This window comes from Coregonus clupeaformis, chromosome 31, assembly GCF_020615455.1.
Source record: "Coregonus clupeaformis isolate EN_2021a chromosome 31, ASM2061545v1, whole genome shotgun sequence".
Classification (NCBI taxonomy): Eukaryota; Metazoa; Chordata; class Actinopteri; order Salmoniformes; family Salmonidae; genus Coregonus; species Coregonus clupeaformis.
In genome coordinates, this window is record NC_059222.1 from 15,410,838 (window position 1) to 15,555,016 (window position 144,179).

The window sequence follows — 144,179 nt, forward strand, 5'->3', positions numbered from 1 at the left end:
CTCCACCTTCTTTCTGGAAATGTAAATCAACTCAAGACGACCATACTAAACAAATCTGAATTCATACCTTCAGAAAGTATTCACACCCCTTGACCTTTTCCAAATGTTGTGTTTAGTCTGAATTTTATAATGGGTTCAATTGAGATTGTGTGTCACTGGCCTACACACAATACCCCATAATGTTTTTAGAAATGTTTACAAATTAATTAAAAATGAAATGTCTTGAGTCAACAAGTATTCAACCCCTTTGTTATGGCAAGCCTAAATAAGTTCAGGAGTAAGTTGCATGGACTCACTGTGTGCAATAGTGTTTAACAAGATTTTTGAATGACTACCTCATCTCTGTACCCCACACATACAATTATGTGTAAGGTCCCTCAGTCGAGCAGTGAATTTCAAACAGATTCAACCACAAAGACGAGAGGTTTTCCAATGCCTCGCAAAGAAGGGCACATATTGGTAAAAAATAGCAGACATTTAATATCCGTTTGAGCATAGCGAAGTTATTAATTACACTTTGGATGGTGTATCAATACACCCAGTCGCTATAAAGATACAGGCGTCCTTCCTAACTCAAGTTGCCGGAGAGGAAGGAAACCGCTCAGGGATTTCACCGTGATAGGAGAAAACTGAGGATGGATCAACAACATTGTAGTTACTCCACAATAATAACCTAATTGACAGAGTGAAAAGAAAGCCTGTACAGAATAAAAAATATTCAAAAAAATGCATCCTGTTTGCAATAAGACACTAAAGTAAAACTGCAAAAAATGTGGCAAAGAAATTAAACATTGTGCTGAATACAAAGTGTTATGTTTGGGGAAAATCCAACACATCACTGAGTACCACTCTTCATATTTTCAAGCAGGGTGGTGGCTGCATCATGTTATGAGTATGCTTGGCAAAACTTGAACATGACTGTCTAGCAATGATCAACAACCAACTTGAAGAATTTTAAAAAATAATAATGTGCAAATATTGTACAATCCAGGTGTGCAAAGCGCTTAGAGACTTACCCAGAAAGACTCACAGCTGTAATCGCTGCCAAAGGTGATTCTAACATGTATCGACTCAGGGGTGTGAATACTTATGTAAATCAGATATTTCTGTATGGGGTATTGTGGGTAGATGTGTGACTGTTATCAAAACGTCACGCCAAGGTAAGCCTACACAGCCCTTATTTTAAGTATTTCTAAAATCCCCTATGGGAAAAATGAATGGTGGAAAAACGATTGAAACCATTTCCCTGTTTGACCGCTAGGTTTTATGGGTATCTATGACTCATACTGTGGTACTCTAGGGTTTCCCAAACTCGGTCCTGAGGCCCCTGGGTGCACGTTTTGGTTTTTGCCCTAGGACTACACAGCTGATTCAAATAACCAACTCATCATCAAGCTTTGATGATTTTAATCAGCTGTGTCATGCTAGGGCAAAAACTACAACGTGCACCCAGGGGGGCCCCAGGACCGAGTTTGGGAAATTCTGCTCTATGGTATGAGACTAGGCTAGCAATATTGAAAAAGCACAATCATTCCTCTCCTTGTGTGAGATATTCAGACTTTCCGTGCACTAAGCGCTTGTGCAGTTGGAGTGGTGTTGTAGGGCCCCGTGTAGCTCAGTTGGTAGAGCATGGCGTTTGCAACGCCAGGGTTGTGGGTTCGATTCCCACGGGGGGCCAGTATGAAGAAAAAAAAAATGCATGCACTCACTAACTGTAAGTCGCTCTGGATAAGAGCGTCTGCTAAATGACTTAAATGTAAATGTGTTGCACTCAACAAGCTGTAAGATAGACCAGCGTTTCCCAAAGTCGGTCCTTGCTAGGGCAAAAAACTAAACGGTTAAGACTGACTTTGGGAAACCCTGAGATAGACGTGAATGAGCTCTGCTGTTGATCTGCAGACTCTCTCTGTTGACGAGGGAGAAAACAACCTACCGTCTCCTATGTTCCCAACACTTTCACCAAAGCTCAAAGTTGCTCATATTCCATGAGACAGTTTTTTTATACTGTATTTTTAACCAGCCGTTTGGTTTGTGAAATTATGTAAAAGCAAAATTGGCAAATGTATTTTATTTAAAAAAATATTTGTTACATATTATCCATGTACATACTTTTATTTGTGACCTAGTGTATTGTATTGTAGTTATTTCCTGAATAAATCATCTGTATCGTGTTTTAGGGAAGGAAGTTTACCCCAAGAAGTTGAATACATTGTAATAGATTTTTCTCCTTTGTAGATGAGGTTAAATCTATAAAACATGAAAAAGTATGATTTGTAAAAACTAAACATCCTATTATACATGTATTATACATATTTGATGGTTATATGGTTAGCAAAAACCATAGTCTGAAAACATATTGGCATTCTGTTACAATTCACAACAATCTAAGTTTGAGCATAATAGAAAGTGTAATTCCCCTAAATGATTCAGGGTTAAAACTACTGTCGCTGCATGCGTAAGACTAAATAATGAAATGTGAAATATATAATTGTATGATTGTGTCCCATGTCATGCTCCATACAGGTTGGTGGAAACATAACAAATCTATAGTGATATAATGTTAAAGATACAGTATGACGTAGAATGTATTCATAAAGAGCGATCAAATGGACTGTCGATTTTACACCAAATGATTCGTTGTAAGATCTGATATTGCAATTTATGAATTGTAGATTTGAATTGTTGTCTGAGATGACTCTAGTATAAGATAAATAGTTATTGTTCAGATTTGTTTGGAATTATCAGTTTCCCCTTGTGTAAATCAACCTCAATAAAGATCTCCTCAAGGGTATGTTTGTCAAAGCAAAATGAGTAGATTTTATTTTCATTTGAATACAGACAGTGTAATGAGTAATTTAGCAGACATTTATCCAGAGCAACTTACAGTCAGTGCATTCAAGTAAGGTAGGGAAGACAACCACATATCACAGTCATTGCAAATAAAAAAGTACTTTCTTCAATAAAGCAGCTTTCTGCAAAACCAGTGCTAGTAAAACCTTGATTGATTCATTATTTGAATTGTTGTTTCATTACATTCATTGATTACATATCATTGTAATCAGGACACAGGTGACTGTAATTTACTGGGATTCTATGGCTGCGTTTACACAGGCAGCCCAATTCTGATATTTTTTCCCCATTATTGGTCTTCTGACCAATCACATCAGGTATCTTTCAGAGCTGATCTGATTGATCAAAAGACCAATTAGTGAAAAAAAGATCAGAATTGGGCTGCCTGTGTAAATGCAGCATTAGTAATTCTATGGGAGATGGTAGGTTGTTTTGTCCCTCGTCAACACACAGAGACTGCAGATCAACAGCAGAGCTCCTTCACATATATCTTACAGTGCAACACCACCCCAACTACACAAGCACCAACTAAACAAGGATAGGAATGATTGTGCTTTATCAATATCTGCCTACTAGCCTAGTGAGGCGGCAGGTAGCCTAGCGGTTAAGAGCGTTGGGCCAGGTTGCTGATTCAAATCCCGGAGACAGCAAGGTAGACAAATCTACCGTTCTGCCCTTGAGCAAGGCAGTTAACCCCCAACAACAACTGCTCCCGTGGACGTCGATTAAGGCAGCCCTCCCCACACCTCTCTGACTCAGAGGGGTTAGGTTAAATGCGTAAGACACATTTCGGTTGAATGCATTCAGTTGTGCAACTGACTAGGTATCCCCTTTCCATTTATTATGCAACAGGAGGCAAGTGGTTTATTTTGGCCTACCAAAGTTTTTAGTTTTTGGTTAAAAAAAAGATTGATTACATAACACACATTTTCATTGTTTGGTGTCTACTCATAGTTTTACATACAACATTTGTCAACAAAGCATTTAATGAAAGAAATGTGAAGGATCCTAAAGTGCATCTCTGTGCAGTACCTAAGGTAATAGTGAATACATCAGTGTATACTTCCGGAGCGGTTTGATTGTCACAGTATCATGTTGAGTTTCCGGTTTGGCAGAGAAATCCAGGGCTACATTTTCACCTACAGGAGGAAATAAAAAAAGAGGAGAGAAACTTAAAAATGTCCCAAAGCTAAAACAAATCTGGGTGACTTTACACATGTCAATGATCTAAAAATACAGAACAAGGAAGTTCTTTACTCAAAGGGAAGATTTGACAAAGCTAATCTTAGTCCCAAGGCACAACTCACTACTCGCCCCATATGAATATCTCTCTAGGGAGAGATTTCTCTCTCCCTTGATGACGGTTAATACTTATCCCCTCATTTTGTAATCTTTTGTCCTGGCCGACAGCCTTTTTTGAACAGCCTTTCTCCCCTGACTCCCTGGGGTCAACACAGAGAGCGTACAACCGGTCTACACTTTCGGCTCCCAAACAAATGCCAGACTCGGATGCTAGCTTTGGCTGGCTGTCTCAGGTGTTGCCTGCTCCTGAGGTGTGAAGTGCTGGGTAATGTAAGGCATACCTGGGGGAAGACATTAGACCCTTTCACTCACAGTGTGGTGATGCAGGCCCTAGGGCTCCGGGTGCTTCTGCGGTCCAGCAGGTGCAAGCGACTCTCGGCCGTCAGGCAGTAGGTGGTCCCGGGGCTCAGATCTGAGATCAGGAGCTTTTTGGCACAGCCCTCCATTTCAAATGTTTCCTTCACAAGGATTAGTCAGAGAATAGGCTTAGTCAGAAGTGCTAGAGATATTTGAGTTGTTAGTCATAACTCTGAAGACTTGGCAGCACTCGTCAAGTAAAAAGCTTGAAGGATTCTGTGAACCTCTTAACTATTTCAGTAGTTTATAACTATTCTGTGACCATTTTGTCTCAAGTCTTAAGCTCCATTTATACCTGATGTTAACATGCGACCTTTGTCCTGATCATGTCCACATTCTGATTGAGCCCACATTTTTAGACAGGTGTAGACAATTAAAAGACAAATTGTGATCAGATCTTTCTGACCACCTCTGGAGGAAGCCATTTGTATGTGGATATCTTAAGAGTGTAAACAGATCTGGATGGTCAAACTATTTAAATCCTCATTATACTGCCCTGTAAAATAATTGACAGGTGGCACCATTGACTTATAAATTCATATTACTTTGGAAGAATATCTGTCAAATAATTTGCATACAAGGAGGGACAAGGAAATCTGGTTACAATGCAGACACAGTGGACAGAAAAGAGACACCTTTTAATTACCAAGTGTAGACCCGACAAACCTTGATAAGATAGTGATTGGATCATCTTGATCAGATCACAAAACACACGTTAGCACAAGGTATAAACGGGGCGTTGGAGTTAAAGTTGGAAAATACCAAAGTTGGAAAATACCATTGTTTAGGACAATTTACTAATTATAAATAACAGTAGCTAGTTACCTCCTCAACATCATTGTGCATGAGGTGTATTGTATATGACATTCTTTGCAGCCTCCTCACACTGATCCAGCTGCCATTAGATCTCCTGTGGGGAGAGCGTGGAGGCTTGAGCCGGACCACAATGCCTTTCTCCATCACATGAAGTTTCATAGTCGGTGGGCTGACAGAGGCTGCAATATACAGAGGCCAAACCACGCTGTCTAGTAACAACAGCTCTGAAAATGTAAATCCTTGTTTGCATAAAACACTTCTGATTACCCATATACCATGGATAGTAATGAGAAGCACTTACTCTCCCACTTGGGGTTGAATCTGGCGGTTAGGACCCATGGTGACTGGGTCCCTGAGTGGGCTGCGTGGACCCTGGCGTAGTACCATTCTCTGGGGTCGGACATCTCCTGGCTCAGGTCACAGAGCAGCCGGCTGATGCCATGGCACTTCTCTGCATTGGTCCACTGCTTCTCCCCATATCTGAGGTGGGGAGGGAGGAGAAATGAAAGGAATAATCTGAGCATGTATTCATAAAACTGATCCTAGATCAGCACCCCTACTCAAAGACGCTTTACGAATACAGGCCCAGAAATATAAATTGAAACAAAGTATGATAGGTGCATGTCACGTCTTGATACATGCACGTCTTTTCACCTGTGTTTTACTTGTAAAATGTACAGAATTTAATAAGAAAATATACTGAAAAGTATTTCTCATTTGTTTGAACAGAAAATGAACAACAACTCCTGAATTGCAATCAGCACATGCCTAGCTCATTGTTCTACATTACTTTGAGCTATAGGATGATATAGTAACCATATTTGTGTTCATATAGTAGCCTACGTCAGATCCACATAGCTTTGACTCAAACAGTTTTGATACTCACACTTTCCACTGGACAAAGTATTGTTGGTCGTTGGTAGAGTTGGCATGTTGCTTCCAATGCAAGACATTTCTGTAGTCTAGGGAGTGGAATTTCACCTCCTGTGGGGCGAAGACATCTAGAGGATTTTCTTTGCCTGAAATGGACACCAGTGTCATACAGCAATACATTTTCTCCTAATTGGAAGAGAGATACACATTGCAGGCATTTGATATTATAACCATGCACATGCATCATGTTGAATATGAAGACGGGACTTACTCTCTGAGCAGCGACTGAGGGAGCTGTAGCACAGCAGTAGAGTGGGGACAAGGAGGGATGCCATGTTAGCTGTAGCGAGGTATTATGACATACAGACCTGGCTCAGCTCTGTGCCCTTTTTAATCAACAACAGTTCCCTTTTTTAACTTCCATGAGAGGCATAGTTAACTTGTTTGTGACGACATAGCACGTTTTCCCTGTAATATAGATGATATGTAGGTTTTATGACCTGATCTGGCTCAGCTCTGTGCCCTTTTCAACTATGCCTCTCATGGAAGTTAAAAGAGGGAACAAGTGTTTGTGACGACATGGCACATATGGTAATATAGATGAACAAGCAGAAAATTGTAAAGGCAACAAATGTAGATCATATTTTGGTTGAACACTTATGAAGATGGATAGAGAAAAAACTTAGTGCTAATATAAATGTGCAATATTAATGTCTGTACCCGCTACTGCACTATACTATGTTTATACTACTGCACTGTCAGATAATACAATTAATTGAATTATGGAACTGGTGCCATAAAGTTATATGTGAAGTTAAGACATTTATTAGGACCAATGTGAGTGGGCAAATCACACCTGTGCACGAAAACAAGATAATATTATGCTGGCATGAACACTAACATGTGTTAGTGTAGAGGTGTGCAGCAGTCATGGGTTCAGGTGTGTGGGTGGATGTTGGCTTGAGGTGTGTGTGGGTGTTGGGTATTGTGTGAACACAGGGTCTGGAACAGATAAAAAGCTGACCTTTACCATACTTCCTCAATCCACACTTACTTCAACTTTGTAGTAATTGCCATTTATGGTAATTTGTCCATACCTGTGACAAGGCATAAATTAATGAACCCCAATGACCTTCAGAGTCAAAGTAGGCTTTGCAGTTGATCAAAACGTACTACCTATTGCATTTAGAAAGTGCATTATCGTAAAAAATAAAAGTTATTCTACATAAGATATTCTATGATTCACTTTATATAAATAAAAGTATATTCTATACCATTTTGTTCTATACTAAACAAAAAAATAAACGCAACATGCAACAATTTCAAAGATTTTACTGAGTTACAGTTCATAAGGAAATCAGTCAATTTAAATAAATTCATAAGGCCCTAATCTATGGATTTCACATGACTGGTAATATAGATATGCATCTGTTGGTCACAGATACCTTTTTTAAAAAAGGTAGGGGCGTGGATCAGAAAACCAGTCAGTATCTGGCGTGACCACCATTTGCCACATGCAGCGCAACACTTTGAGTTGATCAGGTTGTTGATTGTGGCCTGTGGAATGTTGTCCCACTCCTCTTCAATGGCTGTGCAAAGTTGCTGGATTTTGGCGGGGACTGGAACACACTGTCGTTCACGTTGATCCAGAGCATCCCAAACATGCCCAATGGGTGACATGTCTGGTGAGTATGCCAGCTTCCAGGAATTGTGTACAGATCCTTGTGACATGGGGCTGTGCATTATCATGCTGAAACATGAGGTGATGGCGGCGGATGAATGGCACGACAATGGGCCTCAGGATCTCATCACGGTATCTCTGTGCATTCGAATTGCCATCGATAAAATGCAATTGTGTTCGTTGTCCGTAGCTTATGCCTGCCCATACCATAACCTCGCCGCCACCATGGGGCACTCTGTTCACAACGTTGACATCAGCAAACCGCTCGCCCACACAACACCATACACGCTGTCTGCCCTCTGCCTGGTACAGTTGAAACCGGGATTCATCCGTGAAGAGCGCACTTCTCCAGCATGCCAGTGGCCATCGAAGGTGAGCATTTTCCCACTGAAGTCGATTACGACGTCAAACTGCAGTCAGGTCAAGACGAGCACACAGATGAGCTTCCCTGAGACGGTTTCTGACAGTGTGTGTAAACATTATTCGGTTGTGCAAACCGAGTTTCATCAGCTATCCGGGTGGTTGGTCTCAGACGATCCCGCAGGTGAAGAAGCCGGATGTGGAGGTCCTGGGCTGGCGTGGTTACACGTGGTCTGCGGTTGTGAGGCCGGTTGGACGTACTGCCAAATTCTCTAAAACGACGGTGGCCTATGGTAGAGAAATTGACATTAAATTATCTGGCAACAGCTCGGTGGACATTCCTGCAGTCAGCATGCCAATTGCACACTCCCTCAAAACTTGGGACATCTGTAGTATTGTGTTGTGTGTTAAAACTACACATTTTAGAGTGGCCTTTTATTGTCCCCAGCACAAGGTGCACCTGTGTAATGATCATGCTGTTTAATCAGTTTCTTGATATGCCACACCTGTCAGGTGGATGGATTATGTTGGCAAATGCTCACTAACAGGGATGTAAACAGATTTGTGCACAACATTTTGAACATTTCTGGGATCTTTTATTTCAGCTCATGAAACATGGGACCAACACTTTACATGTTGCGCTTATATTTTTGTTCAGTATATATTATGAATATCCTTGAGTGAAAACAATGGTGATTTAGAAGTTTTCTCAAGAAGAAGCAAATAATGTGCAGGCATACAAAGGGTTAAGAAGAGTGTTTTTGTTAAAGAATCCTGACAACCTTTGACCTGGTTGCCTTGGAGCCATTTTGGGGCGTCTCCAGCTGTTCTATCCCATCACTGTTTCACGGCGGCCCTCCTTTCTCCTCCTGTTGATTTACACCTGCTCCCCGTGAGAGCCAGGCTTTTGTAATGGCCCTGAGGCACCCACTTCACATCCATTCTCAGAGCTAGAACAATGGGAATATCTGATTTACTTTTCACTGGTAGTAATTAAAGGCAGAGGAATTGGCTCCTTTTACTTGAAACTAGTCTAAGGGCCTCTTCCCGATGCACAGTCTGCCCATGCCATTTAGAGGAACGAGCGGGTAGTGATTGCTTAAAATGTCAAACGAAAGCAAACAGACATCCGGCGTTTCTTCCTTATTTACTAGTAGTAGTACCTTTGTGAGGTTGCTTTTCAATAACAGCAGTTAAGCTCTTTCCTGTTAAGGTCTGCTCCAATATTCATTCAATACTACTTGTTTGGCTTTGCTGAAATATCTACTTCCCTTCCTCCATATTAGAATTTCATTGACATGAAATAGAATTTCACTGACATGAAAATGTCCTTCAGACATCCCTGCAAGCATAATTTGTTTGCTCTTTCAAATTTGTATTTAGTAACATAGTAATTACAAAAATCAATGTAATTATAATATATATATATATATACACATACATACATACATACCACACACACCCGTTCAAAAGTTTGGGGTTGACAGCTGCATACAAGGCGTTTGGACGGTAAGATGAACTCAATATCGCCATCTGCCGGCCTTTGGGCACCAGAAATTACAGCAAGGCAAGCTAGGCATCAGAAATTACAGCAACAAAATAAATTATCATCACCATAGCAATCCCCTTGCATTGGTATAACTTGTTCATCTGAATATAATAGGACATGTTCCTAGTAATATTTTGGAACATTGTACATGCATGACAGCCATGTAAAAACTGCAAATACAACAAATATACACAGCACAAGACAAAAGACAATAACCTAATGAATATATTAATTCTGCTCTCCCAACCCTTATTCTCTTGTTACCTTAGTAAACATTCATGTCACTCAAGAAGGCACAGTAAAAGAATGGAGAAGAGGAACTATATATATTTTGCTATAGGAAATGTCTTAATTTGGCCTAATGAAATTCAACATTACAATGGGGCATGTAGGTCAGGAATGAGGGCATATCTTTTTGACACTAGTTCCTAGAATGCAATAACACAGTGTACCACTTGGGTTTTACATAGTCTATCCCTGGTTCCCCTGAGTTGGCAACAGTCCCATAGACTACCCAAATAGTGAGAGGAACAGGGAAATTATTGGTAGCTGACTGAGCATGTGCAAAGACAAATGTGTTAGTTTTTCATGATCGTGTTTTTAAGTCACTTTTCTTAAATTGCTTGTAAATAGTGTTTTTATAGCTTTGGAATTGTAAATGTGTATGATTGCGTGCAAGGCACCCTTGTAAATGAGGCCTTGGTCTCAATGGGATTTCCCTGTTTAAATACATTTACAAAATATTACCATCCTTTCTCTTGAGAGAAACTCAGATCTCAGATCTTGTATCCCGTAACAGTGTCCCCAGGACTCATCTCCTCTATCACAGGTCTATGGGGGCAGTCATAGTCCGACAGCTCAGAGAAGTCCCTCTTCACCTCCAGTCCCAACCCTCTCGTTACCTCCAGTGAAGAGCCTGACCCCTCGTTGGGCGACATGACGTCCCCACCGCTCCACTCCTGGTCCTTCAGTCCAATGGGGAGGCGGAGGACCTCTTCCTGGGGGGTACTGATGACTGTGAGGGTCTCATCTGGCAAAAAATCCACGGGGGTCTGCAGGAGGGGGGAGCCACCTGTTTGTACCTCACTCAGAATGGCTCTCTCAGGGTGCATAAGGGACACACCTGAACCCATATGTGACAGCATGGAAGCCTACCAGAGAAGGAGAATATTCAACATTCAGTGAAACATTCTGTGGGTGAAATATGTTTTTAATGTACTATTGTTTTGACAGTGTTTGCAGGAAGTAGCATATCAATAGTTTAATAACTCCAACAGGAACATGACACTCATCATTTCTACAATGTACCAACAAGTGCTCTCCTGAAACCATCTCTACATGACTATAATCTAGTCTATATGGAGTAGCTTTATGAATAAATCCACTGCAGTGCAGGCCAAACAGTTGAAAGGCTGAACACACCAAAGACTTTGTTTGAGGGAATGAGCCAGTTGTCCGTTTACTGTATATCAGCCACACGATGAACACAATCACAACCATGACAACGATAGGGATCACAATGTAGAGGGCAGTGTAGCTAGGACCTACAGGGGACAAATCCAGCAGTTAGACTGACAGTCAAACTGATTTCACATACAAAACTGTACAGCATCCTAATTGAGCATTTGATGACAAAATCAGTCATAGTATGACAATAGACAGGTATAACTTTCAAAGCACGTATCAGATATTAGCAGATGTGGTTTATCAAATGATTACAGACAATATTTGCTAAACAATAACAGACGCACTGAGACCTAATGTCACTTTGACATTTCCATGTGAGAAATTAAAAGTCTTACCGGAATCCCCATGCTTCTCCTCAATGCATATGTTCTGGTGAGCTGAAACAGGAACATTCTTCATTTTTCCTTTTATCTTGATGCAGTGCCTGTCCATCTCTCCATCGACTGGTATTTCAGCCTCACACACATGGTGTTGCTTGTAGGAGCAGGTAAAGCTATGTTGTTTCTGGGGAAATAAAAAAAGGAATATATTTAGGCTATATTATAACAACGTTCGTAAAAATAACTAAATATGCAAATGTTTATATTTGAAGGATATAAATGTGTTTCCTTTTGAAAAATAAAGCTGCTTTGCTTGCAAGTGAAAACAATTCACAGCAAGTATACGCATGTGAAAAATCTGAGCTTCTACAAGTGTTCCCCAGTCATTTCTAAGTCATAATTTTCTGTCAGTTCTTACCAAGTGATATTCTGTGATAACCATGTAATCAAATTCCTTATGATCCGGTCTTTCATATTTGATGATGGCATGTTTGTAGATGTGAAACGGGTGAATGAATTGAACTTTTATCATTTTATCAAATACAGCTGAGATGTTGACAGGTGGGAAATCCAATGAGCCTAAAAAAAACACACAAAAGACCATTACTTCGTGCAAATCTGAGGTCAGAAAATATGTGCAAAATCTCCCACCTCTGAGCATTGTGTGGTCAGATCAACAAAGAAATGCTACATGTGCTGCAGTGCATACAGTGTATTTACAAACCCTTTCAAGATACTACCCCAATTCTATTTGTCAATCGCTACATACTGTATAACATTGTTCCCATAATTCGCCTTTTGGTTAGCTCAGTGTGAGAACTTACACTGTACATCCACCAGGTCTGATTTCACAATATCGTCGTAGGTGAATGAAATTTCAGAGGAATTTGTATTCTGTCCAACAACAGCAGTTAATATGAAACGGTAGCCCTCTTCAATTACTTTGGTAAATGAGGAGACATCGCAGTGGTAGAGTGAAGTGTTTGAACAAACCAAGGCAGCACTGAAAGATAGAGGAAAAAAATTGTTGTGGGTTAGTGGCAACCTCTGATTTGGACTGAAATGTTAGTTCACAATTACAATGGAGAAGCTGACAAAGAACTGTTGACAGGACTTTACATTTCTATGGGTCTGACAGTGCATGTACATTTTCCAATTTCTAATTTGAAATTGTGGCAATTGTGGTATTGTGGCAAGAAACATTTAATATTCACTAGCTATATATACGCTACACTGGATAGCCTAGGCCATATTTGGTGAAAAATATAAACGTGAGCGATTAAGCAACCAATATGCTGCAGCACCTACCCAGAATGTATTCTTCTCATTTCCACATTGAACTGTGGCTGTAGAGATGGTTCACTGTAGTTCCAATAGATCACATTGTGGAAATTGTGGCAGATCAGGCGCACGTTGACAGGAGGAGGAACTGTAGGATAAAATAGTAGAAAGTCAGTCCGAATCAAAAAGCTCAGTCAAGACAGAGATTTATATTTACCATATAATGACTGTGTTTCTAAAACTATGCTATATCTATAACAGCATAACATACTAGCAATTAAATATATCATAGTGATGTTGCAACAATAACCTGTATACCAGGGTTCCCCAATTACAGTCAGGCGTGGGCCAATCTTTTATTGAGCGGATGTTAAGGAGACCGGAACATAACTATAAATAATCTGTACACTGCAAATTGACCGCAAGAATCCAAAAAACAGATATAGTATTTGACAAAAACAGAATCATGATTCAAACCTTGATTACATTGGGATACGATCACATATGGCTCTCTATTTATGTGTGGGAATACTTGGGAACAGATTTCCTAAATTGGTGATTTTACAGTCTTTTATATCCAACAACAAAACATTTGTATTATTATCATCATCATCATTCAATTATTATTTTTTGTGCAGAAAACCGAATTTGGCCTGCATGCTGCCTATTGGGGAACCCTGCTGTATAGAGTATCTGAGGAATACAGATGAGTCATTACACCTCAAAAAGCACAAGAAAGAGGATTTCGACACCCACCATCTTAGACTGTTCTGAAATCCTTTCTGTAGTTAGAAACAGATACCATTAGCATTCCTGAAACGTTATTTTGTTGAAAATAATTTGATCTCTGAGAAATTAAGCTAATTGATTGAACCCAAATTGGCCATTTTAATTTATAGGATTCATATAATCTTCAATAAATGTAGTACCTAACATCCGATTTAGACCATAAGTTTTACTAACAATGAGTAAGACATGAAGAATCCAATAAACTGATCAAAAGCCACCCACGGACCCTCCACAACCCATGCCAATCAAAACCTAACAACCAGTATACAGTATCGGTTCTCTATGTTTGACAAGTAGTATGGAGCTGCTGCTTGGAGTATTGCTCCTTCATCCGGTGATGTTTTTTTTCCTTCTCCCCTGTTCAGAGAAATTAGCCATTAAAGTCGCTTGCATTATTTACCATAAATTAGTGTGCAAGTACCAAGTTTTTCCCACTAGATGCCGCTGTTCTCACTACTGCCGCCACACTTTTATCCATGTGGCTGGTCTCTTGTGTTTATTAAATGAATCACAACCTTTTCTTTGGAAAGATTTTTGGGTAGAAAACCAATAGCTTTTGCTCATGATGAAAATAGATTGTATGGTGATCCTCACAATTTAAGACAGTCCTCCATGAAAGCAATTTAGTTTGTCATTCTGTTAGGCTTAATTTGTGTCCAGGAAACAGCCCTATGTGTGTGGTTTAATCTCTTCAAAAAGGTCTGGATTAGTTAGACCATTCCTGGTGAACAAGCAAATATCAGGCTACAGCAGTTCTAATGGTTTCAATGTTATGGTCTCTAACGGTCTTCAATGGTAAAAGTCCCAAACACACACTTTATAGTGTTTTGCAATGGTAATAATGGTATAGGGTTGGGTTTAATGGTAAATGTCACTAATCACATAGAGACGTTTTCTAATAATTGTATTGAAAAACATATGACTGCCATGCAATGGTTTATAATTGTACTATTTTATTAGGGTTGTCACAACATTTTAGTCACTATCCCATTTCTACATCAGTGTTTTGAACAAAGTCTTCATATGAGAATTGCACCATACAGATAGATAGCCCTCAGAGAGCTGCCATTTGTTGGACTATTCAAGGAGAGTTGGGTTGAAGCATTAGGTTGTGAAGAGAAGGACAAACTGAATTGCTTTCATGGAGGACTGGCTTGACCACACAATTGATTTTCATCATGAGCAAAGGTTATTGGTTTTCTACCCAAAGTTGCAAAGAAAATGTTGTGATTCATTTAATAAACCAGCTAAATGGATAAAAGGGTATGGTGGCAGTAGCAAGAACAGCAGCATCTAGTGGGCAAAACCTGGAACTTTCACACCAATTTATGGTAAATAATGCCAACTACTTCAATGGCTAATTTCTATAAACAGGGGGGGGAAACATCACCAGATTCACAGGGAATACATTACAAATCAGTGAAGAAGCAATACTCAAAGCTGCAGCTCCATACTACTTGTCAAACATAGAGAACTGATACTGTATACTGGTTGTTGGGGTGGGATTGGAGTGGGGTTTGGGGGGTCCGTGAGTGGGTTTTGACCATTTGATTCCTTATGTCTTACTCAATTGTAGGAAGAAGTTTGGTCCAAATCAGATGTTGGGTACTATAATTTGTTGAATATTATGTGAATCCTATCATTTAAAATTGACCATTTGGGTGCAATCAATTTGCTTAATTTCTAAGAGATCAAATTAAATTTTAACAAAATAATGTTTCGGGAACGCTAATCTTATCTGTTTCTAACAGCAGAAACAATCTCAGAACAATCTGAGATGGTGAGTGTCATGTCTTGCTGAAATGACATGGAATGACTCAAATGCCATGTTTTCTGGTGTTTTCCTGATTGTTTTGTCCGGAAGCCATGTATTTTGAGAGTTGGGCCCATAGAATTAGGAATTAAAATACTAGAATGGATATGAAGCTTCTTATGATGGGATAAAGGTCAGCCATTTTGGTCAGGGAGTTGGTCAACCATGGTTTGCCAGTGCTGTGGTAAGATATTTTAAAATAATGAATTTGAATAATTTATCTGCACTTTATGCTTGTTAGCTAGTTAGTCAGACAGTTTTAGAGGAATGGTTCCATTAATAATTTAAATTAACTGCCAATTTGCCAACATTCCATTCAAACAATGCAGTCAATCCACAGCCATACACTGGCTGAAAAAGATTAGATTTAGACAAGTTGTAAATGCAACAAATACTGATATTGTATCATATAATAGCACTCACAGCTTTCCAAGGAAACAAAAACGACATTGATGGTCTGTTTACATAGATTTTAGAGGCTATTTATACAGAAAATGTGTATAAAAAACATAAACTGTATTTATAATTATGAAAATATTTTAGCTTGACAATCATTCTATTACAACATTTCTGATATATCACATGCCTTACTTTTAGTTTCCTGCATCAGTAAAATCATGATTATGCCTCTACTGCCATTCATTCTATTTGACCCTATGCCAAGCCCCACCCCAGAATATTGGGCAACCAATTGCAGTACTCCGTTGGATAGCAACCGTCTCTAACCAAGCTCGTGTCTGACGTCCTTGGACAACCTCTCATTTCAAAAGCATGGAAGCCAATGAGGGCTATGGCAAAAACAGAGTTTTCTTAAAATAAAAATAAAAATGAATGGCTAAATAATTGAACAGTGCACCTGGGGTACTTGCGACTGTGATTCCTGAAATGCAGAACCTGTTGATGGAGTATTTTTCGATTCCGAAATTATACTTTTGTTGGATCATCAAATAGGCAAAGCGCCAATACAGGACTAAGATTGAATCCTACTACACCGGCTCTGAAGCTTGTCGGATGTGGCAGGGCTTGCAAACTATTACGGACTACAAATGGAAACCCAGCCACGAGCTGCCCAGTGACGCGAGCCTACCAGATGAGCTAAATGCCTTTTATGCTTGCTTCGAGGCAAGCAACGCTGAAGCATGCATGAGAGCACCAGCTGTTCAGGATGACTGTGTGATCACGCTCTCCGTAGCCGATGTCAGCAAGACCTTTAAACAGGTCAACATTCACAAGGCCGCGGGGCCAGACGGATTACCAGAATATGTACTCAGAGCATGCGCAGACCAACTGGCAAGTGTCTTCACTGACATTTTCATCCTCTCCCTGACCGAGTCTGTAATACCTACATGTTTCAAGCAGACCACCATAGTCCCTGTTCCCAAGAAAGCGAAGGTAACCTGCCTAAATGACTACTGCCCCGTAGCACTCACGTCGGTAGCCATTAAGGGCTTTGAAAGGCTGGTTATGGCTCACATCAACACCATCATCCTGGAAAACCTAGACCCACTCCAATTCGCATACCGCCCCAACAGATCCACAGGTGACGCAATCTCAATCGCACTCCACACTGCCCTTTCCCACCTGGACAAAAGGAACACCTATGTGAGAATGCTATTCATTGACTACAGCTCAGCGTTCAACACCATAGTGCCCACAAAGCTCATCACTAAGCTACATCACTGGGGCCAAGCTTCCTGCCATCCAGGACCTATATACTAGGCGGTGTCAGATGAAGGCCCAAAAAATTGTCAAAGACTCCAGTCACCCAAGTCATAGACTGTTCTCTCTGCTACCGCATGGCACGGGGTACCGGAGCACCAAGTCTAGGTCCAAAAGGCTCCTTAACAGCTTCTACCCCCAAGCCATAAGACTCCTGAACAGCTAATCAAATAGCTACCCGGACTATTTGTATTTTTCGTAAAACTGCATTGTTGGTTAAGGGCTTGTAAGTAAGATTTTCACTGTTGTATTCGGCGCATGTGACAAATACAATTTGATTTGATCATCTATGCATAGTCACTTTACCCCTACCTACATGTACAAATTACCTTGACTAACCTGTACCCCCGCACATTGACTCGATACCGGTACCCCCTGTATATAGCCTCGTTATTGATATTTTATTGTGTTACTATTTAGTTTATTTTTTACTTTAGTTTATTTATTAAATATTTTCTTAACTCTGTTTCTTGAACTGCATTGTTGGTTAAGGGATTGTAAGTAAGCATTTCACCTGTTGTATTCGGCACATGTGACAAATACAATTTGATTTGATCTCTATAGTTGGGCCATTGAGGTTTCTACATTATGATGCGCATTAGGTCTTCAACAAGGTCCAGAGGGCCGCACAGAAAATGGGTTATATTTCATCGCTGTCAACATTTGCAAAAGATAGTCCTCTATCCATCGTTTTTTTGATGCTCCCTGACTGTCTAGCTTTCATTTAGGTGATTATTAGCGAGCTGGACACAGTCAGGAAACTGTATGAATGTAGGTCCATTATCATTTTTACACAGTTTTGATTTGGTTTTAGTCATTTTAAAGTATATAGAGTTTTTTTGTTTTTTTACTCAAACCACCCCGCGGGCCGGATTTAACCCCCTTGAGGCCCGGATCTGGGCCACATGTTTGACCCCCCTGGTCTAGAATGAACATTATGATGCATTTACATGACACTTCTATGGCAGCCATGTTAGCGCCCCATTAACATTACATGGGGAATATTTAAATAATGCTATGAAACTGAATGTCTAGAATTAGAACAATATTCTAAATTCTAAAAGTTGGCCCAACTAATTTAATACATGGCTCTGTTTTGTCCTAAAGAGTCCACTAGAAGGTATGCTAATACCACTCTGAAACAGAAACGTGTTGCTCTTTGTCTGTTGTCGTGACATAAGGTGAGAAGGCTGGAAATCAAGGTTCCCTGCAGCTTGATTCCACTGGAACAATAAATCACTGACTCACTAAGGGAACTTACAATAATGTTTCTGTAAAAATTGTGTCAGAGCCTTGTGATTCAAAACCATTCCATTTCTATTTGGCTAACAGGGATTGACGGAGTCACTCAAAACAGCCTTAGCAATGTAGGGTTAATATTTACAATATCTTTACTTACACAACTACTGCTTGCCAATACACGTTATTCTGAAAACTGAAACCATTTTGGTTGAATTGAGCCCTTGATGGACACAGCATATTGTGCAATATAAGGGCCAAGTTCATTATTTCAAAAGATTCCTTGGATAAAGATTATTTAATTTAATCAAGCTTGTTTGGCCTTCAGGCCCACCATGAACATCTTAACAAACAAGACTACTTTCATCTATTGCAACTATTCTGCATTATGTCATACTTTAAGACATAAAATACAGCTGCTCTGGGCATTTTGATATGAAGGGACCTTGGCACCAAATATTAATTGCATAGTTTGTGATAGTAATGATATCATTATCTTTTTCAGTTCTTCCAAATAATTGCGAATCCAGTATACTCTATTGAAGGTTTGATAACTCATGGTCTGTTCAGTGTCCTGTATTCTGAATCACAGGCCTACAAAGAAAGCAGGATGTAGACCACTACAGCACATACACTACCGGTCTAAAGTTTTAGAACACCTACTCATTTAAGGGTTTTTCTTTATTTTTACATTGTAGAATAATAGTGAAGACATCAAAAGTATGAAATAACATATATGGAATCATGTAGTAACCAAAAAAGTGTTAAACAAATCAAAATATGTTATATTTGAGATTCTTCAAATAGCCACCCTTTGCCTTGATGACAGCTTTGCACACTCTTGGCATTCTCTCAACCAGCTTCATGAGGTAGTCACCTGGAAGGTATTTCAATTAACAGGTGAGCCTTCATAAAAGTTAATTTGTGTAATTTCTTTCCTTCTTAATGCGTTTGAGCCAATCAGTTGTGTTGTGACAAGGTAGGGGTGGTATACAGAAGATAGCTCTATTTGGTAAAAGACCAAGCCCATATTATGGCAAGAACAGCTCAAATAAGCAAAGAGAAATGACAGTCCATCATTACTTTACGACATGAAGGTCAGTCAATCTGGAAAATTTCAAGAACTTTTCAACTTTCTTCAAGTGCAGTCGCAAATACCATCAAGCGCTATGATGAATCTGGCTCTCATGAGGACCGCCACAGGAAGGAAAGACCCAGAGTTACCTCTGCTGCAGAGGATAAGTTCATTAGAGTTAACTGCACCTCAGATAGCAGCCCAAATAAATGCTTCACAGAGTTCAAGTAACAGACACATCTCAACATCAACTGTTCAGAGGAGACTGCGTGAATCAGGCCTTCATGGTTGAATTGCTGCAAAGCAACCACTACTAAAAAGGACACCAATAAGAAGGAGAGACTTGCTTGGGCCAAGAAACATGAGCAATGGACTTTAGACCGGTGGAAATCTCTCCTTTGGTCTGATGAGTCCAAATTTGAGATTTTTGGTTCCAACCGCCGAGTCTTTGTGAGACGCGGAGTAGGTGAACGGATGATCTCCGCATGTGTGGTTCCCACCGTGAAGCATGGAGGAGGTGGTGTGATAGTGCTTTGCTGGTGACACAGTCAGTGATTTATTTAGAATTCTAGGCACACATAACCAGCATGGCTACCACAGCATTCTGCAGCGATACGCCATCCCATCTTGTTTGCGCTTAGTGGGACTATCATTTGTTTTTCAACAGGACAATGACCCAAAACTCACCTCCAAGCTGTGTAAGGGCTATTTGCCCAAGAAGGAGTGTGATGGAGTGCTGCATCAGATGACCAGGCCTCCACAATCACCTGACCTCAACCCAATTGAGATAGTTTGGGATGAGTTGGACCGCAGAGTGAAGGAAAAGCAGCCACAAGTGCTCAGCATATGTGGGTACTCCTTCAAGACTGTTGGAAAAGTATTCCAGGTGAAGCTTGTTGAGAGAATGCCAAGAGTGTGCAAAGCTGTCATAAAGGCAAAGGGTGGCTATTTGAAGAATCTCAAATATATTTTTATATTTGTATTTTTTTGGTTACTACATGATTCCAATATATATATATATATATATATATATATATATATATATATATATATATATATATATATATATATTTATGTGTTATTTCATAGTTTTGATGTCTTCACTATTATTCTACAAATGTAGAAAATAGTAAAAATAAAGAAAACCCCTGGAATGAGTAGCTGTGTCCAAACTTTTGACTGGTACTGTATGTCGACTGTTCTATACCGGTATACTATAGAATAAATAAATAAATAAATCTAAATCTAAATAATTCCTATGACAATAAATTATTTAGTTTATGATAGCTGGTTGCTAAAATTCTAATAGTTCACCTAATTTCAGTTTATGTGCCAAAACAAGCAATGCATAGTGTAGAGAATCATTGTATCATCTAAACCGCTGTGAAATGTATTTTCAATAACCAAAACTATTGTATTTTCAGCTGGTGTACAAAACTGAAAGTAAAAGACGCAAAAAGGAAACTTAAGAACTGTACGCATAGAAATAGAGCACATAGAACAGATCTACCACTTCTTACATTTGCTTTCAATGACAATGACCAATCTATAACTCACATTTCTATGTGAATTTGGTCAGTTGCCCAAAAAGTTACATATTGCAGCTTTAGGTTCGCTGGGAAATATTCAAGATATGGGCTGCATTGTGTGCAAGTTAAATAAACCGTTAAATCTCCAGCAACATAAGACGGTATTGTAAATTATTGCAGGGAAGATAACATCTCACTTGCAGTAGAAGCCTGGCACTATTAGCTGAGGAAGGGGTATGTATGTATCATATCAGCCTGTATGAAGTCAGAAAGGAAATGGTCTCATTGTCAGGGAAATAATTGGATGTTGGATACAACAAAGCCTGGATTTTCTTTAAATAAATAAATTACAGAATAATTACTCATGTTTCAGTGGGCCATTATGCATGGTATGTAGTGGACGTACAGAGGTGGTATTACAAACGATTGAACATTTCCAGTGGTGGCAAAAAGTACCCAGTTGTCATTCTTGAGTACAAATAAAGATACCTTTATAGGAAATGACTCAAGTAAAAGTGAAAGTCACCCATTAAAACACTACTTCTTCAAAGTCTAAAAGTGTTTGGTTTTAAATATAGTTAAGTATCAAAATTAAATGTAATTACAAAAATGTACTTAAGTATCAAAAGTAAAAGTATGAATCATTTCAAATTCCTTATATTAAGCAAACCAGATGGCTCGATTGTTCCTGTTTTTTATTTTTTATTTACGGATAGCCAGGGGCACACTCCAACACTCAGACATAATTTACAAACAAAGCATTTGTGTTTAGTGAGTCTTCCAGATCAGAGGCAGTAGAGATGACCAGGAATGTTCTCTTGACAAGTGCATGAATTGGACCATGTCTGTCCAGCTAAGCATTCAAAAGTACTTTTGGGTGTCAGGCCTCAAAACTGCAGACCACGTGTAACCACGCCAGCCCAGGACCTCCACATCCGGCTTCTTCACCTGCGGGATCGTCTGAGACCAGCCACCCGGACAGCTAATGAAACGGAGGAGTATTTTTGTCTGTAATAAAACCCTTTTGTGGGGAAAAACTCATTCTGATTGGCCCACCCATGGCTGCACCACTGCCCAGTCATGTGAAATTCATAGATTAGGGCTTAATGAATTTTTTTCAATTGACTGATTTCCTTATATGAACTGTAACTCAGTAAAATCGTTGAAATTGTTGCGTTCATATTTTTGTTATATTTCAATTTATCAGGGTTGCTGCAGTTCATTTAGAACCCTTCGTACGGCTATGATTCTATTGGAAATAAATGATGAAGTGCAACGCTGGAGAAAATAATAATAATAATAATAATAATAATATATAATAATAATTGTAAAGTGGTTATGCCACTGGCTATAAGGTGAATGCACCAATTTGTAAGTCGCTCTGGATAAGAGCGTCTGCTAAATGACGTAAATGTAAATGTAAATGTAAATCAGAGCATAGAGGGAGAGAGATCATAGAAAGTGAATCTCACCGCCAGGCATTGGTCAGGATAATTAACAAAGAGGCTACTCGAATGAACTTTGATTGCTTTTATTAGAATTTTTAAAATTTCAAAAAGTGAGAAAATAAAATGTAATGCCAGGATCTCTGGACAAATAGGTTCCGGAACAAAACGGAGAGGTGCCGGATCCTGTCACGGCAGGATCCAGCTAAAAATAAACACTGTGTACAACCAGCTCAAATGAAGCACTGTGTGCACCAAGAGATCCTACAATATATTTACAAAGCGAGTATACTTTTGGAATAGCTATATCATTTCCAAGAACATTAGCATATTGTACAGTGGCCAACAGCCTGCATTATCTTGTTGAAAGAATGAAGCAGGAATACTGTACTAAATACTTATAGTAACATCAGCTCCAAGTGATTAATCACAAAGCGTCATTTACAGCGAACTATTATAGGGCAAGAATGACTTACCGTAAGAGACGACATGCTGATATAAAACCAGTATCAGGATAATGCGCACAATCCTTACACCGACCATTTTAAATTTGGTCGAGTCTATAGGCATATGTAAAACGATATGAAATGTATCTGAATTCCCATATGAATAGGCTATCATTTGAGAGCCTTTTGTCTGTCTAAATAAAAAGACAGACAAAATGCATTTCGAGCACAGCCAGATAGCTACACATCGAGGATCAGCTTCTAACCTTAACAGTCGTTCTGACTGCCCCCTCTCATTGTAGCCTCGAAGTTCAAGGCCGCCCGCGGTACTGCAGGCATTGTTTCCAGAAAAAATGATCCACCCATTTTAGTGACGGTGAAAATGTCAATCTTCGTGGTAAATCGTCGTGTAAATACTTACACATTTCGAATATAATCTTGGTCCCAATAATTACTTCTATCACACTAGATGTATGTCTCAATTATTTTAAAATTGCACACAGAAGTCAGGGCCGGCCTGGGCCCTTCGCGAGATTTGGTTGCCCACAAATAACATTTTAGTGGGCCCCCTCTATACAGCTGAGATAAAAAATTAATAAAAATCTACACATTTTGCCATGGGGAAGAGAGAACATTTAGCTATTTTACAGCAAATTTCCTGCAATTCTACTCATTTTGCCAAGGGGTGGAGAGAAAGTCTTTGCAGTTTTGAAAAAAATGCTATTGTTACCTGACATGGCTAATTGAGTGACTATCAGTGACTGACATAACAAGAGGAAAACTGCTGATGCACAACCAAATTTCGAAATTGCACTTTGTGTATTCTACTATTCTAACTCTCAACAGTTGAGACCCCTACTAAGTTAGTATTTGTAAGGTCCTTGGACTAAGGAGTAACGTTATGCTCCTTTAGTCCAATATTGGGCTAGTTAGTGTTCATAATGAGCTAGGTATCTATGCTGGTTGTTAGCTTGCATAACTGATATGTGTATAATTATAAGGGACACTTCATGTTTTGTGGACTATACATTTACAGTGGATGAGATTCATTTCTGACTGGCTGATCAGATTCGCTTTAAGCCTCAGAGCTTGATCAGATTCAATAGCAGCCTCAGAGGCTCATAGACTGCCCTGTAGGCCGTTTCATGAGCAAAGCTCCTTGCAGGCATATTAGCAGTGCCTTATAGGCTGATGCATAATATGTTAAGTAATTATAATATATGACAATATTGACAGATATATACATATTGATATTAGATATTATATTTTGATTAATGATATAATATTTATAAAAAGGTAAGCTATCAAAATGACGGATGCTGAATCTCTTCTCATCTTTTCAAGTTAACATTGAGGATTTTTGGAACAAAGCTGCAGAGGACAACCTACGGAAAGAAAATTATCCACACATGCAATGACGTGTCAAAGTGAAGCTAGTGGATACAGTATGTAGCCAGGGTAACTAACTGTTTCAGTGTTTAATAATACCACTTAACTACTTAATATGCTCCAGCTTTCTTTCATTCTCCTGTACGTAAACTGTAAATAAGTTATTTGATATATTGAAAACAATGAATTTGTACTTTGTAAATATTTTTGTAGTTGTTTTGATGAGCCATACTATCAGATAATAAATCAGTCTTACACACAAGATAGTCCTAAAGGGGCCTCATCTCATTCATGATTATCATGCACTAAATATCTGCTCAGAGCACATGGAATATACCAGCCTTTTTAAATAAAACACCACCACTTATACTCACCATTGTCTTTGACAGTTTTTTACTTGGGACCAGATTCAGACAATTGTCATTTTTAGAAGCATGGTGACATCCCGCACATGTGCTACACAAAAACCAACCATTTTCTGCTCACTTCTCATGATATTCCAAGCTTTGTTCTTTTAATCTTGTACACTTCCTTGTGCTAGATTAGAGCAACTGAAAAAACAGGAGCTGGATAGTGGTTGCTGATCACAGGAGAGTACATTTGTCATGTTCTTGGGCTTCGTTTACACAGGCAGCCCAATTGATTCTTTGCTCAATTATTGGCAGAAGATCTGATTTGATTGGTCAAAAGACCAATAAGTGGGCGACGTGTGTGCTGTGGTGAGTGATCTGAATGTTCAGTCTGTAGCTGTACATCTATGAAGTCACCACTGAGGGACATAATGTACAACAGGTAAGACTCAAGTATGTAAAGGACAAGACGGAGAGATCATAGAAAGTGAATCTCACTGGTCTCAAACATAGGTTACAATGTTGCGCAAACCATAAACCCGGGCCTGGGTTTGGGGCTAGGACATAAGCCTGGAGAGAAGCACAACAGGACATATGAACATAAGTGGTGTTAGAGGATAGGATACTAATACAGATTTTTTTCATGCTTCTAGAAAGAGTGGTTTCTTCACCTCACAAAATTGTAATTTTTATGGTTGTCTTGTAATTGTCGTTATTGTCTTTTCTGTATTTCGTTCAATAACACTTTTTAAAAAATGTTTTATTGCCAGCCATGTTCACTTAAAAATAAAACTGCTCTGCTCTGTGATGAATGGGAGGGATATATAATACACATTATCACCAAAAAAAAACAGAGCTTATGTCCTAGCCCCAAACCCAGACCACCCTGAGGACTTCCCTGCCTTAGCTGTGGGAACATGAGTCCTCTTACCGAGACTACAACAAGGATACCAACAAGGTTTCCCCCTTGGGTTTACATTTGCCTCCTGGTGAAATCGTTTTCACTTGAACTCTTATTTAATTCATTATTTAAGCACTGTTTGTTTTTTTGCTATTATATTCCAACACACTGGTTCTTGTGTACATTTTGGTGTTATTAATCCTCCCGGCTTGTGTTCTGATAGAAGCACTGTGGAGTCAATGTTCAATTAGACCTGTGACAATAAATGCACCATTGAAGATGATGGCTTGTCTCTTCTTACTTTGATTCCTATTAAGGACACGACAGACCAACACTAACGTCGGCCTTGCACAACGGTTACGCAGCCTCAGACCAGAGAATATTGGCAGTCATTTTCGGATCATTTCCCAACGACTATACATGTTAAATGGCCACTGTTCATCGACACCCAGCAGGTGATCTACAACCCAAAGGTTCGCATCACGGTCAACTTTAGCATTTTAGCTAATTTGCAAATCTTCAACTACTTACTACTTTTTAGCTACTTTGCAACTGCTTAGCATGTTAGCTAAACTTCCCCTAACCCAACCCTTTTAGCTAACCCTTCACCTAACTCCTAAACTTAACCATAACCCCTAGCCTAACTAATGTTAACGAGCAAGCTAACGTTAGCAAGCTAGCTAACATTAGCCACCTAGCTAGAATTCATAACAAATCATACATTTTGCAAATACGTAACATATAATACGAATTGTAATCCGTAACATATCATATGAAATGGGTGATGGACATCCACAAATTAATACATACCATATGAAAGGTAACATATCATACTAAATGGAGTGTCTCAGATTTAAGTACAGAATAATACAAAATGCCCTGAAACCAGGTTGCACAATCACATCTATTTGTTTCCTCATTGGGGGAAATTTCTCCAAGTAACTATCAAACACACACAAACCTCTCCATGACAGATAAACCTTTAATGGCTTCAGAGTCCATTCAAAACTCCCAATGGGGTGTCACTGATGGCCATCCTATGCCATTTAGACCCATGACTATAGCCTCATAACACCATCCTAAAAGCTCCTGAGTTTCCACTGTTCTGCTCAGTTTGAAACCGCGAGTGAAACAGAGTGGAAGCTTGCGAGTTCAGGATGGTCGTGCGAGGCTATTATGACTATGAATTTGAGAGAGGAGTATCTCCTCCCAACAGCAGTAAATCCACTTCAATCAGTGTAGATGAAGGGGAGGAGACAGGTTAAATGAGGATTTGTAAGCCTTGAGACAATTGAGACATGGATTGTGTATGTGTGCCATTTAAAGGGTGAATGGGCAAGACAAAATATTTAAGTGCCTTTGAACAGGGATGGTAGTAGGTGCCAGGCGCACCGGTTTCCTGTGTGTATCAAGAATGGTCCACCAACCAAAGGACATCCAGCCAACTTGACACAACTGTAGGAAGCATTGGAGTCAACATGGGCCAGCATCAGTGGTGGAAAAAGTACCCAATTGTCATACTTGAGTAAAAGTAAAGATACCTTAATAGAAAATGTACTCAAGTAAAAGTGAAAATCATCCAGTAAAGTACTACTTGAGTAAAAGTATTTGGTTTTAAATATACTTAAGTATCAAAAGTAAATATAATTGCTAAAATATACTTAACCCTCCCGTTGTCCCAGTGTCAAAATGACCCGCCACTGTGTTGAACCAACTTTATTTAATTTTTATATTTTTGGGATCATTTGTGAGAAGGAGGCAGTGAGACTTTAAAGAAAGTATCACTGCCTCCTTCTCACAAATGATCCAAAAAATATAAAAATTAAATAAAGTTGGTTCAACACATTGGCGGGTCATTTTGACCCTAGGACAACGGGAGGGTTAAGTATCAAAAGTAACAGTACAAATTGTTTCAAATTCTTTATATTAAACAAACCAGACGGCACCATTTTCTAGTTATTTATTTATGGATAGCTAGGGGCACACTCCAACATTCAGATATAATTTACAAGACGAAGCATGTGTGTTTAGTGAGTCCACCAGATCATCAGTAGGGATGTTCTCTTGATAAGTGTGTGAATTTGACCATTTTCCTGTCCTACTAAGCATTCAAAGTTTAACGAGTACTTTTGGGTGTCAGGGAAAATATATGGAGTAAAAAGTACATTATTTTCTTTAGGAATATAGTGAAGGAAAAGTAAAAGTAGTCAAAAAATATAAATAGTAAAGTAAAGTACAGATATTAGGACGGTGTTCCTAATGTTTGGTATAATCAGTGTATATTCAAACACATTACAGACAGCCTATAAGTAGCAACATAGAATTCAATTGATTGAACACAAATGTATTTTAATATAATTTTAAAAGGCCAATAGCAGGGGTCTCCAACAGGTCGGTCGCAAGCTACCAGTAGCCCGCAGGCCACCTATGAGTAGTTTGCCAAACAATTGTGAAAGTACAAGCAATTTTCACGCGTTCCACCGCAAACAGTCATTAAGAAAACGTACAAGTATCAGACAGACAGACACCACAAGCTCCCAGCTACTATCTAATCAACTCAACATTAACATTATCCCACCCCTGGTTAGCCACTATTGGTTTAAAAAGACAAACCTAACAATATCTCCCAATTAATTTCCAGCAATATTGCCCCCGTCTGTCTGTGTGTTGTGCACGTTTGTCTATCACTCCGTGTGTAGCCAGTTGATGTGATAACTCTCTTGTGCGTTGCAAGAAATACTTTCCCCAAAACCTTCTAAATTAAATGTTAACTGCAAAGTAGACTTACCTGGCAGAAGTACAGTATAGAGGCGTGGATCAGAACACCAGTCAGTATCTGTTGTGACCACCATTTGCATGACACATCTCCTTCGCATAGAGTTGATCAGGCTGTTGATTGTGGCCTGTGGAATGTTGTCCCATTCCTCTTCAATGGCCGTGAGAAGTTGCTGGATATTGGCGGGAACTTGATCACGCTGTCGTACACATCGATCAAGATCATCCCTCAATGGGTGACATGTCTGGTGAGTATGCAGGTCATGGAAGAACTGGGACATGTTCAGCTCCCAGGAATTGTGCACAGATCCTTGCAACATGGGGCCGCGCATTATCATGCTGAATCATGAGGTGATGGCGGCAGATGAATGGCACAACAATGGTCCTCAGGATCTCATCACGGTATCTCTGTGCATTCAAATTGCCATCGATAAAATGTAATTGTGTTTGTTGTCTTATGCTTATGCCTGCTCATACCATAATCCCACCGCCACCATGGGGCACTCTGTTCACAGCGTTGACTTCAGCAAACCACTCGCCCACACAACGCCATACACGTGGTCTGCGGTTGTGAGGCTGGTTGGACCACTGCCAAATTCTCTAAAACAACACTGGAGGCGGATTATGGTACAGAAATGAACATTCAAATCTCTGGCAAAAGCTCTGGTGGACATTCCTGCAGTCAGCATGCCAATTGCACGCTCCCTCAAAACTTGAGACATCTGTGGCATTGCGTTGTGTGACAAAACTGCACATTTTAGAGTGGCCTTTTATTGTCCCCTGCACAAGGTGCACCTGTGTAATGATCATGATGTTTAATCAGCTTCTTTATTTGCCACACCTGTCAGGTGGATGGATTATCAGGGCAAAGGAGAAATGCTCACTAACAGGGATGTAAACAAATTTGTGCCCAAAATTTGAGAGAAATACGTTTTTTGTGCATATGGAATATTTCTGGGATCTTTTATTTCAGCTCATGAAACATGGGACCAACACTTTAAATGTTGCGTTTATATATTTGTTCAGTGTAATTGGCAGATATTGTGTTAGGTTTGGCTTTTTAATCCAATAGTGGTTAACCAGGGGTGGGATAATGTCAATGTTGAGTTGATTAGATAGTAGCTGAAAACTGCTTGTACTTTAAGAATTGTTAGGTGAGCTACTCATAGGTGGGCTGTGAGCTACTGCTACAGGCCTTTTTTAATCATATTGAAATACATTTAATGATCAATCAATTGAGTTATATTTTGCTACTTGTAGGCTACTGTCTGTAATGTGTCTCAATATACACTGAGTGTAGCAAACATTAGGAACTCCTTTCTAATATTGAGTTATACTTCCCCCCATTCTGCCTTTAGAACAGCCTCAATTCATTGGGGCATGGACTCTACAAGGTGTCAAAAACGTTCCACAGGGATGCTGGCCCATGTTGACTCCAATGCTTCCCACAGTTGTGAAGTTGTCTGGATGTCCTTTGGGTGGTGGACCATTCTTGATACACATGGTAAACTGTTGAGTGTTAAAAACCCAGCAGCGTTGCAGTTCTTGACACAAACCGGTGTGCCTGGCACCTACTACCATACCCTGTTCAAAGGCACTTAAATATTTTGTCTTCCCCATTCACCCTCTGAATGGCAAACATACACAATCCATGTCTCAATTGTCTCCTCCCCTTCATCTACACTGATTGAATTGGATTTAACAAGTGACATCAATAAGGGATCATAGCTTTCACCTGGATTCACCTGGTCAGTCTATGTCATGGATAGAGCAGGTGTTCTTAATGTTTTCTACACTCAGTGTATTTCATGTGTAGTCTTACATGTGCGCAATTATGTGCCAAATGGTTGATTTAGTGCATTTCTATTGGGTAATCATTAAAATAAGCTGCATCAATATTTGCAGATGTAGGTGTTAATATCTATCTAGTAGCTGATCCATCGTCAGTATTGTGAAATAATTATAATGTTAAGGTAAGCTTTAATGGAGAACGCTAACCCGAGAGCAGCGCTCCCTTTCTTTCGATCCTATCAGTATCGACACATGCTCCAACGACGCACTTAGCGACCACTCTCTCTGAGTGGTGTTTTGGGAAACTCATGTTACATCTTCGGCCATTGTAGGAAAGATGCATCATTAAAACACTCGTAAGCCTAAGTTCCATCGCTATCGGGAAACCAGGCCCAGATTCAATAGTAACCTCAGAGGGTGATAAGTCAGAATGTTGCCTTGTAGGCTGTTTCATGAGCACATCTTTTTCTCAATATCAATGGGGTCAAGACTGCTACCTGGCCTTAATTGAAGTCATTCTTCAATCAATGATTACATGTACTACTTTGTTTCACTAATGTCTTTGTCTTATAAATGTGTGATGGTTGACCGTGACATGAAAAGAAAAAGCAATCAAATCAGTCTTTCCACAGTCTGCAGTGTTACTTTGCTGGTTCCATGTAGGCCTACTACAAGTAAGTATCATGAAACTATCTGACAGCCCAGCTAACAATTCTAGGGAGAGAGAACATTTTTGTAATGTTACCCATAATGTTCCCCTAATGTTTGCTCAATAAGCAAATGCCCTTGAGATATCCCTTACTGAGACAGTGGTTAGGGTGTTCGTCCTTGTTGCTAGTGGACTGGGTTTGAGACCCACTATGGGAGTAACCCTAGTCCAGTGGGGGCTCTTCAGAGGTAGAAGGGGAGGACCATCCTCCTCAGTGAATTTCATCAAAATAAAAACAGTGAAACATTAAAAAAGTGATCATGTTTAGATAAAACAATACTAAATATATTCACGTCACCAAATAACTGATTAAAACACACTGTTTTGCAATTAAGGTCTACAGTAGCCTCAGCAGCAGAATAGGGGTAGCACAATGGTGTAGACGGAGGACAGCTAGCTTCTGTCCTCCAATGGGTACATTGACTAATACAAAACCTAGGAGGCTCATGGTTCTCACCCCCTTCTATAGACTTACAAAGTAATTATGACATCTTCTGGAGGACGTCCTCCAATACATCAGAGCTCTTGCAGCATAATCTGACATGATGTCCACCCAATAAAAGGATCAGAGAATGAATCTAGTACTAAAAGCATAAACTACAGCTAGCTAGCACTGCAGTGCATAACATGTGATGAGTAGTTGACTCAAAGAGAGAGAAAAACAATAGTTGAACAAGTTAATTTATTCCAAAATTAAGGAGAAGCAAGAGAGTGAGCTAGCTATAGAGGGCTTGCAGTTAAGTCACAAATCACCTAGCAACCGCACCAGGTGCCATGTTGGAAGACCAAAGTCAGTCTGTTGGAAGTCCTCCAATCGTCCACATGGCTGGCTGCGTTTTGCTACCACCGGAAACTTTGGGAATATTGCCCATTATTTAGTTTTTCTAAGGACCCAGAAAACGGAGGCAATGGGAGAACCTTTTCAAGTAATAAATATATTTTGAAAATGATTTTAAAAAAAGTATGTATTATTAGCTAGCTTGCTACAGAAACTTAGTGTACAGGCAAACTCAAAACAGGACAGGGAGATATAGCAACATAATATTCAGTGCTGTCTACTTTTGACTATAATGCAGCCTGTTTCTTTATGATGTTTTCTGTCCTCAGATACAGAGAGCTGTGAAACACTGTCTGCAGGTGAAGAGGTACCAATGAATGTCCTAAGAGAATAAGGGTACATCCTTGTATACCATGGATTATATGTGTACCTATGTTATCAAATTTTGTGAACAAAAATACAGTTTAAAAGTCACACACAATGTATACATCTATTACAACTGGAGCAGGCCAACCCTGCTGGGTCTGCATGATTCTGTTCCAACCCAGCACTAACACACCTTATTTAATGCATCGAACCTAATTAGTCGATAATCAAGTGTGCTAGTACTGGGCTGTAACAGAAGTCTGCTCCCCCAGTAGATCAGGGATCAGTGGAGCGAGGTTGGACACCTATGGTATTTACTTTTTTTTTGTTCAACTGAAATTATGCTTTAGTAATAGTAGCCTACTTGTTACTAAAATGTCTAACCTTCACATATGAGTTAGCTTGTACTCTTTGAAATGATATGAAATAGTTTTGACTGTTTGAAGTTAAGTGTTTAAACCTGTTTTAATTGTTAACTTGACTATTATTCAAGATTAACTAATGCCAATGTTGATTAATCACAGATCACAATCCTGCAATAAAGAGGGAAAGGGAATCTGTCTCTGATCTGTCTGTGTTTCTGTGTTGTATTCTCAAATGAACATTACCTTTTTGTTCAGTCATAAGCTCTCCAGTTAGTTTTATTTGATTGTCATAATTTTCAGCCATGTGAACGTATTTTGTAGCTGATAACGGCATGCAATGTTAATGCAGCCATAGGCCTACAGCAGAGGTTCCCAGCTCCAGTCCTTGAGTACCCCCAACAGCACATATTTTTGCTGTAGCCCCGTACAAACATACCTGATTCAACTCAGAGGGCCTGATGGTTAGTTGACAAGTTGAAATAAGTGTGTTTGTCCGGGGCTACAATAAAGCTAATATAGCTTAACTCTCACATTGTTTAAATATTGTTCAGCTATATGTTCTCAATTTAAAAACGATACCAGTAGACAATGTACAGTATGAGGCTAATGATTATACTAGATTTTGTAAATGCCTTGTGCTGACATGAAATTGTTTAGTGCAAATCCAACCCTTGTAATCTAGGTGGTGAAATGTCTGGAAGCAGGAGATGATGGGATCCTTAGCTTAAAACATACACACAACTACTACCACTAAGTTCAATGCCAGATACTTTTCTCCCAGACGGTCTGAGTGGCACTTGGAGGTGCTACTGTGATAATGAAGATGGTTTGCCTAAGACTACCACAACGATTACATTGTCTATGCTAAATGTGTTTAATTGTAAAATAAATAAAATAGTTGGGCTATAAGAAATACTTTTTATTCAATGGGCTAGGCAAAGCAGAGATGACAATACTTTTCATTTCAACCATACAACAATATAGCCTATTATGAAAGTACAGTATGTTTACAATATCATAAACAATAGTATTTTACACGTTCCAAATGACATTTTACTGTATATATTCATATGGTTTAAGGGGGCACTTTTGTCATGACGACAAGGTGAAGGTGCGCTCTACTCAAATGGCACAACAGAATCATTCAGATTGACCAAAGCACAGCATATGACAACCATCTTTAATATCTGGAAAAGGACAAAGTAGTATAAGTAGAAACTGATGCTGCTGCAGCATTGCTCATCTTCACAGTGGGAATCCAGTCGACATGGGTGTCTTGATAGAGGTCAGCTACTACTACAGTAGTACATAAACAAATGAAAAGCACACCTGTTGTTAGAATAGGTAACCTATACCATCAGGGCTCTTAATTGTTTGGTTGTGTTTAATTCATTCAGGTTTTTTTAGTGTCATATAAAGATTAAATGTATTGTTGGGCTGGAACAACCAATAGTCAACACAGCTGGTTGTCCTATCCCATTGAGGCCTTTGTCCTATGCTGTAATGTCCATACATTTTCCCTCCTCTTATGAATAAAGTTCTCAACAAATTATCAATGGGTTATCATATACAGTACCAGTCAAAAGTTTGGACACACCTACTCATTCAAGGGTTTTTCTTTATTTTTACTATTTCTATATTGTAGAATAATAGTGAAAACATCCAAACTATGAAATAACACATGGAATCATGTAGTAACCAAAAAAGTGTTAAACAAATCAATTAATATTGATTTGCAACAGCGCCGGAAGAAGATGGCTGCCGTTTTACAGCCCTCTAACCAATTGTACTATTATGTGTGTTTTTCCGCGTTATTTGTAATTTATTTTGTACATAATGTTTCTGCCATCGTCTCTTATAACCAAAGAGAGCTTCTGGATATCAGGACAGCGATTACTCACCTCGCATTGGACGAATATTTTTTCTTCAACGAGGCGTTCGCGAAGGATATCATACAGACACCCGACAAGGCCCAGATCCCCGTCATTCGCGTGAGGAAGAGACGGAGATATCGCGGACGCAGATCCGGGTGCCTCGTGAGATCCGGCGGCAGCGAGTAAACTGCCTCTCCCATCAATCCTATTAGCCAACGTTCAATCTTTTGAGAATAAAATTGACGATTTAAGATTACGGTTATCCTACCAACGGGACATTAAAAACTGTAATATCTTATGTTTCACGGAGTCGTGGCTGAACGACAACAATGATAACATTCAGCTAGCGGGCTATACGCTACATCGACAGGACAGAACTGCAGACTCTGGTAAGACAAGGGGTGGCGGTCTCTGTATATTTGTAAACAACAGCTGGTGCACAAAATCAAATACCAAGGAAGTCTCGAGGTTTTGCTCGCCTGAGGTAGAGTATCTTATGATAAGCTGTAGACCACACTATTTACCAAGAGAGTTTTCATCTATATTTTCATAGCTGTCTATTTACCACCACAAACCAATGCTGGCATTAAGATTGCACTGAATGAGTTGTACAAGGCCATTAATCAACAGGAAAACGCTCATCCAGATGCAGCGCTCCTAGTAGCCCGGGGACTTTAATGCAGGGAAACTTAAATCCGTTCTACCTAATTTCTACCAGCATGTTAAATGTGCAACCAGAGGGAAAAAAACTCTAGACCACCTTTACTCCACACACAGAGACGCATACAAAGCTCTCCCTCGCCCTCCATTTGGCAAATCTGACCATAACTCTATCCTCCTGATTCCTGCTTATAAGCAAAAACTGAAGCAGGAAGCACCAGTGATTCGGTTAATAAAAAAGTGGTCAGATGACGCAGATGCTAAGCTACAGGACTGTTTTGCTAGCACAGACTGGAACATGTTCCGGGATTCTTCAGACAGCATTGAGGAGTACACCACATCAGTCACTGGCTTCATCAATAAGTGCATCGATGATGTCGTCCCCACAGTGACCGTACGTACATACCCCAACCAGAAGCCATGGATTACAGGAAACATCCGCACTGAGCTAAAGGGTAGAGCTGCCGCTTTCAAGGAACGGGACTCTAACCCGGACGCTTATAAGAAATCCCGCTATGACCTCCGACGAACCATCAAACAGGCAAAGAGTCAATACAGGTCTAAGATTGAATCATACTACACTGGCTCTGACGCTCGTCGGATGTGGCAGGGCTTGAAAACTATTACAGACTACAAAGGGAAGCACAGCCGCGAGCTGCCCAGTGACACAAGCCTACCAGACGAGCTAAACCACTTCTATGCTCGCTTCGAGGCAAGCAACACTGAAGCATGCATGAGAGCACCAGCTGTTCCGGACGACTATGTGATCACGCTCTCCGTAGCCGATGTGAGTAAGACTTTTAAGCAGGTCAACATTCACAAGGCCGCAGGGCCAGACGGATTACCAGGACGTGTACTCCGAGCATGTGCTGACCAACTGGCAAGTGTCTTCACTGACATTTTCAACATGTCCCTGACTGAGTCTGTAATACCAACATGTTTCAAGCAGACCACCATAGTCCCCGTGCCCAAGAACTCTAAGATAACCTGCCTAAATGACTACCGACCCGTAGCACTGACGTCTGTAGCCATGAAGTGCTTTGAAAGACTGGTCATGGCTCACATCAACAGCATAATCCCAGAAACCCTAGACCCACTCCAATTTGCATACCGCCCCAACAGATCCACAGATGATGCAATCTCTATCGCACTCCACACTGCCCTTTCCCACCTGGACAAGAGGAACACCTACGTGAGAATGCTATTCATTGACTACAGCTCAGCATTCAACACCATAGTGCCCTCTAAGCTCATCACTAAGCTAAGGATCCTGGGACTAAACACCTCCCTCTGCAACTGGATCCTGGACTTCCTGACGGGCCGCCCCCAGGTGGTAAGGGTAGGTAACAACACATCTGCCACACTGATCCTCAACACGGGGGCCCCTCAGGGGTGCGTGCTCAGTCCCCTCCTGTACTCTCTGTTCACCCATGACTGCATGGCCAGGCACGACTCCAACACCATCATTAAGTTTGCCGACGACACAACAGTGGTAGGCCTGATCACCGACAACGATGAGACAGCCATAGGGAGGAGGTCAGAGATCTGGCCGTGTGGTGCCAGGACAACAACCTCTCCCTCAACGTGACCAAGACAAAGGAGATGATTGTGGACTACAGGAAAAAAAAGAGGACTGAGCACGCCCCCCATTCTCATCGACGGGGCTGTAGTGGAACAGGTTGAGAGCTTCAAGTTCCTTGGTGTCCACATCACCAACGAACTATCATGGTCCAAACACACCAAGACAGTCGTGAAGAGGGCACGACAAAGCCTATTCCCCCTCAGGAGACTAAAAAGATTTGGCATGGGTCCTCAGATCCTCAAAAAAATTATACAGCTGCACCATCGAGAGCATCCTGACTGGTTGCATCACCGCCTGGTATGGCAACTGCTTGGCCTCTGACCGCAAGGCACTACAGAGGGTAGTGCGTACGGCCCAGTACATCACTGGGGCAAAGCTCCCTGCCATCCAGGACCTCTATACCAGGCGGTGTCAGAGGAAGGCCCTCAAAATTGTCAAAGACTCCAGCCACCCTAGTCATAGACTGTTCTCTCTGCTACCGCACGGCAAGCGGTACCGGAGTGCCAAGTCTAGGTCCAAAAGACTTCTCAACAGCTTCTACCCCCAAGCCATAAGACTCCTGAACAGCTAATCATGGCTACCCGGACTATTTGCACTGCCCCCCCACCCCATCCTTTTTACGCTGCTGCTACTCTGTTAAGTATTTATGCATAGTCACTTTAACTCTACCCACATGTACATATTACCTCAACTACCTCAACTAGCCGGTGCCCCCGCACATTGACTCTGCAACGGTACCCCCCCCTGTATATATAGCCTCCCTACTGTCACTTTATTTTACTGTATATATAGCCTCCCTACTGTCACTTTATTTTACTTCTGCTCTTTTTTTCTCAACACTTTTTTGTTGTTGTTGTTTTATTCTTACTTTTGTTGTTTAAAATAAATGCACTGTTGGTTAAGGGCTGTAAGTAAGCATTTCACTGCAATGTCTGCACCTGTTGTATTCGGCGCATGTGACCAATAAAATTTGATTTGATTTGATTTGATATTTAATATTTTTGATTCTTCAAAGTAGCCACCCTTTGCCGTGATGACAGCTTTTGCACACACTTGGCATTTCTCACATAATTAATTTTACCGACGCAAAAAGATCCCACCTTGTCTAGCGTATTTTGTTTTGTCGACATTTGAAAAGTTTACCAACAAATGTTCTGTTTCCATCAGGGCTGTCATGAAATATTTCAGACGACATGTCCTTTACCCACATAAAACGGTTGGATGGAAACCTGGTTACAGTCCAACAATACAACGTTATTGTTCAGAGAATGCACATTTACTGTAGATGCATTTATCTCTAGATGCATGGAAAACAAATTATTTGACTCTATTCCATCTCAATATCCATGTTTTTTAAGTGGTAAACGTTCTGCCTGAGGGGGAGTGGTCCAGAATGAGAACAGAGGGGTGAGAGGAGGCTGAGAGGGGCACAAGGCGAGCTGTCCTCGGGGAATGAAGAATCAACCAAGAGGAGCACCCACAGGAGTACTCCATCCAGACAGTTTTTTCCCCCAAGACTGTTGGAAAAGCATTCCAGGTGAAGCTGGTTGAGAGAATGCCAAGAGTGTGCAAAGCTGTCATCAAGGCAAAGGGTGGCTATTTGAAGAATCTCAAATATAAAATATGTTTTGATTTGTTTAACACTTTTTTGGTTACTACATGATTCCATATGTGTTATTTCATAGTTTTGATGTCTTCACTATTATTCTACAATGTAGAAAATAGTAAAAATAAAGACAAACCCTTGAATGAGTAGGTGTGTCCAAACTTTTGACTGGTACTGTAGTGATCACAATATAGTAGCCATATACAGGAAAACCAAAGTTCCATAGGCTGGGCCTAATATTGTGTATAAGAGGTCATACAATAAGTTTTGTAGTGATTCCTATGTTGTTGATGTAAAGAATATTTGTTGGTCTGTAGTGTGTAATGAGGAGCAACCATACGCTGCACTTGACACATTTATGAAATTGCTTATTCCAGTTACTAATAAGCATGCACCCATTAAGAAAATGACTGCAAAAAAATCAGTAGAAAAAGTGCTTAAAAAACTGCAACATTTTCTCTATGCCCAATTGCAGGAAATAGACTTTTACATTTTCTCTCCCAAGAGCAGTGGCGATTTTAGCATGTAAATTTTGGTGGGGCAAAAAACAACAACATTGGGATCAATGCCAGCAAAGCCACTACACTACACAACACTAAACAATACATTAATTGCACTATAACGGTGACAAACAGTGCCCACACACTGTTAGGGCCTATGTAAAGCTGTCCCAACAGCAGAGTCCCAACAGCAGTCCCAACACCTTACCACTGCTACACCTGGCTATCAGTGGAGCCTTGTCTAGCAGTGAAACAGTTCATTCAGCCTCATTTACTGCCTTTAAAAAAAACATAGCTGATATGGCTGACTTGCTTAAACAAATGTGTTTTCTACTGACAATTGAGATCTACAAACTATGGCATAAGGGGACGAGAAGCGGATAAGAGGCAATCCGTAATTTTGATTAAGACATTAATGAGCGAGCTAGGACGGACGTAGTCAATATAACTATTTGTTCAGCACTTTTGAAATATACAGCGACAGAATTCAGAACGTGGGCCATTCTTACAGTGTTCTCCCTGTACACCAAGTCAGAACAATAGGATAAATAAAGGGGCATATAAGCAGATAATGAAAGCTCTTACAATATTCGATGATTACATTTCTCTAAAACAGGTTATAGGCTACATGTGCACCACCAAGTCAGAACAGTAGGCGAAATTAAGAGGGGGAAAATTATTAGGGTGAGGCACATGGGCTACTAACAGCTTACTATACAACATTCACTTAGTATTACTTTCTTAGCTACAGTATAGATATCTCCCTGGCATATTACATCATTTATGCAGCAGCATACAATACATTTTTGGACTCACCTTGTTGTGCTGTACAGGAAGGTGGCGCGGCGGTCATTTGTGGGCAAATTTTGTCATCAAACTTTGTCATCAAAATCTGGCATTCTCTGGATTTATGGTGCTTTCAAGACAACTGGGAACCTGGAAAAAAACAAGGTTGAATCATTATGACGTCAGTGATCTTCAGGTCATAGCTCTAGAAAGAGGCCCGAGTTCCCGATTTACAATTCCGAGTTGGATGACCGTTCAAAACGTATTTTCCCAGTCGGAGCTTGTTTTTTCCAGAGTTCCCAGTTGTCTTGAACTCACTGAAGTTAGATTTCCCAGTTCCGAGTTAACAGTTGTTTTGAGCGCGGCAGAAATCATACTGGATTGACAGCATGGCCAATGTTGAATGTTTATCATTTTAAGCATGGAAAAGAGACTCTTAAACCCAGAATTGGGACCACACACCCACTTCACTGAATAGCCGGCTAGTGATTGCTTTGCAATGCTTGGGGCGGCAGGTAGCTTAGTGGTAAGAGCGTAGTGCCAGTAACCGAAAGGTCGCTGGTTCTAATCCCCGAGCCGACTAGGTGAAAAATCTGTTGATGTGCCCTTGAGCAAGGCACTTAACCCTAATTGCTCCTGTAAGTCGCTCTGGATAAGAGCGTCTGCTAAATAACTAAAATGTAATGTAAATGCTTGCAGTTAGCCACTGATTCCTTCGAAACCACTCATTGTTGAATTTGCGATTTCCAACTTGTTGTGTAATGTTTATGGCAGATGAGCACCCATACGTTTTATCTATAATTTATCTTCATTATTTCTCTTCATATGACAAGGATTAAAAAGGATTTGCCAGTAGATTGTGGACTTGATTCATGATGATGACTGCTAGCAAATATTTTGAAAGTATGATGTTGCCATGATCAGTCCAATCAAAGCTACTGTAGATATAACGTGTTTGACGTCATTTTATCAGGCTTTATTAACTCAATGATTTTGATTTTTTTTTTTTACATTGTTTGCAAACTGATATGTGACATGTATTGATGCCAAAATAACATGAAAACAGGCACCGCACTGCCCCACCCGCCCTGAATGACGTGTCACCACTGCCGAAGAGGGGGGCCAGAAAAATGTTATGCCTGCTAAGGCAACCAAATCTCGCTGAGGTCCCCCAAATAGGTTCAATGACACATACATCTGGTGTAATATAAGTAATTATTGGTATCAAGATTATATTTGAAATGTGTAAGTATTTACACGAAGATTGACCACAAAGTTGGCCATTTTCCCCTTCACCGAAATAGGGGATCATGTTTTCTGCAAACAATGCCTGCAGTACCGTGGTCGGCCTTGAATTGGAGCAATGTCCTGGGGTTTGGCTGTTCAGGAAATGCGCTTATTTTATTTAGACAGACTAAAGGCTCTCAAATGATCTGAAATAGCCATAGCCTATTCATATAGACATTCAAATACATTTCATATAGTTTTCCATAGGCCTATAGACTCGACAAAAAAAAAATGGTTGGGGTAGGGATAGTCCACATTTCCCTGATCTTCGTTTTAAGTCAACATCATGTCGACTCTTACGGTAAGTCATTCTTGCTCTAAAATAGTTTCCTATAAATGTTGCTTTGTGATTAATCACTTGGAGCTGATGTTACTGTAAGTATTTAGTACAGTATTCCTGCTTAATTCTTTCAACAACATAATGCAGGCTATAGGCCACTGTACAATATGCTAATGTTCTTGGAATTTATATAGCTATTCCAAAAGTATACTCAGTATGTAAATATGTTGTAGGATCTCTTGCCGTAACTGCTAAGGCGTTTGGTTGACAGTCGCTGGACCTGGGTTCGAGTCCCGGTCGAGGCTACCCCACGAATTTGCTACACTGGTGTCAGAAGTGGGATTGTTCCCTTGAGGTCAATGTGGGTGTGTGTACATGTTACTTGGTATAGAGAAGGGATATGCTCTCCCCAAAGTAAGGGGGTAGTGTAGCGACCTTAACCCAAAACTAGTGACCTCTAGAAGAGTTTTGAATCTCTTGGCATAATGGCTAAGATGTTGGTTTGACAGTTGCTGCACCTGGGTTCTAGTCCTGTCAGTTCATGTGTTCTCTTTTATTCAGGCAGTGGACTGATACACAAAAAGTTGTCCTTAAAGTAGTCAGTTGTTGTCAATAAATAAGGTGCTAGTTTGCAATAAGTGGTGAGCACTGTTTATTGTCAGTTGGTTTTGGCATTCTGTTTGTATGCCAGTAGCCTAAGTAAAGTTTTCTGTTCCTTTAACCTCTGTGGGAAACTCACTGTAGATTTCACACTTACACCACAGAGAAAAACATACAGTTACAGTAGACCTCTCTGTGGTCTGACACCTCTCTGTCATCTGACACATGCTTAACTTAATGTGTGGGTTATTACTGTACCCTCAGTGGCTTTTATGGAGTGGTCTAGTCCAGTGTGTTGTGCTCCACAGAAGAGAGGACATTGCCTTTCCCCACTCTAAAGTAACATTAATGTTGTGAAACTAAATCCGGAAGTGGATTTCCCCAAAACGGCACAGATGCTTTGTGATGAAATGTTCAATCGTTTGTAATACCACCTCTGTACGTGCACTACATACCATTCATAATGACCACTGAAACATAGTAATTATTTTGTAATTCATTTTTTAAAAACATTACCAGGCTTTGTTATATCCAACATCCAATTATCCCCTGACAATGAGACAATTTCCTTTCTGACTTCATACAGGCTGATATGATACATACATACCCCTTCCTCAGCTAATAGTGCCAGGCTTCTACTGCAAGTGAGATGTTAGCTCCCCTGCAATCACTTACAATACCATGGGATAATGCCATATGTTGTGCTGGAGATTTATCAGCTTGTTTAACTTGCACACAACGCAGCCCATATCTTGAATATTTCCCAGCGAACTTAAAGCTGCACATAGAAATGTGAGTTATAGATCTGTCATTCTCATGGAAAGCATATCTAAGAAGTGGTAGACATGTTCTATGTGCTCTATTTCTATGCTTCCCATTCTTAAGTTTCTTTTTGGGTCTTTTACTTTTGGTTTTGTACACCAGCTTCAAACAGCTGAAAATACAATATTTTTGGTTATTGAAAAGTTATTTCACAGCAATTTAGATTGTACAGTGATTCTCTACACTATTCATTGCTTGTTTTGTCACATCAACGGAAATTAGGCGAACTATTCGATTTTAGCAACCAGCTATCATAAACCATCATTTATTGGCATGGGAATGATTTAGATTAAAAAATAAATAAATTCTAAGGCATACCTGCATAGAACAGTCGACATACATGCAAGCATACAGTATATTTTTGCATCCCTTCTTGAAATGGAGTTGTGGGACTTTGGTGGTTCCTCAAAGACAGCAGCTGCTCTTGTGAAATAACAGTGACGTGCTGCTATGTTCTGTTGAAACCTTTCAGACATAGTGTTCAACATCAGACATAATGATCCCCAGAGTCATTCGTAGAAATAAAAAACATTGTTTTGTGGATCTCCCCGTTACAATTTTGATGTGGAGTCAGTTTTTATCTTTTGTTTTCCTTTCATTCAGAACTGATACAGACGAGTAGGCTTTACCGGTGGATTGAGTATAACCAAATCCTTCACAAATAAGGAGCTATGCCGTTCAATCTGTATCTGCAATTGTGTCTGAAAAATAGTAAAGGCTGATCCGAGAGGACCATGTAGAACGGGCACTATTACAGAGATATTAGGTGCCATGGGATAGGGTTCAGCCACCACAGGTCTGTCCGGCAAGAATAAGTCCAAGATATCTTCAGACAAGGTTTATTCAGATAATGGTTCACTACACCACACTACTCTGTAATGATGGCTCAGTAAAAGTGAGAGTGTAGAAAAGTGGTTCTATGGAAAAGAATATAAAGGAATAACCATGAGTATAGGGTTATATACAATACAGGCCCAGTAAACTGTGGAGGTATACATTGAGTATACAAAACATTAAGAACACCTGCTCTTTCCATGACATAGACTGACCAGGTGAATGCTATTATCCCTTATTGATATCACTTGTTAAATCCACACCAGTCAGTGTATATGAAGGGGAGGAGACAGGTTAAAGAAAGATTTGTAAGCCTTTGAACAATTGAGACATTTATTTATTATTATTTTATGTCATTTAGCAGACGCTCTTATCCAGAGCGACTTACAGGAGCAATTAGGGTTAAGTGCCTTGCTCAAGGGCACATCGACAGATTTTTCACCTAGTCGGCTCGGGGATTAGAACCAGCGACCTTTCGGTTACTGGCACAACACTCTTAACCACTAAGCTACCTGCCGCCCAGAGGGTGAATGGGCAATATAAAATATTTAATTGCCTTTGAACAGGGTATTGACACAAACCAGGCGCACCGGTTTGTGTCAAGAACTGCAACGCTGCTGAGTTTATCATGCTCAACAGTTTCCTGTGTGTATCAAGAATGGTCCACCACCCAAAGGACATCCAGCCAACTTGTCACAATTGTTGGAAGCATTGGAGTCAACATGGGCCAGCATCACTGTGGAACACTTTCGACACCTTGTAGAGTCCGTGCCCCGAAGAATTGAGGCTGTTCTGAAGGCAAAAGGGGGTGCAACTCAATATTAGGAAGGTGTTCCTAGTGTTTGGTATACTCAGTGTACATGCTATTATCTATAATGTCTAAAATGTACTAGTATTAACAGAATAATATATATCCTAAACATGGCATGTGGCACACTGCATACATGAGCTAGCATGACTGGCTAACATCTTGGCTAGCAGGCTAGAAATAGCATGACACATAGAAAAGGAAAATGCTTTCTAAACATTATAAGCATGGTAAATAACTAGACTGCCTTAGCAACACACAACTAAAGAAGCAATGACATGTACGGTACTTACACTTAGATGCACACACTAACACAAGTACCAATAAACTTGAGGTACAGTTCAACAACGCCATTAACTTCTGACCACTATCTCATTCTGAAGACAGGAGAGAGGTTCAGTGAGGTGTACAGGGAATAGCGGACTGTGATTGGCTGACACAAGTGGGGTTACTTGTAGGTACCACTAATGAGAAAATAAGGGGTGTTGGGCTAATACAACAACTACTAGAATAGGAGTGATGTAACTGCTAAATAAGAGCTGGCCTTTTTAACAGTTTCAGTGTTGGCAAGTCTGGACAAGTGCAGACTTTCCACAACACAGCTTTTATTTGAAAAAAAGATAAGCACTGACAATGTGTTATGTAGTCATTTATGCGGCACATCTCTTTTAATTTCCCATGGAAGTACTAGTGAAACCTCACACCCTGAGAGAGTGGCCATATTTTCTCAGAGCTGAACATTCAGTCTCTACTATACTGTATAAATGGTCTCTACAGTGGCACTTCCTGTCTTGAGGGCAGCACCAGCACTCTCTCTCTCTCTGGAGAGCCTATGGTGACAGACAAAACACAGTCTAACCCTCCGACTGTGATTGTCACTTATGTCACACAGATCCTCACCTTCTTTGGAATGTAGTAGGCTTTCATTTGTATAAAGAAAGTGAAACATATTGGCTCAGTTTCTGTCACAACACTGATTGTACAGATGATTAGATTAGTTTACATCCGTGGTTGTGACTATTGCGACTCTGATCACGGACCTGTTATGTTTGGAAACTAATACTGTTTGTCTTGTCTTCCCAGTTGTAGGCCTATATGGTGTTTCTGTTGTTGAGGTGAAACCATTGCAAATGTATCCGTGGAATTACTGTCAAATGGAATCAACTGCAAAGACAAGATGTCAGGAGAAATTCAGAAAAGGACTGAATACATTGGGGTGCAATTTTGTATACAACATCATTTAACAAATCAAATCAAATCAAATGTTATTGGCCACATGCGCCAAATACAACAGGTGTAGGCATTACAGTGAAATGCTTACTTACAGCCCTTAACCAACAATGCATTTATTTTTTAATAAAAATAGTAAAATAAACAACAAAAAAGTGTTGAGAAAAAAAGAGCAGAAGTAAAATAAAATAACAGTAGGGAGGCTATATATACAGGGGGGTATCAGTATCAGTTTTTGTGCACTTGTGAAATCAGCAGGACATTTCAATGTTTATCTTGGGGTATGTGCTGTGGTGGTCTACATCCTGATTTGTTGATAGGCCTGTGATTCAGAAGACAGGACACTGAACAGACCATGAGTCATCACACTGTGTGTGTAAGACACCTTCAATAGAGTACACTGGATTTGCAATTATTTGGATAAACTGAAAAATAAAATGATATCATTACTATCACAAACTATGCAATTAATATTAATATTAAAATGACTAAAACCAAATTGAAACTGTGTAAAATTGATAATGGACCTACATTCATACAGTTTCTTGACTGTGTCCAGCTCGCTAATAATGACCGAAATGAAAGCTAGACAGTCAGGGAGCATCAAAAATTCCAAAAACGATGGATAGAGGACAATCTTTTGCTATTTTTGACAGCAATGAAATATAACCAGTGGTGATTTTAGCATGTAAATCTTGGTGGGGCAAACTAATAAAAAATGTTTTGGGATGCATACCAACAAAGCCACTACACTACACAACACAACACTAAACAATACATGAATTGGACTATAACGGTGACAAACGGTGCCCACAAACTGTTCAGGTCTATATAAAGCTGTCCCAACAGCAGAGTCCCAACTCTATGGCAGCACCCAAGGGGCTTGAATTTTCGAGCTCTACTGTTAGATTTGGCAGTGATGTAGTGTTCCCATGAGTGACAGAACACTGAGCTAATCACGGCGCAACTAGAGAACATTACCAACCCCTACGCTCTATATTTTCCGCTGGCTGCCCCACCACCACAGAAAGCACTGAGCTAGGCTGAAACACCTGCATTTTGGAGCTGCCTTACTCAAGAAAGCAAAAAAGAGACCATATTTGTATAGAGGCTTTACTAACTCAATGATTTAGATTTTTTTAAACATTGTTTGCAAACTGATATGTGACAGTTGATGCAATGTAGTTTTTTGCATTGCCCCACCTGCCCTGAATGATGTGTCACCAATGCCTAAGAGGGGGGCCAGACAAATGTTATGCCTGCTAGGGCAACCAAATCTCGCTGAGGGCCCTCAAATAGGTTAAATGACATACATCTGGTGTAATATAAGTAATTATTGGTACCAAGATTGTATTCGAAATGTGTAAGTATTTACACGAAGATTGACCACGAAGTTAGCCATTTCCCCCTTCACCAAAATGGGGGATCATGTTTTCTGCAAACAATGCCTGCAGTACCGCGGTCGGCCGTGAATTTAGTGGCTAGGGGGCAGTCGTTTTGCGCATCCCCTCGGTTAAGGTTAGGATTGGGGGAGAGGAAGCTGATCCGAGATGTGGAAACTTCACCACCATGCAAGGCGACATTTTATATCACTGGAAGGGAGTTTTCCTACTGCCAGTAAACATTTATAGCAGGCGGGTCTAGTAGCTGCTACAGGAACATTTCATTGGAAGTTGCGTACTGTGTAGCCTGCGGATTGGAGCAATGTCCTGGGGTTTGGCTGTTCAGGAAATGCGCTCATTTTATTTAGACAGACAAAAGGCTCTCAAATGATCTAAAATAGCTGTAGCCTATTCGTATAGACATTCAAATACATTTCATATAGTTTTCCATAGGCCTATAGACTCGACAAAATAAAAAATGGTTGGGGTAGGGATAGTCCACATATCCCTGATCTTCGTTTTAAGTCAACATCATGTCGACTCTTACGGTAAGTCATTCTTGCTCTAAAATAGTTTCCTATAAATGTTGCTTTGTGATTAATCACTTGGAGCTGATGTTACTGTAAGTATTTAGTACAGTATTCCTGCTTCATTCTTTCAACAACATAATGCAGGCTATAGGCCACTGTACAATATGCTAATGTTCTTGTAATTTATATAGCTATTCCAAAAGTATACTCAGTATGTAAATATGTTGTAGGATCTCGAGTCCTGGTCAGGGCTACCCCCTGAATATTGCTACAATATTGTCAGTTCATGTGTTCTCTTTTATTCAGGCAGTGGACTGATACACAAAAAGTTGTCCTTAAAGTAGTCAGTTGTTGTCAATAAATAATGTGCTAGTTTGCAATAAGTGGTGAGCACTGTTTATTGTCAGTTGGTTTTGGCATTCTGTTTGTATGCCAGTAGCCTAAGTAAAGTTTTCTGTTCCTTTAACCTCTGTGGGAAACTCACTGTAGATTTCACACTTACACCACAGAGAAAAACATACAGTTACAGTAGACCTCTCTGTGGTCTGACACCTCTCTGTCATCTGACACATGCTTAACTTAATGTGTGGGTTATTACTGTACCCTCAGTGGCTTTTATGGAGTGGTCTAGTCCAGTGTGTTGTGCTCCACAGAACAGAGGACTACAGTACATTGCCTTTCCCCACTCTAAAGTAACATTAATGTTGTGAAACTAAATCCGGAAGTGGATTTCCCCAAAACGGCACAGATGCTTTGTGATGAAATGTTCAATCGTTTGTAATACCACCTCTGTACGTGCACTACATACCATTCATAATGACCCACTGAAACATAGTAATTATTTTGTAATTCATTAAAAAAAACATTACCAGGCTTTGTTATATCCAACATCCAATTATCCCCTGACAATGAGACCATTTCCTTTCTGACTTCATACAGGCTGATATGATACATACATACCCCTTCCTCAGCTAATAGTGGTAGAGCATGGCGCTTGTAATGCCAGGGTAGTGGGTTCGATCCCCGGGACCACCCATACGTAAAAATTTATGCACACATGACCGTAAGTCACTTTGGATAAAAGCGTCTGCTAAATGGCATATTATTATTATTATTATTATTATTATTAATAGTGCCAGGCTTCTACTGCAAGTGAGATGTTATCTTCCCTGCAATCACTTACAATACCATGGGATTACATTTACATTTTAGTCATTTAGCAGACGCTCTTATCCAGAGCGACTTACAGTTAGCACATACATTATTTTATCGAACCCACAACCCTGGCGTTGCAAACGCCATGCTCTACCAACTGAGCTACATCCCCTGCCGGCCATTCCCTCCCCTACCCTGGACGACGCTGGGCCAATTGTGCGTCGCCCCATGGGTCTCCCGGTCGCAGCCGGCTACGACAGAGCCTGGATTCGAACCAGGATCTCTAGTGCCTTAGACCACTGCGCCACTCGGGAGACATAATGCCATATGTTGTGCTGGAGATTTATCAGCATGTTTAACTTGCACACAATGCAGCCCATATCTTGAATATTTCCCAGCGAACTTAAAGCTGCACATAGAAATGTGAGTTATAGATCTGTCATTCTCATGGAAAGCATATCTAAGAAGTGGTAGACATGTTCTATGTGCTCTATTTCTATGCTTCCCATTCTTAAGTTTCTTTTTGGGTCTTTTACTTTTGGTTTTGTACACCAGCTTCAAACAGCTGAAAATACAATATTTTTGGTTATTGAAAAGATATTTCACAGGAATTTAGATTGTACAATGATTCTCTACACTATTCATTGCTTGTTTTGTCACATCAACTGAAATTAGGCAAACTATTCTAATTTTAGCAACCAGCTATCATAAACCATAATTTATTGGCATGGGAATTATTTAGATTTACTTTTTTATTTTTATTCTACGGCATACCTGCATAGAACAGTCGACATACATGTAAGCATACAGTATATACAGTGGGGGAAAAAAGTATTTAGTCAGCCACCAATTGTGCAAGTTCTCCCACTTAAAAAGATGAGAGGCCTGTAATTTTCATCATAGTTACATGTCAACTGTGGAGGTATACACTGAGTATACAAAACATTAAGAACACCTGCTCTTTCCATGACATAGACTGACCCCAAGCATACTTGTCTGTCATAGTTGACGTGTACCTATGATGAAAATTATAGGCCTCTCTCATCTTTTTAAGTGGGAGAACTTGCACAATTGGTGGCTGACTAAATACTTGTTTCCCCCACTGTATACACCTGTTCTTAAAGGCCCCAGAGTCTGCAACACCACTAAGCAAGGGGCACCACCAAGCAAGCGGCACCATGAAGACCAAGGAGCTCTCCAAACAGGTCAGGGACAAAGTTGTGGAGAAGTACAGATCAGGGTTGGGTTATAAAAAAATATCAGAAACTTTGAACATCCCACGGAGCACCATTAAATCCATTATTAAAAAATAGAAAGAATATGGCACCACAACAAACCTGCCAAGAGAGGGCCTCCCACCAAAACTCACGGACCAGGCAAGGAGGGCATTAATCAGAGAGGCAACAAAGAGACCAAAGATTACCCTGAAGGAGCTGCAAAGCTCCACAGCAGAGATTGGAGTATCTGTCCATAGGACCACTTTAAGCCGTACACACCACAGAGCTGGGCTTTACGGAAGAGTGGCCAGAAAAAAGCCATTGCTTAAAGAAAAAAAATAAGCAAACTCGTTTGGTGTTTGCCAAAAGGCATGTGGGAGACTCCCCAAACATATGGAAGAAGGTACTCTGGTCAGATGAGACTAAAATTGCGCTTTTTGGCCATCAAGGAAAACGCTATGTCTGGCGCAAACCCAACACCTCTCATCACCCCGAGAACACCACCCCCACAGTGAAGCATGGTGCTGGCAGTATCATGTTTTGGGGATGTTTTTTATCGTCAGGGACTGGGAAACTGGTCAGAATTGAAGGAATGATGGATGGCGCTAAATACAAGGAAATTCTTGAGGGAAACCTGTTTCAGTCTTCCAGAGATTTGAGACTGGGACGGAGGTTCACCTTCCAGCAGGACAATGACCCTAAGCATACTGCTAAAGCAACACTCAAGTGGTTTAAGGGGAAACATTTAAATGTCTTGGAATGGTCTAGTCAAAGCCCAGACCTCAATCCAATTGAGAATCTGTGGTATGACTTAAAGATTGCTGTACACCAGCGGAACTCATCCAACTTGAAGGAGCTGGAGCAGTTTTGCCTTGAAGAATGGGCAAAAATCCCATGTGTAAATCAAATCATACAAATCCCCAAAAAATCAATTTTGATTCCAGGTTGTAAGGCAACAAAAAAGGAAAAATGCCAAGGGGGGTGAATACTTTCGCAAGCCACTGTAAGTATCGATTTTTTCCCCCCATCACTACAGTACACGGTAGCATGAGGCTACATAAAGGTTGTAAATTCCCATAAATATGGCTATTAAAGCTACTATGTCTAATGTACTAGTATTAACAGAATAATATATGTTAGCCAGTCATGCTAAATGAGCTAGCATGACTGGCTAACATCTTGGCTAGCAGGCTAGAAATAGCATGACACATAGAAAAGGAAAATGCTTTCTAAACATTAAGCATGGTAAATAATTAGACTGCCTTAGCAACACACAACTAAAGAAGCAATGACATGTACAGTACTTACACTTAGATGCACACACTAACACAAGTGAAATACCGATAAACTTGAGGTACAGTTCAACGACTCCATTCACTTCTGACCGTGATCTCACTCTGAAGACAGGAGTGGGGTTCAGTGAGGTGCACAGCGAATGGCGGAGTGGGGATAGTTGTAGGTACCACTAATGAGAAAGTAAGGGGGTTTGGGCAAATACAACAAATACTAGAATAGGAGTGATGTAACTGCTAAATAAGAGCTGGCCTTTTTAACAGTTTCAGTGTTGGCATGTCTGGACAAGTGCAGACTTTCCACAACACAGCTTTTATTAAAAAAAAAAGAAGATAAGCACTGAAAATGTGTTGTGTAGTCATTTATGTGGCACATCCATTTCTCATGGAAGTACTAGTGAAACCTCGCACCCTGAGAGAGTGGCCATGTTTTCTCAGAGCTGAACATTCTGTCTCTACTATACTGTGATTGTCACTTATGTCACACAGTGTAATGTAAATGCATCATAATGTTCATTCTTAGTGTCACACCCTGACTTATGGGACTCTTGTATGTTGAGTCAGGGTGTGGATATCTATGTTAGTATTTCTATGTTTTCATTCTAGGTTTGTGTTTCTATGTTTGGCCGGGTGTGATTCCCAATCAGAGGCAGCTGTCGCTCGTTGTCTCTGATTGGGGATCATACTTTATTAGCCTATTGGCAATCGTTAGTTGTGGGATCTTGTTCCGTGTTAGAGGCTTGTATTGTGTTTAGCCTGAGGACTTCACGTTTTGTTGTTTTGTTCGTGTGTTTATCGTTGAAATAAACATGGATGCATTTCACGCTGCGCCTTGGTCTGACCCGTCCTTAAACGACCGTGACACTTAGACCAGGGGTGCCAAACATACGGCCCTGATCCGGCCCGTGAGTGGGTCCAATCCGGCCCGCGGGTGGTTTCAGTAAAAATTCTATATACTTTAAAATTGAAAAATGGCAGTCATATTTGACAGGGAGAAATCCAAACCAGTCTAATTGACCCTTCGCTAAGCCACGTCCCCTTGGTTACTTTTACAACCATAGCCAACTTTTTCCCAGGAAGCCAAATTCCCCATTCAGACCACTGGAGAAAATCCCTCACAATAATCAGAAATTGTGTTTTTACTCAACAATGAAATTAAACACGGGGACCTGGTATGATCAAGTTTGTAGCATGGCTAGCATGGATGGCTCTGATTATGCACTGCCAGCTTGCAGTTGAAGCTACAAAACACTTTTGGAGCTAACTAGTGCTCTCAAATTGTATTTTGATGTTGACTGCAGGTGATAGTTATATTCATTACCAAGCTCACTTAGCTAGCTAACATACATTTAGAGAAAACAAGTTATATTAACTGGCTAGCTAGCTAGCTAGCGTTAGCAGCGTTTTCAATGGTGGCCAATGAGACTGAGAGCTAGCAAACAATCCAACAAAAGTATAATTTCGGAATAAAAAAATACTCAATTTCAGGAATCACAGTCGCAAGTACTCCTGGTGCACTGTTCAATTATTTAGACATAAATTATTTTTCTTTTTTTAAGAAAACTCTGTTTTTGCCATTAGCTTCCATGCTTTTGAAAGGAGAGCTTGGTTAGAGACGGTTGCTATCCAACGGAGCACTGCAATTGGTTGCCCAATATTCTGGGGCGGGGATGGTAAAGAGTCAATTGGAATGAATGGCAGTAGAGGCATATTGCTGATTTTATTTATGCAGGAAAATAAAAGTAATGCGTGATATATCAGAAATGTTGTAATAGAATGAATGTCAACCTAAAATATTGTCATAATTATGAATCAAATCAAATCACACTTTATTGGTCACATACGCATATTTAGCAGATGTTATTGCGGGTGTAGCAAAATGCTTGTGTTCCTAGCTCCAACAGTGTAGTAGTATCTAGCAATTCACAACAAGACACAAATCTAAAAGTAAAAGAATGGAATAAAGAAATATATAAATATTAGGATGAGCAATGTCGGAGTGGCATTGACTAAGATACAGTAGAATAGAATACAGTATATACAGTGGGGAAAAAAACTACTTAGTCAGCCATCAATTGTGCAAGTTCTCCCACTTAAAAAGATGAGAGAGGCCTGTAATTTTCATCATAGGTACACGTCAACTATGACAGACAAATTGAGAAAATAAAATCCAGAAAATCACATTGTAGGATGTAAATAGAATTTATTTGCAAATTATGGTGGAAAATAAGTATTTGGTCACCTACAAACAAGCAAGATTTCTGGCTCTCACAGACCTGTAACTTCTTCTTTAAGAGGCTCCTCTGTCCTCCTCTCGTTACCTGTATTAATGGCACCTGTTTGAACTTGTTATCAGTATAAAAGACACCTGTCCACAACCTCAAACAGTCACACTCCAAACTCCACTATGGCCAAGACCAAAGAGCTGTCAAAGGACACCAGAAACAAAATTGTAGACCTGCAACAGGCTGGGAAGACTGAATCTGCAATAGGTAAGCAGCTTGGTTTGAAGAAATCAACTGTGGGAGCAATTATTAGGAAATGGAAGACATACAAGACCACTGATAATCTCCCTCGATCTGGGGCTCCACGCAAGATCTCACCCCGTGGGGTCAAAATGATCACAAGAACGGTGAGCAAAAATCCCAGAACCACACGGGTGGACCTAGTAAATGACCTGCAGAGAGCTGGGACCAAAGTAACAAAGCCTACCATCAGTAACACACTACGCCGCCAGGGACTCAAATCCTGCAGTGCCAGACGTGTCCCCTTGCTTAAGCCAGTACATGTCCAGGCCCGTCTGAAGTTTGCTAGAGTGCATTTGGATGATCCAGAAGAGGATTGGGAGAATGTCATATGGTCAGATGAAACCAAAATAGAACTTTTTTTTTTTTTTTCAACTCGTCGTGTTTGGAGGACAAAGAATGCTGAGTTGCATCCAAAGAACACCATACCTACTGTGAAGCATGGGGGTGGAAACATCATGCTTTGGGGCTGTTTTTCTGCAAAGGGACCAGGACGACTGATCCGTGTAAAGGAAAGAATGAATGGGGCCATGTATCGTGAGATTTTGAGTGAAAACCTCCTTCCATCAGCAAGGGCATTGAAGATGAAACGTGGCTGGGTCTTTCAGCATGACAATGATCCCAAACACACCGCCCGGGCAACGAAGGAGTGGCTTCGTAAGAAGCATTTCAAGGTCCTGGAGTGGCCTAGCCAGTCTCCAGATCTCAACCCCATTGAAAATCTTTGGAGGGAGTTGAAAGTCCGTGTTGCCCAGCGACAGCCCCAAAACATCACTGCTCTAGAGGAGATCTGCATGGAGGAATGGGCCAAAATACCATCAACAGTGTGTGAAAACCTTGTGAAGACTTACAGAAAAAGTTTGACCTGTGTCATTGCCAACAAAGGGTATTTAACAAAGTATTGAGAAACTTTTGTTATTGACCAAATACTTATTTTCCACCATAATTTGCAAATAAATTCATAAAAAATCCTACAATGTGATTTTCTGGAATTTTTTTTCTCATTTTGTCTGTCATAGTTGACGTGTACCTATGATGAAAAGTACAGGCCTCTCTCATCTTTTTAAGTGGGAGAACTTGCACAATTGGTGGCTGACTAAATACTTTTTTCCCCCACTGTACATATGAGATGAGTAAAGCAGTATGTAAACATTATTAAAGTGACTAGGGATTCCATATCTATGTATATAGGGCAGCAGCCTCTAAGGTGCAGGGTTGAGTAGCCGGGTGGTAGCCGGCTAGTGATGGCTATTTAACAGTCTGATGGCCTTGAGATATAAGCTGTTTTTCAGTCTCTCGGTTCCAGCTTCGATGCACCTGTACTGACCTCGCCTTTTGGATGATACGGGGTGAACAGGCCGTGGCTTAGGTGGTTGATGACCTTGATGATCTTTTTGGCCTTCCTATGACATCGGGTGCTGTAGGTGTCCTGGAGGGCAGGAAGTGTGCCCCCAGTGATGCGTTGGGCAGACCGTGCCACCCTCTGGAGAGCCTTGCGGTTGCGGGTGGTGCAGTTGCTGTACCAGGCGGTGATACAGCCCGGCAGGATGCTCTCAATTGTGCATCTGTAAAAGTTTCTGAGGGTCTTAGGGGCCAAGACAAATTTCTTCTGCCTCCTGAGGTTGAAGAGGTGCTGTTGCGCCTTCTTCACCACACTGTCTGTGTGGGTGGATAATTTCAGATGGTAAGTGATATGTACGCCAAGGAACTTTAAGCTTTCCACCTTCTCTATTTCGGTCTCGTCGATGTGGATAGAGGCGTGCTCCCTCTGCTGTTTCCTGAAGTCCACGATCAGCTCCTTTGTTTTGTTGACATTGAGGGAGAGGTTATTTTCCTGGCACCACTTTGCCAGGGCCCTCACCTCCTCCCTGTAGGCTGTCTCGTCATTGTTGGTAATCAGGCCTACTACTGTTGTGTCATCTGTAAACTTGATGATTGAGTTGGAGGCGTGCGTGGCCAAGCAGTCATGGGTGAACAGGAGGGGGCAGAGCACGCACCCTTGTGGGGCCCCAGCGTTGAGGATCAGCGAAGTGGAGTTGTTGTTTCCTACCTTCACCACCTGGGGGCGGCCTGTCAGGAAGTCCAGGACCCAGTTGCACAGGGCGGGGTTCAGACCCAGGGCCCCGAGCTTAATGATGAGCTTGGAGGGTACTATGGTGTTGAAGGCTGAGCTATAGTCAATGAACAGCATTCTGATGTAGGTATTCCTCTTGTCCAGATGGGATAGGGCAGTGTGATGGCGATTGCATCATCTGTGGATCTATTAGGGCGGTAAGCAAATTGAAGTGGGTCTAGGGTGTCAGATAAGGTGGAGGTGATATGATCCTTAACTAGCCTCTCAAAGCACTTTATCATGACAGAAGTGAGTGCTACGGGGCGATAGTCATTTAGTTCAGTTACCTTTGCTTTCTTGGGTACAGGAACAATGGTAAATACAGTTTATACGTATTTTATACACATTTTCTGTATAAATAGCCTCTAAAATATATGTAAACAGACCATAAAATTTCTTTTTTGTTTTCTAGGAAAGCTGTGAGTGCTATTGTATGATACAATATCAGTAGTTGTTGCATTTACTACTTGTCTAACCCTTATCATCAACTGATTTCAGCCAGCGTATGGCTGTGGATTGACTGCATTGTTTGAATGGAATGTTGGTAAATTGGCAGTTAATCTGAATTATTAATGGGATCATTCCTCTAAAACTGTCTGACTAGCTAGCTAGCTAACAAACATACAGTGCAAATAAATTATTCAAATTCATTGTTTTACACAATATCTTATCACAGCACTGACAAGATATGGTTGACCAACTTCCTGACCAAAATGTCAGACCAGACATATCCCATCATAAGAAGGTTAAAATCCATTCAAGTATTTTAATTCCTAATTCTATGGGCCCAACTCTCAAAATACATGGCTTCCGGACAAAACTATCAGGAAAACATTAGAAAACATGGCATCTGGGTCATTCCATGTCATTTCAGCAAGCCATGACACTCACCATCTCAGATTGTTCTGAAATTGTTTCTTCTTTTAGAAACGGATAAGATTATCATCCCTGAAATTTTATTAATCTAATTGATTGCACCCAAATCTGCAATTTTAAATGATATGATTCACAAAATATTCAACAAATTATAGTACTCAACATCCGATTTGGACCAAACTTCTTCCTACAATTGAGCAAGACATAAGAAATCCAATAAAATGGTCAAAACCCACTCACGGACTCCCCACACCCAACTCCAATCCCACCCCAGCAACCAGTATACAGTATCAGTTCTCTATGTTTGACAAGTAGTATGGAGCTGCGGCTTGGAGTATTGCTTCTTCACCATTTGTAATGTATTCCCTGTGAATCTGGTGATGTTTTTCCCCACTGTTTAGAGAAATTAGCCTTCCAAGTAGTTGGCATTATTTACCATAAATTGGTGTGAAAGTACCAGGTTTTGCCCACTAGATGCTGCTGTTCTTGCTACTGCCACCATACCCTTTTATCCATTTAGCTGGTTTATTAAATGAATCACAACATTTTCTTTGCAACTTTGGGTAGAAAACCAATAACCTTTGCTCATGATGAAAAAAAATTGTGTGGTCAAGCCAATCCTCCATGAAAGCAATTCAGTTTGTCCTTCTCCACAACCTAATTCTTCAACCGAACTCTCTTTGAATAGTCCAACAAATTGCAGCTCTCTGAGGGCTCTCCTTCTCTGTGGCCAACGTGAGTAAGACATTTAAGCGTGTTAACCCTCGCAAGGCTGCTGGCCCAGATGGCATCCCTAGCCGTGTCCTCAGATCATGCGCAGACCAGCTGGCTGGTGTGTTTACGGACATATTCAATCTCTCCCTATCCCAGTCTGCTGTCCCCACATGCTTCAAGATGGCCACCATTGTCCCTGTACCCAAGAAAGCAAAGGTAACTGAACTAAATGACTATCGCCCCATAGCACTCACTTCTGTCATCATGAAGTGCATTGAGAGACTAGTCAAGGATCATATCACCTCTACCTTACCTGCCACCCTAGACCCACTTCAATTTGCTTACCGCCCCAATAGATCCCCAATAGTAGGCTTGATTACCAACAATGACGAGACAGCCTACAGGGAGGAGATGAGGGGTCTGGGAGTGTGATGCCAGGAAAATAACCTCTCACTCAACGTCAACAAAACAAAGGAGCTGATCGTGGACTACTGCTATTATGTGTGTTTTTTCACGTTATAACTTGTGAGGATCACCATACAATCTATTTTCATCATGAGCAAAAGCTATTGGTTTTCTACCCAAAAATCTTTCCAAAGAAAAGGTTGTGATTCATTTAATAAACACAAGAGACCAGCCACATGGATAAAAGTGTGGCGGCAGTAGTGAGAACAGCGGCATCTAGTGGGAAAAACTTGGTACTTGCACACTAATTTATGGTAAATAATGCAAGCGACTTTAATGGCTAATTTCTCTGAACAGGGGAGAAGGAAAAAAAACATCACCGGATGAAGAAGCAATACTCCAAACAGCAGCTCCATACTGCTTGTCAAACATAGAGAACCGATACTGTATACTAGTTGTTTGGCGTGTAGTGTCCGTGGGTGGCTTTTGATCAGTTTATTGGATTCTTCATGTCTTGAGTTCTATAAATGAAAATGGCCAATTTGAGTGCAATCAATTAGCTTGTTTTCTCAGAGACCAAGTATATTTCAACAAAATAATGTTTCAGGAATGCTAATCTTATCTGTTTCTAGCTACAGAAAGGATTTCAGGACAATCTGCAATAGTGGATGTCGAAATCCTCTTGTGCTTTTTGAGGTGGAATGACTCATCTGTATTCCTCAGATACTCTAACAGCAGGGTTCCCCAATAGGCGGCATGCAGGCCAAATTCGGTTTTCGTGCACAAAAAATATTATAATTGAATGATGATGATGATAATAATACAAATGTTTTGTTGTTGGACATAAGACTGTAAAATCACCAATTTAGTAAATCTGTTCCCTAGTATTCCCATGCATAAATAGAGAGGCATGTGTGATCGTATCCCAATGTAATCAAGGTTTGAATCATGATGATCTTTTTGTCAAATAATATATCTGTTTTTCGGATTCCTGCGCTCAATTTGCAGCGTACAAATGATTTATAACTATGTTCTGGTCCCCTTAACATCCGCTCAAGAAAATATTGGCCCATGGCTGACTAATTGGGGAACCCTGGTATACTGGTTATTGTTGCAACATCACTATGATATATTTAATTGCTAGTATGTTATGCTGTTATAGATATAGCATAGTTTTAGAAACACAGTCATTATATGGTAAATATAAATCTGTCTTGACTGAGCTTTTTGATTCGGACTGACTTTCTACTATTTTATCCTACAGTTCCTCCTCCTGTCAACGTGAGCCTGATCTGCCACAATTTCCACAATGTGATCTATTGGAACTACAGTGAACCATCTCTACAGCCACAGTTCAATGTGGAAATGAGAAGAATACATTCTGGGTAGGTGCTGCAGCATATTGGTTGCTTAATCGCTCACGTTTATATTTTTCACCAAATAGGGCCTAGGCTATCCAGTGTAGCGTATATAGCTAGTGAATATTAAATGTTTCTTGCCACAATACCACAATTGCCACAATTTCAAGTAGAAATTGGAAAATGTACATGCACTGTCAGACCCATAGAAATGTAAAGTCCTGTCAACAGTTCTTTGTTAGCTTCTCCATTGTAATTGTGAACTAACATTTCAGTCCAAATCAGAGGTTGCCACTAACCCACAACAATTGTTTTCCTCTATCTTTCAGTGCTGCCTTGGTTTGTTCAAACACTTCACTCTACCATTGCGATGTCTCCTCATTTACCAAAGTAATTGAAGAGGGCTACCGTTTCATATTAACTGCTGTTGTTGGACAGAATACAAATTCCTCTGAAATTTCATTCACCTACGACGATATTGTGAAATCAGACCTGGTGGATGTACAGTGTAAGTTCTCACACTGACCTAACCAAAAGGCGAATTATGGGAACAATGTTATACAGTATGTAGCGATTGACAAATAGAATTGGGGTAGTATCTTGAAAGGGTTTGTAAATACACTGTATGCACTGCAGCACATGTAGCATTTCTTTGTTGATCTGACCACACAATGCTCAGAGGTGGGAGATTTTGCACATATTTTCTGACCTCAGATTTGCACAAAGTAATGGTCTTTTGTGTGTTTTTTTTAGGCTCATTGGATTTCCCACCTGTCAACATCTCAGTTGTATTTGATAAAATGATAAAAGTTCAATTCAATCATCCGTTTGACATCTACAAACATGCCATCATCAAAGATGAAAGACTGGATCATAAGGAATTTGATTACATGGTTATCACAGAATATCACTTGGTAAGAACTGACAGAAAATCATGACTTAGGAATTACTATTTGATGGTTTCGAGAGATTTTGATTTTTCTCATGTGTATACCCGCTGCAAATAGTTTTCACTTGCAAGCAAAGCAGCTTTATTTTTCGAAAGGGAACACATTCATATATTTTTATGAACATTATATAAAACACGTTTTTCAGTTTTGTTGGAATATAGGCTAAATATATTCCTTTTTTTATTTCCCCAGGAAGGGTTTAATTTTACCTGCTCTTACAAGCAACACCATGTGTGTGAGGCTGAAATACCAGTTGATGGAGAGATGGACAGGCACTGCATCAAGATAAAAGGAAAAATGAAGAATGTTCCTGTTTCAGCTCACCAGAACATATGCATTGAGGAGAAGCATGGGGATTCTGGTAAGACTTTTAATTTCTCACATGATGGAAATGTCAAAGTGACATTAGGTCTCAGTAGGTCTGTTATCGTTTAGTAAACATTGTCTGTAATCATTTGATAAACCACATCTGCTAATATCTGATACGTGCTTTGAAAGTTATACCTGTCTATTGTCATACTATGACTGATTTTGTCATCAAATGCTCAATTAGGATGCTGTACAGTTTTGTATGTGAAATCAGTTTGACTGTCAGTCTAACTGCTGGATTTGTCCCCTGTAGGTCCTAGCTACACTGCCCTCTACATTGTGATCCCTATCGTTGTCATGGTTGTGATTGTGTTCATCGTGTGGCTGATATACAGTAAACTGACAACTGGCTCATTCCCTCAAACAAAGTCTTTGGTGTGTTCAGCCTTTCAACTGTTTGGCCTGCACTGCAGTGGATTTATTCATAAAGCTACTCCATATAGACTAGATTATAGTCATGTAGAGATGGTTTCAGGAGAGCACTTGTTGGTACATTGTAGAAATGATGAGTGTCATGTTCCTGTTGGAGTTATTAAACTATTGATATGCTACTTCCTGCAAACACTGTCAAAACAATAGTACATTAAAAACATATTTCACCCACAGAATGTTTCACTGAATGTTGAATATTCTCCTTCTCTGGTAGGCTTCCATGCTGTCACATATGGGTTCAGGTGTGTCCCTTATGCACCCTGAGAGAGCCATTCTGAGTGAGGTACAAACAGGTGGCTCCCCCCTCCTGCAGACCCCTGTGGATTTTTTGCCAGATGAGACCCTCACAGTCACCAGTACCCCCCAGGAAGAGGTCCTCCGCCTCCCCATTGGACTGAAGGACCAGGAGTGGAGCGGTGGGGACGTCATGTTGCCCAACGAGGGGTCAGGCTCTTCACTGGAGGTAACGAGAGGGTTGGGACTGGAGGTAAAGAGGGACTTCTCTGAGCTGTCGGACTATGACTGCCCCCATAGACCTGTGATAGAGGAGATGAGTCCTGGGGACACTGTTACGGGATACAAGATCTGAGATCTGAGTTTCTGTCAAGAGATGGTCATGTTTTGCTTTATCTTGACCAGGTCGCAGTTGTAAATGAGAACTTGTTCTCAACTGGCTTACCTGGTTAAATAAAGGTGAAAAATAAAATAAAAAATTGTATTTGCATATCCTCAGCTTGGGCATCCCCTTGACTGTACCCAAATCTGTTTGGGGGAGAGCAGGGTATCAGTTTAGTCTTTGATTGGTTGTTCTAGGCCCACAGCCTGGAGTACAACCAACCATTTTCCTGTTCCTTTCACATTTCAATGGGCAGTCTATGGTGGAGATGGAGAGGATAATCAGAGGGGTAACCTGGGATAGTGAAAACCAAGTGGTATTGCATTCTGGGAACTAGTGTAAAAAATACATGTCCTCATTCTTGGCCTGCCCCATTGTAATGTTGAATTTCATTAGGCCAAATTAAGACATTTCCTATAGCATCTTTGTACAAGAAAATCTATATAGTTCCTCTTGTCCATTATTTTACTGTGCCTTCTTAAGTGGGTTGGGAGAGCAGAATGAATATATTCATTAGGTTATTGTCTTTTGTCTTGTGCTGTGTATATTTGTTGTATTTGCAGTTTTTACATGGGTGTCATTTATGTACAATGTTCCAAAATATTACTAGGAACATGTCCTATTATATTCAGATGAACAAGTTAAACCAATGCAAGGGGATGTGGTGATAATTTCTGTTGTTATCGGTGCCTTGCTGTTTGCCCTGTACCTAATCATTTAGTTTTTGATTGTGCACAATTTTGATATCATACAGCAACATATTTTTCTTTTAATGATTAATGATAAGGCTTTCTCTATTTTGTGTGCAAAAAATTTGGTTGTTTTTAATTTAAACTCAGCAAAAAAAAGAAACGTCCTCTCACTGTCAACTGCGTGTATTTTCAGCAGACTTAACATGTGTTAATATTTGTATGAACAAGATTCAACAACTGAGACATAAGCTGAACAAGTTCCACAGACATGTGACTAATAGAAATGGAATAACGTGTCCCTGAACAAAAGTAACAGTCAGTATCTGGTGTGGCCACCAGCTGCATTAAGTACTGCAGTGCATCTCCTCCTCATGGACTGCACCAGATTTGCCAGTTCTTGCATTGAGATGTTACCCCACTCTTCCATCAAGGCACCTGCAAGTTCCCTGACATTTCTGGGGGGAAGGGCCTTAGCCCTCACCCTCCGATCCAACAGGTCCCAGACATGCTCAATGGGATTGAGATCCGGGCTCTTCGCTGGCCATGGCAGAACACTGACATTCCTGTCTTGCAGGAAATCACACACAGAACTAGTAGTATAGCTGGTGGCATTGTCATGCTGGAGGGTCATGTCAGGATAAGCCTGCAGGAAGGGTACCACATGAGGGAGGAGGATGTCTTCCCTGTAACGCACAGCGTTGAGATTGCCTGCAATGACAACAAGCTCAGTCCGATGATGCTGTGACACACCGCCCCAGACCATGACGGACCCTCCACCTCTAAATTGATCCCGCTGCAGAGTACAGGCCTTGGTGTAACGCTCATTCCTTTGACGATAAACACGAATCCGACCATCACCCCTGATGAGATAAAACCGCGACTCGTCAGTGAAGAGCACTTTTTGCCAGTCCTGTCTGGTCCAGCGAATGTGGGTTTGTGCCCATAGGCGACGTTGTTGCCGGTGATGTCTGGTGAGGACCTGCCTTACAACAGGCCTACAAGCCCTCAGTCCAGCCTCTCTCAGCCTATTGCGGACAGTCTGAGCACTGATGGAGGGATTGTGCGTTCCTGTTGTAACTCGGGCAGTTGTTGTTACCATCCTGTACCTGTCCCGCAGGTGTGATGTTCGGATGTACCGATCCTGTGCAGGTGTTGTTACACGTGGTCTGCTACTGCGAGGACGATCAGCTGTCCGTCCTGTCTCTCTGTAGCGCTGTCTTAGGCGTCTCACATTACGGACATGGCAATTTATTGCCATGGCCACATCTGCAGTCCTCATGCCTCCTTGCAGCATGCCTAAGGCACGTTCACGCAGATGAGCAGGGACCCTGGGCATCTTTCTTTTGGTGTTTTTCAGAGTCAGTAGAAAGGCCTCTTTAGTGTCCTAAGTTTTCATAACTGTGACCTTAATTGCCTACCGTCTGTAAGCTGTTAGTGTCTTAACGACTGTTCCACAGGTGCATGTTCATTAATTGTTTATGGTTAATTGAACAAGCATGGGAAACAGTGTTTAAACCCTTTACAATGAAGATTTGTGAAGTTATTTGGATTTTTACGAATTATCTTTGAAAGACAGGGTCCTGAAAAAGGGACGTTTATTTTTTTGCTGAGTTTGTTTTAAAATCACGTTTCCCCTATAATTTCCCTTATATTTGTTTTTTTGTATTTTCTTTGCATACTATACAATAAAAGCTAATTATATGGATTCTTGTAATTACTATGTTAATAAATGCAGATTTGAAAGAGCAAACAAATTGTTATCCTTGCATGGTAGACTGAAGGACATTTTCATGTCAATGAAATTCTACCATAGAGGAAGGGAAGTACATATTTCAGCAAAGCCAAACAACAGGTATTGTATTGATGAATATTGAAGCAGACCTTAAAAGGAAAGAGCCTAACTGCTGTTATTGAAATGCTTCCTCAAAAAGGTACTACTAAATAAGTACGAACTGTTGGATGTCTATGTTTGCACAGGTCGCATATAAGACTCCCCATTGGAGACCAGGGTTCAATTCCCGTGTCCACCCTTCCCACTGTTTCTCCAACTTGCCTGTCTCCCCCTCTGATTTCCTTACTGTCTAAATAAACAGAAAATACAACAAATATATATATTTGAAACAAAAAGTAATGGCACCATCTGAAACATGCTGCTGTGCAAATGAAACCCACTCCTAAAAGTGAAGTGTGAAAATACATGATTGAATCCTGACCTTATTATATTGAAATGAGCATGAAGATTGTGAACATGAAGATTGCAGTCACAGACATAGGTAGTGGTACATTGGCAATGTTAGCATAGAAAAAAGGAATCTGCATTAGTATATAAAAGTCTCTGGTAGCTTCACTTTAGACAAGAAGAGAGGATTCCGTTGCGGTCTATATTTGTTTGAACGGTATAGGCCTTCACATTCGATTCTCCCAGCAGCACTGAGCTGTGGATGATCCCAAGCCTGGCCTCTTCATAGTAAGGTGCACACATGTCCCTCCCCGGTATGATGCCATGTGTCTGGCCAGACCGCCTTAAGGGGTACGACACAGTCAGCCTCTGCAGATGCTGTACTGTGAAAGAGCCCAAAGAGGCTTGCTTGCTTCCTACAGAGTTGCACTTGATCAGCGTGAGATGCCACACCTCCGAGTTGTTCAGCAGGAGGGACACGTTGAGTTGGGGACGTGTACCAGATGGTCAGGCGTCTTATTTGCACCGAGCTGGAGCTGTCTGACCGGTGCAGCAAAGAGAGTGAGTGGTCCTTACAGGTATACTCTCTGGGGCTGATGACGCCACAGGCCACCAGCTCATGGACACAAGCACAGTATAACAGGCTGTGGTCAGTCACGTGGGCCAGTTTGAACTCTGGCCTGAGGAGGCCGGAAACCGCCATCAATATCAAGCAGGATAACAGAGCCTGACCAAGGTGCCTGAGGGCCGACGTCTCCAACGAGGCCCTCACACAGCACAGCAACCGTGATTGTACTCCCGAGTGGCAGGGCTCTAAGGCACTGCATCGCAGTGCTAGCTGTGCCACTAGAGATCCTGGTTCGAATCCAGGCTCTGTCGTAGCCGGCCGCGACCGGGAGACCCATGGGGTGGCGCACAATTGGCCAAGCGTCGTCCAGGGTAGGGGAGGGAATAGCCGGCAGGGATGTAGCTCAGTTGGTAGAGCATGGCGTTTGCAACGCCAGGGTTGTGGGTTCGATTCCCACGGGGGGCTAGTATGAAAAAATAAAAAATGTATGTATGCACTCACTAACCGTAAGTCGCTCTAGATAAGAGCGTCTGCTAAATGACGTAAATGTAATTAGGACTCATCTGTGTGTGTGGGAGAGAGAAGCAGACCACACAGTCCGTTGAGACAGAGAGGCACACCTCATTGAAGTCAGGCCAAGTTGGTGATGGATCCTGTTCCCCAGCCAGAGACTGAGGAAATCTTCAGACCTAACTAAGTACAGTGGGGGGAAAAAAGTATTTAGTCAGCCACCAATTGTGCAAGTTCTCCCACTTAAAAAGATGAGAGAGGCCTGTATTTTCATCATAGGTACACGTCAACTATGACAGACAAAATTAGAAGAAAAAAAATCCAGAAAATCACATTGTAGGATTTTTTATGAATTTATTTGCAAATTATGGTGGAAAATAAGTATTTGGTCAATAACAAACGTTTCTCAATACTTTGTTATATACCCTTTGTTGGCAATGACACAGGTCAAACGTTTTCTGTAAGTCTTCACAAGGTTTTCACACACTGTTGCTGGTATTTTGGCCCATTCCTCCATGCAGATCTCCTCTAGAGCAGTGATGTTTTGGGGCTGTCGCTGGGCAACACAGACTTTCAACTCCCTCCAAAGATTTTCTATGGGGTTGAGATCTGGAGACTGGCTAGGCCACTCCAGGACCTTGAAATGCTTCTTACGAAGCCACTCCTTCGTTGCCCGGGCGGTGTGTTTGGGATCATTGTCATGCTGAAAGACCCAACCACGTTTCATCTTCAATGCCCTTGCTGATGGAAGGAGGTTTTCACTCAAAATCTCACGATACATGGCCCCATTCATTCTTTCCTTTACACGGATCAGTCGTCCTGGTCCCTTTGCAGAAAAACAGCCCCAAAGCATGATGTTTCCACCCCCATGCTTCACAGTAGGTATGGTGTTCTTTGGATGCAACTCAGCATTCTTTGTCCTCCAAACACGACGAGTTGAGTTTGTACCAAAAAGTTCTATTTTGGTTTCATCTGACCATATGACATTCTCCCAATCCTCTTCTGGATCATCCAAATGCACTCTAGCAAACTTCAGACGGGCCTGGACATGTACTGACTTAAGCAGGGGGACACGTCTGGCACTGCAGGATTTGAGTCCCTGGCAGCGTAGTGTGTTACTGATGGTAGGCTTTGTTACTTTGGTCCCAGCTCTCTGCAGGTCATTCACTAGGTCCCCCATGTGGTTCTGGGATTTTTGCTCACCGTTCTTGTGATCATTTTGACCCCACGGGGTGAGATCTTGCGTGGAGCCCCAGATCGAGGGAGATTATCAGTGGTCTTGTATGTCTTCCATTTCCTAATAATTGCTCCCACAGTTGATTTCTTCAAACCAAGCTGCTTACCTATTGCAGATTCAGTCTTCCCAGCCTGGTGCAGGTCTACAATTTTGTTTCTGGTGTCCTTTGACAGCTCTTTGGTCTTGGCCATAGTGGAGTTTGGAGTGTGACTGTTTGAGGTTGTGGACAGGTGTCTTTTATACTGATAACAAGTTCAAGCAGGTGCCATTAATACAGGTAACGAGTGGAGGACAGAGGAGCCTCTTAAAGAAGAAGTTACAGGTCTGTGAGAGCCAGAAATCTTGCTTGTTTGTAGGTGACCAAATACTTATTTTCCACCATAATTTGCAAATAAATTCATAAAAAATCCTACAATGTGATTTTCTGGATTACTTTTCTCTCTCAATTTGTCTGTCATAGTTGACGTGTACCTATGATGAAAATTACAGGCCTCTCTCATCTTTTTAAGTGGGAGAACTTGCACAATTGGTGGCTGACTAAATACTTTTTTCCCCCACTGTAGCTTTTGGATGATGGAGAGAACGTCCAATCACGTACTATCTTTTTTGTCTGTTTGTAGCTCCGTCCAGGCTGAGCTGCTCCATGGGCTGTTTGAGGCTGTCCTGATCAGCTGGAATTGAGGATATTGGCTCAGGAGCCTTGTTAGCACAGGGTCACATCTGTAAACAACAGAATGAACAGTAAATACATACAGTTCATCCTGGACCTCACTCAAAGATGACTCCCACAGTACATCTATCAAGTCATTAGACGTCTAACATGATTTTAATCTATATACTTGTCTTTCCACATATATATATTTTTTCAGGCCAACGTGTGTGATTAAGTGACATATTGGCAGATATTAGCCTCATACCTGTTGTAATTACCTGATTGTTTGGAGGTGTTATGCAAAACCACAAGAGGGCCTTGGATCGAAAAACAGATTAGTTAGCAGTGTTTTTAGAGACAAGCTATTGCTTAGCAGTTCATTTGTAGTATGTTCCAGGGATTCTGAGAACATCTATTAAAGATGTGAGATGTGTGCTAGTAACTAGTGTTTGTTGGTTGTGATCAGGAACGCAGGACACATCCAGCTGTGCTCTATTAACTCCCTCCCTGAGAGATGAGTGTGTCCCTTTGCTTCAACTCTGGAGGGTCATTGGATACTATGTGCAGTTCCTTATGGAATCACACTCACGTGGATACACACACATTCTTAATATAATATAATATAATATGCCATTTAGCAGACGCTTTTATCCAAAGCGACTTACAGTCATGCGTGCATACATATTTTTTTTTGTGTATGGGTGGTCCCGGGGATCGAACCCACTACCTTGGCGTTACAAGCGCCGTGCTCTACCAGCTGAGCTACAGAGGACCACGTTGTTTAATAGTGCAGATTTTTATTTATTTATTATGGACAGGATTGCACAAAGGCTGTTGTTTATATGTATTGGCTTGATAAAAAGGGTGATACAATTCATAGTTTGTTCAAGTTAGCCTTTGTTCAAAATGTCCGGATACATATTTTTTAGGGGTGTAACGATTCGTTTTAACAACGATTCGATTTGTATCACGATTCGTGGTTGTCGATACGATTCAAGGACGATATTGGTTCATTTAGAACGATACGATCCGAAACGATTCAGTGACTTCAAATCGATTCAGTAACCTTTTAGCCAAAAATTCAACCAGTGTGACTGAAATAAATACCTGGATACTGGACAGTGCAGGTGAAGTTTCCTAGATTCCTGTTTCTTGTAAGGACCGCAATGGTGGCTTGATAATTTCTCGCTCGTCGGCTTCTCCTCTGTCGTCCGCCATGCTATGTTTTGTTGTCTTGGCGCTTTGCGCTGCTGCTGGCGCGATGACGTCACGGATAGGCAGACTGAATCGAGTAATGTTTAAAGCCTTTATCATTAAAAGTGCTAAGAAAAAACATCCATATAAAGTATGACGTGCTTAAATCCAATGGGTTATTTCCTAGTATCGATACAATCGATTTATTACATTTTAAAACGATGTTAGATCGATATATGTTGTCCAAAAGGCCAACTCGCCGAGCACAGATCGATGTAGTTGGACCATAGGAATATAAATCGATACATCGATGTAGTAGATGGATCGTTACACCCCTAATATTTTTATTTTTATTAATTTTTTAACTTAACCGTTTTTGTGTTTTTGATGAAGACTCCCTCATGACTGGTTCAGTTACAAAAAAAATCAAGAGGGGCTTCCTATCTATCACGGGTCTCCCCATAGATCCAGAGCTTTATTTTGGTATCACCATATAGCCAGAGCTTTGTTTTGGTCTCACCATAGAACCAGAGCTTTGCTTTGGTCTCACCATAGAACCAGAGCTTTGTTTTGGTCTCACCATAGAGCTAGAGCTTTGTTTTGGTCTCACCATAGAACCAGAGTTTTGTTTTGGTCTCACCATAGAACCAGCGCTTTGTTTTGGTTTCACCATAGAACCAGAGCTTTGTTTTGGTCTCACCATAGAACCAGAGCTTTGTTTTGGTCTCACTATAGAACCAGAGCTTTGTTTTGGTCTCCCCATAGAGCCAGAGTTTTGTTTTGGTCTCCCCATAGAGCCATAGCTTTGCTTTGGTCTCCACATAGAACCAGAGCTTTGTTTTGGACTCCCCATAGAACCAGGGCTTTGTTTTGGTCTCACTATAGAACCAGAGCTTTGTTTTGGTCTCCCCATAGAGCCAGAGTTTTACAGAGGCAGTTGAGCCCCAAGAGAGACAGAGAAATGTATTCCAGACTGCCAAGACCATGCAGACCCAGACTCTATCCTTCCTCCCAAGGGGCCATGTCCAGCCCTCTTGGGTTCTCATTCGAACCATGGACCACAGCATGGCCAATGTGTACAACAGTCCCAATGTTCTGTCTAACAATTAATAATCCTTGCTTGCGATACAGTTTTGGAAAGCTTAGGAATTCTACTTTTATATCACCCCAAAATTATTTTACAACTACAAAATATACACTTACTGTGCGCCGTTCTAACACATTCCCACAGAGGTGTTTTGTGTTGCAAATTTACCTGAAGTAGGACACTTCCTAAGCTAATGTAAACTCGGGACCAAAAAATATACAAAAACATGGCTTTAAGCTGTGTGTCACGCTCGTCGGGAAGTGAGGACCAATGCGCAGCGTGGAATGTGAACATACTTATTTATTTGAGTCACCACACGAACAAAACAACAAACGATAACGTGACGTCCTTGGTTACACTACACAAAACCAATACGGAACAAGAAACCACACCAAATGAATGCCAAACGGCTACCTAAGTATGGCTCCCAATCAGAGACAACGAGCTAGAGCCGTCTCTGATTGGGAGCCACCCTGGCTAACATAGATATACAAAACCTAGAAATAAACACCCTGGCTCAACATACGAGAGTCCCCAGAGCCAGGGCGTGACAGTACCCCCCAAAGGCGCGGACTCCGACCGCGCCAACCACACACAACAGGGGAGGGACCGGGTGGGCACTCCGCCTCGGCGGCGGATCCGGCTCCGGACATGACCCCCACTCCCTCTCTAACCCCCCAAAGCGCCCCTGGTCCGGTCTGGCCCTGCTGGCCGGAGCTGGACTGAACACTGGTGGAGCGGATTGCTCTAGCTCCGGAGTGGAGCAGCTGACCGGTGCCGGACCAGGCATCGGTGGAACAGGTACGGGCTGTGCCGAACTGACGACGCGCACCACTGGCTTGGTGCGGGGAGCAGGAACGGGACGAACCGGACTGACGACACGCACCACTGGCTTGGTGCGGGGAGCAGGGACGGCCGAACCGGGCTGACGACGCCGCACCACTGGCTTGGTGCGGGGAGCAGGAGCGGGACGAACCGGGCTGACGACGCACACCACTGGCTTGGTGCGGGGAGCAGGGACGGGCCGAACCGGGCTGACGACGCGCACCACTGGCTTGGTGCGGGGAGCAGGAGCGGGACGAACCGGGCTGACGACGCACAGGCTGACGACGCACACCACTGGCTTGGTGCGGGGAGCAGGAACGGGCCGGACCGGGCTGGCGACGCGCACCACTGACTTGGTGCGAGGGGCAGGAACAGGCCGGACTGGGCTGGCGACGCGCACCACAGGCTCGATGCGGGGAGCAGGAACAGGCCGGACCGGTCTGGCGACGCGCATCACAGGCTCGATGCGAGGAACAGGAACAGGCCGGACCGTACTGGGGACACACACCACTGGCCCTACGCGGGGATCAGGAACGGGCCGGACCGGACTGGTAACACACCCCAGTACCTCTCGCCGTGCCTCTACACTTTCCCTCCCCTTTGTGACCAGTGGCCCCCGTAACCTGGCGGCCTCCTCTGCTAACCCGCTGGACCGCTCTATCGCGGCCTCCTGCTTCCCCGTCGTCCACGGCGTGAGCCCCCCCCTAAAAAAATTCTGGCCGTCTCTCCCCGTGGACCAGGCCTCCATGTCTCTCGCCAGACTCTCACCCCACTGCTCCAAAGTCCAACCTCTCTCCTCTTCACTTGGCTTGGCCCAGTCGAGACTCTTACTCCACTGCTCCCAAGTCCATCCTCTCTCTTCTTCACGCTGCTTGGTCCTGTTATGGTGGTTTCTTCCGTCACGCTCGTCGGGAAGAGAGGACCAATGCGCAGCGTGGAATGTGAACATACTTATTTATTTGAGTCACCACACGAACAAAACAACAAACGATAACGTGACGTCCTTGGTTACACTACACAAAACCAATACGGAACAAGAAACCACACCAAATGAATGCCAAAACGGCTACCTAAGTATGGCTCCCAATCAGAGACAACGAGCTACAGCCGTCTCTGATTGGGAGCCACCCTGGCTAACATAGATAAACAAAACCTAGAAATAAACACCCTGGCTCAACATACGAGAGTCCCCAGTGCCAGGGCGTGACACTGTGTTACACAAAAACAGCTTACAGTGAGTGTATGTTTTCTTGCTATTAGCCACAGCTAGCGGTATTTCACCCAGAACATTGGATTTTTTTTCTGCGGGATTAATTTTAATCACTGGACATTAATCACCGGATATTCGGCCAGTCTGCACAGCGCGTTATCGACCCAGAACATATCAGTTTTTCCGCCGGAATCACTGAATCACTGGACCTTTAACTCCGGATTCATCGCTACCAGCTAGCTACAACAAAACGGACGCTGTGGTCTGGCTAATCATCCTGAGCTAGGCCCATCTCCCGGCTATCTACCTCTCTGTCAACCGGACGGGACCACCTAGTGTTGACACGGAGCCCCGCCGATCCTACAGGACTGGTCTGCCGACGAAATCGTCTGATGTGGTTACGACGTTAACCACGAAGATTCCATCCATCTGCTAGCCCCGGCCCGCTAGCACACGCTAGCCGTGGCCTCTTACTCACTAGTGCTTTACCACCGGACCTTATGATAACTCAGCTATACAGCTGATGTCTGCTGGACTGTTCCTTTTTACGGTACTACATCCTGTTTATGTTTAGCCTCAGCCCAAACATGGTTAGTTTATTGTTGTTTCGGTTATTTATAATTGTACTATATCACTGTAGACCCCCCAGCCTAGCTAAACCTGCCTTAGATAGCTCCTTTGCCCCTCCCCTATACACGCGGAGACCGACTCAATTGATGCCTCCAGCGATGCTATCTCTTTCATTGTTACCCAACGCTTAGGTTTACCTCCACTTTACTCATATCCTTCCATATCCTTGTCTGTACATAATGCCCTGAATCTTTTCTATAACACCCGGAAATCTGCCCCCTTTATTCTATGTACCCAACGCACTAGAAGACCAGTTCTTAAAGCCTTTAGCCGTATCCTTATTCTAGTCCTCCTCTGTTCCTCTGGTGATGTAGAGGCTAACCCAGGCCCTGCAGCCCTCAGTATCACTCCTACTCCCCAGGCGCTATCATTTGCTGACTTCTGTAATCGCAAAAGTCTTGGTTTCTTGCACATAAATATCAGAAGTCTACTTCCTAAGTTTGAGTTATTCACTGCGTTAGCACACTCTGCCAACCCTGATGTTCTAGCAGTGTCTGAATCCTGGCTCAGGAAGGCCACCAAAAATTCTGAAATTTCCATCCCCAACTATAACATTTTCCGTCTAGATAGAACTGCCAAAGGGGGTGGAGTTGCAATCTACTGTAGAGATAGCCTGCAGAGCTCTATCATACTATCCAGGTCTGTGCCCAAACAGTTTGAGCTTCTACTTCTAAAAATCCACCTTTCCAGAAATAAGTCTCTCACTGTTGCCGCTTGCTACAGACCCCCTCAGCCCCCAGCTGTGCCCTGGACACCATATGTGAATTGATTGCCCCCATTTATCCTCAGAGTTTGTACTGCTTGGTGACCTAAATTGGGATATGCTTAATACCCCAGCCATCCTACAATCCAAGCTAGATGCCCTCAACCTCACGCAAATTATCAACGAACCTACCAGGTACAACCCTAAATCCGTAAACATGGGTACCCTCATAGATATCATCCTGACTAACATACCCTCTAAATACACCTCAGCTGTCTTCAACCAGGATCTCAGCGATCACTGCCTTATTGCCTGCGTCCGTAACGGGTCCGCGGTCAAACGACCACCCCTCATCACTGTCAAACGCTCCCTAAAACACTTTAGCGAGCAGGCCTTCCTAATTGACCTGGCCCAGGTATCCTGGATGGATATAGATCTCATTCCGTCAGTAGAGGATGCCTGGTTGTTCCTTAAAAGTAATTTCCTCTCAATCTTAAATAAACATGCCCCATTCAAAAATACAGAACTAAGAACCGATATAGCCCCTGGTTCTCCTCAGACTTGACTGCCCTTGACCAGCACAAAAACATCCTGTGGCGTACAGCATTAGCATCAAATAGCCCCCGCGATATGCAACTTTTCAGGGAAGTTAGGAACCAATATACACAAGCAGTCAGGAAAGCAAAGGCTAACTTTTTTCAAACAGAAATTTGCATCCTGTAGCACTAACTCCAAAAAGTTTTGGGACACTGTAAAGTCCATGGAGAATAAGAGCACTTCCTCCCAGCTGCCCACTGCACTGAGGCTAGGAAACACTATCACCACTGATAAATCTACAATAATCGAGAATTTCAACAAGCATTTTGCTACAGCTGGCCATGCTTTCCATCTGGCTACCACTAACCCGGCCACCAACTCTGCACCCTCTGCTGCAACTTGCCCATGCCCCCCCCGCTTCTCCTTCACACAAATTCAGACAGCTGATGTTTTGAAAGCGCTGCAAAATCTGGACCCCTACAAATCAGCTGGGCTAGACAATCTGGACCCTTTCTTTCTAAAACTAGCCGCCGAAATTGTCGCAACCCCTATTACTAGTCTGTTCAACCTCTCTTTCATAACGTCTGAGATCCCCAGAGATTGGAAAGCTGCCGCGGTCATCCCCCTCTTCAAAGGGGGTGACACTCTAGATCCAAACTGCTACAGACCTATATCCATCCTGCCCTGCCTTTCGAAAGTATTTGAAAGCCAAGTTAACAAACAGATCACCGACCATTTCGAATCAAATAAAATCAAATCAAATTTTATTGGTCACATGCGCCGAATACAACAGGTGCAGACATTACAGTGAAATGCTTACTTACAGCCCTTAACCAACAGTGCATTTATTTTAAACAAAAAAAGTAAGAATAAAACAACAACAAAAAAAGTGTTGAGAAAAAAAGAGCAGAAGTAAAAGTAAAGTGACAGTAGGGAGGCTATATATACAGGGGGGTACCGTTGCAGAGTCAATGTGCGGGGGCACCGGCTAGTTGAGGTAGTTGAGGTAATATGTACATGTGGGTAGAGTTAAAGTGACTATGCATAAATACTTAACAGAGTAGCAGCAGCGTAAAAAGGATGGGGTGGGGGGGCAGTGCAAATAGTCCGGGTAGCCATGATTAGCTGTTCAGGAGTCAACGAGCTACAGCCATGCAATCCGGTTTCCGAGCTGGTCATGGGTGCACTTCAGCCACGCTCAAGGTCCTAAACGATATTATAACCGCGATTGATAATAGACAGTACTGTGCAGCCGTCTTCATCGACCTGGCCAAGGCTTTCGACTCTGTCAACCACCGCATTCTTATTGGCAGACTAAATAGCCTTGGTTTCTCAAATGACTGCCTTGCCTGGTTCACCAACTACTTCTCAAATAGAGTTCAGTGTGTCAAATCGGGGTGCCACAGGGTTCAATTCTTGGGCCGACACTTTTCTCCGTGTATATCAATGATGTCGCTCTTGCTGCTGGTGACTCTCAGATCCACCTCTACGCAGACGACACCATTTTGTATACATCTGGCCCTTCATTGGACACTGTGTTAACAAACCTCCAAACGAGCTTCAATGCCATACAACAATCCTTCAGTAGCCTCCAACTGCTCTTAAACACTAGTAAAACTAAATGCATGCTTTTCAATCGAACGCTGCTGGCACCCGACTAGAATCACCACTCTCGACGGGTCTGACCTAGAGTATGTGGACAACTACAAATACCTAGGTGTCTGGTTAGACTGTAAACTCAACTTCCAGACTCACATAAAGAATCTCCAATCCAAAGTTAAATCTAGAATCGGCTTCCTATTTCGCAACAAAGCCTCCTTCACTCATGCTGCCAAACATGCCCTCGTAAAACTGACTATCCTACCGATCCTTGACTTCGGCGATGTCATTTACAAAATAGCCTCCAACACTCTACTCAGCAAATTGGATGTAGTCTATCACAGTGCCATCCGTTTTGTCTCCAAAGCCCCATACACTACCCACCACTGTGACCTGTACGCTCTTGTTGGCTGGTCCTCACTACATGTTCGTCGTCAAACCCACTGGCTCCAGGCCATCTATAAATCACTGCTAGGCAAATCCCCGCCTTATCTTAGCTCATTGATCACCATAGCAGCACCCACCCGTAGTCTGCGCTCCAGCAGGTATATCTCACTGGTCATTCCCAAAGCCAACACCTCCTTTGGCCGCCATTCCTTCCAGTTCTCTGCTGCCAATGACTGGAACGAATTGCAAAATCTCTGAAGCTGGAGACTCTTATCTCCCTCAATAACTTTAAGCATCAGTTGTCAGAGCACCTTACCGATCACTGCACCTGTACACAGCCCATCTGAAATTAGCCCACCCAACTACCTCATCCCTATATTGTTATTTATTTTGCTCTTTTGCACCCCAGTATCTCTATTTGCACATAATCTCTTGCACATCTAGCATTCCAGTGTTAATACTATTGTAATTATTCTGCACTATAGCCTATTTATTGCCTTACCTCCATAACTTGCTACATTTGCACACACTGTATATATATTTTCTGTTGTATTTTTGACTTTATGTTTTTTACCCCATATGTAACTCTGTGTTGTTTTTATTGCACTGCTTTGCTTTATCTTGGCCAGGTCGCAGTTGTAAATGAGAACCTGTTCTCAACTGGCTTACCTGGTTAAATAAAGGTGAAATAAAAAATAATAAAAAAAGTATTGCTAAAGTTATTTTGGGATAATAATTCAAAGGTGTAATATACAGAAATCGCTCCGCCATTTCATGGTTGCTAAAATTCTAAGTTAGCCTAATTTCAGTTTATGTGGCAAAACAAGAAAAACATGTAGAGAATCATTGTACCATCTAAACCGCTGTGAGAGATATTTTCAATAACCAAAAATATTGTATTTTCAGCTGTTTGAAGCTGGTGTACAAAACCAAAAGTAAAAGATGAAGAAAGAAACTTAAGGATGGGAAGCATAGAAATAGCGCACATAGAATGGATCTTCTGCTTCTTAGACTTGCTTTCAATGACAGATCTATAACTCACATTTCTATATGAATTTGATTGGGTCGCCCAAAAAGTTACATATTGCAGATTTAAGTTGAGTGTTGAAGGTTTACAAAATCATATGCAAACAAGAATAAATAGTTTTTACATAGAGTATTTCACGCTTTGACCAAGTGCGAGTTTCCTCCCTGTAAAAGATGGTAAAATCATAATTTCAACTGAAATTTCAAAATGTATTAGGCCTAGAGCAAAGCAGTGCTACTGATAGGGCTACAAAACATAAACTGGAAAATGCACTCTGTTTTTCCCCACATGGACAAGGTAGCCTAATTTAAGTTGAGTAGGCTGTTAGCCTATTAACGGGGAAACGTATCTATCCATTACATTCACACATTTTTATATTTTAAATGAGAACTTACCAGAAGTGATTCCCCGGCTTGCCACCACCGCTAGACACCGCTTAAAGGACTAGAAAATAATTTGGGGAAAAAGTGCTTTTCCTGACGTCAGGACTTGGGAACTACTTATCCCAAAAGGCCACGCTTTGACTGATGCCGCGTTCAAAACAACTGGGAACTCTGGAAAAATACGAGGTCAAATCATGACGTCAGTGATCTTCAGGACAGAAAGTCTAAGCTTTAGAAAGATGCCAGAGTTCCCGAGTTGGAATTCCAAGTTTGATGACCGTTCAAAATGACTTTTTTTCCAATCAGAGCTCGTTTCTTTTTGTGTTCCTAGTTGTTTTGAACATGGCATTTGTAGAGTTTATTTATTTATATTACTTCGGTTTTGTTCGGTTTGACAGAGGGTTTGGACCGTTTGCTGAATGTGTAGCTTGCCTGCCCTGTGCCTTGCGTGGACCTGTCTACTGGCGCACTGGGCAAGCTAAATCAAGCGCACCTAATCACTTCTAGATTAGACTACTGCAATGCTCTACTCTCCGGCTACCTGGATAAAGCACTAAATAAACTTCAGTTAGTGCTAAACACGGCTGCTAGAATCTTGACTAGAACCAACCAATTTGATCATATTACTCCAGTGCTAGCCTCTGGCTTCCTGTTAAGGCTAGGGCTGATTTCAAGGTTTTACTGCTAACCTACAAAGCATTACATGGGCTTGCTCCTACCTATCTCTCCGATTTGGTCCTGCCGTACATACCTACACGTACGCTACAGTCACAAGACGCAGGCCTCCTTATTGTCCCTAGAATTTCTAAGCAAACAGCTGGAGGCAGGGCTATCTCCTATAGAGCTACATTTTTATGGAATGGTCTGCCTATCTATGTGATAGACGCAGACTCGGTCTCGACCTTTACGTCTTTACTGAAGACTCATCTCTTCAGTAGGTCCTATGATTGAGTGTAGTCTGGCCCAGGGGTGCGAAGGTGAACGGAAAGACACTGGAGCGACAAACTGCCCTTGCTGTCTCTGCCTGGCCGGTTCCTGTCTCTCCATTGGGATTCTCTGCCTCTGCCCTATTACGGGGGCTGAGTCACGGGTTACTGGTGCTTTCCATGCCGTCCCTAGGAGGGGTGCGCCACTTAGTGGGTTGAGTGGGTTGAGTCACTGACGTGATCTTCCTGTCCAGTTTGTCGCCCCCTCGGGCTCGTGCAGTGGAGGTGATCTTCGTGGGCTATACTCAGCCTTGTCTCAGGGTAGTAGGTTGGTGGTCTGTTGATATCCCTCTGGTGGTGAGGGGGCTGTGCTTTGGCAAAGTGGGTGGAGTTATATCCTGCCTGGTTGGCCCTGTCCGGGGGTATCGTCGGACGGGCCACAGTGTGGCCCCCCCCCCCATCTCAGCCTCCAGTATCTATCCTGCAATAGTCTATGTGCCGGGGGGCTAGGGTCAGTCTGTTATACCTGGTGTTATTCTCCTGTCTTATCCGGTGTCATGTGTGAATTGAACTATGCTCCCTCTAATTCTCTCTATCTCCCTCTCTCCCTCCCCTCCCCGGAGGACCTGAGCCCTAGGACCATGCCTCAGGACTACCTGGCCTGATGACTCCTTGCTGTCCCCAGTCCACCTGGTCGTGCTGCTGCTCCAGTTTCCACTCTTCTGCCTGCGGCTATGGAACCCTGACCTGTTCACCGGACGTGCTACCTTGTCCCAGACCTGCTGTTTTCAACTCTCTCTCTCTACCGCACCTGCTATTTCAACCTCTAAATGCCCGGCTATGAAAAGCCAAGTGATATTTACTCCTGATGTACTGACCTGTTGCAACCTCTTCAACCACTGTGATTATTATTTGACCCTGCTGGTCATCTATGAACGTTTGAACATCTTGGAGAAAATCTGGCCTTAATGTCCATGTAATGTACTGTTATAATCTCCACCCGGCACAGCCAGAAGAGGACTGGCCACCCCTCAGAGCCTGGTTCCTCTCTAGGTTACTTCCTAGGTTTTTGCCTTTTTAGGGAGTTTTTCTTAGCCACCGAGCTTCTACATCTGCATTGCTTGCTATTTGGGGTTTTAGGCTGGGTTTCTGTATAGCACTTTGTGACATCTGCTGATGTAAAAAGGGCTTTATAAATACAATTTGATTGAATTTGATTCAAATGCGATGTGTGTAGGCAGAGAGGAAGAGAGAGGCCCAACTTGGGTAGTAACTAGTGACAACCGGGGCGGACTAAGAAGGTTAGAGGAGTAGGTGGGATAAATTGTTGAAAAACAAACTAACTTTACACGGTGTGGCGGCGGTTCGGCACGGCCGTGCTGTGAATGGGTCAGAGATGGTAGGAGATAGTGATGGAGAAGCAAGTATGGAACATAGTGGTACAAATAAAGGAGGGAGTAAGAAAGAGAAAAAGAAAGCGGGAGAGAAAGGGAGTAGGGGTTTGAAGGGGAGTCGAGAGTTCTATGGAGGCAGAGAGGAGGCAGAAAAATAAGTTTGAGGAGAGCAACCTAGCTTCCAACGCTAGCGGAAGTTCGGATGTAGAAAGTGCCGAGGAAGGGCAAGAAAAGACGCGAGGGGAGCATGGAGGTGAGGAGGAGCATAAAGTGATTCTGAACTTTAGGGAGGATGGGGGAGGAAGGGGGAGTTGGGGCGATGAGTGCGATAAGGTTGACGGCTGTGATAAAATAGTTGATTGGGGAAGTTGTCAATGCTAGTTAAGAGATTGGAGCTTGTTGGTATTCTATAAGGACATGGCGCCGAGGGAAAAAGCTCTGAGTGAAGCAAATAGGGAAGTGTAAGGTGGTGTCGGGCAGCTGGACTGATCAAGCAGGGAAGCAGTGGATTAAAGGGGTGACAACAGGAGTGCCTGTGAGTGTTAGCACTAAAGAGATAAGTGACAATTTGAGAGGAGGCGTTCTAGTGAATGTTCAAAGATTGCAAGCAACAAGGGGTGGAGTTAGGGTAGATAGCACGTCTATTCTGTTACATTTTAAGGACCGGGTACTGCCAAATAAAGTAACAATAGGATATATGAGTTATTACGTGAGGGCTTATGTACCGAAGCCTTTAAGATGTTATAAATGCCAGAGGTTTGGGCATGTGGCAACAGTCTGTAAAGAGAAAAAGAGATGTGCCAGGTGTGGAGGGGAGCATGGGAAGTGGATGGTGTACAACCAAAGTGCTGCAACTGTGGGGGGGATGTGCCACCTTCATAAATCAAGGAATTCCCTACAGGATGATGGACTTGTCCACAGGGAATGGACAAGTGATGGAAAATCTGATAGAAAATAAAGATCTGGTGTGCCTGAATGAAGGCCAAGGGACCAGGATTGATGTAGCCACAGGGAAAGAGTCTGCCTTGGACCTCACTCGGGTATCTAGTGCGATGGCAGGAATATGTGAGTGGGATGTATGGGAGGAGTCGACAGTAGGGAGTGATCATTACCCCATTGTATGTACAGTAGGCCGGAGGTAGGAGGAGGTGTTAGTGGATGGAGTAGGCAGGTGGGTGTTTGGAAGGGCAAAGTGGGATCAGTTTCAGGAGCTAAGTGAGCAGGTGATGGCTCGGGTGGATATGAGAGGAGATGTGGATAGTATGAATAACTGGGTGAGAACAGCGTTAGTGGGGGCAGCTACTGAGGCTATACCTAAGAGTTCAGGGAGGAGGAGGAGGAGGAGGAAAGCAGTCCCATGGTGGACGGAGGAATGTGGGGCAATGGTGAGGAGTAGGAACAGGGCATTTAGAGTACTGAAAAGGACGCATAACTTCTAACATCTGATTCAGTATAAGCAGGCCCAGGCCATGGTGAGGAGAACTATCCGTCAGGCAAAGAGATCATGTTGGCATCGATTCTGTGACATCATTGGAAGGGCGACACCTGTGGGAGAAGTGTGGGGGATGATTAAGAGGATGAGTGGGATCAGAAGGGAGTGGGATTATCCAGTGTTGACGAGTGGGGAGGGTGTGGCAGTAACAGACGAGGAGAAGGCAGAGATGATGGCCAAAGCATTTGTTCAAGTGCATAGCTCCAAAAATTTGTCAGAGGAGGGGCAGTGGGGGAGAGAGAACACGAGCGAGGAGCATCCTGGAGTGCTGGATATGAGGGAGGATGTAAGTGATGCATTGAATGCACCATTTACCATGGCAGAGGTGAAAAGAGCAATAGGTAAGGCTGGGTTAACTTCACCTAGGAAAGATGAGGTGTGCTATGATATGTTGGCCCATCTTAGTGATGAGGCACTTGATAAGGTATTGGTGTTGTACAACAGAGTGTGGGAGGAGGGGAAACTACCAGGCAGTTGGAAGGAGGCAGTAGTGGTACCAATCCGGAAGGCCAGGAAGGATCCAACGAGGCCAACAAGCTATTGGCCAATAGCTTTAACATCACATGTATGTAAGATTATGGAACGTATGATTACGGAGAGGCTAACTTACTTCCTGGAGAGCAGAGGGCTAGTATTGCCACATCAGTGTGGGTTCAGGAAGGGTAGGGGAACTATGGATCCAATGCTCTGCTTAGAAGCAGAGGTGTAGGAAGGCTCAAGTGAACAAGGAGACTGTTGTAGCTGTCTTTTTTGCTGTGGAGAAGGCGTATGATATGATGTAGAAGGAGGAGTTGATAATCAAGCTTGATATTATGGGGGTAGGAGGAAGAACGTACAACTGGATAAAGGATTTCCTGTTTGGAAGGTCTATCCAGGTGAGGGTGGGGAAGTCTTTATCAGGCAGCTACCTGGTGGATAACGGTACACCACAGGGGCTCGTAATTAGTCCTCTGTTGTTCTCAATCATGATCAATGATGTTTACTCTCAGGTACAGCTGGATATAGGGAGGTCGTTATTTGCAGATGATGGTGCCTTATGGAAGAGGGGAAGAAATGTGCCATACATAGTCAGGAAGGTACAGGAAGCAATTGATGAGGTAGAGTAGTGGGCATTAATGTGGGGATTCAGGTTCTCAAACTCAAACAGTGTTCTTTACCAGGAGGAAGGTGGGAGATGAGGTGTGCTTGAGGTTATATGGGAGAAACTTGGAGAGGGTGGGGGCCTTCACATTGAGAGAGTGGTGGGAAAGTGTAAGAAGGCGCTAAATGTGATGCGCTGTCTGACGGGGAAGGAGTGGGGGGCTGGGCGTTCCTCATTGAAGACCATGTATGTTGCATTGATCCGATCTGTAATAGACTATGGCAGTATAGCATATGGTTCGGCAGCCCGGACCTCATTGGAAAGGCTAGATGTCATACAGGGGCAAGGACTCAGAATATGTAGTGGGGCGTTTCGGACATCCCCAGTGGCTACATTACAGGTGGAGATGGGGGATATGCCATTGCAGATTAGGAGACAGCAGCTGGCAATGTATTATTGGGTCAACCTACAAGGACATGGGGTGTCTCATCCTGCAAAAGGGATTTTACAGGTGTGCTGGGAACATGAGCGAAGACAGAATACGAGCTTTGGGTGGGTGGGTAATACCCAGGCGAAGGAGATGGGACTGTATGGAAGGGAGTTTAGCCCAACGGTAGCTATTTCTGTATATCCACCATGGCTACTTCCGCCTCCAGTAGTTGATCTAGAAGTGTTGGAGAGACTACAGAAAGATAGGGAGAGTGTTGATCCATCTGATTTGTTTAAGAGACGTCTGGATACTGTGTATCAGGAATTTGTGGCCATTTACACAGGTGGTTCAAAAGATCCAAGGACAGGACGTACTGGGTCAGCATTTGTAGTGCAGGAGTGTGGGGTGGAAGTCAGGAAACGTATTACAGATCATCTGGCTGTATATACGGCGGAGCTGATGGCCATACTGTTGGCCTTGCAGTGGGTGGAGGAAGTCAAACGACAGAGTAGTTATTTGCTCTGATTTCATGTGCAGTGTTAATGAGTCTCCAGTCCTTTAGCTCACGAAGCAGACAGGACCTGCTTTATGAGGTGCTACAAACCCATGGCAGGATTAAAAAGATGGGTATACAGATAAGATTTACTTGGGTCCCAGCCCATGTGTGAGTGGAGGGGAACGAGGCAGTAGATGTACTGGCTAAACAAGCACTTAGTAGTGGGGATGTTGACGTTGAAGTTTCAATGAGCAAGGCAGAGGCAAAAATACTGATACAGTGGGGGAAAAAAGTATTTAGTCAGCCACCAATTGTGCAAGTTCTCCCACTTAAAAAGATGAGAGAGGCCTGTAATTTTCATCATAGGTACACGTCAACTATGACAGACAAATTGAGAGAGAAAAAAATCCAGAAAATCACATTGTAGGATTTTTTATGAATTTATTTGCAAATTATGGTGGAAAATAAGTATTTGGTCACCTACAAACAAGCAAGATTTCTGGCTCTCACAGACCTGTAACTTCTTCTTTAAGAGGCTCCTCTGTCCTCCACTCGTTACCTGTATTAATGGCACCTGTTTGAACTTGTTATCAGTATAAAAGACACCTGTCCACAACCTCAAACAGTCACACTCCAAACTCCACTATGGCCAAGACCAAAGAGCTGTCAAAGGACACCAGAAACAAAATTGTAGACCTGCACCAGGCTGGGAAGACTGAATCTGCAATAGGTAAGCAGCTTGGTTTGAAGAAATCAACTGTGGGAGCCTCAAAAGCCTTGATGGCCAACTGTACCTCACCCAGCACTGACTTCAAAAAAGTCAGATACAATATGTTTTGAGGATCACTGGAGTATAAAACCTCAGCCATGTAGCAGTGTTCACTGGACTTGGTGACTGCGAAGTGCAGCCTAAGCTCCTCCCGCTGGTCCAAAATGTCTGAAACCGCGGGTTCAATGGAGAGCCAACATGTGGCACACACCTTGGCTATCTGTAAAGGTTTCTCCCCACAGTTGATGGTCTCATATATGGCCTTGTAGGCCTCCCTGCGCTTTGGAGACACTGAAAACCAGTTATAAGTCTCTGTTACCAAGTACTCCACACTTCGGGGGATGGTGTCATTGGAAGCATGACTTACAGCAAGCTGCAGAGTGGCACACACAGAGAATAAGAACCAGATCTTTGAGGCCATACTCCTCCTTCAGCACTTTATGGACCCCATTGTTAATCCCCGTCATAAGAGGCATTGTCAGTCCATATCCCCAGGAGTTTCTCTTTTTTAAAACACCTCGAGGAAAGCCACAACAGCACGGGCTATAGATTTGATATCTCCTCCCTCCAACTCAACAAGCCCCAGAAATGTTGATACAATTGTCTGCTTGGTGTCACTAAAGTACCTTATCACAACCCCCAGGTACTTAGAAATACTTACATCCGTGGACTCATCGAGGAGGAGGCTGAAACGTTGGTCACCCACATCTGCAACCAACTTTTTCAGAAAGTATGGTGCTAGAACACCATTTATCATTTCTGTGCACTTTGTCCTGTGCATTTTGAAGTGGGTAGCAGCAGTTGAGTCTGAGAAAGCAGCTCTACATGCTTCTCCAATGTGATCACATGCTAGCATGGAACAGTGTTCAGCGATAGCTAATGCCATGGTGGCCTCAGCCTTTTTTGCAGAGTCAATTTTTTTAACCATAAATGGCAGCTTGTTTTGGGTGGAACTGTTATAAGGCTTTGCCTTTTGAGTATGTTTTTTAGTTGTCAAGTTTGGCGTAGAAATCAGCCTTACAATACAGGCAGTATGCCCGAGTATCATCTCCAATAAACAGCTTCAACCAGCCTTTGAATTCAGGGTTTGATTCCCAATCCTTTCTGCATTTTTGAGTGTACAGTACAATTCGGATAGCTCATCAATACTTCACCTCTTTGGGCAAATAGTACCCTAGACTGTCCTAATCAGCTAGTTGAGCGTTCCAGATAAATTCTCCATCCCAGCAGAAATGTCCCATCCACATAGTATGATTTTAGATGTGCAGATGGACCAAAGCCCAGTCTATTTTACCATTACTATAGTCAAGTCTGTGGGTTATGGTATTTTAATATAGATGTTACCATTTTAGTAATCAACAGCTAACTAGTAAAAGTAACTATGTTTTTGTCTTTCAGTTTAGGAGCCTATTGTTTGTGTATGATCTTTACTCATTGTTCACTTGTTTTTCAACAATGTCAGGTACAGGCAGGGATGACTGGGCCTTCAGCAAGTAAGACACACGGGGTAATAAATCATTTGAATATCACAGATATAAATTCCCACTGTGCCCATGATAAAGTTAACTACATTACTTTAGTTGACTGCTTTGAGCAAAACTTGTATGTAATATAACCTATTCTGGAAGCCTAGTGTGTGTGTGTGTATGAACTATGCTGAATTTGTTTGGACCATTGGCTTCCCGGAAAACAGGAGGAGCAATTATAGGAGTATTATATGTATCATTATGGCACATGTAGGGAGATGCCAAGGTAAAATATAATAAACATGTTTGATATTTTATAATCCAGATACATGCTTAAATAAGGAATATAGACATGTAGTATATGCTGTGTTTTAAATGAATGTATGTGTTCTTTCACAAAAGCTCTCAACAGTATGCATTACATTAGTTATTTTTTAAGAAGGGGCCTAAGCCACGCAGCCAATAGAATGATAGAATGAGAGGCTTCATATAGAAAAAAGCATTCATGACCTTTTGGAGTGGACATTGTGTGACAGCTGGACGTTGAAAAAGAAGGATGGTGCAGAACTAAAATAAGTTAAGAATTTGCCATAAGTGGGTGACTGTATATGCCATGTACGCATGTTTGTGTATTTGTGTGTGTGTATAAAAGGGATGTCTAAGCCAAAGAGAGACAGTTGTTCCATGGAACATCTCGGCATTTGTTATTAGATAATAAAGGTCTGATTCTTGAGAGATATTTTTGAGTTAAATATTTCTACGACACAATATGAGTCCGTCAGAGGTCGTCACGCTGGATGGGCAGGGTGATGGAGGCAGACCTTGGACCTGGTGCCAGTAAGGATGGTCTTCATGGAGGCGGTAAGACCCTCCCTCCTTGATATAGAAAGCCTTTGACTTCACTGCCTCTTCAATGGTAAGGTCCATAGGGGCACCTGTAGCAATTTTGAATGCCTTGATGCCCTCCTCTTTGTTATCTGTGCCCCACTTTACAGACAACACCCCATCCAACGACTGATCTGAGGACCTTTTTTTAGCAGCGACGGAGTAACACGCTTGGCCCTAACCACAGCTCCATAATTGCTGGCCGTCAACCTCCCTCTCCTCATGGTGTGCCAGTTGAGGTTGGTGCGCTGTCCAACTGTTGCCTGCCGTATAGTCTCCTGCTGCTCCACCGACAACGCCATGCCAGCCGGGATGCCTGCATGCCCCAGGGGCCCTTATTTTTTAACAATGTCCGGTACTGACAGGGAGTGTAGCGGTTGTTCTGGCTCAGGTTCAGGGAGACATGCCAGTCCACTGAACCTGCCCCTGAGACGGTTAGGCAGTGAAGATCCTCCTCTATGGGCTCTCGGGACAGAGGGTTGTAGTCTTCAGCCGGGTACAGGTCCTCCGCTGACTGCACCTGGTTGGGCACGGCCGGCTTCCCCCACCTGCATTCCACATCAGTACGTCCGATATTGTGAACTGCCAAAATAGGCTTCATGGCTACACGGAGGCATTCACATGTGGTAGAGAGAATCCCCTGGTCACCTATTGAGACCTGCTAAGAGGAAGGATGTTAATAATAATATAATAATAAGCCATTTAGCAGACGCTTTTATCCAAAGCGACTTACAGTCATGCGTGCATACATTTTCGTGTATGTGTGGTCCCGGGGATCGAACCCACTACCTTGGCATTACAAGCGCCGTGCTCTACCAGCTGAGCTACAGAGGACCACATGCACTTAAGTGCCACATGCACTTCAAGGTGTTCAAAGTCATGCATTGAAAGGCATTTGTTGTAAGAAATGTGCTATATAAATAAAGTTTGATTTTGATTGATGACATTACAACTGTAGAATATTTAATAAACTGTAATTTTCACGAGGACAAGTGCAGATTTTCCAAAAACGTTTAATTGATAACTTGGGATTTTATCACTTGACATACAGTGGGGAAAAAAAGTATTTAGTCAGCCACCAACCCACTTAAAAAGATGAGAGGCCTGTAATTTTCATCATAGGTACACGTCAACTATGACAGACAAATTGAGAATTTTTTTCTCCAGAAAATCACATTGTATGATTTTTTATGAATTTATTTGCAAATTATGGTGGAAAATAAGTATTTGGTCACCTACAAACAAGCAAGATTTCTGGCTCTCACAGACCTGTAACTTCTTCTTTAAGAGGCTCCTCTGTCCTCCACTCGTTACCTGTATTAATGGCACCTGTTTGAACTTGTTATCAGTATAAAAGACACCTGTCCACAACCTCAAACAGTCACACTCCAAACTCCACTATGGCCAAGACCAAAGAGCTGTCAAAGGACACCAGAAACAAAATTGTAGACCTGCACCAGGCTGGGAAGACTGAATCTGCAATAGGTAAGCAGCTTGGTTTGAAGAAATCAACTGTGGGAGCAATTATTAGGAAATGGAAGACATACCACTGATAATCTCCCTCGATCTGGGGCTCCACACAAGATCTCACCCCGTGGGGTCAAAATGATCACAAGAACGTTGAGCAAAAATCCCAGAACCACACGGGGGGACCTAGTGAATGACCTGCAGAGAGCTGGGACCAAAGTAACAAAGCCTACCATCAGTAACACACTACGCCGCCAGGGACTCAAATCCTGCAGTGCCAGACGTGTCCCCCTGCTTAAGCCAGTACATGTCCAGGCCCGTCTGAAGTTTGCTAGAGTGCATTTGGATGATCCAGAAGAGGATTGGGAGAATGTCATATGGTCAGATGAAACCAAAATAGAACTTTTTGGTACAAACTCAACTCGTCGTGTTTGGAGGACAAAGAATGCTGAGTTGCATCCAAAGAACACCATACCTACTGTGAAGCATGGGGGGTGGAAACATCATGCTTTGGGGCTGTTTTTCTGCAAAGGGACCAGGACGACTGATCCGTGTAAAGGAAAGAATGAATGGGGCCATGTATCGTGAGATTTTGAGTGAAAACCTCCTTCCATCAGCAAGGGCATTGAAGATGAAACGTGGCTGGGTCTTTCAGCATGACAATGATCCCAAACACACCGCCCGGGCAACGAAGGAGTGGCTTCGTAAGAAGCATTTCAAGGTCCTGGAGTGGCCTAGCCAGTCTCCAGATCTCAACCCCATAGAAAATCTTTGGAGGGAGTTGAAAGTCCGTGTTGCCCAGCGACAGCCCCAAAACATCACTGCTCTAGAGGAGATCTGCATGGAGGAATGGGCCAAAATACCAGCAACAGTGTGTGAAAACCTTGTGAAGACTTACAGAAAACGTTTGACCTGTGTCATTGCCAACAAAGGGTATATAACAAAGTATTGAGAAACTTTTGTTATTGACCAAATACTTATTTTCCACCATAACTTGCAAATAAATTCATTAAAAATCCTACAATGTGATTTTCTGGATTTTTTTTCTCATTTTGTCTGTCATAGTTGACGTGTACCTATGATGAAAATTACAGGCGTCTCTCATCTTTTTATGTGGTAGAACTTGCACAATTGGTGGCTGACTAAATACTTTTTTTCCCCACTGTATCAATCATATAGTGGGAAGGATCCTATAAATCAAGACTGTGTGAATGCTACATCCACTCCAAATAAATAAATACTGTGCCTTTGAAGATTTGTCTCTGGTCATGCAACTACAATACAGGCTGGATATCTAAACAAAGTCATTTTAAAATGTCAACTGATTTTTTGATTCATTCTCATCAATGATAACTTTCTAGAATGACAACATTATTCCTCCTCCACCAAACTTTACAGTTGGCACTATAAATTTGGGCAGGTAGCGTTCTCCTGGCATCCGCCCAACCCTGAATCGTCCGTCGGACTGCCAGATGGTAAAGCGTGATTAATCACTCCAGAGATCGCGTTTCTATTGCTCCAGAGTCCAATGGTTGCGAGCTTTACACCACTCCAGCCGACCCGTGGCATTGCACATGGTAATCTTAGGCTTGTGTGCGGCTGCTCGGCCATGGAAACCCATTTCATGACGCTCCCTACGAACAGTTCTTGTGCTGACGTTGCTTCCAGAGGCAGTTTGGAACTCGGTAGTGAGTGTTGCAACCGAGGACAGACGATTTTTACGCGCTACGCACTTCAGCGGTCCCATTCTGTGAGCTTGTGTGGCCTACCACTTCGCGTCTGAGCCGTTGTTGCTCCTAGACATTTCCACTTCACAATAAGAGCACTTACAGTTGACCGGAGCAGCTCTAGCAGGGCAGAAATCTGACGAACTGACTTGTTGGAAAGGTGGCATCCTATGACGGTGCCACGTTGAACGTCGCTGAGCTCTTCAATAAGGCCATTCTACTGCCAATGTTTTTCTATGGAGATTGCATGGCTGTGTGCTCAATATTATACACCTGTTAGCAATGGGTGTGGCTGAAATAGCTGAATCCACTCATTTGAAGGGGTGTCCACATACTTTTGTATATATAGTGTACAATATTGTTGGTTATTGAAAATATATTTCACAGCGGTTTAGATGGTATAATGAGTCTCTACACTTTTGTCACATGAACTGAAATTTGGCGAATTTAGAATTTTAGCAACCAGGAAATGACGGAGCGTATTGCATATTGCACCTTTTAATTATCATCCAAAAATTACTTTACCAATACAAAAGATACACTTACTGTAAGCTGTTTTTGTGTAACACAGCTTCAAGCAAATAGCTCAGGAAGTGTCCTAGTTCAGGTAAACGTGCAACGCACAACACCTCTGTGGGAATCTGTGTTAGAATGGCACACAGTAAGTGTTTCTTTTGTATTTGTAAAATCATTTTTGGGTGATATAAAAGTAGACTTCCTAAGATTATTAACAGTTAACAGAGCATTGGGATTGTTGTACACATTGGCCACGCTGTGGTCCATGGTTCGAATGAGAACCCAAGAGGGCTGGATATAGCCCCTTGGATTCTCAAGAGCTAGGAGGAAACTGTGACTCACAATACATTTTCTCAGGAAGAGTTAATGTATTTCTGCACATAGCCTTATTTGTAAGTATTTGACCGCATCATAGTGAATCACAGGAAAGCTTGAGTTCAGCAGCATTAAATCCTGTCCTTGATCAGAATAGCCATATTCAAATTTACTAGTGTAGGATACTGTGTCTGTTTTCAGTCATTGACAATGACATCATTAATATCACTGATCTCACATTGGTAGCAGCTGTAGTTTACATTATTTTGCTTGGCTTAGCCTGTCTCGCATAGCAAGATGCTGAGGAAAGAGTCTGGGTCTGAATGGTCTTGGCAGTCTGGGATGATTTATCTGTCTCTATTGGGGCTCAACTGCCTCTGCAAAACAAAGCTCTGGTTCTATGGGGAGACCAAAACAAAGCTCTGGTTCTATGGGGAGACCAAAACAAAGCTCTGGTTCTATGGGGAGACTAAAACAAAGCTCTGGTTCTATGGGGAGACCAAAACAAAGCTCTGGTTCTATGGGGAGACCAAAACAAAGATCTGGTTCTATGGTGAGACCAAAACAAAGCTCTGGTTCTATGGTGAGACCAAAACAAAGCTCTGGTTCTATGGGGAGACCAAAACAAAGCTCTGGTTCTATAGTGAGACCAAAACAAAGCTCTGGTTCTATAGTGAGACCAAAACAAAGCTCTGGCTCTATGGGGAGAAAGACCCTCTTGATTTGTTTTGTAACTGAACCAGTCATGAGGGAGTCTTCATCAAAACACAAAAATTGTTAAGTTGATTGGCTGATGAGTTAAAATTTGACCTCCTTACTCAGTTCATTCTTTGCTGCAAAAATATGTATCCGGACATTTTTAAGAAAGGCTAACTTGAACAAACTATGAATTGTATCACCCTTTTTATCAAGCCAATACATATAAACAACAGCCTTTGTGCAATCCTGTCCATAATGACATTTGTGTTCTGCACTATTAAACAACAAGAATGTGTGTGTATCCACGTGAGTGTGATTCCATAAGGAACTGCACATAGTATCCAATGACCCTCCAGAGTTGAAGCAAAGGGACACACTCATCTCTCAGGGAGGGAGTTAATAGAGCGTAATAGAACACTCTAGTTACTAGCACACATCTCACATCTTTAATAGATGTTCTCAGAATCCCTGGAACATACTACAAATGAACTGCTAAGCAATAGCTTGTCTCTAAAAACACTTCTAACTAATCTGTTTTTCGATCCAAGGCCCTCTTGTGGTTTTGCATAACACCTCCAAACAATCAGGCAATTACAGCAGGGATGAGGCTAATATCTGCCAATATGTCACTTAATCACACACTGAAAAAAACAAACCTATGTGGAAAGACACAGGAATGCTACAAGTATATAGATTAAAATCATGTTAGACATCTAATGACTTGATAGATGTACTGTGGGAGTCATCTTTGAGTGAGGTCCAGGATGAACTGTATGTATTTACTGTTCATTCTGTTGTTTACAGATGTGACCCTGTGCTAACATGGCTCCTGAGCCAATATCCTCCTTTCCAGCTGGTCAGGACAGCCTCAAACAGCCCATGGAGCAGCTCAACCTGGACAGAGCCACAAACAGATAGAAAAGACAGTCTGTGATTGGACATTCTCTCTTCATCGTCCAAAAGCTGCATAGTTAGGTCCAAAGTTTCCGTCAGTCTCTGGCTGGGGAACAGGATCCATTTCATAAAGGGATCAGAGGCACCATCTTGGCCTGACTTCAATGAGGTGTGCCTCTCTGTCTAAATGGACTGTGTGGTCTGTTTCTCTCTCCCACACACACAAATGAGTCCTAATCACGGTTGCCGTACTGTGTGAGGGCCTCGTTGGAGATGTCGGCCCTCAGGCACCTTGGTCAGGCTCTGTTGGATGGTGGCCAGAGTTCAAACTGGCCCACATTTGTGTCCATGAGCTGGTGGCCTGTGGCGTCATCAGCCCCAGAGAGTATACCTGTAAGGACCACTCACTCTCTTTGCTGCACCGGTCAGACAGCTCCAGCTCGGTGCAAATAAAACACCTGACCATCTGGTACACGTCCCCACTCAACGTGGCCCTCCTGCTGAACAACTCGGAGATGTGGCATCTCACGCTGATCAAGTGCAACTCTGTAGGAAGCAAGCAAGCCTCTTTGGGCTCTTTCCCAGTACAGCATCTGAAGAGGCTGACTGTGTCGTACCCCTTAAGGCAGTCTGGCCAGACACATGACATCATACTGTGCACCTTACTATGAAGAGGCCAGGCTAGGGATCCACAGCTCAGTGCGGCTGGGAGAATCCAATGTGAAGGCCTATTCTGTTCAAACCAATATAGACAGCAATGGAATCCTCACTTTTTCATATCTCTTGTCTAAAGTCAAGCTACCAGAGACTTCCTGTATATTTGTAACTTTTATATACTGTACTAATGCAGATTCCTTTTTTCTATGCTAACATTGCCGATGTGCCACTACCTATGTCTGTGACTACAATCTTCATAATCACTGTTGACCAAACAGAATATTACTCCTTGTGGTCATTTCAGTATAATGAGGTCAGGATTCAATAAATGCAGATGGTATATTTTTACTCTTCACTTTTAGGAGTGGGTTCGATTTGCATAGCAGCATGTCTCAGATGGTGCCATTACTTTTTAAAATATATATTTGAGATATTTTCACTTCATTTAGACAGTAAGGAAATCAGAGGGGGAGACCGGCAGGTGGGAGAAACAGTGGGAAGGGTGGAGACGGGGATTGAACCCTGGTCTCCGATGGGGAGTCTTATATGCGACTTGTTCCGGGGAGTGTTACCACTACAACACGGCTCTGCACAGATAGTGCCATTTCTTTAAAGAAAGTACATGTTCTGCTGTTCTTTCCCTAAACATCAACAGACTTGAAGGGTACAGATGGGAGGACTGAGTTGTCCAACACTGGCTCACTGCCATAAATGGCCCCTGCTTTCCACTGGTGCCAAAAGTCCTGTTCCCCCCATGGGAGACATGCATGCAGCCTGCTCCTGTTTCTTTCTGCATGACACTTCATAATTAAAGGCTCTGCAAATTGCCACCATCTCTGTTTGGCGAGTTGTTTTGTAAGCAATCAAAAACATGTGCCTGCTGGGTGCACAGTGCAAGCACATATGTAAGTAATATGAACAATAAATGTGGTTGATGACAATGTTTACCAATTGTGAACAAACCCCAAAATTAAGCAATATAAATCAGGGCCCATTGATAGTAATACTATTAATAAACAAAGAAAAGGGAAATATCTTTAGTCAATCGCCATAGAAACTCAAAATGTGATTTGTGTAAATTACATGCTTGTGTGTATGATGAATCAGAAGCATAACATCTTTGAGTTCTCTACACTGGATGTGGGCAGGACATGCCTGTTTTCTCTTGCCATTAGCTTTATGGCTTTATGACAGAGAACACAACCTGATTGTTTTTGTATGAATAATGACACATGCACAGCTCCCTTGCAAAAGAGACCATGGTCTCAATCTGACTCCCTGCTTAAATAACGGTCAAATAAAATAAAAATGATAATCTTCCTCAACTTTCAACAGGATTGTGTGCTATCATTGTTTGAAAGAGAGTAAGGGGTTGCAAAAAATAACCACTTAGGGGCAGTGTAGACTCATCTGAACTACGAGGCCAGTCAGTGTTGGCAGACACTTGTCCTAGTTAGTTGATTCAGGGACACAGGCATTCTGTTCCACCAGGGAGAGCACACGTCCCAGTGCTCCTGTGCATGCCCCTCTAGTCTCTTGCATTTTGGTTGACTCAACTGAGTTTATTGACCACTTGATGTTTCTGTAAGTTAGGTTATTTGCCTGGAGAGTAACCATTCAAATAGGGATACAGTTTTTTTCCACGTTTGAATTTCATGTCACACTTAATATTAGGTTTAGTTGCACAAACAACACTTGGTTGAATTGGATAAACATTTTGGGGGTAGAAAATAGTGTAATAACTGTTATACCTGTAGCTATATAATGGTATATCATGGATTTTTTTTAAATATAGGTTTAAAGTTGAAAATCAAACTGTAAAAAATCTCTAGTCTCTATTTGGGCTTTTTTAAAATTTATTTTTAATCAAGTTATTTTCAGTGTATTGTGTGTTTATAATATTTATATAAAGTCTTCTCAGTAATATCTAAAATCATTTAGGCTGCCCTGCCCTTTCATGCAGCATATTCAACCCATCAATGTCTCCAACAGCAGTCCTTTGATCCTGACACCTCTCCATTCAGAGGTTTCCTCCACAAAGACATGGAAATATTGTTGATATTAATGCAATTTCATAGATTTTTGTTGAGCGCCTGGCTCAGCAGCATTCTTGTGTTGTTGCTAAGGACGGGAATTGTTGAATATCATGTCACACATAACATTACATTGACACTCCCTGCTGGGCTGTGAACTGATCCCATGGTCATTGTGACATTTACTGTGGCAACCGGGGGCTGGGAAATAGGCAGAGGCAGAAACAATTCATCCCATGTCACTCTTTAACTGCTTGACTACGTCCCCTGCCCTTGCCGTTGCCTCACTCTCTGGGAAGGTATTCTTGATACAACCCTCTTTTAAAGGTCTAGCTGTATGGTGACCGTAAGTTTCTTTTCATATGTAATTCCATTATGTTATTGACATATCACCAAATTATATGTGAACAATATCAGTATTTTAGTGGCAAATAGGACCAAATATCTTATGTCATTGCCACTATAAATCAATAATTGTTGATAATGATGAATCCCCATTTACTTGCAGTACAAACCTCTTTTCCAGCATGCAATTGCTAATACAAAATTAAAATGTTTCCTTAATCCTGCAATCCTGCCCCAACTGTTTTGTCAATTGATATTCAAGATGTCACATCCTCACCTGCTCTGAAAGATAAGCAATTGTATGTTATGCATCTACAGTACCTTGAGAAAGTATTCACACCCCTTGACTTTTTCCACATTTTGTTGTCTTACAGCCTGAATTTAAAATTGCTTAAATGTAGATGTTTTTTGTCACTGGCCTATACACAATACCCCATAATGTAAAAGTATAATTATGTATGTGTATGTGTGTCTATATATACAGTGAGGGAAAAAAGTATTTGATCCCCTGCTGATTTTGTACGTTTGCCCACTGACAAAGACATGATCAGTCTATAATTTTAATGGTAGGCTTATTTGAACAGTGAGAGACAGAATAACAACAAAAAAATCCAGAAAAACGCATGTCAAAAATGTTATAAATTGATTTGCATTTTAATGAGGGAAATAAGTATTTGACCCCTCTGCAAAGCATGACTTAGTACTTGGTGGCAAAACCCTTGTTGGCAATCACAGAGGTCAGACGTTTCTTGTAGTTGGCCACCAGGTTTGCACACATCTCAGGAGGGATTTTGTCCCACTCCTCTTTGCAGATCTTCTCCAAGTCATTAAGGTTTCGAGGCTGACGTTTGGCAACTCGAACCTTCAGCTCCCTCCACAGATTTTCTACGGGATGGCTAGGCCACTCCAGGACCTTAATGTGCTTCTTCTTGAGCCACTCCTTTGTTGCCTTGGCCGTGTGTTTTGGGTCATTGTCATGCTGGAATACCCATCCATGACCCATTTTCAATGCCTTGGGTGAGGGAAGGAGGTTCTCACCCGAGATTTGACGGTACATGGCCCCGTCCATCGTCCCTTTGATGCGGTGAAGTTGTCCTGTCCCCTTAGCAGAAAAACACCCCCAAAGCATAATGTTTCCACCTCCATGTTTGACGGTGGGGATGGTGTTCTTGGGGTCATAGGCAGCATTCCTCCTCCTCCAAACACAGCGAGTTGAGTTGATGCCAAAGAGCTCGATTTTGGTTTCATCTGACCACAACACTTTCACCCAGTTCTCCTCTGAATCATTCAGATGTTCAGTGGCAAACTTCGGACGGGCATGTATATGTGGATTCTTGAGCAGGGGGACCTTGCGGCGCTGCAGGATTTCAGTACTTCACGGCGTAGTGTGTTACCAGTTGTTTTCTTGGTGACTATGGTCCCAGCTGCCTTGAGATCATTGACAAGATCCTCCTGTGTAGTTCTGGGCTGATTCCTCACCGTTCTCATGATCATTGCAACTCCACAAGGTGAGATCTTGCATGGAGCCCCAGGCCGAGGGAGATTGACAGTTCTTTTGTGTTTCTTCCATTTGCGAATAATCGCACCAACTGTTGTCACCTTCTCACCAAGCTGCTTGGCGATGGTCTTGTAGCCCATTCCAGCCTTGTGTAGGTCTACAATCTTGTCCCTGACATCCTTGGAGAGCTCTTTGGTCTTGGCCATGGTGGAGAGTTTGGAATCTGATTGATTGATTGCTTCTGTGGACAGGTGTCTTTTATACAGGTAACAAGCTGAGATTAGGAGCACTCCCTTTAAGAGTGTGCTCCTAATCTCAGCTCGTTACCTGTATAAAAGACACCTGGGAGCCAGAAATCTCTCTGATTGAGAGGGGGTCAAATACATATTTCCTTCATTAAAATGCAAATCAATTTATAACATTTATGACATGCGTTTTTCTGGATTCTTTGGTTGTTATTCTGTCTCTCACTGTTAAAATAAACCTAACATCATTTCTTTGTTAGTGGGCAAACGTACAAAATCAGCAGGGGATCAAATACTTTTTTCCCTCACTGTACACACACATATATATATATATATACTACCATTCAAAAGTTTGGGGTCACTTAGAAATGTCCTTGTTTTTGAAAGAAAAGCAATTTTTTTGCCTATTAAAATAACATCAAATTGATCAGAAATACTGTGTAGACATTGTTAATGTTGTAAATGGCTACTGTAGCTGGAAACTGCTGATTTTTTATGGAATATCTACATAGGCGTACAGAGGCCCATTATCAGCAACCATCAGTCCTGTGTTCCAATGGCACGTTGTGTTTGCCAATCAAAGTTTATCATTTTAAAAGGCTAATTGATCGTTAGAAAACCCTTTCGAAATTATGTTAGCACAGCTGAAAACTGTTGTGTTGATTAAAGAAGCAATAAAACTGTCCTTCTTGAGACTAGTTGAGTATCTGGAGCATCAGCAATTGTGGGTTCGATTACAGGCTCAAAATGGCCAGAAACAAATAACTTTCTTCTGAAACTCATCAACCTATTCTTGTTCTGAGAAATTAAGGCTATTCCATGTGAGAAATTGCCAAGAAACTGAAGATCTCGTAAAACGCTGTGTACTACTCCCTTCACAGAACAGCGCAAACTGGCTCTAACCAGAATAGAAAGAGGAGTAGGAGGCCCCGGTGCACAACTGAGCAAGAGGACAAATATATTAGAGTGTCTAGTTTGAGAAACAGACGCCTCACAGGTCCTTAACTGGCAGCTTCATTAAATAGTACCCGCAAAACACCAGTCTCAACATCAACAGTGAAGAGGCGACTCTGGGATGCTGACCTCCTAGGCAGAGTTGCAAAGAAAAAGCCATATCTCAGACTGGCCAATAAAAAAATAGATTAAGATGGGCAAAAGAACACAGACACTGGACAGAGGAAGCTTGGAAAAAAGTGTTATGGACAGACAAATCGAAGTTTGAGGTGTTCGAATCACAAAGAATAACATTTGTGAGACGCAGACCAAATGAAAAGATGCTGGAGGAGTGCTTGATGCCATCTGTCAAGCATGGTGGAGGCATTGTGATGGTCTGGGGGTGCTTTGGTGGTGGTAAAGTGGGAGATTTGTACAGGGTAAAAGGGATCTTGAAGAAGGAAGGCTATCACTCCATTTTGCAACACCATTGCATACCCTGTGGATGGCGCTTGATTGGAGCCAATTTCCTCCTACAACAGGACAATGACCCAAAGCACAGCTCCAAACTATGCAATAACTATTTAGGGAAGAAGCAGTCAGCTGGTATTCTGTCTATAATGGAGTGGCCAGCTCAGTCACTGGATCTCAACCCTATTGAGCTGTTGTGGGAGCAGCTTGACCGTATGGTACGTAAGAAGTGCCCATCAAGCCAATCCAACTTGTGGGAGGTGCTTCAGGAAGCATGGGGTGAAATCTCTTCAGATTACCTCAACAAATTGACAACTCGAATGCCAAAGGTCTGCAAGGCTGTAATTGCTGCAAATGGAGGATTCTTTGACGAAAGCAAAGTTTGAAGGACACAATTATTATTTCAATTAAAAATAATTATTTCTAACCTTGTCAATGACTACATTTCCTATTCATTTTGGTATATTTCCTATTGAAACTCATTTCATGTATGTTTTCTTGGAAAACAAGGACATTTTTAAGTGACCCCAAACTTTTGAACGGTACCAGTCAAAAGTTTTAGAACACCTACTCATTCAAGGGCTTTTCTTTATTTTTACTATTTTCTACATTGTAGAATAATAGTGAAGACATCGAAACTATGAAATAACACATATGGAATCATGTAGTAACCAAAAAAGTGTTAAACAAATCAAACTATATTTTATATTTGAGATTCTTCAAAGTAGCCACCCTTTGCCTCGATGACAGCTTTGCACACTCTTGGCATTCTCTCAACCAGCTTCATGAGGTAGTCACCTGGAATGCATTTCAATTAACAGGTGTGTCTTGTTAATTTGTGGAATTTCTTTCCTTCTTAATGCGTTTGAGCCAATCAGTTATGTTGTAACAAGGTAGGAGTGGTAAACAGAAGATAGCCCTATTTGGTATAAGACCAAGTCCATATTATGGCAAGAACAGCTCAAATAAGCAAAGAGAAACGACAGTCCATCATTACTTTAAGACATGAAGGTCAGTCATTACGGAAAATTTATAAATTTAATAAAGAACTTTTATCGTTTCTTCAAGTGCAGTCGCAAATATCATCTCAAAACTGGCACTCATGAGGACCGCCACAGGAAAGGAAGACCCAGAGTTACCTGTGCTGCAGAGGATAAGTTCATTAGAGTTAACTGCACCTCAGATTGCAGCCCAAATAAATGCTTCACAGAGTTCAAGTAACAGACATATCTCAACATCAACTGTTCAGAGGAGACTGTGTGAATCAGGCCTTCGTGGTCGAATTGCTGCAAAGAAACCACTACTAAAGGACACCAATAATAAGAAGAGACTTGCTTGGGCCAAGAAACACAAGCAATGGACATTAGACCGGTTTAAATCTGTTCCAACCACCGTGTCTTTGTGAGACGCAGAGTAGGTGAATGGATGATCTCCGCATGTGTGGTTCCCACTGTAAAGCATGGACGAGGAGGTGTGATGGTGAGGGGTGCTTTGCTGGTGACACTGTCAGTGATTTATTTAGAATTCAAGGCACATTTACCAGCATGGTGTCACGCCCTGGCTCTGGGGACACTTGTATGTTGAGCCAGGGTGTGAGTTTCCTTTGTGTATGCTAGTTGTTGTATTTCTATGTTGGCCAGAGTGGTTCTCAATCAGAGGCAACGAGTGTCAGCTGTTGCTGGTTGCCTCTGATTGGGAACCATATTTAGACAGGCTGTTTTCCCACAGTGGTTGTGGGATCTTGTTCCAGTGTGGTTTGTGTTAGACCGAGGACGTCACGTTATCGTTTGTTGTTTTGTTCGTGTAATCATTGAATAAATAAGTATGTTTGCATTCAACGCTGCGCCTTGGTCCTCCTCCTTCGACGATCGTGACACATGGCTATCACAGCATTCTGCAGCGATACACCATCCCATCTGGTTTGCTCTTAGTGGGACTATCATTTGTTTTTCAACAGGACAATTACCCAAAACACACCTTAAGGCTGTGTAAGGGCTATTTGACCAAGAAAGAGAGTAATGGAGTGCTGCATCAGATCACCTGGCCTCCACAATCACCCGACCTCAACCCAATTTTTTGGGATGAGTCGGACTACAGAGTGAAGGAAAAGCAGCCAATAAGTGCTCGGCATGTGTGGGAACTCTTTCAAGACTGTTGGAAAAGCCTTCCAGGTGAAGCTGGTTGAGAGAATGCCAAGAGTGTGCAAAGCTGTCATCAAGGCAAAGGGTGGCTACTTTGAAGAATATAAAATATATTTTGATTTGTTTAACACTTTTTTCGTTACTACATGATTCAATATGTGTTATTTCATCGTTTTGATGTCTTCGCTATTATTCTACAATGTAGAAAATAGTAAAAACAAGGAAAAACCCTTCAATGAGTAGTTGTGTCCAAACTTTTGACTGGTACTGTACATATAACAAATTAATTAAAAATGAAAATCTGAAATGTGTTGAGTCAATAAGTATTCATGTTGATAGGGGACAGAATGCGGTCGGACCATCATATAATTGGCATATATATTACTCTTATTGATTTTCCACGTGGGCGAGGATATTGGAAATTTAATCAAAGCCTATTGGATGATAACTTGTTTTTAACTAGGACAGAGGAATTTTTTACTCATTTTTTCCAACATAACGTAGGTACAGCAAATCCCCTTATTGTATGGGACACTTTAAATGTGCCTTTAGAGGCCATGCAATTCAGTACTCATCTCGAAATCAAAAGCAATTTAGGTCAAAAGAGTCCATACTAACAAAGGAAATAGAAGGTCTAACAGAACAGATAGATAGCAATAAAAACTGTAACATAGAGGCTCAGAATAAATTAGAGGAAAAACAAAAAGAAATTGAGAAACTTATTCAAGAAAGATCAAGTGTAATATATTATAAAAATAAAGCAAACTAGATGGAATATGGGGAAACATGCACCAAATTATTTTTTTATCTTCAACATAGAAATGCTGCCAAAAAATAATTTACTGAAACTGGTTACAAAAGGATGGAGTCACCCATGATTCACCAAATGATATTTTGAAGGAGGAAGCAAAGTACATTAAGCATATGTTTTCGTTTCAGTCGCTTCCATCTACTCTAACTGAAGCTAATTGTAGGAATTTGTTTTCTATTGATAATGTAAAATTAATAGCCATACAGAAAGACTCATGTGAAGGTGAAATTACAGAGAAGGAACTTCTGGATGCAATTAAAGACTTTAAGATTGGGAAAACTCCAGGGTTGGATGGCATACCAGTCGAGGTATACAGTTGAAGTCGGAAGTTTACATACACTTAGGTTGGAGTCATTAAAACTCGTGTACCTGTGGATGTATTTCAAGGCCTACCTTCAAACTCAGTGCCTCTTTGCTTGATATCATGGGAAAATCAAAAGAAATCAGCCAAGACCTCAGAAAAGTAATTGTAGACCTCCACAAGTCTGGTTCATCCTTGGGAGCAATTTCCAAATGCCTGAAGGTACCACTACGCAAGTATAAACACCAGCCGTCATACCGCTCAAGAAGGAGACGCGTTCTGTCTCCTAGAGATTAACGTACTTCGGTGCGAAAAGTGCAAATCAATCCCAGAACAACTGCAAAGGACCTTGTGAAGATGCTGGCGGAAACAGGTACAAAAGTATCTATATCCACAGTAAAACGAGTCCTATATCGACATAACCTGAAAGGCCACTCAGCAAGGAAGAAGCCACTGCTCCAAAACCGCCATAAAAAAGACAGACTACGGTTTGCAACTGCACATGAGGACAAAGATTGTACTTTTTGGAGAAATGTCCTCTGGTCTGATGAAACAAAAATAGAACTGTTTGGCCATAATGACCATCGTTATGTTTGGAGGAAAAAGGGGATTCTTGCAAGCCGAAGAACACCATCCAAATCGTGAAGCACGGGGTGGCAGCATCATGCTGTGGGGGTGCTTTGCTGCAGGAGGGACTGGTGCACTTCACAAAATAGATGGCATCATGAGGAAGGAAAATTATGTGGATAGATTGAAGCAACATCTCAAGAAATCAGTCAGGAAGTTAAAGCTTGGTCGCAAATGGGTCTTCCAAATGGACAATGACCCCAAGCATACTTCCAAGGTTGTGGCAAAATGGCTTAAGGACAACAAAGTCAAGGTATTGGAGTGGCCATCACAAAGCCCTGACTTCAATCCTCTAGAAAATGTGTAGGCAGAACTGAAAAAGCGTGTGCGAGCAAGGAGGCCTACAAACCTGATTCAGTTACACCAGCTCTGTCAGGAGGAATGGGCCAAAATTCACCCAACTTATTGTGGGACGCTTGTGGAAGGCTACCCGAAACGTTTGACCCAAGTTAAACAATTTAAAGGCAATGCTACCAAATACTAATTGAGTGTATGTAAACTTCTGACCCACTGGGAATTTGAGGAAATAAATAAAAGCTGAAATAAATAATTCTCTCTACTATTATTCTGACATTTCACATTCTTAAAATAAAGTGGTGATCGTAACTGACCTAAGACAGGGCATTTTTACTTGGATTAAATGTCAGGAATTGTGAAAAACTGAGTTTAAATGTATTTGGCTAAGGTGTATGTAAACTTCCGACTTCAACTGTACTAAACCTTTTTTGATATACTCAGAGGACTGTTATTACATTTACATTTACGTCATTTAGCAGACGCTCTTATCCTGAGCGACTTACAAATAGGTGCATTATGCACCTTATAGCCAGTGGGATAACCACTTTACTATTTTTTTTTTTGGGGGGTAAGGGGGGTAGAAGGATTACTTTATCCTATCCCAGGTATTCCTTAAAGAGGTGGGGGTTTCAAATGTCTCCGGAAGGTGGTGAGTGACTCCGCTGTCCTGGCGTCGTGAGGGAGCTTGTTCCACCATTGGGGTGCCAGAGCAGCGAACAGTTTTGACTGGGCTGAGCGGGAACTATGCTTCCGCAGAGGTAGGGAGCCAGCAGGCCAGAGGTGGATGAACGCAATGCCCTCGTTTGGGTGTAGGGACTGATCAGAGCCTGAAGGTACGGAGGTGCCGTTCCCCTCACAGCTCCGTAGGCAAGCACCATGGTCTTGTAGCAGATGCGAGCTTCAACTGGAAGCCAGTGGAGTGTGCGGAGGAGTGGGGTGACGTGAGAGAACTTGGGAAGGTTGAACACCAGACGGGCTGCGGCATTCTGGATGAGTTGTAGGGGTTTAATGGCACATTAGCATGTTTTAACCACTCCTAAATGGTAGATTATCAGACACTCAGAAGAAGGTCTGATTTCATTATTACTGAAACAGGATACAATTGGGAAATATAAAAATTGGAGGCCCCTTACACTTCAGTGTTGTGATGCAAAAATTCTAGCAAAATATATAGCGCATAGAATTAAAAAGGCATTGTCGGACATTATTCATTCTGATCAGAAAGTTTTTTTACATGGACGATACATTGTAGATAATATAAGGCAAGTGATGGAAACAAGAGAACACTATGAACAATCTGGGAAACCAGGCCTGCTATTCATAGCAGGCTTTGAAAAGGCATTTGATAGAGTTCGACTGGGGTTTATATATAAATGCCTGGAGCATTTCAATTTTGGAGAACCTCTTATAAAATGGGTTAAAATCATGTATAGTAACCCTAGGTGTAAAATAGTAAATAATGGCTATTTCTCTGAAAGTTTTAAACTGTCAAGAGGAGTAAAACAAGATTGTCCACTCTCGGTATATCTATTTATTATGGCCATCGAAATGTTAGCTTTTAAAATCAGATCCAACAATAATATCAAGGGATTAGAAATCCAGGGCTTAAAAACAAAGGTGTCATTGTACGCTGATGATTCATGTTTTCTTATAAATCCACAACTTGAATCCCTCCACAGCCTCATAGAGGATCTAGATACATTTTCTAACCCCTCTGGATTACAACCAAATTATGATACGTGTACTATATTACGTATAAGATCACAAAAGATCACAAATATTACGTATAAAAATACACAAATGTACATGACCATGTAGTTTACCAATAAAATGGTCTGATGGTGATGTGTAAAAATCACCCTGATTAACTCTTTAGTATTATCCCAGTTTATCTATTTGCTTATGGTCTTGCCTACGCCTAGTGAACAGTTTTTTAAATTATATGAGAAAAAAATATTCCATTTTATTTGGAACGGCAAGCCAGACAAAATTAAACGGGCCTATTTATATAATGAATATTATTAAATATTAAAGCATTAGACCTATCACTAAAAGCTTCAGTCATACAAAAGTTATACTTAAATCCGAACTGGTTCTCTAGCAAATTAGTAAGATTGTCTTACCCCATGTTCAAGAATAGCCTTTTTCCCTTTATTCAGATTACAACCTCTCACTTTCAGTTATTTGAAAAGGAAATCATCTCCCAAATATCACTATTTCTAAAACAAGATATAGAAAGTTGGTTGCAATTTCAATTTAATCCTCCAGAAACGCCAGAACAAATAATGCAACAAATATTGTGGTTAGACTCAAATATACTAATTGATTAAAAAGCCAGTATTTTTTGAAAAAATGTTTAAAAAAGGCATAATCTTCGTAAATGATATCATAGGTAGGACTGGTGGAGTTATGCCACACATGTAGCTAACAAAAACATATGGAAATGTCTGCTCTACCCAAAATTACAACCAAATAATTGCAGCATTACCGCAAAAATGGAAGAGGAAAGTGGAAGGGGGAAAAAGTAAGGAACTTGTCTGTTATCCCTGCATTAAAGAACATAATTGGTTAAAGAAAATTGTGATAAATAAAAAAGTATATCAGTTTCATTTAAGGACCAAAGGATTGACAGCCGTCCCATATAGATTGCAAAATAGTTGGGAAGAGATTTTTGACTTACCGATTCCATGGCAAATGGTTTATGAACTGATACGCAAAACGACGCAGATTCAAAAAAAATTCAATTTAAATTATTATACAAAATTCTTGCCACAGGTAGAATGTTATTTATATGGGGGATACAATCTTCCCAGCTCTGCAGATTTTGCTGCGAAGAGACAGAATCATTAGATAATTTGTTTTGGCACTGTTCATTTGTGGCTTGTTTTTGGTCACAGGTCCAGGAATGGCTGAAGGATTGCAATATTTACCTGGAGCTAACCTTGCAGATAGCACTACTGGGTGATCTGAAAAGTCATAGTCAATCGATCAATAATATAATAACACTTTTAGCAAAAATGTTTATTTTCAATTTACAATCTGTAGAAACAATGAGAATAGAAGGGTTCAGAATGTTTCTGAAACATCACAGTACAGTTGAAAAATATATGGCAAATAGAAATTCAATATGGATGATGTTAAGCGATAGATGGGAGGTGTTGAATGGAGCTGAAGGATGGGTCTAATAACAACTAACAACAACTAATAACAGCAAGATAACTAATGTAGGGCATGCTGTGTCCATAATAAGTATATACAGTGGCTTGCGAAAGTATTCACCCCCTATTTTGATACAAACTATTTTGTTGCCTTACAACCTGGAATTAAAATAGATTTTTTGGGAGTTTGTATCATTTAATTTACACAACATGCCTACCACTTTGAAGATGCAAAATAAATTTTTTTGTGAAACAAACAAGAAATAAGACAAAAAAATGAAAACTTGAGCGTGCATAACTATTCACCCATAACTGTTCATGTATGTGTATGTATTTATATACACAGTTGAAGTCAGAAGTTTACATACATCTTAGCCAAATACATTTAAACTCAGTTTTTCACAATTCCTGACATTTAATCCTAGTAAACATTCCCTGTCTTAGGTCAGTTAGGATCACCACTTTATTTTAAGAATGTGAAATGTCAGAATAATAGTAGAGAGAATTATTTATTTAAGCTTTTATTTATTTCATCACATTTCCAGAGGGTCAGAAGTTTACGTACACTCAATTAGTATTTGGTAGCATTGCCTTTAAATTGTTTAACTTGGGTCAAACGTTTCGGGTAGCCTTCCACAAGCTTCCCACAATAAGTTGGGTGAATTTTGGCCCATTCCTCCTGACAGAGCTGGTGTAACTGAGTCAGGTTTGTAGGCCTCCTTGCTCACACGCGCTTTTTCAGGTCTGCCCACACATTTTCTATAGGATTGAGGTCAGGGCTTTGTGATGGCCATTCCAATACCTTGACTTTGTTGTCCTTAAGCCATTTTGCCACTACTTTGGAAGTATGCTTGGGGTCATTGTCCATTTGGAAGACCCATTTGTGACCCAGCTTTAACTTCCTGACTGATGTCTTGAGATGTTGCTTCAATATATCCTCATAATTTTCCGTCCTCATGATGCCATCTATTTTGTGAAGTGCACCAGTCCCTCCTGCAGCAAAGCACCCCCACAGCATGATGCTGCCACCCCCGTGCTTCACGGTTGGGATGGTGTTCTTCGGCTTGCAAGCCACCCTCTTTTTCCTCCAAACATAACGATGGTCATTATGGCAAAACAGTTATATTTTTGTTTCATCAGACTAGAGGACATTTCTCCAAAAGGTACGATCTTTGTCCCCATGTGCAGTTGCAAACCGTAGTCTGGCTTTTTTATGGCGGTTTTGGAGCAGTGGCTTCTTCCTTGCTGAGCGGACTCTCAGGTTATGTCGATATAGGACTCGTTTTACTGTGGATATAGATACTTTTGTACCTGTTTCCTCCAGCATCTTCACAAGGTCCTTTACAGTTGTTCTGGGATTGATTTGCACTTTTCGCACCAAAGTACGTTCATCTCTAGGAGACAGAACGTGTCTCCTTCCTGAGCGGTATGACGGCTGCGTGATCCCATGGTGTTTATACTTGCATACTATTGTTTGTACAGATGAACGTGGTACCTTCAGGCGTTTGGAAATTGCTCCCAAGGATGAACCAGACTTGTGGAGGTCAACAACTGTTTTCTGAGGTCTTGGCTGATTTTCTCATGATGTCAAGCAAAGAGGCAGTTTTAAGGTAGGCCTTGAAATACATCCACAGGTACACCTCCAATTGACTCAAATGATGTAAATTAGCCTATCAGAAGCTTCTAAAGCCATGACATCATTTTCTGGAATTTTCCAAGCTGTTTATAGGCACAGTCAACTTAGTGTATGTAAACTTCTGACCCACTGGAATTGTGATACAGTGAATTATAAGTTAAATAATCTGTCTGTAAACAATTGTTGGAAAAATTACTTGTGTCATGCACCGACTTGCAAAAACTATAGTTTGTAAACAAGAAATGTGTGGAGTGGTTGAAAAACTAGTTTTAATGACAGCAACCTAAGTGTATGCAAACTTCTGACTTCAACTGTATAAATACAGCTCTGGAAAAAATTAAGAGACCACTGCAAAAATATAATTTTCTCTGGTTTTACTATTTATTGGTAAGTGTTTGGGTGAAAATAACATTTTTGTTTTATTCTATAAACTACTGACAACATTTCTCCCAAATTCCAAATAAAAATATTGTCATTTAGAACATTTATTTGCAGAAAATGACAACTGGTCAAAACAACAAAAAAGATGCAGTGTTTTCAGACCTCGAATAATGCAAAGAAAATAAGTTCATGTTCATTTTTAAACAAAACAATATTAATGTTTTAACTTAGGAAGAGTTCAGAAATCAATATTTGGTGGAATAACCCTGATTTTCAATCACAGCTTTCATGCGTCTTGGCATGCTCTCCACCAGTCTTTCACATTGATGTTGGGTGACTTTATGCCATTCCTGGTGCAAAAATTCAAGCAGCTCGGCTTTGTTTGATGGCTTGTGACCATCCATCTTCCTCTTGATCACATTCCAGAAGTTTTCAATGGGGTTCAGGTCTGGAGATTGGGCTGGCCATGACAGGGTCTTGATCTGGTGGTCCTCCATCCACACCTTGATTGACCTGGGTGTGTGGCATGGCGCATTGTCCTGCTGGAAAAACCAATCCTCAGAGTTGGGGTACAATGTCAGAGCAAAAGGAAGCAAGTTTTCTTCCAGGACAACCTTGTACGTGGCTTGATTCATGCGTCCTTCACAAAGACAAATCTGCCTGATTCCAGCCTTGCTGAAGCACCCCCAGATCATCACTGATCCTCCACCAAATATCACAGTGGGTGCGAGACACTGTGGCTTGTAGGCCTCTCCAGGTCTCCGTCTAACCATTAGACGACCAGGTGTTGGGCAAAGCTGAAAATTGGACTCATCAGAGAAGATGACCTTACTCCAGTCCTCTATGGTCCAATCCTTATGGTCTTTTGCAAACCTCAGCCTGGCTCTTCTCTGCTTCTCATTGATGAAGGGCTTTTTTCTAGCTTTGCACGACTTCAGCCCTGCCCCTAGGAGCCTGTTTCGAACCATCCTCGCCGTGCACTTCACCCCAGCTACCGTTTGCCATTCTTCTTGTAGGTCACTTGATGTCATCCTACTGTTGTTGAGTGACATTCGAATGAGTTGGCGTTCATCCCGGTCAGTAGAGAGTAGTTTTCTCCCTCTGCCGGTCTGTAGCTTTGTTGTCCCCAATGTCTGCTGCTTGACCTTGTTCTTATGAACCGCCGTCTTTGAAATTTTAAGAATGGAAGCAACCTGACGCTCACTGTATCCCTCTGCCAGTAAAGCCAGAATTGAACCCTTCTTTTCCTCACTCAAAACTTTCCATTTCAACTATTTTGGCATGGTCAATAGTTATTTTTTGATTAATATTACTTTTGAGGTACTATTAGCACTGTTTTTGCCATCCAGCTGGTCCTATTGCAAGAGGATAGTGATGCCCACAGCAGTGGTTTTTATACTTTTCCTCATTAAATAAGATTTGGTTCAGGTGATCACCTAATCAGTACCTAATTCAGTAGAATGAGGTGTGCCTGTGTTGGAATTCAACAGACACTGGAATGGAATAGCTGTCATACATGTAGAGATGCTGATTTAAGAAAAATTTGCAGTAGTCTCTTAATTTTTTCCAGAGCTATATATATATATATTTGCGTGAAAAAAACCATGGGGGATTGGAAGTGATTCAGACAATTACATTGATGGAAGTTACAATCTATCTTCAATATTAAAGCTGATCTACAACCCCCCCCCCCACCCCAAAAATAAATAAATATAGAAAATACAAAAATCAGTATTCATAGAGCCATGACTACATGGAACTCTATTCCACATGTAAGCAGTAGAATCAGATTTAAAAACAGATAAAAATACACCTTATGGAACAGCGGGGACTGTGAAGCAACACAAACATAGGCACAGACACATGCATACACACACATTATAACATACGCACTATACACACACGTACACATGGATTTTGTGTTGTAGATATGTGGTAATGGAGTATGGGCCTGAGTGCACACACTTAGTGTGTTGTGAATTCTGTAATGAATGTATTGTAATGTTTTTTAAATTGTATAACTGCCTTAATTTTGCCAGACCCCAGGAAGAGTAGCTGCTGCCTTGGCAGCGGCTAATGGGGATCCATAATAAATACAAATACAATACAAACACCTTTGTTATGGCAAGCCTAAATAAGTTCAGGAGTAAAAAAATTGCTTACCAAGTCACATAAGTTGCATGGACTCACTCTGTGTGCAATACTAGTGTTTAACATTATTTGTTTTATGACTACTGAATCTCTGTAACCCACACATACAATTATCTGTAAGGTCCCTCAGCTGAGCAGTCAATTTCAAACATATGTAGATTCAACCACAAAGACCAGGGAGGTTTTCCAATGCCTCGCAAAGAAGGGCACCTATTGGTAGATGGGTAAAAGTAAAAGAAAAGCAGACATTAAATATCCCTTTGAGTTATTAATTACACTTTGGATGGTGTATCAATACACCCAGTCACTACAAAGATACAGGCATCCTTCCTAACTCAGTAGCCAGAGAGAAAAGTAACCGCTCAGGGATTTCAACATGAGGACAATGGTGACTTTAACACAGTTACAGAGTTTAATGGCTGTGATAGGAGAAAACTGAGGATGGAACAACAACATTGTAGTTACTCCACAATACTAACCTAATTGACAGAGTGAAAAGAAGGAAGCCTGTACAGAATGAAAATATTCCAAAACATGCATCCTGTTTGCTACAAGGCATACAAAGTGTATATAAAGGGCTATGTTTGGGGCAAATCCAATACAACACATTACTGAGTACCACTCCATATTTTCAAGCATAGTGGTGGCTGCGTCATGTTATGGGTATGCTTTTAATCGTTAAGGACTGGGGAGTTTTTTAGGATAAAAAAAGAGCTAAGCATAGGCAAAATCCTAGAGGAAAACCTGGTTCAATCTGCTTTCCACCAGACACTGGGAGATGAATTCACCTTTCAGCAGGACAATAACACAAAACACAAGGCCAAATCTACACTGGAGTTGCTTACCAAGAAGACAGTGAATGTTCCTGAGTGGCTGAGTTACATTTATGACTTAAATCTACTTGAAAATCTATGGAAAGACCTAAAAATGGTTGTTTAGCAATGAAAGAGCTTAAAGAATTTTGAAAATAATAATGTGCAAATGTTCCACAATCCAGGTGTGGAAATCTCTTAGAGACTTACCCAGAAAGACTCACAGCTGTAATCGCTGCCAAAGGTGCTTCTACAAAGTATTTCCTCAGGGGTGTGAATACTTATGTAAATGAGATATTTCAATACATTTGCAGACATTTCTAAAAACATGTTTCACTTTATCATAATTTGTTATTGTGTGTAGATGGGTAAAGAAAATACATTTAATCAATTTTGAATTCAGGCTGTAACACAACAAAATGTGTGGAATAAGTCAAGGGGTATGAATACTTTCTGAAGGCACTGTCGATATTATTGCATTGATGCAATGGGACAATACCCCCCAACCAACCAAAAGCCTCTTAGGCTTGTTCAGCGAGAGCTTAAGGAGGGCTTAAGATCGACCCTTTAGAAACGGTACTTCAGGGCTCCGTCTAGCCTTTACAAATCCATACTCTACTGTTTGTTGCCACAGCGATGAGACCAGGAAGAGCATGGGGACCGGGTCCCAGTCTCTGTTTAACGAATGGCCAGTGCTTTGAATGTCCTTGTTGGATATGGTGGCTGGGAGGCACAGGAGCCATGTGACTGCTCTGCAGACTTGGGGTGCCCTATGATGACACGTTCCAACTTCCCTATCAGCTCCCCTGCCTGGTGGAGACAAAGATATCTGCAGGCTCTGAGCCAAGCACATAGACTTGCAAACTGTTGCGAGTCAGTTCCCAAGGCCAGGGGATGTGGGTTGCGTGACAATGGGGCCCTGAGTAGAGAGAGGGCTGCCTCACCCTGGAGAGAGATTGGCGCTTCTGCCCTGTGGGACACTTATGGCTGTGGGAGGAGGGGGATGGAGGGAGGAGGGAGTTTATGGCATGGGGTGGGTGATAAGATATGAGAGAGGGTCCAGTCGTTAAGCAGCGATTTTGCATCAGGCTATATGCATTGAGTCATTTTAGTTTCAATATATTATTATTAATTCCTTGTGTTTTGGTTACAAATCAATGTCCAATTTAACATGCATTAGTACATCAATATCAGCAATATCAATATTTTAGGATTTGTTTAACAGTCTGTTTTGTCGGATGGCGATCTGTTCTTTTGCTATAATTTATTTTAGTATTACACCAAATGTAATTTGGATCATTTGTTTAACTTAAGTAGGAAGTTTTGAGGGTAAGAATAATTTGACATGTCTATCAAACAACTCCCTTTCAATTTGAATCACAAATGATGTTGTTTGTAGTAGATCTTGGCTTTCACTAGCCCCTCAGGCCACGTTGCTGGCGGGCCCCAATGGCGGCACGAGAAAAGAGGCTATTGGTGTGAACACAGTGTTTACTCTCCTCTGGCACTAGGGCGCAGACGGGGCTGAAAGAGAACCAGAGAAGAGGCGTAGAGGCAGGGACAGTGGGGCGCCTCATCACTCTCTCCACACTTTTGCTGTCATGCTCTTTGTGTGGGGAGCATTACTCAGACTCCAGGCTCCCAGGTAACTGGAATCAGTGGGGAGCATGGCTGAGGCCCGCAGAGACTGGCTTTTGTTCACACCAGAAGAATCAGGCTACCTTACTTTTATCTGGCACCCCCAACATCAGTCAAACATAGGAGGCAACGACTTTAAGGGAACTTTGTTTGTCTTTGCACATAAGGTATTTATGTCCCTTGATCATATGTTGCCTTATTGATGCCTTGATGGAAGGGTTTAACACTTTTAATTTGTGAAATTCCATTTGCAAATGTACCACCTAAAGAAAAACTTTGATTAGTCATGAAATGAAAAGTCAATTTGATAATAAATAATGAGAAAGAAAATGGTCTACTGTAGCTGAGAACTGCCAAGGAGAGATCAAAGTTCTACTGTAGCTGCATAGTCAAACCCTTGCAGACATACTGTATTGATCATGATTGATATTCTTTCACAATCAGAGACATTTCATGTTGTTTTGATAATGTGTTGACTTACAACAAGTTATCATACTCTATCAAGGCGACAAAGAAAAACCATCTAATGACAGGGTACAACTTCCTTTTCAGTTTTCTGCAATGACAAGGCAGCACTTTGTTTGGTAAAATACTTTGTGATTCAGTATGGATTTTAATGACTTTCTGTCTCATGATTTTCTCATACCTTCTCATTTACTTTCATTGACTGTTCAAATTTATATCAAAAAGCTTACCCCCTGGTGTCAAAGCATATAGAAAACACAATTGAATAAACAAAGAGGGACCATGTTAAATGTTTCTTTGGTATCAAGCTGTGTTTTTTAAACGTTTGTTTTCCAGACATCACTTTGCCTTGTAATTAACTTTGCCTTAATTCACTTCAAGCCATTCTATATCCTTTTTCATTACCTTGACTGTTGCAAAGATAACATTTTATTTCACATTTAAAAGTGCAAAATTACTTTTCCTTTCCGTCATGTATTATGAACTTCTAAAGAAAGTGAAAAGTTCAATTCACCAACATCACTGTTTTCTTAGGTAATCAACCTAAAGCAGGACAACACTGAATATTTAATGAGGAGGGTGTTGGACATGACAATTATGAGCTTAGCCTTTGCAAAGGAGTAGTGCATTTGGTCAATGATTTATCACTCTGGGCCAGACTGACTGGTTAAGTGCCATCTCTTGACGTTACTGGGGCCTGTCCGGTCCATCGTCCTATTTTAACGCCTTGATAGGGGGAATGAGAATAATTTACCCAGCAGCTTCGTGGGCCTGACTACATGGGCATGGGCTTCGGCTCCGGCCTCCACAGAGAAGCAGTGGTGGAGTGGTCAGTGCGAGCCTGACCTATAACCCCTGCCTGTCAGGCCGACCATCAGGTCAACAGTTGGTCCACAGAGCCCGAGTGGCTGGCCTTTCTGTGGGTGTCAGGGGGCGCTCCCTGATATTATCCCAGGGTAATTAAGCAGTGTCTGCAGGTCAATGTAGACAAATAAATCATACTGATAGTTTAAACGTTGCCGCTCAATGCCCCTGATTGAGCAAAAACAAGGGAGCCGTCCCATGCTTGTTACTGCCTCGCTTGAGGTCCACCAGGGCGCTTCACATTACATCCCCAAAAGCAGCAAGTGGGAAAGCTTTGTGAAGGATCAAAAGCTGTGCAAAGAGACATGGGCCTTAATTGTTCAGCTTTATTTTTAAGATAAAGGCAGACGGGGCATCAACTTAGCCTGTCTTTATTAGAGAACAAAGCAGAATGGGCTAACGGAATGCTAATTGGCAGAGGGATGATGAAAGAGATGTGGATTACTGCATCAGAGGAGATATGGGTTTTGATCAGGTTGCACATACAATATAAGCACTTGCTCTCATTGTCTCAGACTTAAGCACAGCTATTCTGCAATGTACTGTATCACGAATAACATGGTCATATTACATGTTTGTTGGAAGAACCGAAAAAGCAACAACAACTTTAATATTATCATTTTTTAAATTAATTGATTTAACAAAGTTGCTATGCACATGGTCTATATCAAATGGCCTGTACATTTGTTAAAGGCCCAGTGCAGTTAAAAACCAGATTTTCCTGTGTTTTGTATATATTTACACACTATGAAGTTGGAATAATATTGTGAAAATGCCATTTTAGTGTAAGAGTCGTTTGAAAAGACCGCCTGAAATTTCAGCCTGTTTTGGTGGGATGGAGTTTTGGCATGCCCACTCAGACAGTCCTAGCAGAATTCTTGCTTGAGAAATTGCTCTTTGCTAAGACGCTATGTTTGTTTCTTTTTTTACCATTTTATTTTAAAATAATCACAGTAAGGTACTTCATTGTTACCCAGAAATGAATTGATATTGAGATAAAAACAGCTGCGTTGGACCTTTAAATTATGTTGAGAAGCATATTATGGTGGTAGAAAGCTGCCTTATTGCAACAACTTTAATTCTGAGATGCCTAAACTCTCCTATTACACATTTTTGGAAGCGATAGCCTACTGTACATATACATAGTATAGTTTTGTTTGGCTCTGAGTACTATTTCTATATTTACGTATGTAAAATAAACTCCCAATGGAGATAACTAAGTAATCCCAAAACATAATTATAGAGTGAGAAAGTTTAGCCACAATTAATTTGAATTTGTTACTTTATAAACATAAAAACTTATAAACAAGCAAACAAAAAGTCAATTACGCTGTACCTAGCTGCCATAAATACATTTCTGATTCACATACACACTGAATTTACTGTGGGATGTAGCAACTAAGGTCTGCATATGGAAATCAAATTGCGAAAATCTGGTGCAATGCATCAAAAGACTGCATTTGACTGCAATAAAGTTGCATATGGTCCCTGACAAATAAAATAATGAAAATGTGTGGATGGCTGACATCCAAATACCAAGACAGTCACTGAAATATTACCATTTATAGAGACAATCTTTCTGTTAGATCTTACAAAATATTTGTATTCTGGTGTCATAGTATGAACTGTATTTTTTTTAAAAGAAGAAAGCCAACCAGTACGCTACTACTGTTAAGAAACCAGTTTAACTAAATCAAAGTGGAGGAGAAAGGCTTTTCCCACAACATGTCTGACATGAATATATTCATTTTTTTATTTCCAATTTGAAAGGCATCCATAAGTTAAGTGGGCTTCCTTTTGGTCTGCCTAATGGCTAGTCTGGGGAGATGAAGGAAGAGCCTATACCATGTCAAATTGGCCTTTCTATCCAGGGTCAGGACATTCTGTCTGGGTCCACTCACATCTCTGCCTCAGAAGTTTTCCCATTCACTCACACAATGTAACTGTCAGTCTGAACAACAGTTCCTGCGTCCACTGGCTCCAGCACTCACAGGGCAACACAATATTTCACAGCACCAAACAATCGCCTGTCTGCCCGGACTAACCATATGGTTACTATGGGGCGCAATATTGACACACATCACTAATTATTCATAGAAAGGGAACTGAACAGAGGTGGCATCCAAGGTCCCTATTCTGTCACAGCTTTGTACCTCTGAGCCTGGGATTCTATTTGGGACGCATTAAAAAGACCATTCCGATTTATAGTGCCTTCAGAAAGTATTCACACCCCTTGACTTTTTACACATTTTGTTGTGTTACAGCCTGAATTTAACATGGATTAAATTGAGATTTTTTTGTCACTGGCCTACACACAATCAAAGTGAAATGATGTTTTTTGACATTTTTACAAATTCATGAAAAATGGTAAGCTGAAATGTCTTGAGTCTCAGTATTCAACCCTTTTATGGCAAGCCTAAATAAGTTCAAGAGTAAAAATGTGCTTAACAAGTCACATAATAAGTTGCATGGACTCTGTGTGTGCAATAATAGTGTTTAACATGCTTTTTGAATGACTACCTCATCTCTGTACCCCACACATTCAATTATCTGTAAATTCCCTCAGTCGAGCAGTACATTTTAAACATGGATTGAACCACAGAGATCAGGGAGGTTTTCCAATGCCTAGCAAAGAAGTTGACCTATTGGTAGACAGGTAAAAAACAAACAGACATTGAATATATCTTTCAGCACGGTGAAATTATGAATTATACTTTGGATGGTGTATCAATATACCCAGTCACTACAAAGATACATGCATCCTTCCTAACTCAGTTGCCGGAGAGGAAGGAAACCGCTCTGGGATTTCACCATGTGGCCAATGGTGACTTTAAAACAGTTACAGGAGAAAACTTAGGATGTCTCAACAACATTGTAGTTACTCCACAATACTAATCTAATTGGCAGAGTGAACAGAAGGTAGCCACTATAGAATAAAAATATTCCAAAACATGTATCCTGTTTTAAAGTAAAACTGCAAGAAATATGGCAAAGAAATTAACTTCATGTCCTGAATACAAAGCATTATGTTTGGGGCCAATCCAGCACAACAGGTCACTAAGTACTACTCATCATATTTTCAAGCATGGTGGTGGCTGCATCATGTTATGGGTATGCTTGTCATTGGCAAGGACTAAGGAGTTTTTGTATGATAAAAATAAATGGAATAGAGTTAAGCACAGGCAAAATCCTAGAGAAAAACCTGGTTCAGTCTGCTTTCCAACAGACACTGGGAGACATTCACCTTTCAGCAGGACAATAACCTAAAACACAAGGCCAAATATACACTGGAGTTAACGACCAAGACGACATTAAATGTTCCTGAGTGGTCTAGTTACAGTTTTGACTTAAATCCGCTTGAAAATCTATGGCTAGACTTGAAAATGGCTGTCCAGCAATGACCAACAACCAACTTGACAGTGTTTGAATAGTTTAAAAAAGAATAATGGCAAATATTGTACAATCCAGGTGTGCAAAGCTCTCAGAGACTTACCCAGAAAGATTTACAGCTGTAATTGGTGCCTGTCACGATCGTTGTAAGAACCGGACCAAGGCGCAGCGTGATATGCGTACATCTTTTAATGAGTACTTTACACAAAATAACAAAACAACAAACGTACGTGTCTACAGGTTCACCAACACAAACCTATACAGAACAAGATCCCACAATAAACTAGTGCCAACCGGCTGCCTAAGTATGGTTCCCAATCAGAGACAACGAGAATCAGCTGCCTCTGATTGGGAACCACCCTGGCCAACATAGAAAACACGAACTAGAACGAAACATAGAAAATACAACATAGACACTACACACCCTGGCTCAACATTAAAGAGTCCCCAGAGCCAGGGCGTGACAGTGCCAAAGGTGATTCTAACATGTATTGACCCAGGAGTTGAATACTAATTAGTGGGTTATTTTTCTTTTTTTTTGTATTTGTATTTTTTACAAATGTTAGAATTTTCCTTCCACTTTGATGTTACCTTACATTAGTATTTTGTGTAAATCGTTGACCAAAAAATGACAGAGATTAAGACAACTAAATGTGGAAAAGGTCAAGCGGTGCGAATACTTTCTGAAGGCACCATACGTGTCATATTTGCAATGTTTTTCACATCATGAAAGTTGAAATGTGAATGTGAAATGTGAGGTCAGTCATCAGAGGATAAATTCGGTCCATATTGGTCTTGCTATACATCTTAGTGAACACCTGGGCCAATACGACAACATCATTTTAAGTATCTTGTATTCCCATGGGAAAATTCCCTGCAACACCGTAAATGCTGGACACACTATTTCAAAACACTCATTTACTTAGAAATTGCTGCTTACACTCAGTGGCCAGTTTATAAGGTGCACCCATCTAGTACCGGGTTGGAAGCCCTTTGCCTGCAGAACAGCCTGAATTCTTCGGGACATTGAAACGTTACTCAATTGGTATTAAGGGACCTAACGTGTGTCAGGAAAACATTCCCCACACCATTACACCACCGCCACCAGCCTGTACCGTTCACACCAAGCAGGATGGGGCCATGGGCTCATGCTGTGTCCTGACTCTGCCATCAGCATGACGCAACAGGAACTGAGATTCGTCGAACCAGGCAATGTTTTTCCACTCCTCAATTGTCCAGTGCTGGTGATTGCGTGCCAACTGGAGCCGCTTCTTCTTGTTTTTAGCTGATAGGAGTGGAACCCGGTGTGGTTGTCTGCTGCAAAAGCCGATCCGTGACAAGGACCGACGAGTTGTGCGTTCCGAGATGCCGTTCTGCACACCACTGTTGTACTGCACTGTTATTTGCCTGTTTTGTGGCCTACCTGTTAGCTTACACGATTCTTGCCATTCTCCTTCGACCTCTCATCAACAAGCTGTTTTTTGTTTTTTGTTTGTCGCACCATTCTCGGTAAACACTAGACACTGTCATGCGTGAAAAGCCCAGGAGGCCGGCCGTCGCTTAGGTCACTCATTTTGCCGATTCTAACGTTTAATAAAATAGTAACTGAATGCCTTGATGCTTGTCTGCCTGCTTTATATAGCAAGCCACGGCCACATGACCCACTTTCTGTAGGAGTGAACCATTTACCTAATAAACTGGCCACTGAGTATAAATTGAGAGTAATTGTTATTTAATTAGTGGTGATGGTAAACAGTCCACTCACCACAATAGAACATTTGGTGGATGCGGATATTAAGATGATGTTACTTATCTGATTTTGACTCTTGGAGTGTGTTTAATATCTCATTAATATGATACTATTTGTATTTGCATGGATTTTAATTACTGCCCAGTAGATTTACCCTTAAGAGGGCACTGTGTGTTTTAACTTTGTGAGCAGCTTGCATTACTGATATATCACAGCTTAGTATGCCGCCATGTAAAATAAGCTAAATTAAAGGCCTTTATTGCATCAGTAAGTTGGATAATTGCTTGCTGCCTGTTGTAGTGTGAAATTGTTCTAAGATTATGTAATTGGGCTCCAAACCTTGTCTATTATTATTTGTACCTAATGCAAAACATTTCTAAGACAACTGAAATAGATTTGTTATTACATTCTTTGTGGGAACTTTTGTCTTATCTGTGTATTTCTGACCTTTTTTTTGTTGTTGAAGTTTTTCTCACAACATCTGTACAATTCACAGAGAATAAGTTCACATTTTGCCCTTGCGTGAAAGTGAACTGTGTAAATCTGCTATCTGTGTAAGGCTTTGCCCTGGCAGCCCCAGCCTGACCCCCTATGAGGTCGGACAATCCACTGGTCCATCAGCCCATGACAGGCCCATGTTGAGCCAGACTGCATCAAACCACTCCAGTGTTGGGGAAGCTACTCTGAAAATGTAGTTTACCAAGCTACCAATTACTTCACACTGGAAGAGGTTAATCTACACTAAAGCTACCCTTAAGGAAAATATAGTTTACTTAACTAAAGTTACTTTGAAAAAGTAGTTCACTACATCCAAACTACTTCGTGAAAAAGTATCATATGTACAGTAAATCTTAAAAGTCATAGACTACACATTGCAAGAGAGATCACTTTGGGATCATATGCTACCAGAATGTGCAATTTAGCCTATTTCAAATCAAATCAAATTGTATTGGTCTCATACACATATTTGCAGATGTTATTGCGGGTGTAGCGAAATGCTTGTGTTCCTAGCTCCAACAGTGCAGAATATCTAACAATACACAACCATACACAAATCTAAAAAGTAAAATAATGGAATTAAGAAATTTAGAAATATTAAGACGAGCAATGTCGGAGTCCGGAGTATAAATATATTTATAAACTAGGTGGTTCTAGCCCTGAATGCTGATTGGCTGACAGCCGTGGAATATCAGACCGTAACCACAGGTATAACAAAACATTTAATTTTACTGCTCTAATTACGTTGGTAACCAGTTTATAATAGCAATAAGGCACCTCGGGGGTTTGTGATATATGGCCAATATACCATGACTAAGGGCTGTGTCCAGGCACTCCGTGTTGCGTCGTGCATAAGAACAGCCCTTAGCCGTGGTACAGTTGAAGTCCAAAGTTTACATACACCTTAGCCAAATACATTTCAACTCAGTTTTTCACTATTCCTGACATTTAATCCTAATAAAAATTCCCTGTCTTAGGTCAGTTAGGATCACCACTTTATTTTAAGAATGTGAAATGTCAGAATAATAGTAGAGAGAATGATTTATTTCAGCTTTTATTTCTTTCATCACATGCCTAGTGGGTCAGAAGTTTACATACACTCAATTAGTATTTTGTAGCATTGCCTTTAAATTGTTTAACTTGGGTCAAACGTTTCGGGTAGCCTTCCACAAACTTCCCACAATAAGTTGGGTGAATTTTGGCCCATTCCTCCTGACAGAGCTGGTTTAACTGAGTCAGGTTCTCTAGGAGACAGAACGCATCTCCATCCTGAGCGGTATGACGGCTGCGTGGTACAATGGTGTTTATAATTGCGTACTATTGTTTGTGCAGATGAACGTGGTACCTTCAGGCGTTTGGAAATTGCACCCAAGGATGAACCAGACTTGTGGAGGTCTACAATTTTTTTTCTGAGGTCTTGGCTGATTTATTTTGATTTTCCCATGATGTCAAGCAAAGAGGCACTGAGGTTGAAGGTAGGCCTTGAAATACATCCACAGGTACACATCCAATTGGCTCAAATGATGTCAATTAGCCTATCAGAAGCTTCTAAAGCCATGACATCATTTTCTGGAATTTTCCAAGCTGTTTAAAGGGACAGTCAACTTAGTGTATGTAAACTTCTGACCCACTGGAATTGTGATACAGTGAAATAATCTGTCTGTAAACAATTGTTGGAAAAATGACTTGTGTCATGCACAAAGTAGATGTCCTAACCGACTTGCCAAAACTATAGTTTGTTAACAAGAAATTTGTGGAGTGGTTGAAAAACGAGTTTTAATGACTCCAACCTAAGTGTATGTAAACTTCCGACTTCAACTGTATGTACAGCAATAGTTAATAGGATATTTAACACAACAACAAGCATGTCTAATGCTGACAAAACAAAGACAATTGTTGCCTACTTCACTCATATTTTCTTTTCTTTTTGCAAAAAAAAGTATGGTTTAGTTCCAGTAGTTATCTACACCACTGCATGGCAAAAAAAGTAATTATCTACTGAAAACACTACCTAGATTTGGATTTAGTTCACTACTCCTCAACACTGGACCCCTCAGCAGCCAGGATAATTGACACCCTTTCACTTCATGCCTAACTCAAAGGGTACAGACCCTTAACTGTAACACTTGATAGGTGTTGAGCAGGATGCGTTCATCCAGACCAGAGCACGACCCCTCTGAACTGTAGGGGTCCCTCTTCACTCAGCCGCTGTCCTAAGCCAAAGAGACCCCTACGTGGAAGCATGTTGCTACTTCCTGATTGGAGGTACTGCTAGGAGATGTGTGAGCCTCACTGCTGATCTGGCAACACAGCTCACCACCAAGGGGAAGTTAGCTTGTTGGCAGAGGGTGAAGGTGCCTACAGCTCCAGATGTTGGTTTGGTGCAGATCCCCCTCAGGGCCGTGTGATGCTGGGCGCCACATCTGTCCAGGCAGAAACGGGCCATATTGCATTCCATCTGCCGAGTGGACTCAGTGTGGGCACAACCCTGCACAAGAACAGGGCCATTTCAACAAACGCCATAAATATTGTAATTCATAGGCATGAAACAGCAGGTTTTTAATGCTGCTTTGAGAATGGTGAGAGCCTCAACCTTTGGCAGCTGAATACCATGCAGCTTCTGTCGCTCTGGTGGCGACGCTAAACATTTGCCTTCGATTCTTCAGGCAACCTGGCGGTACCAAATAATCCATGTCTCTCTCATGTCTCGTCCCAAGTAAAATAGAGCACAGGGCCAAGGGGATAGTATTAATATGAATGTCACCCCTGTCCCAATGTGACATCAGGGAAATTGACTTTGTAGCCCTGTGCTGTTCTCAGCCATATGCTGATGTTTTCATATTCCAGAAATATTAGTTGAGGGACTCATAAAGTTTCTTAAACTCTGAATTATACCCTGATGCAGTGGAAGACATTTCTCATTTGGAAGGGAATTGGATGTGGCATTGTCCCAGCTTATCTATTTTTCATGCCTTTATCTGCACTTGTACTTTAATTAGGTAGTAAACATAGTTATAAATCCCATGGAAGGAGAGAATTTGCCTCATGCTAAAGTTATGCTGATATACACTTTTTAGATGTTGAGGAGTTTTGATGACCTTGCATTCAAGGTGCCGTAAGCTAGTGTAACATTAGTCTCTGTTGACTATGCCATCTTCTCCTCACAGTTTATTTTAGAGCAGGGCTAGAGCTATTCAACTCACCTGGTTTCCCAGGCCTGAATCCCTGATTAGAAGGCAAGAATGAAAACCAGAAGTGTTTTGGCCCTCCAGGAGCAGAATTGAATTGTCCTGCTTTAGGGGAAGGCATTGTATTGATAAAGAATCCATATCATAGCCTACTGTATACAATGTACCATGGCCCATGGAGCAAAGCCTTCATAATGTAACTCTCTCTCTCTCTCTCTCTCTCTCTCTCGCTCTCTCTCAGGATAGGTGAGACCAACCCAAGTAGGACTAAACCCTGTCCTTCCAGTCAGCCAGCCAGACCATAATAGGGTATTTGCTTTGTGAAACTAGAACAAACGTGAGTCTGTAAGACCTGGCTTTGCCACAGCTAGGGTTCAGAGAAGGTTGCCACACCCAGACACCCTGCACGGCAGCCGCGGCGGCCATAACTTGATGACATTAAGCTGTGTCATTGCTCAAACCATTCCCTGGGTTCTCAATCAGCACAGTTATGTAAGTTGTCAGATCTTTTAAAAGCGGCGCTTCAATATCATTTGTAACAGATTATCTCTCCTTGCGCGGGCTGACAGATGCTTGGTCCAGCTGGTGGAGAAAAAGTTTATAGCCCAGTTGGAACGAGGGTCCTTACACCCTCTACAATGTTGGCCACCATTGCCTTTTTTAATGAGTCACGAATTGCCTGTTTATCTTCTGCTCCCTGCTGTTTCGGCATTTTCCCTTCCAGAACAATCCTAGAAACACATGCTGGTACAGACGCAGGAGCAATGTGTGGAGACTTGGAGCCAAATTGTTACAAGGAACAAAGTATTTTTTCTTGAGCATTAAAAAAAGAGAGGGATCACGTGTTCGGTAATAAAACAGCATTTCAGATGTTCATTGTGACCCCGGCAATATGGTCACCCAGAGAAAGCTGGACCAATTTGAAGCCTCAACAAACACATAAATGACTCTATAATTGGTGCGCTTTGTTTATCATGTGCTGGCTCTGCTAAAACTACGCTAAACACTTTGTGTAATGGCCCTACATTATGACAACACATGGCTCTAGCAAAAGAGACCAAAACTGGCAAAGTGATGAAAAGTAGCAGGTGGTGTTGACAATTTTGTTTGAAAAAGTTATGGTGACCACAGATAATAGAAGTCTTGAGCCCAACGTCAGTGTTGCCGTCTGACAGAGGGAAGGGTCCGCATTGCTATTAGCGATAAGCCTGGGTTTGTACAGACAAAACAAGTTGGATAGGTATCAAATATAGCTAGCTGACACAGAAGGGGGCTTTGTAGCCTCTGTAGATTAACCAGTGGATATTCTCAAAGCTGTCCATTCCTTTCCATTCATCATACCTTTTTAATCTAAGAGGTTGAGAAACACTCATTAAAGGAGGAACAGGTGGCAGAAACAACTGTTTTCCCTTCTTGAAGACAATAATTTACTGAAACATTTGGCTACCCAGTCAGTTGAATTATCCATTCCTCTGCTTTTATTGTGACAATTTTGTTTTGTTTTATATTTTCATATTTTTAATATCAGACTGTATACCATGGGTATGACAAAACATTTATTTTTACTGCTCTAATTACGTTGGTAACCAGTTTATAATAGCAATAAGGCACCTCGGGGGTTTGTGATATATGGCCAATTGTCACGCCCTGATCTAGAGAACTCTTGTTGGTTGGGTCAGGGTGTGAGTTTCAGTTGAGATCTATGTCATTGTATATCTATGTTTAGATCTAGTTTGATATTTCTATGTTTGGCCGGGTGTGATTCCCAATCAGAGGCAGCTGTCGGTCGTTGTCTCTGATTGGGGATCATACTTAGGCAGCCATGTTGCCTACCTTAGTTGTGGGATCTTGTTTGTGTTCCTGTTAGGCTTGTTGTGTGTATAGCCCATAGGACTTCACGTTTTCGTTGTTTTGTTATTTTGTCAAGTGTTTATTCGTCTTAATAAACATGTACGCATACCACGCTGCACCTTGGTCTGACCCGTCTCTCAACGATCGTGACACCAATATACCACGGCTAAGGGCTGTGTCCAGGCACTCCACATTGCGTCGTGCTTTAGAACAGCCCATAGCCGTGGTATATTGGCCATATACCACACCTCCTCGGGCCTTATTGCTTAATTATCCTATGGTCTCTCCAGTGTTGTTATTAACCCTGCATTGCGAAGAATAAATATATTTTGTAACAATCACCTCTTCAATGGCTTGAAATGCCCAAAGGTTTATGATAATACTCTTACAACAATACATATGTGGCCCAAAGGAAATAGCAGGCCTAACCCATGATGTCCAGTATGGCCCATCTGTGTTATAGAATGCCCCAGATCTTTGCCATACTGTGTTGCTCTAAAGAGAGTGAATTACAATCCCTGAAGAACTGACAAAAAATCCCTGGAATCTTGGCAGGGGAGAGCTGCAGCACAGCACCGTGAAATTCTTATTCTGCGATTGTCCCTTTTGTGGGGAACGACGAGGTTAGGATTTGCATTCTTCTCCTTGTACAGGTCACCGCGGCAGAGGCGGCCAAGTAGAAAATATCCTTGTGGGGGAAACAATGGCAAAAGCCACCTCATAAATGTCTCTCCTTCAGTATCGCCCCATTGACTCCATGATTCCCTACCAAGATGTCAGTGTTAGACCAGCTCTCTTTAAAACAGCTTAATTACCTGAAAGCCGAGCGATGTCTGATCATGTTTGTGCTGAAATCAAAAAGAAAGAGCCAGAAGCATCCCTCTCCCCCTCGCATTGTCCCTGTGCTGTCTCTTGACAGAAATCTTGGTTTCTGCGAAAGGGAATACAAATAAAACAACATTCCTTCCTGTCAGAATTAACTGCCTGACAACAGTATGCAGAGTGATATAGGAAGTCCTCTGCTTTATTCACCACTCTCTCATTAGGAATTCCAATCTAATGAGATTGTTGGTGTTTAAAAAATCATTTACACTGTATGATGAAATAGCATGAACAAGAAAAATAGAAAATTCACAATTCGTTTTATCACAATAAATTAAATTGCTTAGTTAGTCTATCCATGCAGTTGATATGACATTGAGCATTAGGGGCCTGAACAATAGTTACATAGGCAAGTTATTTTTGTGTATATAATGTACTTTAAATTCCTGATTTAAGGTCTGATTATTTCTGCAATCATGATAGGATTTTGCCCCCGTTGTTTTTTTAAAATTTATTTACATGATAATCTGAGATCCTGGTGTGAGTTAGACATTTAGAGACTTGTTGGGTAGGCGCTGATCGAGAGGTACAGTGTTGTCCACTGCAAGTTCTTTGATCCTCATTCCTTTTGAAATCTGACCCCCATAATCTTTTTTATTCCTCTTTCACTTAAAAAACTTGAAACAGATTGATTCTCATGTGAACACAGCTGAAGCGAGGACCCTGGCCTTCCAGCCCGCTTTGAACCTCCAGCCGCCCTGTTTACTGGTGTTTGTTTTCCACCATGTGAAGATTAACCGTGGAAATCAGAAAACAAACTCCCATTCAGCGGGCCATGTCAAAGGTGAGCGCCAGCCTATAGTGTAGCCGTGGAACTAACACCACCCCTCGGTTTAGCTGGGCCCATTCCCAACTCTCCCCTGGTCTCCATGGTGATGTACCTGGCTGCTGTGGCTTTAAGTGTATATTGTTTGTGTGGGAATGGCCCAAAGGACACTTTGTCATTGTGATGAATGGGGATGGTGCCCTCTGTGGCAGCTGAACAATGGACCCATGCGCAGAGGAGGGGAACTTCCAGTCAGGCTCTGAGTGACGTGTCTTCATGTCTCCAGTCTCAGCTCTCACTCAGCTCTGGAGATGTAGCAGAGTCCACCACAGACATCATAGTGTTTATGTGGGAAATTCACCTCAACATGTTTAGCATAATTGGATTGTATTCTTGGACAGTACATGTTGCCAAGGTACAGTATTATTTTATGTGGGACTATTTTCAGTTAGTTTTTTACTTCCTCAACACATAGAAACTGTTGCCCAAGCACAGACTCACAAAAGTCTTCTTTCTTTGATATTTTTAACTGTAGAGAATCAAATCAAATTGTATTTGTCACATGCGCCGAATACAACAGGTGTAGACTTTAATGTGAAATGCTTACTTACGAGCCCTTTCCCAACAATGCAGAGTTAAAAAGTAAGAACAATTAGCAAAAAAAGAAATGGTAACACAATAAAATAAAAATTACGAGACTATATACAAGGAGTACCGGTACTGAGTCAATGTGCAGGGGTACGAGGTAATTGAAGTAATTGAGGTAATACGTACATGTATGTAGGGGTAAAAGTGACTAGGCAATCAGGATATATAATAACCAGAGTAGCAGCAGTGTGTGTGTGTGTGTGTGTGTGTGTGTGGTGGCGTCGATATGCATGTGTGTGTGTGTGTGAGCATATGTAGTGTGTGTGTGTGTGTTGGAGTATCAGTGTAGTATGTGTGAGTGTGTGGGTAGAGTCCAGTGAGTGTGCAAGAGAATCATGGGGGACTAAGCACACAACCCTGAGGGGCCCCCGTGTTGAGGGTCAGCATAGCGGATTTGTTGTTGCTTACCCTCACCACCTGGGGGAAGCCCGTCAGGAAGTCCAGAACCATTGATTTCGAAGATGGCATACGATCAGCTCAGTAGAGACAGTTACTTCACAAATCCACTGCTAGGTTCCTGTCACAAGCCGGGCTAGAAACTCCGGTCTCAGATGTGGAGAGCTGGGGGTACTACCCCTTAGCCACAGAGGAGGTGTTGTAGGACCCAAATGAAACACCCAAGGCAATACTCCAGGCAAGTAGATTTAATGTTCCAAAACAGGAGGCAAAACAAAACAACTCCACGAGGGGAGAAAAACAAACTAAAGATAACTTTGAACAACTTACTAGGACAGACACGGTGGGACAAAGCAGGAGACACATAGTCAGGACGCAATAACCAAGTGAGAAACAAGGGGAAAACACACAGCTAAAATACACAAGGGGAAACAAGGCACAGGTGACCTGGATCAAGCTAATTAGGACACATGAGGAAGAACTAAGGCAGAGGGGAACACAGATTACCTCTAGAGGCCCGGAGACAAACAGGAGGCAGGAAGCTGACACACACGAGGAAGAACTAAGGCAGAGGGGAACACAGATGACCTCTAGAGGCCCGGAGACAAACAGGAGGCAGGAAGCTGACAGGTTCCACTATCATATAATACTGTATTCGGTTGATATTGGCCTCATTCTTGATCAGGGGCTAAGCCAAAGATTCAGGCAGTGTGTTCCCTTCACTTAAAATGCTATTTGATTGGTAGTCATTTGAATAATGTGAATTGCTTGGATGTTTGAGGGTTATTCAAAGCCCTTAATGTTTTACTGACCAGTTACATTTAGAATCTTAGCCTTTTTAGTGAAGTTTAGAGAACTTTTTATGTTTTTCCCTATTCTTAGATGAAAAGGAATGCAATGAATTTAAATATAGAAGATTCGTACCTTGCTTTGATGATCAGTCAATTCATTTCTTGGAACCAATGTTGTTCAAGCATGAAGTTCATCCTTAGGGCAGCAATGTGTTACTACGCCAGTAATGTCAATTTTCTGACTGCCAAAGATATAAAGCCCACATAACTTAATTTTTTTAACAACCGCGGGTACTGAGAGCTCTTTGGACGGAACCATATTTAACCCTCATGTGGCAGACCACCCGCCAGTGTCTGAGTCTCAGACTGACCATTCACAAGCGGCACCGAGACCTAACTGAATATGATATAGAGCATGCTCTCAGACGGCACTGCAAAGGCGAGGTGGAGATTTATGAACTACAGAACCCAAACATCTTTAGAATATGTGTTGTATGGTTCCAGACAAAGCCTCCTTAGGCCACAATGAGAGTGCATCATAAATTGCCTTGTATTTGAGGTAGAAGGTTTTATATGGAAGCTCCCACATACTAAATCCCTGTGGTTCCCAGGTTAAGTCCCTCTGAGGGCCTCTCCGTCAGTCTCTCTACACTTGTTTATCAGACCTTGGGAAACTTGTGGAAACGTTAGCTTTAAAAGGGACTTTGATGTCACAAGCTAGGTTTCCATCCAATTGGTGATAGATTTTCATGCGAATATTCTAGAATCTGCATAGAAACAATATGTGCATTTTCCCACCAGAGATGTGTTTCCATCAAATTGACTTGTTGCAGATAAAAGGCTGTGCATGATGACATAGTGCACATCAAAATACCTTTTGCGGTTAAATTCCCATCTACCGAATAACAAAATGCAAGTTAAATGGGTTTCCATCCATCTCTACTGATGGTTTTCTCACAAATAAATGTATATACAGTAGCTAGTGTGCCCACCCGGTATTGGCATGTGCGCTCTAGCTAACAGAGTGCAGATACATCTGCAGGCTTTTGGCTAGAGCGCACATATAGCCTATATGATGAGATTATTATTTTCCTGACGAGTAGTAGTGGGAGGACAACACAACATGTCATCACGTGACTCCAAGTTCACTTTGATATGATGGTTATTATATAAATATTTGAGCATAAACTCGTTTCCACCGACATTTCTTGTATAATACATTTTACTGACACAAAAGGATCCCACCTTGTCTAGCGTATTTTGATTTGTGGATATTGTGGACATCAGGCCTGTCATTAAAAAAATTATCCGACATGTACTTTACTCAGATAGAAAGGTTGGATGGAAACCTGGTTAGTGTTTGCAATGAATTTCAAACTTTTTGTGACCATAAAACTAGTGACAAAAATATTGGTACATAGATGGTACACCTTATTTTACCACAATTTTTTGGCATATAAATATTATTGTTCTGATAAAAATATTCTAGGCATTCTCTGAAGCATACATTTTGTAAAGAAGATATTCATGATGATATTGATGGAGTTCTATCACGAAAAGTTGACACAATAAAGCAGTTGGCAATTGTTTTACTTTAAACACTAAAACTGAAAAGTGTTGGGGGGGGGCAACCAAACTCAATCAAAAATGTACATGAGGTGAACAATATTTTATAGAGAGCCAATTATATACACACACTGGTCCCCGGGTGGTAGCAGACTGAAAACTGGCATTTGTTGACCCAGCATTTGTTGACAGCCTAAAGCTGTTGATGGGAGGCATCCAAGCCCACACTTTCTCCCCCAAAAACCACCACGTTGTTTCATCCCCACTGTGTCGCCCTCAGATGACCTTTCGCTGATGACCCTAAATGACTAAAAACTTGCTGGACAATCACAGTGGATTAATAATTATTTGCGCCTCATGGGGAAAGGACTGTGGCTTCACTGAAACACAGCCAGGTTGGGTCAGCACATGCCAAAGTTGATCAATTGACTTGGGCCAATCCTCTTTTAGGTTGCCATCAAAGCCAGGCAGGTAGAGTGATACTCCTGTGACTGATGAGCTCCCATGTTGTGCCCTTGACTGTGTGGGAATGGGAACAAACAGATAGGGGACAAACAAAGGCCATGCTCTTCCTCCGCAGCCTATTAATTAAAAAGTCCAGTCCACAATGGATATCTGCAGATCAGAGGGAATGTGTAAGCCTTCTCCCTTTAAGTCCTATGGTTACATAGTGTGCCCGTGGAAGCCTACTGATGGCTACTTGTCTTACGGATCGTAACCTGGACATTCATATTTACTCTTTTGTGGGTTTGAAGCACCATCTCAAGTGGTTGGAATACTACTAGACTAGTCAACTACATGATATCTTGGCTGAGGCTGCGTGACCGAATCGAACCGCCCAGTTCCGCCCCCGCCCCCTCCGCCTGGATGCCTGTTTACCAGAGCTAAACAACTGAATCACGCTCTGGGCATGTATTACTTTACCTACCATGTAGCCAACATCTCTGCCACATATTTCTGAACAGCTGAAATAAAAACCCAGCACCGATTTGAATGAACATTCCAAAAATATGTAGGCTATATTTTGTAGGCTAATTTAGGATGTAGAACAGGGCTATTCAATTATATTCTTAAGGTTAATTGCAGGGGGGCTGGACATTTTCCACATGCGATTATTCTTTGGAAGAACTGCATAGAAAAAGCAATGCACACACACCAATAAAGCTATTTTCTTCAAATTCAATGTTGCTAAAAGTAATTAGGAAAGAAGAGAAGGGCGCTCAACCAACGTGAGTCGAGGTGCAACCAGAAAACGTGGTCATCATTGAAAAGGAAAAGGCGCAATGCTCACTCACCATTTATTTAGAATTTTTGAACTATTAAAAGCTTCTTAAAAGTAATTAGGTCATTTTAAAATCATCTGAAAACTAAGCATCTCAATAAGTAACACCAAAGATATGTCAAATCAGGCAATGCCAAATTCCAGTCTGAAGGAAGTACGCTTTGAATTCATTTTCCTTAGTCATTAGGTGCATTTTTTGTCACACTCCCTTCTAACGAGTACGGTATGTACATGTTCCTGAGAATCGTAGCTTTCAGTAATGGGGTCATAATATTTTGTAGCTTAAACCGTTCAAACGCTAAAGCCAAGTTCATGTGAAGATAAAATTATTAACATGCCACATAGGCGCTAAAAACGCTAGAAACCACACTATAGACCAGGGCTTCCCAAACTTTTTCACTCAGGCCCCCCTTCCAGCATTGGGGAACATCCCGTGTCTAGATCCCTGCTGTTTGTTGTTTTTGTTTTCAATCTTCCCTGTGACCTGCCTTGTCTGGAACTGCGAGGAGTAACAATGTAACCTACGTTGCTACTGTGCTGGAAAATGTAATGTTGGTGCATTTCTATTTACCAATTTCTATGTTCTATGTTTGTGCTTTTCTATGAACCAATTTCTGTGTTCATGCAAGTGACTGATTAAATGAACCCTCACTATAAGTATCTTCAATTTGGCAGTACGCCCAGACCCTTGTTTTGATATCTCAGTTTCAAGGTCTCAGCTTAGAGAAGAAGCCTATTGAGGTGTTGGTCTGTCACATGCATGACCCAGTATTGGTCGGTCACATGAATGAAGCAAACGTTAATTATGAATGAATTATGAATAAGCTAAATCATGCAAATATGACTTGTCTGCAGTACATAAGAGAACTAACGGGACTGCCCCGTTAGAGCTTCTGACAGACGTTCACTATGGTGCATTAAGTTTGTTGGAACCTCTCCAGCGTGCTGACAATCAAACAATGATTCATTTAAGATTGACTTTGAGTGTCCCTGAGTAAGAATTTCCACAACACTACAATGACAAAGACCAAAGCCGGCGGGAGTACCGTTGAGGACAGTGGTGTCTCTCTATCACAGGTGAAGGATCTTTTAAATGAACAAAAAGAGCTCTACAAGCAGTTGTTACAACAACAAAATAACTTCAAGTGTTTTGTCCAAATACTGGTGGAGTCAACTAATAAAAGAATGGACGACCTGACCAGAGAGGTCCAGGACCTGAAGAACAGTTTGCAGTTCTCCCAGGGTCACCTCGATGAGTTTAAACAGGAGAACGGCAAGATGACAGCAATCTGTAAGTCATTGAGAGAGGACATCAGTTCTGTGTGTGAATCCATGATAACAATGACAGAGAAATCAGATTATCTCGAGGGACAATCAAGGCGGAACAACATGGTTGTGGACGGAATTGCAGAATCTCCACATGAGACCTGGACAGAGTCTGAGGACAAAGTGAGGGAAATGATATCGGAGAAACTGAAGATGGACCACAGGAAGATTAAGGTGGAGGGCGCCCACAGGACTGGAAAACCCACCGCCGGCCCAGGTGACAGGCCCAGGCTGATAGTGGTCACGTTCCTGAGGTTCAAGGACAAGGTCGCTGTTCTGGAAAGAGCCAAGAACTTGAGAAGAATGTATATCTTCCTCAACGAGGACTATCCTGAAGCTGTGCACCAGAAGAGGAAATAACTTATCCCAGTCATGAAAGCTGCCAGAGTGCGTGGGAACATTGCTTACATCCGCTATGACAGGCTCATTGTACACCCTCCCTCCCAAAAGTCTGGAAGGAATGAGAGAGCCAAGCCTATGGGTTCGTAGCTTCAACCCCGCAGCACGCACACACACACACACACACACACACACGTACACACACCAACTGATTAATTGACTGCTGAATGTTATTTTTTATTTTTATTATGTCTATCTCTGATACACTACCCAGGAAAGGGCTGAAAATATTAAAATATGTAGCCTTAGAAATAAGGTTCATGAACTCAATAACTTGCTAACATCAGATAACATTCATATATTAGCCATTTCTGTGACTCACTTAGATAATTAATTTGATGATACAGCAGTAGCAATACAATTATATAATATCTGTAGAAGAGACAGGAATGCTTATGCGGGAGGTGTTGCTGTAAATATTCAGAGCTATATCCCTGTAATGCTTAGAGAAGATCTTATGTCAAGTGTTATTAAAGTGTTGTGGTTACAGTTTCACCTGGCACATCTAAAGCTTTTTCTTTTGGGGTGTTGCTATAGGCCACCAAGTGCTAACAGTCGGTATCTAAATAATATGTGTGAAATGCTTGATAGTGTATGTGATGTAAATAGAGAGGTCTACTTTCTTGGGGTCCTGAATATTGACTGGTTTTCATCAAGCTGTCCGCTCAAGAGGAAGCTTCTCACTGTAACCAGTGCCTATAATCTGGTTCAGGTTATTAATCAACCTACCAGGGTGTTTACAAACACTACAGGAACAAGATCATCCACATATATTGATCACATTTTTACCAATACTGTAGAACTTTGTTCTAAAGCTGTATCCGTACCCATTGGATGCAGTGGCTATATCCAGGAAAGCCAAAGTTCCAAAAGCTGGGCCTAAAATAGTGTATAGTGCTGTGGGTCTTATGTGGATGATGTTAAAAATATTTGTTGGTCTGATGTGATTAATAAGGAGCATCCAGATGCTGCACTTGATGAATTTATGAAATTGCTTCTTCCAATTATTGATAAACATGCACCTGTTAAGAAACTGTCAGTTAGAACTGTTAAGGCTCCATGGATTGATGAGGAATTGAAAAACTGTATGGTTGAAAGAGATGGGCCAAAAGGAGTGGCTAATAAGTCTGTGTCACGCCCTGGCTCTGGGACTCTTATATGTTGAGCCAGGGTGTGTAGATTCTATGTGTTTGTGTTTCTATGTTAGGATCTAGTTCATGTGTATCTATGTTGGCCGGGGTGGTTCTCAATCAGAGGCAACGAGAATCAGCTGTTGCTTGTTGTCTCTGATTGGGAACCATACTTAGGCAGCCTGTTTGGCACAGTGTTTTGTGGGATCTTGTTCCGTAAGGTTTGCTTTGTATTAACCTAGGACTTCACGTATCGTTTGGCTTGTTGTTTTTGTTCGTGTGTACAGTAAATAAAGTATGTACGCTTATCACGCTGCGCCTTGGTCCGCTTGTCATAACGATCGTGACAGAAGATCCCACCAATACTGGACCAAGCAGCGTATTTCGGAGCTAACGCCGGGTAAGGAGATGGAGAAGTTGGCGATGGCCCAGGTGGGCCAATGGTGGTCCTGGGAGGACATGTTCGAGGGCAGAGGACCATGGGCAAAGGTTAAAGTCGGACAGGCGAGAGGCAACCCCAATACATTTTTAGGGGGGGGCACATGGCATGGACGACGGGGCTGCTGGAGGCAGATAAGGGGCGAGTTTGTGGACGAGGAGAGAAGGCCACCGGGTTACGGGAGCCATTGGTGATTAGAGGGAGGGAAAGTGTAGAGGCACGGCGAGAGGTACTGAAGTGTGTTACCAGTCCGGTCCGGCCCGTTCCTGATCCCCGTATATGGCCAGTGGTGTGTGTTCCCAGTGCGGTCCGGCCTGTTCCTGTCCCTCGCACCAAGCCTGTGATGCGCGTCGCCAGCCCGGTCAGGCCTGTTCCTGCCCCTCGCACCAAGCCTATGGTGCGCGTCGCCAGCCCGACCCGGCCTGTTCCTGCCCCTCGCACCAAGCCAATGGTGCGCGTTGCCAGCCCGGCCCGGCCTGTTCCTGCTCCCCGCACCAAGCCTATGGTGCGCGTCGCCAGCCCGGCCCGGCCTGTTCCTGCTCCCGCACCAAGCCTATGGTGCGCGTCGCCAGCCCTGCCCGGCCTGTTCCTGCTCCCGCACCAAGCCAATGGTGCGCGTCGCCAGCCGGCCCGGCCTGTTCCTGCTCCCCGCACCAAGCCTATGGTGCGGCGTCGCCAGCCGGCCCGGCCTGTTCCTGCTCCCGCACCAAGCCTATGGTGCGGCGTTGCCGGCCGGCCCGGCCTGTTCCTGCTCCCGCACCAAGCCAATGGTGCGCGTCGCCAACCGGCCCGGCCTGTTCCTGCTCCCGCACCAAGCCAGGGTGCGGCGTCGTCACCCGGTCCGGCCCATTCCTGCTCCCGCACCAAGCCTAGGGGTGCGTGTCGTCAGTCCGGCACAGCCCGTGCCCGGTTCACCGGTGCCTGGTCAGGTACCGGTCAGCTGCTCCACACCGGAGCCTAAGCAATCCGCTCCACCGATGTCCAGTCCAGCTCCAGCCAGCGGGACCAGACCAGGGGCACTACGGGGGGGTTATTAGAGGGTGGTGGTCACGCCCGGAGCCGGATCCGGGCTTGACCACCACCCTCCAACAATCCCCCCGTAGTGCCCCTGGTCCGGTCTGGCCCTGCTGGCTGGAGCTGGACTGGACATCGGTGGAGCGGATTGCTTAGGCTCCGATGTGGAGCAGCTGACCCAGGCACGGGTTGTGCCGGACTGACGACGCGCACCCCTGGCTTGGTGCGTGGAGCAGGAACGGGCCGGACTGGGCTGACGACTCGCACCCCTGGCTTGGTGCGTGGAGCAGGAACGGGCCGGACCGGCTGACGATGCGCACCCTGGCTGGTGCGGGGAGCAGAACGGGCCGGACTGGGCTGACGACGCGCACCACTGGCTTGGTGCGGGAGCAGGAACAGGCCGGGCCGGCTGGGCGACGCGCACCATTGGCTTGGTGCGGGAGCAGGAACAGGCCGGGCCGGCTGACGACGCGCACCATTGGCTTGGTGCGGGGCAGGAACAGGCCGGGCCGGTTAGCAACGCGCACCATTGGCTTGGTGCGGGAGCAGGAACAGGCCGGGCTGGGCTGGCGACGACACCGTAGGCTTGGTGCGAGGGGCAGGAACAGGCCGGGCCGGGCTGGCGACGCGCACCATTAGCTGGTGCGGGGAGCAGGAACAGGCCGGGCCGGGCTGGCGACGCGCACCATTGGCTTGGTGCGGGGAGCAGGAACAGGCCGGGCCGGGCTGACGACGCGCACCATTGGCTTGGTGCGGGGAGCAGGAACAGGTCGGGCCGGGCTAGCAACGCGCACCATTGGCTTGGTGCGGGGAGCAGGAACAGGCCGGCCGGGCTGGCGACGCACACCGTAGGCTTGGTGCGAGGGGCAGGAACAGGCCGGGCCGGGCTGGCGACGCGCACCATTGGCTTGGTGCGGGGAGCAGGAACAGGCCGGGCCGGGCTGGCAACGCGCACCATTGGCTTGGTGCGGGGAGCAGGAACAGGCCGGGCCGGGCTGGCAACGCGCACCATTGGCTTGGTGCGGGGAGCAGGAACAGGCCGGGCCGGGCTGGCAACGCGCACCATTGGCTTGGTGCCGGGATCAGGAACAGGCTGGGCCGGGCTGGCGACGCGCACCGTAGGCTTGGTGCGAGGGGCAGGAACAGGCCGGGCCGGGCTGGCGACGCGCACCATTGGCTTGGTGCGGGGAGCAGGAACAGGCCGGGCCGGGCTGGCGACGCGCACCATTGGCTTGGTGCGGGGAGCAGGAACAGGCCGGGCCGGGCCGGCAACGCGCACCATAGGCTTGGTGCGGGGAGCAGGAACAGGCCGGGCCGGGCTGGCGACGCGCACCATAGGCTTGGTGCGGGGAGCAGGAACAGGCCGGGCCGGGCTGGCGACGCGCACCATTGGCTTGGTGCGGGGAGCAGGAACAGGCCGGGCCGGGCTGGCGACGCGCACCATTAGCTTGGTGCGGGGAGCAGGAACAGGCCGGGCCGGGCTGGCGACGCGCACCATTGGCTTGGTGCGGGGAGCAGGAACAGGTCGGGCCGGACTGGGAACACGCACCACTAACTTAGTGCGGGGAGCAGGAACGGGCCGGACCGGACTGGTGACACACACCACTTGCTTGGTGTGAGGAGCGGGACTGGGTTTCTTCATAACCCTCCGCTTCTCAGCTGCCTACACAGTTCCTCTCGCCGTGCCTCTACTCTCTCCTTCTCCCTTATCACCTCCAGTAGCTCCTCCCTCTGAACCACTAACTCCTGCTCCCTCTGGACCAATAGCCCCCTTAACCTGGTGGCCTCCTCTCCTATTCTCCCGATACGCCCTGTAGCTGCCTCCTGCTTCCCCGTCATCCATGCCGTGTGCCCCCCCTAAAAATTTATTGGGGTTGCCTCACGCCTGTCTGACGACGGCACTGTTGGCGCCTTTGCTCCTCTCTACGGCGCGCCTCCACCGTCTCTTCCCACGGACGCCGATCCATCCCGGCCTGGATCTCCTCCCAAGTCCAGGACCCTTTCCCGTCCAATATCTCCTCCCATGTCCAGGCTGCCTGCTCCTGGTCACGCTGCTTGGTCCTGGTTTGGTGGGATCTTCTGTCACGATCGTCGGAGGAGGAGGACCAAGGCGCAGCGTTGAAGGCAAACATACTTCTTTATTAATTATGATAACACGAACAAAAACAACAAACGATAACGTGACGTCCACGGTCTAACACAAACCACACGGAACAAGATCCCACAAACACTGTGGGAAAACTGGCTGCTTAAGTCTGGTTCCCAATCAGAGACAACAAGCAACAGCTGATACTCGTTGCCTCTGATTGAGAACCACACTGGCCAACATAGAAACACAATACTAGAAATACGACATAGAACAAAAACACATAGACTCTACACACCCTGGCTCAACATATTAGAGTCCCCAGAGCCAGGGTGTGACAGATAGAAAAGCATAGTAAGTTTGAATGTTGTAAAGTTAGTGTTATTGTTGTTGATCAATAATGACAAACCTCCTGGCATTGACAACTTAGATGGAAAGCTACTGAGGATGGTACCTGACTCTAATTTAATCTGAGCCTACAGGAAAGTCTTTGTCCTCAGGCCTGGAGGGAAGCCAAAGTAATTCCACTACCCAAGAATGGTAAAGCGGCCTTTACTGGTTCTAACAGCAGATCAATTAGCTTGCTGCCAGCTCTTAGCAAACTGCTGGAAAAAATGGAGTTTGACCAAATACAATGTTATTTCTTTGTGAACAAATTAACTAATGATGAACTAATTAACTAATGGCACCTGAGGAGATGGCTGCCATTTTAAAGGCTCATAACCAATTGTGCAATTGTGTGTGTGTTTTTTTGCGTTATTTGTAACTTATTTTGCACATAATGTTTCTGCCACCATCTCTTATGACCGAAAAGAGCTTCTGGATATCAGAACAGCGATTACTCACCTCGTACTGGACGAAGATTTTTTCTTTAACGAGTCGGACGTGAAGGATTTACTTCAGACACCAGCCAAGGCCCAAATCCCAGTCATTCGCATGAAGAAGAGATATAGGGGACGTAGGTCAGGGTGCCTTGTAAGAATCCGACAGCGAGTGGGTAATCTGCCTCTACTTTCCATACTATTAGCTAATGTGCAATCATAGGATAATAAACTGGATGAGCTCCGATCAAGACTATCCTACCAACGGGACATTGAAAATTGAAATATCTTATGTTTCATGAGTCGTGGCTGAACGACGACATGGATAACATACAGCTGGCTGGGTTTTCCGTGCATTGGCAAGATAGAACAGCTGCCTCCGGTAAGACAAGGGGTGGCGGTCTGTGTCTATTTGTCAATATCAGCTGGTGCACGAAATCTAATATTAAGGAGGTCTCAAGGTTTTGCTCGCCTGAGGTAGAGTATCTCATGATAAGCTGTAGACCACACTATTTACCAAGATAGTTTTCATCTATATTATTCGTAGCTGTCTATTTACCACCACAAACCGATGCTGGCACTAAGATCACGCTCAACGAGCTGTATAAGGCCATAAGCAAACAAGAAAATGCTCATCCAGAGGTGGCGCCCCTCCTAGTGGCCGGAGACTTTAATGCAGGGAAACTTAAATCCGTTTTACCTGTTACATGTGCACCCAAAGGAAAAAAAATCTAGACCACCTTTACACTGATCACCTTCACACTGATCCTCAACATGGGGGCCCCTCAGGGGTGCCTGCTCAGTCCCCTCCTGTACTCCCTGTTAACCCACGACTGCATGGCCAAGCACGACTCCAACACCATCATTAAGTTTGCCGACGACACACAGTGGTAGGCCTGATCACCGACAACGATGAAACAGCCTATAGGGAGGAGGTCAGAGATCTGGCAGTGTGGTGCCAGGATAACAACCTCTCCCTCAACGTGATCAAGACAAAGGAGATGATCTTGGACTACAGGAAGAGGAGGGCCGAGCACGCCCCCATTCTCATCGACAGGGCTGTAGTGGAACAGGTTGAGAGCTTAAAGTTCCTTGGTGTACACATCACCAACAAACTATCATGGTCCAAACACAACAAGACAGTCGTGAAGAGGGCATGACAACGGCTATTCCCCCTCAGGAGACTGAAAAGATTTGGCATGTGTCCTCAGATCCTCAAAAAGTTATACAGCTTCACCATTGAGAGCATCCTGACTGGTAACATCACCGCCTGGTATGGCAACTGCTCGGCCTCCGACCGCAAGGCACTACAGAGGTTAATGCGTACGACCCAGTACATCACTGAGGCCAAGCTTCCTGCCATCCAGGACCTCTACACCAGGCGGTGTCAGAGGAAGGCCCTAAAAATTGTCAAAGACTCCAGCCACCCTTGTCATAGACTGTTCTCTCTGCTACTGCACGGCAAGCGGTACCGGAACGCCAAATCTAGGTCCAAATGGCTTCTTAACAGCTTCTACCCCCAAGCTATAAGACTCCTGAAAAGCTAATCAAATGGCTACCCGGACTATTTGCATTGACCCCCCCCCCCCCACCATCATTTTTATGCTGCTGCTACGCTCTGTTTATTATCTATGCATAGTCACTTTACCTCTACCTATAATATAATAATATAATATGCCATTTAGCAGACGCTTTTATCCAAAGCGACTTACAGTCATGCGTGCATACATTTTTGTGTATGGGTGGTCCCGGGGATCGAACCCACTACCTTGGCGTTACAAGCGCCGTGCTCTACCAGCTGAGCTACAGAGGACCACCCGATGTACCTACATGTACAGCACCACTCAAAAGTTTGGAAACACCTACTCAGGGGTTTTTCTTTATTTTTGTACTATTTTCTACACTGTAGAATAATAGTGAAAACATCAAAACTATGAAATAACACATACGGAATTATGTAGTAACCAAAAAAGTGTTAAACAAATCAAAATATATTTTATATTTGAGATTATTCAAAGTAGCCACGCTTTGCCTAGATGACAGCATTGCACACTCTTGGCATTCTCTCAACCAGCTTCATGAGGAATGCTTTTCCAACTGTCTTGAAGGAGTTCCCACATATGCTGAGAACTTGTTGGCTGCTTCCTTCACTCTGCAGTCCAACTCATCCCAAACCATCTCAATTGGGTTGAGGTCGGGTGATTGTGGAGGCCAGGTCATCTGATGCAGCACTCCATCACTCTCCTTGGTCAAATAGCCCTTAAACAGCCTGAAGGTGTGTTTTTGGTCATTGTCCTGTTGAAAAACAAATGATAGTCCCACTAAGCGCACACCAGATGGGATGGAGTATCGCTGCAGAATGCTGTGGTAGCCATGCTGGTAAGTGTGCCTTGAATTCTAAATGAATCACTGACAGTGTCACCAGCAAAGCACCATCACACCTCCTCCTCCATGCTTCACGGTTGGAACCACACATGCGGAGATCATCCGTTCACCTACTCTGCGTCTCACAAAGACACGGCTGTTGGAACCAAAAATCTCAAATTTGGACTCGTCAGACCAAAGGACAGAAATCCACCCGCCTAATGTCCATTGTGTTTCTTGGCCCAAGCGAGTCTCTTCTTCTTATTGGTGTCCTTTAGTCGTGGTTTCTTTGCAGCAATTCGACCATGAAGGCCTGATTCACGCAGTCTCCTCCGAACAGTTGATGTTCAGATGTGTCTGTTACTTGAACTCTGTGAAGCATTTATTTGGGCTGCAATCTGAGGTGCAGTTAACTCTAATAAACGTATCCTCTGCAGCAGAGGTAACTCTGGGTCTTCCTTTCCTGTGGCGGTCCTCATGAGAGCCAGTTTCATCATGGCACTTGATGTTTTTTGCGACTGCACTTGAAGAAACTTTCAAAGTTCTTGAAATGTTCCGTATTGACGGACCTTCATGTCTTAAAATAATGATGGATTGTTGTTTCTCTTTGCTTATTTGAGCTGTTCTTGCCATAATATGGACTTGGTCTTTTACCAAATAGGGCTATCTTCTGTATACTACCCTACATTGTCACAACACAGCTGATTGGCTCAAACACATTAAGAAGGAAAGAAATTCCACAAATTAACTTTTAGCCAGGCACACCTGTTAATTGAAATGCATTCCAGGTGACTACTGCATGAAGCTGGTTGAGAGAATGCCAAGAGTGTGCAAAGCTGTCATTAAGGCAAAGGGTGGTGTCACGATCGTTGAGAGACGGATTAGACCAAGGCGCAGCGTGGAATGCATACATGTTTATTAAAACAATAAACACTGACAAAACAACAAAAGGCAACGAAACGTGACGTCGGAAGGCTATACACAAACAAGCCAAACACACCGAAACACAAACAAGATCCCACAACTAAGGTAGGCAACCAGGCTACTTAAGTATGATCCCCAATCAGAGACAACGAGCGACAGCTGCCTCTGATTGGGAATCACACCCGGCCAAACATAGAAATACAAATACTAGAATGTCCACATAGAAATTCCCACACATAATATTCACACCCTGACTCACCAACAAGCCAACTCTATGTCAGGGCGTGACAGGTGGCTACTTCGAAGAATCTCAAATATAAAATATATTTTGATTTGTTTAACAGTTTTTTGTTAACTACATGATTCCTTATCTCTTCACTATTATTCTACAATGTAGAAAATAGTTTTAAAAAATAAAGAAAAACCCTTGAATGAGTAGGTGTGTCCAAACTTTTGACTGGTAAAACATATTCTCTCAATTACCTTGACTAACCATTGACTCTGTACCAGTACCCCCTGTATATAGCCTCGTTACTGTTATTTTATTGTTGCTCTTTAATTATTTGTTATTTTTATTTTATTTTAAAAATTTTAACTGCATTGTTAGTTAAGGGCTTGTAAGTAAGCATTTCACTGTAAGGTCTACACCTGTTGTATTCGGCGCATGTGACAAATAACATTTGATTTGATTTGATTTTAACAGACTTTCAGCATGCTTATAGAGAATGGCACTCAACATGTACTGCACTGACACAAATGACTGATGATTGGTTGAAAGGAAGTGATAATACGAAGATTGTGGGAGCTGCACTGTTATATTTCAGTGCAGCCTTTGATATTATTGGCCATAAACTTTTGTTGAGAAAGCTTTTCAACCTCTGCCATTTTGTGGATTCAGAGCTAGAGTTGAAGTCGGAAGTTTACATACACCTTAGCCAAATACATTTAAACTCAGTTTTTCACAATTCCTGACATTTAATCCTAATAAAAATTCCCTGTCTTAGGTCAGTTAGGATCACCACTTTATTTTAAGATTGTGAAATGTCAGAAAAATAGTATAGAGAATGATTTATTTCAAGCTTTTATTTCTTTCATCACATTCCCAGTGGGTCAGAAGTTTACATACACTCAATTAGTATTTGGTAGCATTGCCTTTAAATTGTTTAACCTGGGTCAAACGTTTCGGGTAGCCTTCCACAAACTTCCAACAATAAGTTGGGGGAATTTTGGCCCATTCCTCCAGACAGAGCTGGTGTAACTGAATCAGGTTTGTAGGCCTCCTTGCTCGCACACGCGTTTTCAGTTCTGCCCACACATTTTCTATAGGATTGAGGTCAGGGCTTTGTGATGGCCACTCCAATACCTTGACTTTGTTGTCCTTTTTGCCACAACTTTGGAAGTATGCTTGGGGTCATTGTCCATTTGGAAGACCCATTTGCGACCAAGCTTTAACTTCCTGACTGATGTCTTGAGATGTTGCTTCAGTATATCCACATAATTTTCCTTCCTCATGATGCCATCTATTTTGTGAAGTGCACCAGTCCCTCCTGCAGCAAAGCACCCCCAGAGCATGATGCTGCCAACCCCGTGCTTCACGGTTCTTCGGCTTGCAAGCCCACCCTCTTTTTCCTCCAAACATAACGATGGTCATTAAGGCCAAACAGTTCTATTTTTGTTTCATCAGACCAGAGGACATTTCTCCAAAAAGTACGATCTTTGTCCCCATGTGCAGTTGCAAACTGTAGTCTGGCTTTTTTATGGCGGTTTTGGAGCAGTGGCTTCTTCCTTGCTGAGCCGCCTTTCAGGTTAGGTTGATATAGGACTCGTTTTACTGTGGATATACAGTGGGGAAAGAAAGTATTTAGTCAGCCACCAATTGTGCAAGTTCTCCCACTTAAAAAGATGAGAGAGGCCTGTAATTTTCATCATAGGTACACGTCAACTATGACAGACAAATTGAGGGGGAAAAAATCCAGAAAATCACATTGTAGGATTTTTAATGAATTTATTTGCAAATAATGGTGGAAAATAAGTATTTGGTCACCTACAAACAAGCAAGATTTATGGCTCTCACAGACCTGTAACTTCTTCTTTAAGAGGCTCCTCTGTCCTCCACTCGTTACCTGTATTAATGGCAACTGTTTGAACTTGTTATCAGTATAAAATACACCTGTCCACAACCTCAAACAGTCACACTCCAAACTCCACTATGGCCAAGACCAAAGAGCTGTCAAAGGACACCAGAAACAAAATTGTAGACCTGCACCAGGCTGGGAAGACTGAGTCTGCAATAGGTATGCAGCTTGGTTTGAAGAAATCAACTGTGGGAGCAATTATTAGGAAATGGAAGACATACAAGACCACTGATAATCTCCCTCGATCTGGGGCTCCACGCAAGATCTCACCCCGTGGGGTCAAAATGATCACAAGAACGGTGAGCAAAAATCCCAGAACCACACGGGGGGACCTAGTGAATGACCTGCAGAGAGCTGGGACCAAAGTAACAAAGCCTACCATCAGTAACACACTACGCCGCCAGGGACTCAAATCCTGCAGTGCCAGACGTGTCCCCCTGCTTAAGCCAGTACATGTCCAAGCCCGTCTGAAGTTTGCTAGAGTGCATTTGGATGATCCAGAAGAGGATTGGGAGAATGTCATATGGTCAGATGAAACCAAAATAGAACTTTTTGGTAAAAACTCAACTCGTCGTGTTTGGAGGACAAAGAATGCTAAGTTGCATCCAAAGAACACCATACCTACTGTGAAGTATGGGGGTGGAAACATCATGCTTTGGGGCTGTTTTTCTGCAAAGGGACCAGGACGACTGATCCGTGTAAAGGAAAGAATGAATGGGGCCATGTATCGTGAGATTTTGAGTGAAAACCTCCTGCCATCAGCAAGGGCATTGAAGATGAAACATGGCTGGGTCTTTCAGCATGACAATGATCCCAAACACACCGCCCGGGCAACGAAGGAGTGGCTTCGTAAGAAGCATTTCAAGGTCCTGGAGTGGCCTAGCCAGTCTCCAGATCTCAACCCCATATAAAATCTTTGGAGGGAGTTGAAAGTCTGTGTTGCCCAGCGACAGCCCCAAAACATCACCGCTCTAGAGGAGATCTGCATGGAGGAATGGGCCAAAATACCAGCAACAGTGTGTGAAAACCTTGTGAAGACTTACAGAAAACGTTTGACCTGTGTCATTGCCAACAAAGGGTATATAACAAAGTATTGAGAAACTTTTGTTATTGACCAAATACTTATTTTCCACCATAATTTGCAAATAAATTCATTAAAAATCCTACAATGTGATTTTCTGAAAAAGAAATTCTCATTTTGTCTGTCATAGTTGACGTGTACCTATGATGAAAATTACAGGCCTCTCTCATCTTTTTAAGTGGGAGAACTTGCACAATTGGTGGCTGACTAAATAATTTTTTTCCCCACTGTAGATACTTTTGTACCTGTTTCCTCCAGCATCTTAACAAGGTCCTTTGCTGTTGTTCTGGGATTGATTTGCACTTTTCGCACCAAAGTACGTTCATCTCTAGGAGACAGAACGTGTCTCCTTCCTGAGCGGTATGACGGCTGCGTGGTCCCATGGTGTTTATACTTGCGTGCTATTGTTTGTACAGATGAACGTGGTACCTTCAGGCGTTTGGAAATTGCTCCCAAGGATGAACCAGACTTGTGGAGGTCTACAAAAAAAAAATCTGAGTTCTTGGCTGATTTATTTTGATTTTCCCATGATGTCAAGCAAAGAGGCACTGAGTTTGAAGGTAGGCCTTGAAATACATCCACAGGTACACATCCAATTGACTCAAATGATGTCAATTAGCCTATCAGAAGCTTCTAAAGCCATGACATCATTTTTTGGAATTTACCAAGCTGTTTAAAGGCACAGTCAACTTAGTGTATGTAAACTTCTGACCCACTGGAATTGTGATACAGTGAATTATAAGTGAAATGTAAACAATTGTTGGAAAAATTACTTGTCATGCAGAAAGTAGATGTCCTAACCGACTTGACCAAACTATAGTTTGTTACCAAGAAATGTGTGGAGGGGTTGAAAAACGAGTTTTAATGACTCCA

The 144,179-nt window shown here is 42.3% G+C and overlaps 4 protein-coding genes across 7 annotated transcripts; 1 reads left to right on the forward strand and 3 right to left on the reverse strand.

Moving 5' to 3' along the window:
• Positions 1 to 3,182: 3,182 nt before the first annotated feature.
• il22ra2 (interleukin 22 receptor, alpha 2) lies at positions 3,183 to 9,773 on the reverse strand. 3 transcript variants are annotated; one of them, XM_041858984.2, is made up of 7 exons: positions 9,693 to 9,773; positions 6,470 to 6,492; positions 6,212 to 6,344; positions 5,627 to 5,805; positions 5,335 to 5,504; positions 4,465 to 4,610; positions 3,183 to 3,989 (listed from the first exon to the last, which is right to left on the reverse strand). In XM_041858984.2, the coding sequence occupies exons 1-7, from the start codon at positions 9,770 to 9,772 to the stop codon at positions 3,986 to 3,988; spliced, it is 735 nt and encodes a 244-aa protein (XP_041714918.1). In that variant the 5' UTR covers position 9,773; the 3' UTR covers positions 3,183 to 3,985. The 3 variants fall into 3 exon arrangements, with proteins under 3 accessions (XP_041714918.1, XP_041714919.1, XP_041714920.1); XM_041858985.1 differs by lacking the exon at positions 9,693 to 9,773 and having other exon boundaries at positions 6,470 to 7,536; XM_041858986.1 differs by lacking the exons at positions 3,183 to 3,989; positions 9,693 to 9,773 and having other exon boundaries at positions 4,461 to 4,610; positions 6,470 to 7,536.
• A 780-nt stretch (positions 9,774 to 10,553) lies between these two features.
• LOC121547629 (interferon gamma receptor 1-like) lies at positions 10,554 to 23,213 on the reverse strand. The gene is given in 8 exon segments (XM_041858983.2): positions 10,554 to 10,939; positions 11,211 to 11,332; positions 11,591 to 11,759; positions 11,994 to 12,154; positions 12,400 to 12,578; positions 12,884 to 13,004; positions 22,942 to 23,029; positions 23,032 to 23,213. Coding segments are annotated over 8 exon segments (1,254 nt in total). The 5' UTR covers positions 23,071 to 23,213; the 3' UTR covers positions 10,554 to 10,564.
• Positions 23,214 to 40,527: 17,314 nt separating this feature from the next.
• LOC121547632 (interferon gamma receptor 1-like) lies at positions 40,528 to 62,209 on the forward strand. 2 transcript variants are annotated; one of them, XM_045209792.1, is made up of 7 exons: positions 40,528 to 40,931; positions 58,678 to 58,798; positions 59,101 to 59,279; positions 59,525 to 59,685; positions 59,914 to 60,082; positions 60,344 to 60,465; positions 60,737 to 62,209. In XM_045209792.1, the coding sequence occupies exons 1-7, from the start codon at positions 40,862 to 40,864 to the stop codon at positions 61,109 to 61,111; spliced, it is 1,197 nt and encodes a 398-aa protein (XP_045065727.1). In that variant the 5' UTR covers positions 40,528 to 40,861; the 3' UTR covers positions 61,112 to 62,209. The 2 variants fall into 2 exon arrangements, with proteins under 2 accessions (XP_045065727.1, XP_041714921.2); XM_041858987.2 differs by lacking the exon at positions 40,528 to 40,931 and adding an exon at positions 46,707 to 47,134.
• Positions 62,210 to 63,368: 1,159 nt separating this feature from the next.
• si:ch73-52p7.1 (uncharacterized protein LOC100321084 homolog) lies at positions 63,369 to 64,883 on the reverse strand (the record flags this gene model as incomplete). Its single annotated transcript, XM_041859418.2, is given in 2 exon segments — positions 63,369 to 64,495; positions 64,497 to 64,883. Coding segments are annotated over 2 exon segments (708 nt in total), but the record flags the coding sequence as incomplete, so codon positions are not given.
• Positions 64,884 to 144,179: the final 79,296 nt, after the last annotated feature.

What these genes read in the sequence shown, in the direction of transcription:
- il22ra2 (XM_041858984.2), bottom strand. Translation starts at nt 9,772, where the DNA reads ATGGCGATATTGAGTTCATCTTACCGTCCAAACGCCTTGTATGCAGCT. An exon ending in TACTTTGTCCAGTGGAAAGT is followed by an intron (nt 5,806 to 6,211) that starts GTGAGTATCAAA and finishes TCCCCACCTCAG; the next exon opens with ATATGGGGAGAAGCAGTGGA. An exon ending in ATTCAACCCCAAGTGGGAGA is followed by an intron (nt 5,505 to 5,626) that starts GTAAGTGCTTCT and finishes TGTATATTGCAG; the next exon opens with CCTCTGTCAGCCCACCGACT.
- LOC121547632 (XM_045209792.1), top strand. Translation starts at nt 40,862, where the DNA reads ATGGTTGGGGTAGGGATAGTCCACATTTCCCTGATCTTCGTTTTAAGT. An exon ending in ATGAGAAGAATACATTCTGG is followed by an intron (nt 58,799 to 59,100) that starts GTAGGTGCTGCA and finishes TCTATCTTTCAG; the next exon opens with TGCTGCCTTGGTTTGTTCAA. An exon ending in TCCCTCAAACAAAGTCTTTG is followed by an intron (nt 60,466 to 60,736) that starts GTGTGTTCAGCC and finishes CTTCTCTGGTAG; the next exon opens with GCTTCCATGCTGTCACATAT.